Raw genomic sequence first — 144,179 nt, forward strand, 5'->3', positions numbered from 1 at the left:
TTTCTAACATCAATTTTAATCTTTTTTATTTGTTAGGTTTTTGGAGGTAGATTCAAACTGTTTGATCAGTGCTTTTGCATAAGATTTTTTTAATCTTTTGTCATGCTTCATAGATAAATCTCCCCTATTTTTTTGCTCACTAAGTTTTTTGGGGTAGCCTAAAACTCTTCAATCAGTGCTTTTTCATAAGATTTTTTTTTAAATCTATTGCTGTGTTTTCATTCCCACATAACGCTTCTCTGGAAAAGATACATGCAAGCTAGTCTCCTTGTCAAAAAACAAAACAAAAACTTCCTTGGTTGCCTGAGACTGAGAGGCCTCGGTTGGGGTACTATTTCTCCTTATGGAGGGTGCCAAGTATGCATGAGGAGTATTGTAACCCTGTCAATGCTCCTTTGGGTTTCTGGGGGGAAAATATATGAAAATTAGCACATTTTACATCTGCTGGCATCAGACAGGCTTAGGAAAGATAATCTGAATATCTTTCCCAGAACACAGAGGAGTGCTGCCTAGCCTATAATACTCCACAGTCTGCACACATACTATGCATACTAGGCTGCGGGCGCTCTCCGTAATGAAAAAGAGTACTCCCCAGACAATGCATATATACTCTAAGGCCCTTTTCACACGGGCGTTGCGGGAAAATGTGCGGGTGCATTACGGGAACACCAGTGATTTTTCTGCGCGAGTGCAAAACATTGTAATGCGTTTTGCACTCGCGTGAAAAAAAATTGCGCATGTTTGGTACCCAAACCCAAACTTCTTCACAGAAGTTCGGGCTTGGGATCGATGTTCTATAGATTGTATTATTTTCCCTTATAACATGGTTATAAGGGAAAATAATAGCATTCTGAATAGAGAATGCATAGTTAAATAGCGCTGGAGGGGTTTAAAAAAATAAATTAAAAAAATTACTCATCTTAGTCCACTTGCTCGCGTAGCCTGCATCTCCTTCTGTCTTCATCTTATCTTTGTGTAGCAATAGGACCTTTGGTGACGTCCCAGTCATCACATGATCCATCACCATGGTAAAAGATCATGTGATGGATCATGTGATGACTGTGACGTCACCAAAGGTCCTTGTTGCTACAGAGAGCTAAGATGAAGACAGAAGGAGATACCGGCTGCGCGAACAAGTGGACTAAGGTGAGTTAAATTATTTTTTATTTTTTTAAACCCCTCCAGCTCTATTGTACTATGTATTCTGTATTCAGAATGCTATTATTTTCCCTTATAACCATGTTATAATGGAAAATAATAATGATCAGGTCTCCATCCCGATCGTCTCCTAGCAACCATGCGTGAAAATCGCACCGCATCCGCACTTGCTTGCGGATGCTTGCGATTTTCACGCAACCCCATTCATTTCTATGGGGCCTGCGTTACGTGAAAAACGCAGAATAAAGAGCATGCTGCGATTTTCGCGCAACGCACAAGTGATGCGTGAATATCACCGCTCATGTGAACAGCCCCATAGAAATGAATGGGTCAGTATTCAGTGCGGGTGCAATGCGTTCACCTCACGCATCGCATCGGCGCGGAATACTTGCCCGTGTGAAAGGGGCCTAAGAGTAGCCTGCTAGTCTCTCTCTTGCTCCTGCTGATTAAAATGATACCTGTCCTTTGAAAATTAGTTGTGTTGTTTCTGAGAAAAAACACTTTTCTTGTTTCTGCACATGAGGGCTTCAGTGCTCTGAGAGGCATGGGCCAACACTGGAAAGCTGGGGAGCTGAGGTGCACTAAAACCTTCATTTGAGTAAATAATTAAAACTTTTTTTGTTGTTAGGAATGCCACAACCGATCTTCACAATATCGGTATCATTTTAATCTGCAGGATCAACCCTGCTAGGCAGTATGTGTGGTTTAATAGGGTTTATCCGTCTGACAGGTGCTCTTTAAAGAAACAAAACAGTTCCCAGGCCCAAAGTTTACTGTGCCCATGACCCCACACTGTCCAAAATGAAACCAGCTCTATAAAGAGATAAATTACTGTCCATTGTTCAATTTAATGAAAAAAGTGTGTGAGCCCCTTCCACCTTCTTGAAATTATTTTTGAGTTCTGAATGCTCAAGTGAATTTAAGACATCAATCAGAGTCAGGTAACCTTTTAAAATAAGAAATCTAAATATAATAAAAATTAATGGCCATACAAAATGTGGTTATGTGCAAGTGTAATGCATTCCAGGTGATCCTGTTCACACATAGGGTGCTGGTGCCAAATCCTTATTATTTTTAAATGCACAGATTTTCCTATGTGACATATTCCATTCTCGTATTTCAGGAATGAAGCATGCAAGCAAGTTGTTTTGCCGCTCAACAAAGAGGGCGAAAATAATTTCTTGCACAAAGGCTCTGTTGTCTATGTCCACTCATACTGTAGATGCTTCGGTGTATGCGTTTGAAGAAGGGATTGCAAGTTGTCCACAAAACAGGTTATGCTTGGAGACCTGATTCCATGAAGCCTTATCTATTCCACATTGTAGAGATACACTCACAGCTTTTCACCAGAACTCGCCACGAGGCCGCTTGGACTTGGCCTCTGGGGACCCAGGTTATGTCTGATGAGTAAGGTGGCAGAAAACAGTTGTGAGCACACAGGTAGCAGACCTATCAGATGCCAAGGAGTAGCAGGAGAGTAGAAACAAGCCAGAGTCTGATCCAGAGTTAACAGAAGCTAAAACAATATACAATGGGTTAAACTAGAAGCAAGCTAAGAAGTCGAAGCTTTGAGAAACAGTTTAAACCTAATCAGTAGACAAGGGGTTCATCCAGAAACAAGCAGAGGTCTATACACAAAAAGACCCAGCAGAAATATAGCACTGTTTCAAGCACATAGAACTAACAGAAGGCAGGACCAAAATCAGAGACAAAACAAACAATCAGCACAAGATCTAAATCCCACACCAGGTTGTGGGATTGGAACCCTAGTCAAGAACCTGTTTGGCTTGGCAGGTTTACAGATAGGTTGACCAGTCAGGGTTTAGCTGGTCAGCATGGCAACCCTCCTAGAACAGCTGTGACTGGAGAAATTCCTGAAACCAAGACAAAGACCATAAAAAGCATGGTTTCCATGTATAAACTGTATAGCATGGAGTTACTTGCAATATTATACTCTAAGACAAAGCACTGAGCCACTGCGATGTTCAGGTATAAACCTTATAGAATGGAGGTACCGTACTTGTAATATTGTACTACAAGGCAAAGCACTTAGCTGCCATAGTGTCTATATATGAAGTTTACAAGGTTATGTCTGATGAGTAAGGTGGCAGAAAACAGGTGCGAGCTCACAGAGCAGACCTATTAGATGCCAAGGAGTAGCAGGAGAGCAGAAAGCCAGATATGAACCAGAACGGTTAGAGGAATAAAATAAAAAAAAGCAAACAAAGGGTTAAACTAGAAGCACACTGAGCAGCCCATGATGCGGACCAAATACACCCATTAAAGTCTATGGGTCTCTGAAAAACCATTGACACAACACTGATGGCATCTGTGTTCTGTCAGTGGTTTTTCATCGACCATTGCTAGGAGATGATCTGGAAATACATTTTCAGCCTAGCAGTGTCTGCGGACGTCAAACGGACACGGAAATGTAAAGAGGCCTAAGATAATTCATTTTCATTGCTTTTAATGCATGAGTTTACTTCAGAAAGTAACCCAAGTGAACTGCCCCCCAGTAATTGTTGAAGGATAACTGTCATATTTTCATAAAAAAATCAATTTCAGCATATGTTACTGCTGCAGCAGCATTAGGCATAAAGCAATCTTTAGTTTCTTCACTTACCACTGTTTTCCTTGAGTTTCCCCCTTAGTTACAGAGTTTTTAATCTTACATTATGAGGACCTTCTCAAGATGGCTCCTCTGCCAGTTCTCTAAGGCCAAAACTGCCGTCACATACAAACTTGCTGTAGCCAGCAGCTTCCTGCCAGCCAATCAGATTGGATTACTGAGAGACACGCCTCCTCACTCTAAAGCCTAATGCAGGCATGCAGTGTGAAGGACCGCCCCTCTGTCTTCCTAGTCGGAGACAGATGAGCCATAGCAATTGTCTTTCAAGGGAGCAGTGGAAAGGGACAGGGAACATTAATGAAAGCTGTTATTATAAAGTAATTAGAGATCTTTTAGCAATCATTGACAGACTTACTCAGGTATACATGTGTAACATCCCAGAGTATGTCACTAAACTCTGTTTCCCTGCTACAACATGTCAGGTGTATATGTATTGTCATCTTGTGTTATCTAACATTGCATTTTCCATTATATGTATTTTCTATGCCTGTTTCATATAATTGCTGTGATTTCCATGTACACCAGCAGGTGGCAGCAATGTGTTTAGTTCAGTTCAGCATATCTAGACTGGAATAGTACATTCCAATCTAGCTTCCCCCCCTCTTTGAGGAGGTGTGGAATGTTCCCACTTCCTGCCTCATGGGGAGGAAAGAAAGTTCTAGTTAGTGTACCAGCCACCCCTGCTTGGGGAAGGCTGTGTTGGTAGGAGCTCCTAGAAACAGGGATCCCAACCTAGGATCCAGCCTCGGCTGAGTCCAAGATCACTCTTCCCAGCCTGAGCCATCAGCCTCAGCTGGTTGACAAGAAAAGCAGACATCTCCAGCCTCCAGGAAGAAGCATTCCCTGTGAGCCAAGCTGTGAGTACATATCCAGAGACCAGGAGAAGTCAAATTCCTCCTCAGCTAGTCAGGCCCATTACAAGCAGAAGACAGACAGAGCAGAAGATACCTGCCAGATTCTCCAGGCACATAGTATAGAAGCAGAAGAGATACTGATCCCTGCCATACATTGCCTATACCTGCTGGGACCCAAGACTATTGCTGTAACTTGTATGGATTTAAAGCTGCCATTCAGTAAAGACAAGTTGGATCATATTATCTGTTTGGATCTCATTTACTGCTATCAAAGTTCCTCAATTACTCCTATTAACCACACTCAATTTATTGCAAGTGAGCCAGGATCCAGGAGTCCAGCCGTACCAAGGTAGGAGACACCGTTGACACTACATAGAGACATTATCCCCCTCTGGCATTCCTCACCTGGTACGTGAGCTATAACACCTTAAAGGGCCCTGAGACTATAACCTGCGCACATTGCAATTGGCGTCACAAACTAAAAACTATAAATTTTGCGCCAGTGTGCATTACTCCCAATCCGGCTTACTGCACATGCCTAGCTCTAATAAACTAGCAAATAAAAAATAATATGACAGTTATCCTTTAAAGATTTACTGATGCATCCTAAATAATCCAGACAGAAGACGATTAAATTTGTCATTGGCCCCGAATAATGGTAAAGCAATTAAGAAGATCTTTTCAAAAAATTTCATTTATGCTTGTAAGTTACTAAAATCTGTTTTTCTTTAATTTTTTTATTCCTGGAAACAGCTCCACCCTTGTCCATAGGCTATAATTGGTATTGCAGCTCAGCACTATTTACATTAACATATTTATCAACACTGCATTTAGACATGTAAACCTCGTCCCTTTAAACCACCCGGGAATATCCATTTCTGCAAGGGTATTATATAGGACTTATACATTTTCAACCCTGGACAGTCTGAATATGAAAATTAGGGACAATCCCTGCAAATTCTGAACCTTTGCCCACCATGAACCAATAGGACAGAGCCACAAAGCCAGACATGACAAAAACTGTTACTTTTTCAGAAAAAAAAGCAGAAGATGTTTTTTCATCTCAAAGTATGTAGCATATCACTAGTCTGTCCTGTTTCTTCACCCATCTACGCTACAAGTGTTCTATCTGGATCTCAAAACCAGAATCCGAGCCTTGGTGACTGTTCAGACTGCCCCTGCTGTTATCCTGCAGTTGTGTTGTTTTCCTGAGTCCAGTGGGTCAGCTGCCAAGTACACCCAGACAATCCCAAGAGGTAGCGGTCTGGTTGTTGCCCTGCATCGAAGTCCAGATACTTGTACAGGGTTTAAAGGGTGAATACAGGGGATGCACCAAAATGACATCCTTAGGGTTAGCCTAAAGTCAAACCGGTTACTTGGCATAGTAGGTCCAACCTCACTGATCCATAACACCGCACATAAGCTGCATCCTCTCCAAAAAAGAGGACTCCCAAAAAAGCCTTACGAGTGCACTTGGCTATCTTCGCAATTGCCATAATGGTTAATGGACAGCAAGTTGCACAAGTGCGGCCACCTCTCCATTTACCAGTATACGGCTGCTGGATATAGCCAAGCCAGAACTCAGCTATTTTCAGAATTCCCATAGCTGGTGAAAGAGACTTCCCCCTCACTGGCGAATAAAGGTTCTGATTGATGTACCCCTTACAACTGTGTTTCATCCTCTTATTTTTTTCTGTTAGAATTTGATTAGCCCTGTAAATCTTTTAATTTTATGGTTGTTTATGATGATTTTATTAAAGGGAACCTGTCATCAACTTTATGCTACCCATACTAACGGCAGAATAAAGCAGAGTCAGGTGAGTTGATTTCAGCAGTCTGTCGTTTATAAGTTAAAAGTAAGTGGTTGCCAAGAACGAACTTGACAATCATTGCAGACTGAGCCTGGAAAAGAGTCATGGCCACCTGGGAAGAGTCATATTTATTCATGAATTCTTGCTTTCCCTGCCCACCTGCTGATGTCCACGATAGGTAGGTAAGCGGGGAAATAACCAAACACAGGAAAACAAACAGAACAAATGACTAGGCCCAAAAGCTAGGAAGAAAAGGGTCACCTCCTAGTGATCCCTAAAAGTTTTCCCTAAACTGCTGTGCCCATGTGCATACCCTAATGGTGGATATGCACATGCCCTCATGCCTAAACCTATACACCCTGGGCAAACCCTAAGCTGTAAGGAAAAGGGAAGAGGCAACCTGCTTCTTCAAACCCGGAGGAAGCAAGCGTCTCCCTAGAGGCCTAGATAAAAGACACAATGGGAAATAACGGAGAGGACTTATCTAGAGCAGAGCTGGAGCAGACGACCCACCACACATCCAGAGCTCACAGGAAAGAACTATAACCCGCACAGGCCACTGGGCGGAAGGAGGGATAAATAGCCTCACTAACAATCAAACCCAGTACACCTGAGGGAAGGTGGATCCAGCTAAAACCCAAACCAAAACAAACGAGGTCAGACATGTGCAGCCAGTCTGACAGGGCAAGGCGTGACAGCTGATGACTGACAGGCTTCTACCTAGTTTTCTCCCTTTCTCTCTAGGAGAGAACTGCACATCGTCAGCGGATGGGCGGTGGGAGCAGGAGATTATGAATAACCATGACTCTTCTCAGGTAGATTTGACTCTTTTCAAGGCCTGAGCTGCAATGATTACTTTTAGCTCATGAGTGACACACCCCGCTGAAATCGGCATTTCTGTCACTAATTTATGCTGCCCTTAGTCAGGTCAACAAAAAGTTGATGACAGGTTCCATTTAAAGCCTTGTGTATAACAAGTCGAATTGCAGAACACATTTAGTGACTTTATTTAATGCTGCCACGAAGGGTTAAAACTATTTGAAAAATAAAAGACAGCAAATGAAAACTTGACATGATCTTGGAAAAAAAAAATGTATTCAAAACTATTAACAGGGAGATGTTGATGCAAAGCAGGGTTCGATATAATATGAAATGTCTCATGCAGACTGTATTTTAAGGGGAATGGTTTTAAGGGGACATGTCAGATGTTATACTGCCGCCTAGTGGAGAACTTCACTGACCCATTCATTTCATGTAGAAGTACGAAGTAGGCTTATCCAGCCGTCTCATTCATAAGTATAGGGGTAAATGCAGTATATGTACAGTATATACAATAGGTGTGTGTTATAGTAATGCTATATTATGTTTTTCTCCAACATAAAGATTCTTATCTCTATAAACAGGAGTCATAATCAGAACAGTTAGAAATGAATCCCTTAGACAACAGAAACAAATATTTCATCTACTGTACTTATCACTAGCAGGAAGCTCTATTATGAAGCTCTATAGGATTTCAGCGCATTCCATATATACGTAATGATATTATGCTCAACCAACGCGTTTCAGTGCATGACTTTACCTCGAGAAAATGCAGCAATTAAACTTAAAGACAGACTTTTGGCGATGCAGATCTGCAGAGTGTTGGAAAATGTTAATCTAGTTTGGCTTCAAATCTTAAAGTGTATGTGTACCTGCAGACCTGATTATACTCAAAATATCTGGTATATCTGGTAATCGTCCTGTTTAATTACAGTCTGTATGTTAGTCCAGAGCTTAAATCACAATTCTGCAGTCTACTGAGATTATATACCCCAGCATCCCCTGCTTGTTCAGTGTCTGCACAAAGATTTGCATTAGTGGGATTGTCCTCTTTATGCTGAGCACTGCACAGTGATTAGGTGTAGGAAAACTAACTGTGGCACTATATTATAGGAGCAATTAGGGGTGAGTCTGACAACAAGCTCATCGACAATGCCCAATGACAACCAACTGTGACTGCAGATTGTTAATAATATAAATGCATCAGTACAGAATAGTGAGTACAGCTCTGGAGTATAATACAGGATGTAACTCAGGATCAGTACAGAAGTAGTAATATATGTATACAGTGACTGCACCAGCAGAATAGTGAGTGCAGCTCTGGAGTATAATGTAGGATGTAACTCAGGATCAGTACAGGATAAGTAATATAATGTATGTATACAGTGACTCCACCAGCAGAATAGTGAGTGCAGCTCTGGAGTATAATGTAGGATGTAACTCAGGATCAGTACAGGATAAGCAATGTAATGTATGCACACAGTGACTGCACCAGCAGAATAGTGAGTGCAGCTCTGGAGTATATTACAGGATGTAACTCAGGATCAGTACAGGATAAGTAATGTATGTATACAGTGACTCCACCAGCAGAATAGTGAGTGCAGCTTTGGAGTATAATGTAGGATTTAACTCAGGATCAGTACAGGATAAGTAATATAATGTATGTATACAGTGACTCCACCAGCAGAATAGTGAGTGCAGCACTAGAGTATAATACAGGGTATAACTCAGGATCAGTTGTAACAGCGGCTGCTGTGCTGGGCGCCGTGTTCAACAGTGATCTGCTGCCAGTGTTTCCTTTCAGGCCCTGGCCACTGCATGCTTGCTGCTTGTTTCCTGCAGCATTTCCTTAAGGGCCGGCGAGCGTCACTTCCTGTGTTTTATGGGTGGAATCATGTGACATCGCCAACCAATCCTAGCCCTCCTGCACATATACAAGTGGCTCAGCCCCCTTCCCAGATGCCTCCGTGTCATGGTCCTTGTGTCCTGCTAAGGTGTTCCTGACTCATACTTTTTCCTGGACTCTGCGACCTGTTTGATCCCTTCCTGCTTGCCTTAACACTCCTGTTGCGGACCCGGATTGCCTGACCTGTACCTGTGCCGCCTGCCATGACCTATTGCCTGTCTGACTTTGCTTCTGCCTCATCCTTCGGTCCTGCACTGCTGCTCCTGGTTACGACTGGTTACGACCCTGCTGACAATGCCTGCACCTCTGGTACCTTTTTTAGGTACCTCCTGGTCTGCCTGGACCAGCTGCCTCGTGTGCCTATCCTCCTCAAGAGGTAGCAACCTGGTGTTCCCCTTAGGAAAGTCTATCCCCACCATCAGGGGTACTGTGAAGATTGAGGGGTTCACTTAGACAACGCCCTTAAAGGAGGTAGGACATGTGGCACAGTGGGTTCACACCCACTGGTTTCGTGACATCAGTACAGGATAAGTAATGTAATTTATGTACACAGTGACTCCACCAGCAGAATAGTGAGTGCAGCTCTGGAGTATAATACAGGATGTAACCCAGGATCAGTACAGGATAAGTAAGGTAATGTATATTTACAGTGACTCCATCAGCAGTGACTCAACTAATTATGTAGATTGAGTCCAGAGGTCATCCAGTCAGGAACATATTGGAGCCCTGCACACCCCGTCAAGGTATCTCAGTGTGGCGTGGGTCCTACCGCTAAACTACCTATCATGTGTGAACACAGTCTGATAGGTGCTAAGGACCGACTCACAGCCAAACTCCTACATGCCTCCATAGTAAGATCACTAATACAATGTGAGGGAGGTGGAGACTGCGAGTTCCACCTATAACAGGCCATCAGAATGTTACCAATGACAAGCATTAGTACATTTAAAACATGTAAAGAAAAATCACTGATTAAAGTGGCCTAAATGGGAGGAAATGCTCAACCCCAAACACTGTAGCGTATTTATAATCGGGGGAGCAATTCCTCTGCAAGTGATCCATTGCTAACGGCAATCCCCAGCAAAAGTGCACACAATGGAGGATGCTGGCAGTGGGCCACATGCACCACAAAAACATCCTACACAAGATGAAATAATGTGTAGATGAAAATATAAGAATACTGTCATGCTCTGCTCAGGCTATGTGCGGAGGTCTGCCAGGTTAGCAGCACGTGTGTAGCCTTTTGTGTTTGTTTTGGAGTTGAGCTGTATCCGCCTCCCTTCAGGTGCACTGGGTGAGGTCGCTGGTTTGGGTTTAAATTGCGCCCACTCCAAGTGTCCTGTGCGGGTTATAGCTTCTGTCTTGCTCAGAGGAAGGAAGGAAGGATTTGCTGTTCCTGCTCAGTTACAAGTTAAGTTGGTTTTGCTTTCTTGTGGTTGTCTGTCTAGGCTGTTTGAGAGACGCTTGCACCCTCCAGGTCCTTGCCCCCTCCAGGCTGTTGGAGCAGGCTGCCTCTTTCCCCCTTTCACCATCTTAGGGATTTTAGGGAATCTTCAGCCCAGGCACGGGGACACGTTATTCCCACCTTCAGGGTCTGAACGTGGGCATAGAAGTCTAGGGAGAGCTGGTAGGGATTTGTCAGGAGGTGACCTTTATCCCCAGCTTCTGTGCCTAGACACTTGTTTGATTGTATTCTGTGTATCTTGCATCCTGTCCACCGTGACAAATACATAAATCACTGAAAAAAGGTGCACCACAATAATATGCGACTGACCATACTGGCTAGACCCTCACACTGATGTTAAAAGCTGAGACTTTAGTCAATATATTCCAGTCAGGAACATGTCGGAGCCCTGCGCACCCCGTCAAGGTATCTCAGTGTGACGTGTGTCCTACCGGTAAACTACCTATCGTGTGTGAACACATTGTGATAGGTGCTAAGGACCGACTTACAGCCAAACTCCTACATACCGCCATAGTAAGATCACTAATACAATGGGAGGGAGGAGGAGGCTGCGAGCCCCACCTGTGACACAGGCTACCAGAATGTTACCAATGAAAAGCATTAGCACATTCAATACATGCAAAGAAAAATCACTGAGTAAAGTGGCCTAAATGGGAGGAAATGCTCAACCCCAAACACTGTAGTGTGTTTATAATCGGGGGAGCAATTCCTCCGCAAGTGATCAGTTGCTAACGGCAATCCCCAGCCAAAATGCATACAATGGTCTCCGCTTTTAACATCAGCGTGAGGGTCTAGCCAGTATGGTCAGTCGCATTTTATTGTGGTGCACCTTTTTTCTGTGATTTATGTATTGCTATATTTTCATCCGCACATTATTTCATCTTGTGTAGGATGTTTTTGTGGTGCATGTGGTCCGCTGCTGGCATCCTCCATTGTATGCATTTTTGCTGGGGATTGTTATTAGCAATGGATCACTTGCAGAGGAATTGCTCCCCCAATTATAAACACGCTACAGTGTTTGGGGTTGAGCATTTCCTCCCATTTAGGCCACTTTATTCAGTGATTTTTCTTTACATTTATTGAATAGGCTAATGCTTGTCATTGGTAACATTCTAATGGCATGTTATAGGTGGGGCTCGCAGCCTCCTCCTCCCTCCCATTGCATTAGTGATCTTACTATGGAGATATGTAGGAGCTTGGCTGTGAGTCGGTCCTTATCACCTATCAGACTGTGTTCACACACGATAGGTAGTTTAGTGGTAGGACCCACGCCACACTGAGATACCTTGACTCTTACAAAGATCCGATGAAGACAGACCATAAGGATAGGCCATCAATATAAAAACCCAGAAAACTGCTTTTAGTACTATTTTTATTTTTATAACCTTTCCATGGAGCCAAAGTCTTTGAAATTCTTTTTACACATGTAAAGAAAACCTAATTTTGGTAATTAATTGACATTAGTCACTCGTTTCCCACAGAAAAATAGATTTTTCAGCAGCTGGGATGTGTGGCTGAACATTTCAGAGGAGCTTCACTTCAATCACTGATGATTGACATAAATTTCTTCATGAATAGGGCTTAGCATGGAGAGAGGGGAGGAGGAAAAAAGAAGGAATTAGAAGGGAGGAGAACTTTATGATGATCATCCATGTCACTGTCGGGTCTGCCATATATATTATAGGTTCATATAACATAATTGCGTCTTTTCTTCTCCTTCTACTTCATCCTCTTCTTCTTCCCCTCTTCCTGGTTCTTCTTCCTCTGCTTCCTTTTCCTCTTCTATCCTTTTTCATGTTTCCTCTAGAGTCTAGATCAACGTTGCAGGATAATAAGCTCAACTGGAAGGACGACCAGCTTTTCGCCAGCCTTACAAATTATGGTACTATCAGCAAGGTCTCCTAAACCTTTTCATTAAATTGTTCAGTTTTTTTATTTTAGTTATATTACTAACTTACCATCAGTATTTTAGCATTGTAATTTGTTACACCCTAACAGTTGCATTTATACACTGGTGGCTGGCGCTTCGTAAGTCGGTTGAGGGTTTTGTGGCAGCCTGCGAGACCTGCGCTCGTGCCAAAGTCCCTCATTCAAGGCCATCAGGTCCTCTCCTTCCCTTACCCATTCCTTCCCGTCCTTGGACACATCTGTCCATGGACTTCATTACGGACCTGCCTCGTTCCTCGGGGAAGACTGTGACTCTGGTGGTGGTGGACTGTTTTAGCAAAATGGTGCATTTCATCCCTTTTCCTGGGTTGCCCAATGCTAAAACGCTGGCGCAGGCATTTATTGATCACATTGTCACATTGCATGGTATTCCTTCAGACATAGTCTCTGATAGGGGCACGCAGTTTGTTTCCAGATTCTGGAAGGCTTTCTGTTCTCACTTGGGGGTTTGGTTGTCATTCTCTTCTGCTTTCCACCCGCAGTCGAATGGCCAGACAGAGCGCGTCAATCAGAATCTGGAGACATATCTGCGCTGTTTTGTTATCCAAGGAAATAGGTCAGCACTTCACCTTTTGTTTGCACGCTGCACGGGAAAGGAGCAACCTCCAGTTGATGCAAATGATGAATCCCAGCAGCTGTGTCTTTCGTAAAGTAAGCTTCTTTTATTTTTTCATAAAGCAAAAAGTCCTACAACCAGGACGCGTTTCGGCATGCAAGCCTTTTTCTGTTTTGTGGCGGAGAGTCAGGAGGATTGGTGTTCTTTTTTGTCCCTTGCTGAGTTTGCTTTAAATAAACGTCGTCAGGAGTCCTCTGATAAGTCACAATTTTTTGGCGCATATGGGTTTCATCCGCAGTTTGGGACATTCTCTGGAGAGGGGTCTTCTGGTTTACGTGATGAGGAGAGATTCTCCTCGTCTTTGTCATCTATTTGGAAAAAGATTCAGGATAATCTAAAGAGCATGAGTGAGAGATATAAGCGTGTGGCGGATAAGAGACGTGTGCCTGGTCCGGACCTGAATGTTGGTGATCTGGTGTGGTTGTCTACCAAGAATATCAAATTGAAGGTTCCCTCTTGGAAGTTGGGTCCTAAGTTTATTGGGCCTTACAAAATCTTGTCCGTCATCAATCCCGTTGCCTACCGTCTTGATCTTCCTCAGACTTAGAAGATCCATAATGTTTTTGACAAGTCCCTATTGAAACCTTATGTCCAACCCACTGTACCCTCCTCTTTGCCTCCGCCTCCGATTGTGGTTGATGGTAATCTTGAATTTCAGGTCTCTAGCATTGTGGACTCTCATATTCTTCGCGGTTCTCTCCAGTACCTCGTTCATTGGGAGGGTTATGGTCCTGAGGAGAGGATGTGGGTTCCAGTGGCGGACATTAAGGCCACTCGTCTTATCAGGGCATTCCATAGGTCCCATCCTGAGAAGGTGGGCTCTGGGTGTCCGGAGTCCACTCGTAGAGGGAGGGGTACTGTCACCGCCAGACATCTGAGAAGTTCTGACAGACGTTCTTCAGTACCTCCTGCATGATGTTCTTTTGTTTTGGTTTCGCTTTGACATCTCTTCTCTCTCTCCAAGCTGTCATCTATTAGCAGTGATTGCCTCCCTTTATATCCCCTCCCATACTGCCTCACTTTGCTGTTTATACTACTTCCTGGATTGTGCTCTCTGCTAGAAGTTTACTACTACTGGTTTCTCAGATAAGTCTATCCCTTTATTTGTGTTTTCCTGTTGGCTTGATTCTAGGTGACCCTGACTCCCTCCGTATTAAGTGCAGGGAGCCGGTGGTCGTGTCCCCTCACTATTATAGGGTTTTTCAGGTGTCACTCAGTCTAGGTACGTGGACATGCAACTTTCTATCACAGAGATCTTTGCATGGGCTCAGCAGTCAGGGAGAGCTATAGGGCATTAATAGGGCTCACCCTTTTGTTCCTTAGTTTGGGATCAAGTCAGTCGGATCTTTATTTGTTACTTCTTGTTTTCTGCAACACCATCCGTGACATTGTCACACTTAAGCCTCATGAAAGCCCATTGTGTACCCCTGCATACAAAGGGTACAAAGGGACCCAATTTATATCTCTGATTGTGGCTATTTATTCCAAATGGCATCATAAACTTGATCTGCCACATTCTCGGTGATGGAATTGTTCATCCTGAAATTTTGCCCAGGTGCCCAGGAGGTTAGTGTCCCTGGTTCATGTCATTTTACTGTTTACATATAGAATTACTGTATAAAATCCTGAATTACTTGGTAAATACATCGTATCACAGTAGTTCAGACTGTGATACAATACAGGGTTGTGGTTATTATACCCATTGATACATTGTAACCACTTGCAGTACTATGCTATAAGATACTACAGCAATAAAATAAACTAAATATAGTGATCAATACAACACAGAAGAATCCACACGGACAAAATGTGTGCAGCAAATACAAACATGAAGCACATCTGTACTTGCTTAGCCCGCAAACAGCCAGGTGGTGAAGAATAGAAAAAATATATATGGTCAGATTAGGACCAGGCATTCCAAATGTGAAATTAACTCTAGGTGAAACATTTGCCATGTACATTTATTAGTGTTAATGTGTCAAGCACTTTTCTGAGGACACAGCAGCTGCTCACAACCGCAGGGGTCACGGCCAATGCACCGGCCCCCCTATAATCCAATCTAATCAATAGAAGAGCAGTGCTCCCCTGTACTTAGCATGCGGCAAATAAAAAGCTATCAGGAAAAATTTCAACAACGTATTTTAATGGTCTTTGATCTAATACAAATGCAACCTAAAAATGAGCGGGATTTAAGCAACGGAGAATTTGATGTATTAATAATTTAATCATCATAAAATGTGAAACATACACAGAATTTATTACACCTTGCCAATTTCATCTTCTCAGATTTAACTTACATTGGTTGAGTATGAGGATTTGTTAAATGTTTAAAGAGGCACTATGCCCATGAAAATAAGGTCGACATAAAGGAATATAATACCGAAAAATGACTTTTTTTTTTTCTTTTTAATAAAATATTTTTCCTTACTCTTATAATCCTGCTATGCAAGTAAAAGACAATAGGGGAGGCAGAAAGTGATATTATTATGGAGCAACATAGAGTCAAATGGTGGTGTGCTGAACTGTTAGATACATGGATAAAAGATATCGGATAGATGACAGATATAGATAGATAGATATGGGATAGATAGATAGATATGAGAGAAAGATAGAGATCGATTTGAGACAGGGATACATATAAATACATAGATAGATCAATATGAGATGGATGGATAAATAAACTATAGATGATAAATAAATATGAGAGAAAGAAATATAGATGCCGTAGATAGAATAAGATAGATAGATAGATAATATCTCATGATACAAATGTAGTGGATTTCAGCATTTTATTGCAATCATTTTATATGTAGTCATGATGATAACGTGTTCCTGGATCATTGCACAACAGTTAAATGGCCCTTTGAACGGTCCGATTCTCTAGCGTTCATAGGAACGCTCATTAGTGATTGTCTGACAATGTCAAGGTGTCGCTGATTACCAGCTGAAATACCCGTTCATCGGGTATTCGCATCATTCATGCGGTCACAAAAATCATCTTTTGCCAGCAGCAGATTGTGATGTGTAAGCAGTATCTGCTGCCAGCAAACAATGAATCAGTATGGAGAAGAGTGATGGCATTACCAATCGCTCCTCCCCTTACTGTGGAGGAGATCGCTGCATGTAAATGCTGTAGTGTTAGACAAGCAGGCGCTTGTCAGGAAGGAACGCTTCCTTTTCAACAATCGCCTGCAAAATTGGCCTGTGATCTAACGAATGAAATAAGTGTCAGCTAATCTCTTCCAGGCAGGGGCGTAGCCATAGGGGAAGCAAGGGAATCAGAACTCAGAAGGGGTCCACCCAGGAGGAGAACTAAAAGATTTTATTGCCAGGGCCCCCTCAACAGTATTATACAATGACATTATATACAGTGACATGACATACAGTATATACATGTAGGAAAGGGAGAGAGCAGCTGCCGGGTCTCATCTGAGAGCGCGTTCTTGTCTAGCCACAGAAGTGCGGGTTGCACGGGAGTCGGTGGTTGCGAAGAAGTTTTTGGGGGGGAGGGCATTCAAAAAAAAATTCTGTGCGGCCCACTGATTTTTTGTTACGCCACTGCTTCCAGACAACCGTTCACCTCTGCTCCTTCTTGCAGAAGGATGGACTTTGCACATTGCCTGTGACATGCTGCATGCTTCTGCACAGGGCGCCGTCTGCAGCCTCTCCTGTGCCTTAGTCCCACATCTGTGGATTTTTAGCTTCTTACTCGATCTTTATAGCTTTGACCTTTTCTATAACAACACATCACGGCGCATGTAAGTATAAGTTAACTACGTACTGGCATGAAAAAAAAAAATTGGACTTTTGATTTAAATTAATATTTGAAACTTAAATTATTGCAAACAAAAAATCCCCGAAACTGTAAAATGTTAGAAACGTGTTTTACGGAAACTTCTCCTCGACTGCGGTGAATTAATTAATAATAGTATTTGGGATGCCTGGCTTAAGCAAATTACAGCACTTAACATATCCAGTCTTCCAGTGTGAAAAATGAAAGTACCCATCTACCTTGTCTTTATACTAATGAAGATATTATTAATTAGTTTAGCAAAAACATAGATCTAACCATAATATGCAACAGTTATTAGAGATAATTAACTACGGATCATTGGTTTGAAACATCTAGTCCAAAATGATTTCTGAAGGGCACATTATTCTAGGAGATAAAATAATTACATTTTGAGCAGTAGCACAAGGCGACTCACTGTTCTGTGATTAGATCTTTTGTTCTTCCTTTGTTTCGGCTGGGATCTGTATTTTCAGAAGTCACCTGGAGCGCCACAAGATATTTCTAAATCGAGCAGAAAAAAGTGAGATACATGGATGTAAATAGGAACATGGAACGAATGCATGGAACTATGAATGAGAAGACTTTAACCTCTTCACGACCCGTGATAACAATGTGCAACATAAGTAGCTAAGATCAATGATAACTCAGATCCTGGAAGTTAGGCCTCTTGCTCACGAACGTAAGGGCTCCGACCGTGGGGAAGCCGCATACGGATCGCAGACCCATTCACATTAATGGGGTCCGCGGTTCGTCCGTTCCGCAAAAAGATAGAACAAGTTTTGCGGAACGGAAGCACTCCGTTTCGCATCTCCGGATTTGCGGACCCAATCAAGTGAATGGGTCCACATTCATGATGCGGAATGCACACGACTGGTGACCCGTGTATTGCGGAGCTGCCGTATGCGGTCCGCAGCACGGACACAGAGCCCTTACGTTCGTGTGAAAGAGGCCTTAAAGGGACACTGACAGGCCCAATTAGCATATTTAGGTATATATATGTCAGTACAGGTCTTATAAAGTCTATTAAAAGCATCTAAGTAGCCCCCCTGTCCACCTTATAAATACGGAAATATAACGTTTTATAACCTGCTTGTCCGGTCACCAATCTGCCCAAGGGGCGGCGTTTCATCTGAAAATGCGCCCAGCCAGCCGCTCCCAACTGCCGTTCTGAAGCCCCGCCCAGCTTATCAATATTCACTTCGCTGGGCGGCGGCTACAACTCTCCACGGTCACGATCCTGCGCATGGGCAATCGAATCCTCCTGGCATCGTTCATGCCCCGCCGTGGTTAGATCGCGCCAGCGTACACACCCTGCCTGCGTCCCCGAGGCCGCTGCAACCTCTGCCTCATGCGCATGCGCCAGGCACTGTTCATAGCAGCGCTTCAGAGCGCTGCTCACTCACATCTCAAAAGGGGTTAATGATAGGTGCCCATGCGCAGGATCGTGACCGTGGAGAGTTGTAGCCGCCGCCCAGCGAAATGAATATTGATGAGCTGGGCGGGGCTTCAGAACGGCAGTTGGGAGCGGCTGGCTGGGCGCATTTTGACATGAAACGCCGCCCCTTGGGCAGATTGGTGACCGGACAAGCAGGTTATAAAACTTTATATTTCGGTATTTATAAGGTGGACAGGGGGGCTACTTAGATTATTTTAATAGACTTTATAAGACCTGTACTGACATATATATAACTAAATATGCTAATTGGGCCTGTCAGTGTCCCTTTAAGGGGATTGTACAGAGATTAGATAACAATTGTTTTTTTCCTGAAATGGCACCACACCTATTCATGGTTTTGTCTGGTTTTACAGCTTATCTCTGTTGAATTAAATGGGGGGCAATACCACTCACAACCTGTGGACAAGTGGCAATGTGAAGCGCCAGGAGGGTTCACTTGTGAAGGCTTTATTTGCAGTTTGGTAAAATGACGCATTTCAGATTCACGCTGTGTAGCATAGTCAAATCAGCAAGAAGTGAATCCCTTTGTGTCAGTGATCACTGCTTCCATTGGCAATCAGGGCTGTTCCTTGCATATTAAGTGATACTTGGATCTAAAGACACAATGTACTGGCCTAGAGACTACATGCATGTTCTGATGAAAACCTAAAACCTAAAATCTAATAGGGCATAACTGTGTGTGTGTGGCCACTAAAGAGGGCATAAATATGATGGGGCAACACTAGGGAGGCATAACTGTGTAAAGGCATCTAAGTGGGCATAACTATGAGGGTAGCATCACTGTGTGTGGGCCAATTATAGGGGGCCTTAACTCTATGAGTGGGGCCACTTAAGGGAACATCACTCTGCGTTGGGCCACTTGAGGAGACAGTACTGTGTGGGGTCCCTTAATGGGGCATCATATTGTGTGAAGGGCCACTTAAGGAGATGTCATACTGTGTGGAAGCCACTTAAGCCAATTAAGGGGGCATTTTTCTGTGAGAGAGCATTTAAGGGGCATCAGAGGACATCACTATGTGTTGGGGCAAATAAAGGGGCCTCATTCTGTGTGAGGGGCACTTTATAGATCATCCTACTGTGAGAGGGCACTTAGGGGCATCATACAGTGAAAGGAAGCACAAAGGTGGCATCACACTGCATCAGTGGCACTAAAGTAACATCATACTTTGTGGTGGAACAAGGGATTACCCTCCTGTAAGGGGGCATTTAAGCATTATCCTACTGTGAGAGGGCACTAAGGGGGCATCTTACTGTCTGAGGGGCAGTAAGGGACAATCTATTGTTAAATGGCACTAGTAGGACAGTCTCACTGTTTGTGGAGGCACAATGGGGGCACTATTATGGTCATGGGGATTAGGTGGGGCTAGAGGTATGGTTTATTGTAAAAAGAATTGCTGCAGTGCTACATGCCACTGGCTCAGACCTTCACCCAATGACAGACCCAGGTATGTGGACCTTTGCAAAAAGTACTTGAGTACTCCTGCCCAACATATCTTTCTCCATGCTTCACAGTTAGAATCAACATTCATACATATGTCCTTCATACCTTCGCCATTTAAATTATTCTGGAAATATTTAATTCCTACATTAGGATTTGGCCCATTATCACTTAAATGTTGCTTTACCAATACGGTCCTTGAGCTCTTAAAGGGCATCAACTTTCACGATATGACCTATTCTGGTCAGGACTTGTGAGAATGTATCAATAGGGAATATCAATATTTAAGACCCTCAAAGATCACCAGAATGAACAAATTTTTCCCTGCAAGGCCAGATCCTGTGCAGGTACTGCAACTCAACCCAATTCGCATAAATGGGCAGCAATATAGTTACCTGCGAAGTGCCTGGGCAGGAGCTGCTGAATGACTTTGCTCCGTCATGATCAGTCACAGTTCCCGCAGTCAGACCCCACCCATTAGAAGGTGATTGCATCTATAAGAAGAGGTACTCATTATTACCTTCTTCAGGTTTAGTATAAATAACATTTTTGGAAAATTTGGGTTAAATTTCCAAATTTTTTAATCAATTCACTCATCTCCACAAAATATTACATTCAAGTCCTGAACAAATGCTGATTTATCAGACTTCCTGTTCAACTTCAAACTAAATATTTATTTAAAGAAAGAAACTTAAAAAATATTTTGTGAAACTTTTTGTTTTTTTCTCTATTCACCCCACATTCGTTACCGTACATATATAGCAATATTTTTCCCTTAATGATGATAATTCTGTTTCACATTCAATAAAATCATACTTTCAGAAGGTTAAAAAACCCTAAATCTGACCTCCGCAGCTTACTAGCCGCAGCCTGCCCCCCACCGCTTCTGCGTCCACCATTTTTGTTATCTCTGTGTACAGAATTCTTCCATTTCTTGAGACATTCAAACTTTCTTTTGCATGTTAAATGCCAGCAAAAACAGGTTGCTTAATTGCTTTGACCTTTTTGAAAAAAAAAAAAAAGATTCGATTTTCAATTTGAATTTCGTTCTTCCATCTGGCTCTTCAATGCGACATCTGGTTAACTGTACTTAACCAGCTGATCACTGTATAGTTATTTTTAAATGTAATGTATGCTTAAACAGATGTTATTTTTTTATTGCTGTAGATCGCAAATGCACTTGTATACGTGCGGTGTCTGCCTCAGATCCTTCTGCAATTCAAATGTTGACATCAGAAATTACAAGCCAGAATGCTTGTGATCTCTTCTATTCTCTCCCTCTACATTTTTCGCAGCTTGTTAGGTAAACATCGGATTGGTTCATTTTCTCTCTCCGTTGCACATAAATAAAACATTAGTGTTCGGTTTAGAGAAAGATGAACATTTCTCAACGCTGGATTTATCTTCATAAATACAACTGCTGTCAGGAAGAAAAAAGGGATTTATTGAATAAATAATAGGGGCATTAAGAGAAGATGAAAAAGTATATGTACGTATTATGCAAAATGCGGTGTCTTTCAACAGGTCATTTTAGGTCATTAAACACTATTTACTGAATATTTTAATCTTCTACGACAAAGCATTTTACCGGAGAAGTATTGTGCGTGGAATACAAAAGCCAGACAGGTTTTTGTTTTTTGTTTTTTTTTGCTATTTGATTTTGTTTGGAGGCTATTATTTTTTTATCAAAGGGATTGTTATTTATTTATTATTTTCTGACTTGTGGACAGAGAGGAAAAATGCAGCAAACAGGTGAATAAAACATGTAAATATGCAGCATACTGATAGAGATAGATAGATAGATAGATAGATAGATCTTACATATTCCACAGCGCTTTACAGACATTTTCATCACTTGCTGTCCCCAATGGAGCTCACAATCTAAATTCCCCATCAGTTAAGTTTGTCTTTGGAGTATAGGGGGAAACCAGAGTACTGTACCTGGAGGAAACCTAGGGAAACATAGGGAGAGCATACAATCTCCGTGCAGATTCTATCCAGATTCCATGCAGATAAATATAAACAAATAGATACATGGAAAGATAGATGAGATCGATAGATAGTTTCATAGATCAACAGACAATAGATAGAGGGATAGGTAGACAGATAGATAGATGGGAGAGATAGATCCCCACATGGTAACAATGTCCCATTTGTACCCCCCACACAGTAAGGATGCCCCTTTTGTGCCCTCCAAAGAGTAAAGATGCTCCAGTAGTGCCCTCCACACCGGAAGGATGCCCCTTAGTGCTCCACACACAGTAAGGATGCCCCCTTTAGCGCCCTCCACACAGTAAGGATGCCCCTTTTGGGACCTCCCAACAGTAAGGATGCCCATTTAGTGCCTTCCACACAGTAAGGATGCCCCCTTAGTGCCCTCCACACTGTAAGGATGCCCATTTAGTTCCCTCCACACTGTAAGGATGCCCCTTTAGTTCCCTCCACACAGAAAGAATGCCCTTTTAGTGCCCTCCACACAGTAGGGATGCCCCCTTAGTACTCCCCACACAGTAAGGATGCCCCTTAGTACTCCCCACAGAGTAAGGATGCCCCCTTAGTACTCCCCACACAGTAAGGATGCCCCCCTTAGTACTCCCCACACAGTAAGGATGCCTTCTTAGTACTCCCCACACAGTAAGGATGCCCCCTTAGTACTCCCCACACAGTAAGGATGCCCCCTTAGTACTCCCCACACAGTAAGGATGCCCTTTTAGTGCCCTCCACACAGTAAGGATGCCCCCTTAGTACTCCCCACACAGTAAGGATGTCTTCTTAGTACTACCCACACAGTAAGGATGCCCTTTTAGTGCCCTTCACAGAGTAGGGATGCCCCCTTAGTACTCCCCACACAGTAAGGATGTCTTCTTAGTACTCCCCACACAGTAAGGATGCCCTTTTAGTGCCCTCCACACAGTAGGGATGCCCTCTTAGTACTCCCCACACAATAAGGATGTCCCCTTTAGTGCCCTCCACACAGTAAGAATGCCCTTTTAGTGCCCTCCACACAGGAAATTTTCCCCTTCACATGTAGTTTTTTTTTTAAATAATAAAAGTTATTCTCCTCTACCCCCATTCCCATTATTGGCTTGAACCAGGACTCCCCTAGTTTTTGGCGTTTGGGGCTCAGCAGGTGGGATGAGGCCTCTGTCTCCATAGTTAAGCTGTGTTTCCACAAGGCTCTCTGTACAGTACATTAGACTGAAGTCTTCACATTTACAAGGCTTTAACTATAAGACAAGCAATTTTTTACATCCCCTTAATGTGTGGGCAAACTACGTTTCAAAGTATACAAGGTGCGAGTGAAGGATCTGACAAATTCTAAGATGAAAATCTAATCCTTCTCTTTATTTTCATTGCCCGTCCTGGCAGTACGTGGAGCTCCGTGCATTTAATAACCAAATAAGAAAAAACTCACACGAGTCCTGCATCACTTTCAAGGTTAAAAATTCCAGCTAAGCATACTATCACCGTCATTGACAGACATTCTCCCTCTCCAGAGTCCATTTTCTGTGAAAAACACCACATAACATCTGTTCATAAACAGTCCTTCTGTGAAAACACTGACACAGGTCTTGAGCCCATACCAGCTCAATTCCCACACCACACGCAGATGGCACAGTGTATTTATGAAGCTGAACGCTTCGCAATACAAGAGCGGCTCAATCACCAGGTAGCACACAACCAATATTCCGAAGTATTCATTTATAACTTTGATACATGTTGTTCCCTGATATAAAAGGGGGTGTCTGGTATAGAAAACACATCCTGAGATTACTTGGGGGATTCCCCTTTCAGTGGGCAACAGCTAATAAAAAGATCTCTTGCTCTGGAGGACCTCACATGTCCATGCATTGCATAGAGTGAGCCATTTGACTTTAAAGAGTTTTCTGAGACCCAACGAGTCCTGCAAAACCATAAAATGCCTATGGGAGAAATTTTGTAAAATACTTACTGTTGCAAAGTTGCATGGATTGGCCTCTCAGGAAGTCGGTCACCTGATGCGGTCTTCTGAAAATCCATATTCTACTGAAGTCTTTACCAGGTTTCCTGTTTCGGCTATGTATGAGATGTCACTTCCGTTGTGTGCGGTACCAGAACTATTCCTCTCTATGGCTCATGTGCAGGTAAAGTGGTTTCAGGAGCCTTCACATGCACCAGGAAAATGAATAGTTCTGACCCTGTTGACAGCCCAGTCCGGAAACCTGGTAAAGGCCATGATGTCGGCAGAAGCTGGATTTTCAGAAGAGGAACATCAAATACTGAACCACACAACTTTAGAATGCTAAGTATATTACAAACTTTCTCCTACAGCTTTGTGAAGTGTAATTATTGTCGGTTGTGATAACCATTGGGTCACAGAAAACCCCTTTACTAGACAACATGTAATATTTCATTTCTTCTGTAGTGACACTGAAGAATAACTGAGCACTTCTTGCCAGGTTCTGTGGTACTCCAGTACAGGGTGTATCTGCAATCAGCTTGTTCTTACCGGAATGTAATGTTGTACTATGCTTAAGTACACCTAGCATGACATGGTATGGTTGGCAGGTATAGGGTTAACCACACTGTTCCTCCCCTTTTGCCAGGAGTGGGCTGTCCAATGTCCTCTCTGGAGGGGGAGGTCTAGTCTACAGACTGAAAAGTCAATGCGTTCCTTCTCCTTAGGCCTCAGGATCCAGAGACTAACAGATCTCTCTGAGTTATTGCTTCTTCTACAGGAAGAGCAAGAGAGAGAAAGAAAGACAGGAACATGTAGACAGGGCTAACATAAGTGGTCAGGCCCAGCAATACCACAGTGCAGCACAAAATACTGCCCCAGCAAAACCAAACACCACAGTGCAGCGTAAAATACTGCCCTATCAGCATTCTGAGGAAGGTGATACAGTTGAGTTTGAGAGGACACCTATGGCCATTGGTCAGGTGCATAACTACAGTATCTGATGCTCCTACAATAAATAATACTGAGAGTATCAGATCATTATGTACCTGGCCAGTGGCCATGAGGTAGGCTCAAGTGCCGTGCCCCCCCCCCCCCCCCCAGACATCAGCCCACCAGGATATTTCTCTGTAGAGTCTATGGCCAGTCCGCCCCTGGCCGAAAGGTTACGTAATGAAGAGTACAATACATGGACATTCACCCATAACATAGCAAAGGGTGTATATATATATATGTGTGTTTTGCCAGTGAGAGGGGAGGAGGGACCTTCAAGAGAAGCTCCTCAAACCATAGCAAGGGACAATCCAAAAATAAAGCTGCTTGTGTATTAAATATAGCAACATTTCAGTTTGACATCCTTCATCAGGCTTGAGGCTGTCTCCTGGTCAGTACATATAACAGCTGGACAGCTGGGGCCCTGTATGCTACAGACCTTGCTTCCAGACATCATTACACCCATTACACCAAGCAGTATTATTTGGGGATCTGAATAAACCTCACTTGAAGCATACCTTTATATGGTGGATTGATACTTTATGTGGATTGGGAAGTGGCCAGCCCCCAGAGAATACACTGAACTACATAAACACAGAAAGCTGTATCAGCTCCCCAGCTTATTAGTAATCGGATTTACTGTATGTCCAGGAGACAATATGGTTCAAGTTTTCACCATTGTTCTGAACGTTAGATTCTGGTAGGTTTCAATTAGGGCCTTTGTGTTGAATGGTCATGCTGCCACTGTTCTGTGCGTTCTGGCGTCGCCTACTTGTGGGTGTGAATTACGGCCATTGTACTTTGTATCTCTCTTCAGTCCATTACTGCTAGAGTTAACCTTTTTTGGCTCTGTGTGTGCACCTGTTTGACTAATGTATTCATTTTTAATTTTTCTCTGCTATATATTTTCTGAGTTGTGTGTCAGGCCCTAGTTGTGCAACAATTCTGTTTGGGTCTGTCCAGATTCTGTCTGATTGTTCTGCGTTGGAGCTTATATCTCTCTGCCTGGTCTCTCCAGATTGCGTTCTGGTTCTGTCTGTGTCTTAATTCTGACCTAGTTCCGTTTGCCATTTCCCTGTGTCTGTTCCATGGATTAGTATGTACTTTGTGTGTGCCTGACCTTGTCTGGTTCAGTCTGTGTTTGCCTTGGATTCATGTACTGCCAGCCTGTTCTCTGCCTGGTTCTTTCTTTCTGTGTGCTTTGCCTGTAACCAATGCTGGACTGGGTTGCCTTGGTTCCACCAGAGAAAATGATTATCTGGGCCCAAGCCCTACATCATCAATAATGTTGAAACAAAAAGGTGGATCCAAGTGGCAGGTGGCTATCTCCAAAGGCAGCTCCAAAGGTTGTTTTTTTCTTTGGACCTTTGGGGCCCACTATTGCATTAGCACCTGTGTCCACCAGAGGATCCTTTGGTGCGCCCATCTGACCCTATCTGTTTCTCTAGTGCTTTGCGCTGGAGTCTCTGACCTCTGTGTGTAACTGCTAACTATACCGGGACTATTCCAAGAGGCAGCAGCCTGTTGGCCCCCCTTGCAGGAAAGTCCAGATCTCGGTTAAAGGGTGAAAACCACAGGGCCACCATGACAATGCCCAATGTCAAACCAATTAGTTGGTACGGTGGGCCCATAACACAAACCCAATAAAGAGTCTTTCTAGGCAAAAGTGAAAAACTATGTGATTCCTGAGAAGCTGGTGCATGACAAATTCCTACTCTGCAGTGGGGTTCTTTCACCATACCGTGACCAAACCCAGAGATGAATTAGTTCTATACATTATGCCTGAAAAAGTAGGATAGGCATTCAGCTTAGAAAGTAGGATAATTATAAACTGCTTGCCCACAGGCAGCTGCCAACAGCCAATCAGCATTGCCGAACATGGTCTCTGGCATTGTAATTGGCTGAAGGAGCGAAAAGGGTTGTCTTTAGAATACTGCTCCCAAATGTCCTTTTCAGCTGGATGCTTTGCACGGTTTCTGAGAGCCAAATGGGGGGGCTTAGAGTTATATTTGTCATGTCTGAGGCTGTAGTATAGAGGGGAGATGATCATAGGGATATATAGTTTTGCAAAATGTTATATACCTAGTGCTTGGTGTAAGGAAATAGTAGATGACACAGGGACTCTCTATTTTGTATTACTTGAATCCCGGTGTCATGCATCGCCCCTCAAGGCTTGTATAAGGCATAACATGGTGTAACAGACTTGCCCTTACGACACTGCTATTTGAAATTCACGAAAAGCACCCCCAGCAGTCCACTCAGAGCAATAACATGAATAATATAACTGCACAAGTTAATGATTCCGCCTAATAGATACACAATTTGGCTCCTGCGCCTTAGTCTTGAACTATTTGAAGGTATCCTCGTAAGCCCTTTAACATGAGTTCTTTCTGGCTCCGTGCAGCTGATATGAGTATAATGATTTAATCACAACATTTCATGCTTTTCAGTCCTTGCAACAAGAACATTTAATAGTTCACTCGCATACAGGACAAGAGTGGGCGCTCATCTTAATCCTCATTAGTGAAGGGCACTGAGTCATTTTTATCCTTTCCTGTAAATGTAGGCAGCCGGCAGTCATTGGGGTTTTGCTTGTTGCGTTGCCTTCCAGTGCTACGGTGCGTTTCAATAGTAAGTTCCTGTGGTGTCTTTCACTGTGTTCATTGTTGTCTCCTGGTTTTACCTGCGTTTTAGCTTTTAGCAATAATGAAAACACACTTGAGATTCTAGACACTGACCATAAGTATCTGGGGATTGTTAGGACTCCAGGTGAATGCTTCCCAGCAGGAGAGCAAAAGTCTCTACATCTAGTTAAAAACTCTTGCTGAGAATTTTTTTTTTACGGGTGAATGCAAACATGCTGTTGGATTTCGTAACGTACGGTGTATTTTTGTGCTGTCATAAAAGGACAAGGTGAAAGGGCTGGAGGAGATATACCATACTGCGTCTCTACAAAGCTATGTTTGTTTAGGCCTGCTATTATTATCACCATCACCGTCTGAATGTTGCGTAAAGGGAGTCTGTCAGCAGGAAACTCACTGGTAAACTAGGCACAGTGCCTTGTAGGGCTAGCGCAGCTGAATGCAATGATACCTTTCACTTAGCGATCCGATGCTTCATTCTTTCAATCCATATGCACATGAGCAGTAAAGTGCGATGAGGGCGGATCCAATCCACCCTGTGCACCCTTGCTTCGATTTCTCTGCCAGTCTCTTCATCTCCTTCTTGATTGGCAGGGTCAGGTTCTTGCATAGTCATCTCACCTTATCTTATCAATCAAGAAGGAAGGACTGGCAGAATAGGAGAAAGCATGTCCTCGCTGCACTTAGCTACTCATTTTCATATAGATTAAAAGCATTTTATTCTTCAGCATGAAGCAATGGATCACTGAGGCAAATCTATTTCACTACTCTAGACCACAGGGGATGTTACAATTATCCTTTTCAGTATCCTAGACCATCAGGGATGTTACAATTATCCTCTTCACTACCCTAGACCATCAGGGATGTTACAGTTATTCCTTTCACTATCCTAGACCATCAGGGATGTTACAAATATCCTCTTCACTACCCTAGACCATCAGGGATGTTACAGTTATTCCTTTCACTATCCTAGACCATCAGGGATGTTACAAATATCCTCTTCACTACCCTAGACCATCAGGGATGTTACAGTTATTCCTTTCACTATCCTAGACCATCAGGGATGTTACAATTATCCTCTTCACTATCCTAGACCATCAGGGATGTTACAGTTATTCCTTTCACTATCCTAGACCATCAGGGATGTTACAATTATCCTCTTCACTACCCTAGACCATCAGGGATGTTACAGTTATTCCTTTCACTATCCTAGACCATCAGGGATGTTACAATTATCCTCTTCACTACTCTAGACCATCAGGGATGTTACAGTTTTTCCTTTCACTATCCTAGACCAGCAGGGATGATACAATGATCCTTTTCACTACCCTAGACCATCAGGGGTGTTACAGTCATTCCTTTCACTATCCTAGACCAGCAGGTATGTTACAATTATCCTTTTCATTACCCTAGACTATCAGAGGTGTTAAAGTCATCCAATTCACTACCCTAGACCATCAAGGATTTTCCAATTATCACTTTGACTACCCTAAACCATTAGGGATGTTACAATTATTCCTTTCACTAGACTAGACCATCAAGGATGTTAAAGTCATCCCTTTCACTATCCTAGACCATCATGGATATAACAATTATCTCTTTCACTATCCTAAACCACCAGGGATCTTACAACTGTCCCATTCACTACCCTAGACCATCAAGTATATTACAATTACCACTTTCACTAGCCTAGCCTAGAGCATCAATTATAAATATATAACATAATATAGATGTGCCTCACCAAGAATTAATAGAATTGATTACAAGTGCACAGTAAATGGGATCATCATCTCCATAAAACAAAAGTAATTTGAATATTCACTGGCTCTCTAATAATCACTGGCTCTCTAATAATCACTGGCTCTCTAAAAATCAAATGTATCAGTGTTTTATAATTAAAAATCAATTTATTCAAATATAAAATCACAGAATATAGATATATTTATCCCTGGTAGAATATGCATAACTAATCTTGATAGCGTGTCAATGCAATACTAGCGTGCACTACTGGGCCCTAGTAGTCACACTTTGAATCCACTTCCATAGTCACATAGAAGACCAGTCAGTGATTATTAACCAGGTATTATAAGACAAAAATCATCAAATACAAAAAAATATATATATATTAAAAACAGTATAGAAACATAGAAACATAGAATGTGTCGGCAGATAAGAACCATTTGGCCCATCTAGTCTGCCCAATATATCTGAATCCTATGAATAGCCCCGGCCCTATCTTATATGAAGGATGGCCTTATGCCTATCCCATGCATGCTTAAACTCCTTCACTGTATTTGCAGCTACCACTTCTGCAGGAAGGCTATTCCATGCATCCACTACCCTCTCAGTAAAGTAATACTTCCTTATATTACTTTTAAACCTTTGCCCCTCTAATTTAAAACTGTGTCCTCTTGTGGTAGTTTTTCTTCTTTTAAATATGCTCTCCTCCTTTACCGAGTTGATTCCCTTTATGTATTTAAAAGTTTCTATCATATCCCCTCGGTCTCTTCTTTCTTCCAAGCTATACATATTAAGGTCTTTTAACCTTTCCTGGTAAGTTTTATCCTGCAATCCATGGACCAGTTTAGTAGCTCTTCTCTGAACTCTCTCTAGAGTATCTATATCCTTCTGGAGATATGGCCTCCAGTACTGCGCACAATACTCCAAGTGAGGTCTCACCAGTGTTCTGTACAGCGGCATAAGCACTTCACTCTTTCTACTGCTTATACCTCTCCCTATACATCCAAGCATTCTGCTTGCATTTCGTGCTGCTTTATTACATTGTCTTCCCACCTTTAAGTCTTCTGAAATAATTACTCCTAAATCCCTTTCCTCAGATACTGAGGTCAGGACTGTGTCGAATATTCTATATTCTGCCCTTGGGTTTTTACGCCCCAGGTGCATTATCTTGCACTTATCCACATTAAATTTCAGTTGCCAGAGTTCTGACCATTCTTCTAGTTTTCCTAAGTCCTTTTCCATTTGGCGTTTCCCTCCAGGAACATCAACCCTGTTACATATCTTTGTGTCATCAGCAAAAAGACAAACCTTACCATCGAGGCCTTTTGCAATATCACTTATGAAGATATTAAACAAAATTGGTCCCAGTACAGATCCCTGTGGAATCCCACTGGTAACATGACCTTGTTTTGAATGTTCTCCATTGACTACAACCCTCTGTTGTCTGTCCCTCAGCCATTGCCTAATCCACTCAACAATATTGGAGTTCATGCTCAATGACTGCAGTTTATTGATAAGTCTTCTGTGTGGGACAGTGTCAAAAGCCTTACTAAAATCCAGATAAGCGATGTCTACTGCACCTCCACCGTCTATTATTTTAGTCACCCAGTCAAAAAAATCTATAAGATTTGTTTGACATGATCTCCCTGAAGTAAACCCATGCTGTTTTTCATCTTGCAATCCATGGGATTTTAGATGTTCCACAATCCTATCCTTTAATAGGGTTTCCATTAATTTGCCTACTATTGATGTCAGACTCACTGGTCTATAGTTGCTCGATTCCTCCCTACTACCTTTCTTGTGAATGGGCACGACATTTGCCAATTTCCAATCTTCCGGGACGACTCCTGTTACTAATGATTGGTTAAATAAATCTGTTAACGGTTTTGCCAGCTCACCACTAAGCTCTTTTAATAATTTTGGGTGTATCTCATCAGGCCCCTGTGATTTATTTGTCTTCACTTTAGACAGCAAACTTAGAACATCTTCCTCTGTAAAGACACATGCATCAAACGATTTATTAGTCATCCTTTCTAGTGGAGGTCCTTCTCCTTCTTTTTCTTCTGTAAAAACTGAACAGAAGTATTGATTAAGGCAGTCGGCTAGCCCTTTATTCTCTTCTACATACCTTCCGTCCTTTGTTTTTAATTTAGTTATTCCTTGTTTTAATTTCCTTTTTTCATTTATATATCTGAAGAATGTCTTATCCCCTTTTTTCATAGACTGAGCTAGTTTTTCTTCTGCCTGCGCTTTAGAAGTTCTTATAACTTGTCAAAATCCCTTGTTCTTATATTTATAGAAGTTGAATAGAAGTTATATTAACAGAGAATGCTATCAATCACTGATAACAGAGATGTAAATGTATAAAAGAAGAGATATAAATGTATAAATTGCTCCTCCTGCTCTGTAACATACTGCCTGCAGATTGCACTGCATTTTATAGTGACAGGTCCTCTTTCACTTCTAAGTTCCCTCAGGTCATCAGCATTCATAATGATGAGTAAGTTCATCTACCATGAAACCCCTAAACTTAGATGTCAGTAGTCTAGTGGTGTAGTAATGATGAGAAATTTGCCGATTCTTGCTTGGCTCCTGTTCCACCTACCAGAGACCAGAGTTCAAGTTGAGGCCTACATTAAAAAAATATAATAATCTGCTACTTTGTAGTATATCTTAAACGATGATTGTTCATCCTTTATCCTATTTCATTGCTCAGTGTATCATTTTGCAGTCTGGTAGTGGTTTCTGACTACAAACAATCTCATTTGTAGTCAGGTGCTATAAGATAAATAGGGGAAGGGAACGATTGCTTCAGCCATCATCGAAACAAAAAAAAAAACAAAACAAAAAACATTATTACGAGCCATGTTAAAATGTTAAATGGAAAACCAATGCATAAAAAATTCAACTTGCATGATCTTTTACAGGTTAAGGTACTCTACAATCTATCTAAAAATGGCATTTTTCAAGCATAAAATTTAATCGCCCCTTATAAATGCTCCTCGTGGTGATCGTTCCCCTTTAAATACATTTGTTTGAAAATGTTGTCTCAGCTCTGTATAGTGTTGGTGAGAGCACTGGATCTGAAAGGTACTGATATTAAATTACCATTACATTAACTTTTAAAGGATGTGAGCCGGCCAAGTCATAATGTAGAGCATCTTACAAGAAAACTGCAGAAATTCACATCGCTGGCATAAACCAGACTGTTGATTAAGGTGAAAGTAATAGCTAAACAAATTATTTAAAACCTTTTGCTGTAGATCTTGAGGGGAAAATTAAGAAAATAAAAAAGAATTATAGAAGCGGAGGAGGTGACACAAAACAGCCTAACGGGAACCAACCTCTGTACAGTGTAGCTGGGGACAGATGAGACGTTAAACATGTATAAAGAGGACTCTTTAAATGGAAGGTAACAGTATTGGGAGGATTGAAAGTCAATAATTCAGCCGCAAAAATCATATTAAGGCTATGAAATGCACTTGTATTTCCAGTCACAACTAATACAAATATTGCATGTCATTTTTTTTTCTTGGTACAGAAGCAATTACGGGATAATGTACGTGTCTTATTGAAAATATATAACTAGAAACGAAGGCCAGAGCTACAGAACATGGTTAAAAGGGGTTTCCAAGCTCCCAATATTGATGATATCCAATCGGCGGGGGTTCGACATCAGACACCCCCACCGATCAACTGTCCTCTGCAGCATCTGGCTCAGGTACTACTGGAAGCACAGCTCCATTCAAACTGTAGTGGCTATGCTGGGTTACTGCAGCTTGAATGGGAGCATTGTGGTTTCCTTTTATAATGAGAACCATAATTCCGTGGCGGATCCATTGCACTAGGGACACCAACAGTGCTCAACAGACCTCACTGATTTATAATGGTGTCCGTCAGGTTCCATCCTAGTGTTGTACTGCTATTTCTTTCCCCATTACATCTATATAGGGATTAGAGCTCTTTTTGTATATAGCTTAACCCTAAAAAATTCTTCACCACTTGGAGTTGACTGAATGCTGATTTTTAAAGTTCCCATTAAATTCGAATAAAGTCAATCTGTACGCAATAAGATCTAAAACTCCCCCTAGTGGTGCCCGCAGGCAGTGATATTTGCATTATTTTTCTCTATTGGGGAATGTTTGTATGGTTTCTGTAATAAAAAATAAAAAAGGAGTAAATTTTGGCACACACCATTTGTGACTTTCTGTCATTTAATGCAACTCTTTTCACTATTGAATGGGTGTAAAAGTGAGCCTGGTTAGCTATGTTAATAAGATGTACACCCGATTTATCACCTTTTTAAAGGGTCGCTGTGCTTTCAGAAAATGTTTGAAATGTTATAGGTATAAAAATTGATCAGTGGTGGTCTGAGCACCGAGACCCCCACTGATCTCTAGAACGAGGGGAGAGAACCTCTCACTCAGTGCGTTCTCTCTCTTTGCTGTATAACAGAAAGCAAGATGGAAAGTCTATAGGCCTTTCTCGCTCCCATCTTGAGCAGCGACAAGAGAGAAAGCTTTTAAAGAGTCACAGAAAAGGTTTACACCAAGACCTCAGATATGTGGATCCTCTATCTGTCACTGTAGTTCTTCACACAACATAACCTCTATATTCAACTTTAACAACACAGTTCAATGTCTTAGTTAATCTCACAGTTGGTGAAGCAGGTGCCTCCTGCTTTTTGCTCAACTCCTCTGTGCACACATTTAACCAGTAGCTATTGCTAAAAGTCTCTTCTGCTTTTTGATGACTCTGTTAGCAGGGTTTCTGCTGGCCATCCACCTAGCCCTGCCCCAGAAGTGGAAGAGATTGAGTGCACCGATGCCCAACCACTTATGTTTCAGGATGTGGACATGGGGGGACCACCGCAGCACGTCTCTGATGATGATGATGAAACACAGGTGCCATCTGCTGCGGCTTTCTGCAGTGTGCAGACCGACAAGGAGGGAAAGGGTGAGGAGTGGGTGGAAGATGATATGGAGGATGATGAGGTCCTAGACCTTACATGGAATCAAGGTCATGCGAGTGACGTGTGCAGTTCGGAGTAAGAGGCGGTGGTCGCCAGGGGCGTAGCTATAGGGGGTGCAGAGGTAGCAGTCGCTACCGGGCCCAGGAGCCTTAGGGGGCCCAAAAACCCTTGTGCCACATAAGACACTGGCATTATAGTAAGTACATGCTGGTCAATTTACACATCTGGCTGGAGGGAAGGGGTTAGGTCAAGAATTTAGATTGCGGGGGTGCCCTTTCAATGTTTGCTTCTAGCAGAAGTAAGGCTATGTGCTCCCCTGCCCCTTGCCAACAAGCACTAAGGGAAGGGGGGCCCAAGCTGAACTCTTGCACCAGGGCCCATGAGCCTTTAGCTACACCCCCGGTGGTCGCACAGAGGCACCAGCACAGCAATAGAGGGAGCAGGGTGCAAAAGCGGAGCGGCTGTCCCCTAGACAGTATGCCTGCTACTGCCCACCGCATCAAGGGACCGATCACACCAAAGCCAGCTTCAAGGAGTTCCCTGGCATGGCAGTTCTTCAGACAATGTGCTGAAGACAAGACACGAGTGGTTTGCACGCTGTGCAATCAGAGCCTGAAGCGAGCACAACCTGCATGACCAGGCATCTACATGCAAAGCATGAGCTGCAGTGGAATAAGCACCTCAAAAACCTCTTCTGCTGCTGTCTCGGCCTCTTGCTCCACCTCTGGAATGACAGTGGCACCTGCCACCCCACAAACAGAGGATGTGGCAGCAACGCCACCACGTCCGTCACCATCCCCAAGCATTCAGCTGTCACTGGAGAGAAAGAAGAAGTACCCCCCTACCCACCCACGATCCCTGGCCCTGAATGCCAGCATTTCAAAATTCCTGGCCTTTGAAATTCTGTCATTCCGTCTTTTGGAGACGGACAGTTTTAAAAACCTGATGGAGGTGGCTGTTCCACAGTACATGATTCCCAGCCGCCACTACTTTTCCAGGCGAGCCATCCCTTCCCTGCACAACCAAGTGGCGGACAAAATCAGGTGTGCACTGCGCAACGCCATCTATGGCACCACCGATACGTGGACCAGTAAGCATGGGCATAGACGCTATATCTCCCTAACTGCACACTGGGCAAATGTAGTGGTGGCTGGGCCTGAGGCGGATAACAGTTTGGCGCACGTCCTTCCTCCAACATGGTCAGTGATGATGACACCGTTCTCAGCGTTACTATCCCACTTCTATGGGTCTGCCCTATTAAACTTCTGGGTCTCCAAATTGGGCACATGGCCTGAGCTTGCCCTTTACGCCTTGGAGGTACTGGCCTGCCCTGCAGCCAGTGTATTGTCCAAACGTGTATTTAGCACCGCAGGGGGCGTCATCACAGACAAGCGCAGCCGCCTGTCCACAGCCAACATGGACTAGCTCACGTTTTTTTAAATGAACCAGGCATGGATCCCTCAGGACTTGTTTGTACCTTGTGCAGAATAGACATTTATACCGGCCTCACCCAGCCATTGTTATACTGAAGTGCACTTATTCTTTGCCACGGTCACCGCCTCCTCAACCTCCTACTCCACATCCACCTCCTCCTCCTCCTCTTAGTTCAAGATTATTATTTTTAATTTTTATGTATTTCATGTTATTTTAAGTTATTTCCCTATCCACATTTGTTTGCAGGGCACTTGTCCTACTCTTACCCCCATTTTGCTTCCTTTTGCAGCCCTCTAGCCCTTTCCAGGACTTTTTAGAGCCATTTTAGTGCCCAAAAATTTGGGTCCCCATTTACTTCCATGGAGTTGGGGTTCGGGGTCAAGTTTGGGTGAACCCGAACATCCAGGTGTCCTCTCAACTCTACTCTGAAGTACACAACATATAAACCTCAAGGCTGCCACTATTCACTTACCAATTCTGTGCAGATTTTCCTGCAGCACGTCGGACTCCTGGGAATCCTTTTTTGTCTCTAACATAGGCTACAAATTGGTTGATCTAACACTGCATAATAATATAGATTTCTATGCCATTCAGGGTCTCACCTAGTGACTTAGATGACTTAGAAATGGTAGAAAATTATGTTTCCTTTATTTTGTTATATACTGGGAAACACAAGTCAGCCATTTTTTTCCTGTTTGTTAGCAACGGGATTAGCGTAGATGGATTGACCACAGAGCAAGTAAAATGATTTCTCAAAGCTTCTCGTCTAATCTAAATGAGAAGAAGATGCCACTAATTTGAAACATGAAACAATTATTAAGAGGACAATTATGGCTGAATTTGCCAAGCAAATCCAAGTTAGTTATCCAAAGCGCTAATTGAAATGGTGTATTAGACGCAGGTAGGGGGTTAACACTCTTTTGATAACCTAGATCCTCAGCAAACAGGTTAGCAGCACGGCAATACCAAGCATTTCGTCACAGAACAAGCTCCAGTCTGCTTAGAATTTATAGCATGCGGTGAAAACATCATATAATAATGTACAATTACCAGGAAGCCTGTGATTATTTCACAGCAAATGTCCCCTAAATTAGGCCCATTATAATGAAAAAGAAACCTCTTTAAAACGTATTTTCCCTGTTGGGAAGCTATCTGCCGCCTGATTTCTCCTATTTTTTTATTTCCATTGCAATTTAAAGTTTCTTTTTTTAGTTCCGTTTTTTCCCCGCAGATTTGGTAGTGAAATTGGAATTAAATCTCTAAGCTAGAGTTTGATATAATTTTTCAAAAGTGCTCGACAGCGTGATGTATATTGTTTGTTAAAGCTGGGGGTCACTGCGACGACCAACGTGGGTCGATTCTTCCCTCCTAAATAAGGCTGAGAGGCACAGGCAAAAAATAATAGTAAATAATTGTTCATTTTATGATAACACTATTTAAAGGTAAATACAGGAATCGCATATTGTAATAGTATCATTAGAAGATTTTTCTATAGAGAGACATGGGAGGTTTTCCAGCTGGAGGCATTTCATAAGAATATTATGCAGCTTGTGCTTATTTTCTGCTTCAACACAATGAACAGCATCCATAGATTTGCAATGGTGACTATGAGATCGCAATACAGTTGAAATTGTTTCAGTGATTTGCATAAAAGATGAAAAGGTGGAATATACATTTTATGTGCAAAATATATAAAAAGAGTTTCTTAAAGAAATATCACCGGGAAATGGAAGAAGGTGGATTGTGTTTTGCAGTTATATCCTGCGAGACTGATTTTTATACTTTACTACTACCTTTTATACTTTACTACTGCTACCTTATGGATCTGTGCTGGAGCTGTTGACAATGTATCCTTTGTATAGGTTTTGAGATTGGCTTGGATTGCTGGGTGACTACTAGTGTTGGGCGAGCATGCTCGTCTGAACACCATTTTGATCATTTTGGCCGAACACCACGTGTGCTCGAGCGCGATGCTCGAGTCTCCTCCCCGCACGTTTGTTGGCTGCTAGGCAGCCAATAAACGCGAGGGGAAGTACTGACACTTACTGTAATGCCGTAGCCATGTTGTTTACTGGCATTACAGTGATTGGCAGGCTGGAATGCGTGATCGGGTACTATATAGCACACGATGACACGTGGTTCGGCTCAGTCTTAGTCAGCGTGAGCTGCAGAAGAAGGCACAGATAGTGTAGGGACAGGATATTTTTTTTAGGCAGGGTTTAGTGTTAAAAGTTGTACGAGACCCAAAAGTCCTTTAAAGGACAATTGTTTTATCTGGCTACAATATATATTATTAGCGCAACCTGACCTAAACTGCATGAAGTTGTTTGGCGGCGGCTGACAGTGATACAACCTCTGCTACATCTGTTGTGTTACATTTGCGCATCCTAAATATCTGTGACATTCAGTGCAATTGTTTGGCTGCTACTGACAGCGACATTACCTGCGCTACATCTCCTGTATAACGTTTGCGCATCCTAAATATCTGTGACATTCCGTGTAATTTATTTGCGCATACACTTACAAAACCCGCGCTACTGTAGATGTGACATACTTGCAAGCATATATACCATTTATTATGTTCAAGGCGAGCAGTAAGGGACGGGGAAGTGGTCGTGCTGCTGATGGTGCACGCAGAGGCCGTGGCCCTGGGCGCAGTGAAACTGTGCCTGCTGCCAGAGCACAAGAAACACACTAATTGTCACGAGGGTGTCAAGAGCCACGTCTGACTCCGTTATACCCGGGGTCAGGAAGTCGCAGCGGGTGGCTGCGCGCTCTATGTCTGAAGATCACGTTGTTTCTTAGTGATTGTTTTCTGTGTTTGCCTTGCAATCCTTTTTGTCTCACTCAGGGATCCGTAGCTTCTCCTCCTCAGCTGTTTCTTGTCTGCCACTCCCAACCTCCTTATATTCTCCTCTCACACTTCTCTAGTTGCCAGTTATAGAGCTTCCTGCCTGGACTTCTATACTGACCCACTGGAGCTGTGAATCCTGGGTTGTTGTTCCAGAGTGCTTCCCTCCGGATCCCTGTTGGGCTTTTTTGTTGTCTCCTGTTGTCGCCCACCTGGGATTATATGTTTAGTCTGTATTGTCTGTCCTCCCCTTGGTGTTTTCCTTTAGAGCTAGTGGTGCGGACTAGTGTTCCCACCGCCCTGTTCACTATCTAGGGCTCATCTTAGGGAAAGCCAGGGTTTTAGGCACGTGATCGGCGTACGGGTGAGGAACCCGTCTAGGGACGTCAGGGCAGCCAGGTGCCAGCCGCAAGGTGAGTCAGGGGTCACCACCTTCCCTCTCACTTGGGCAGGGCCTTCCTCTTTCCCTCCCTCTGTGTCACGTATGTGATAGTCACGCCGATCGTGATATTATAACTGGCCCTTATTTTTTGAGAAAAAAAAAAAAAATATATATATATATATATTTTTTTTTTTTTTTCTCTCTCTCTACTTAGAATCCAATATGGATCCTATTGCTGCTTTGGCAAAACAGCTTCAAGGCCTGTCTTTGGAGGTGGCAGGATTGAAGGCGTCTGTCCTCCAACAACAGCAGCAAATGCAGCAGACCGCAAGCCCAGCGGTTGCTATGGGTAACCAGGTTGTTACAGAACCCAAGGTTGTTCTTCCTGACAGATTTTCTGGGGGAAGGGACAAATTTGTGACGTTCCGTGAGGCCTGCAAATTATATTTTAAGCTGCGCCCTTACTCCTCAGGTAATGAAGAACAGCGGGTGGGGATTGTTATTTCCCTGCTTCAGGGGGACCCGCAATCCGAAGTCGAAGTTACGGAGACTCCTACAGGGAGATCGGCCAGCAGAGGAATATTGCTCAGAGTTCCGTAGGTGGGCTACGGATACTCAGTTGAACGACCCGGCTCTCAGGAGTCAGTTCTGCTCTGGGTTATCTGAAAGGGTTAAGGATGCGCTGGCGCTGTATGAGACCCCCCTTTCCCTTGATGCTGTTATGTCCCTCTCTATCAGAATAGATAGACGTCTTAGGGAGAGATTGAAAATTCCTGAGCAATCGGTAACCTCTCCCAAGCAGCAGTTAGTCTGTACTGACTTAGATGAGCCTATGCAGCTAGGAGGAACTTCTCGTCAGATCCGTCCTCCTGAGGTTCGCCGTAGGTGGGGGGCTTGTTTTTTCTGTGGGGGGAGGGGTCATTTCATTAATGTCTGTCCCTCCTTTCTCAAAAACAAAAGACCGTCGGAAAACTACTAACCCCAGGCTGTGCGGAGGATGTCAGCCGGGGGGTATACGTTTCCTCCATACGAACATCTCAATTTGTGTTGCCAGCGGTTATTGTTTTTGGTGTTAAGACGGAGTCTATTTCTTTTTTTCTAGACAGTGGAGCAGGGGTAAATTTGATAGATGCCCATTTTGCCCGCACTATGGGTTTGTCTCTCTGTACGCTGCAGAGACCTATTCCCATATTCGCTATTGATTCTGCTCCTCTGTCTCAGAGAAACCTCACTCACATTGTCCATAACTTACACCTTCGGGTAGGGGACCACCATAATGAGTATCTTTCATGTTACGTTCTGGAGGACCTTCCCTCCCCTGTGGTATTGGGTCTTCCCTGGTTGGTAGCGCACAATCCAGTGGTTGGCAGGCCAGGGAGATATTGGAGTGGAGTGAGCATTGCAGAGAGAATTGCTTAAATAACAATTGCTTAATCGCCTCCTTCCCTACCTACATTTATTTCGGACTTTGAGGACGTTTTTTCTGAAAAGGGTTGTCAGAAGCTACCACCTCATCGTCCTTATGATTGCCCGGTTAACCTGATTCCCGGTGCAAAATTACCCAAGTCCAGGTTGTATAATCTTTCGGGTCCCGAGAGACAAGCCATGAAAGATTATATCTCCGAGAGTCTGGCTAAGGGACACATCAGACCCTCTTCTTTATCCGTGGCTGCAGGTTTTTTCTTTGTTAAAAAGAAAGATGGGGGCCTGCGTCCTTGCCTAGATTTCCGTGAGCTAAACCGGATAACCATCCGAGACCCATACCCTCTTCCTCTCATTCCTGACCTTTTTAATCAGATTGCGGGTGCTAGGTGGTTCTCCAAACTTGATCTTAGGGGGCCTACAATCTGATTCGTATCAAGGAAGGGGATGAGTGGAAGACAGCTTTTAACACCCCTGAGGGGCATTATGAAAATTTAGTCATGCCTTTCGGTCTGACCAATGCCCCTGCTGTCTTCCAACATTTCGTTAATGATATTTTTAGTCATCTCATCGGCAGGTTTGTAGTCATATATAGAGTTGAGCGAACACCTGGATGTTCGGGTTCGAGAAGTTCGGCCGAACATCCCGGAAATGTTCGGGTTCGGGATCCGAACCCGACCCGAACTTCGTCCCGAACCCGAACCCCATTGAAGTCAATGGGGACCCGAACTTTTCGGCACTAAAAAGGCTGTAAAACAGCCCAGGAAAGAGCTAGAGGGCTGCAAAAGGCAGCAACATGTAGGTAAATCCCCTGCAAACAAATGTGGATAGGGAAATGAATTAAAATAAAAATTAAATAAATAAAAATTAACCAAAATCAATTGGAGAGAGGTTCCATAGCAGAGAATCTGGCTTCCCGTCACCCACCACTGGAACAGTCCATTCTCAGATATTTAGGCCCCGGCACCCAGGCAGAGGAGAGAGGTCCCGTAACAGAGAATCTGTCTTCATGTCAGCAGAGAATTAGTCTGCATGTCATAGCAGAGAATGAGGCTTCACGTCAGCCACCACTGCAACAGTCCATTGGCATATATTTAGGCCCAGCACCCAGGCAGAGGAGAGAGGTCCCGTAACAGACAATCTGGCTTCATGTCAGCAGAGAATCAGTCTGCATGTCATAGCAGAGAATGAGGCTTCACGTCAGCCACCACTGCAACAGTCCATTGTCATAAATTTAGGCCCAGCACCCAGGCAGAGGAGAGAGGTCCCGTAACAGACAATCTGGCTTCATGTCAGCAGAGAATTAGTCTGCATGTCATAGCAGAGAATGAGGCTTCACGTCAGCCACCACTGCAACAGTCCATTGGCATATATTTAGGCCTAGCACACAGGCAGAGCAGAGAGGTCCCGTAACAGACAATCTGGCTTCATGTCAGCAGAGAATCAGTCTGCATGTCATAGCAGAGAATGAGGCTTCACGTCACCCACCACTGCAACAGTACATTGGCATATATTTAGGCCTAGCACACAGGCAGAGCAGAGAGGTCCCGTAACAGACAATCTGGCTTCATGACAGCAGAGAATCAGTCTGCATGTCATAGCAGAGAATGAGGCTTCACGTCACCCACCACTGCAACAGTCCATTGGCATATATTTAGGCCTAGCACACAGGCAGAGCAGAGAGGTCCCGTAACAGACAATCTGGCTTCATGTCAGCAGAGAATCAGTCTGCATGTCATAGCAGAGAATCAGGCTTCACGTCAGCCACCACTGCAACAGTCCATTGTCATAAATTTAGGCCCAGCACCCAGGCAGAGGAGAGAGGTCCCGTAACAGACAATCTGGCTTCATGTCAGCAGAGAATCAGTCTGCATGTCATAGCAGAGAATGAGGCTTCACGTCACCCACCACTGCAACAGTCCATTGGCATATATTTAGGCCTAGCACACAGGCAGAGCAGAGAGGTCCCGTAACAGACAATCTGGCTTCATGTCAGCAGAGAATCAGTCTGCATGTCATAGCAGAGAATGAGGCTTCACGTCAGCCACCACTGCAACAGTCCATTGGCATATATTTAGGCCTAGCACACAGGCAGAGCAGAGAGGTCCCGTAACAGACAATCTGGCTTCATGTCAGCAGAGAATCAGTCTGCATGTCATAGCAGAGAATCAGGCTTCACGTCAGCCACCACTGCAACAGTCCATTGTCATAAATTTAGGCCCAGCACCCAGGCAGAGGAGAGAGGTCCCGTAACAGACAATCTGGCTTCATGTCAGCAGAGAATTAGTCTGCATGTCATAGCAGAGAATCAGGCTTCATGTCAGCCACCACTGCAACAGTCCATTGGCATATATTTAGGCCTAGCACACAGGCAGAGGAGAGGTTCATTCAACTTTGGGTAGCCTCGCAATATAATGGTAAAATGAAAATAAAAATAGGATTGAATGAGGAAGTGCCCTGGAGTCCAATAATATATGGTTATGGGGAGGTAGTTAATGTCTAATCTGGACAAGGGACGGACAGATCCTGTGGGATCCATGCCTGGTTCATTTTTATGAACGTCAGCTTGTCCACATTGGCTGTAGACAGGCGGCTGCGTTTGTCTGTAATGACGCCCCCTGCCGTGCTGAATACACGTTCAGACAAAACGCTGGCTGCCGGGCAGGCCAGCACCTCCAAGGCATAAAAGGCTAGCTCTGGCCACGTGGACAATTTAGAGACCCAGAAGTTGAATGGGGCCGAACCATCAGTCAGTACGTGGAGGGGTGTGCACACGTACTGTTCCACCATGTTAGTGAAATGTTGCCTCCTGCTAACACGTTGCGTATCAGGTGGTGGTGCAGTTAGCTGTGGCGTGTTGACAAAAGTTTTCCACATCTCTGCCATGCTAACCCTGCCCTCAGAGGAGCTGGCCGTGACACAGCTGCCTTGGCGACCTCTTGCTCCTCCTCTGCCTTGGCCTTGGGCTTCCACTTGTTCCCCTGTGACATTTGGGAATGCTCTCAGTAGCGCGTCTACCAACGTGCGCTTGTACTCGCGCATCTTCCTATCACGCTCCAGTGCAGGAAGTAAGGTGGGCACATTGTCTTTGTAGCGTGGATCCAGCAGGGTGGCAACCCAGTAGTCCGCACAGGTTAAAATGTGGGCAACTCTGCTGTCGTTGCGCAGGCACTGCAGCATGTAGTCGCTCATGTGTGCCAGGCTGCCCAGGGATAAGGACAAGCTGTCCTCTGTGGGAGGCGTATCGTCATCGTCCTGCCTTTCCCCCCAGCCACGCACCAGTGATGGACCCGAGCTGCGTTGGGTGCCACCCCGCTGTGACCATGCTTCATCCTCATCCTCCTCCACCTCCTCCTCATCCTCGTACTCCTCGTCCTCCAGTAGTGGGCCCTGGCTGGCCACATTTGTACCTGGCCTCTGCTGTTGCCAAAAACCTCCCTCTGAGTCACTTCGAAGAGACTGGCCTGAAAGTGCTAAAAATGACCCCTCTTCCTCCTCCTCCTCCTCCTCCTCCTGGGCCACCTCCTCTTCCATCATCGCCCTAAGTGTTTTCTCAAGGAGACATAGAAGTGGTATTGTAACGCTGATAACGGTGTCATCGCCACTGGCCATGTTGGTGGAGTACTCGAAACAGCGCAACAGGGCACACAGGTCTCGCATGGAGGCCCAGTCATTGGTGGTGAAGTGGTGCTGTTCTGTAGTGCGACTGACCCGTGCGTGCTGCAGCTGAAACTCCACTATGGCCTGCTGCTGCTCGCACAGTCTGTCCAGCATGTGCAAGGTGGAGTTCCACCTGGTGGGCACGTCGCATATGAGGCGGTGAGCGGGAAGGCCGAAGTTACGCTGTAGCGCAGACAGGCGAGCAGCAGCAGGATGTGAACGCCGGAAGCGCGAACAGACGGCCCGCACTTTATGCAGCAGCTCTGACATGTCGGGGTAGTTGTGAATGAACTTCTGCACCACCAAATTCAGCACATGCGCCAAGCAAGGGATGTGCGTCAAATTGGCTAGTCCCAGAGCTGCAACGAGATTTCGCCCATTATCACACACCACCAGGCCGGGCTTGAGGCTCACCGGCAGCAACCACTCGTCGGTCTGTTGTTCTATACCCCGCCACAACTCCTGTGCGGTGTGGGGCCTGTCCCCCAAACATATGAGTTTCAGAATGGCCTGCTGACGTTTACCCCGGGCTGTGCTGAAGTTGGTGGTGAAGGTGTGTGGCTGACTGGATGAGCAGGTGGAAGAAGAGGAGGAGGAAGCCGAGAAGGAGGAGGTGGCAACAGGAGGCAAAGAATGTTGCCCTGCGATCCTTGGCGGCGGAAGGACGTGCGCCAAACAGCTCTCCGCCTGGGGCCCAGCTGCCACTACATTTACCCAGTGTGCAGTTAGGGAGATATAGCGTCCCTGGCCGTGCTTACTGGTCCACGTATCTGTGGTTAGGTGGACCTTGCCACAGATGGCGTTGCGCAGTGCACACTTGATTTTATCGGATACTTGGTTGTGCAGGGAAGGCACGGCTCTCTTGGAGAAGTAGTGCCGGCTGGGAACAACATACTGTGGGACAGCAAGCGACATGAGCTGTTTGAAGCTGTCTGTGTCCACCAGCCTAAATGACAGCATTTCATAGGCCAGTAGTTTAGAAATGCTGGCATTCAGGGCCAGGGATCGAGGGTGGCTAGGTGGGAATTTACGCTTTCTATCAAATGTTTGTGAGATGGAGAGCTGAACGCTGGCGTGTGACATGGTTGAGACGCTTGGTGACGGAGGTGGTGGTGGTGGTGTTGGTGGTACATCCCCTGTTTGCTGGGCGGCAGGTGCCAACGTTCCTCCAGAGGCGGAGGAAGAGGCCGAGGCGGCAGCAGCAGAATAGGCCGAGGCGGCAGCAGCAGAAGAGGTAGCAGGGGGAGCCTGAGTGACTTCCTTGGTTTTAAGGTGTTTACTCCACTGCAGTTCATGCTTTGCATGCAGGTGCCTGGTCATGCAGGTTGTGCTCAGGTTCAGAACGTTAATGCCTCGCTTCAGGCTCTGATGGCACAGCGTGCAAACCACTCGGGTCTTGTCGTCAGCACATTGTTTGAAGAAGTGCCATGCCAGGGAACTCCTTGAAGCTGCCTTTGGGGTGCTCGGTCCCAGATGGCGGCGGTCAGTAGCAGGCGGAGTCTCTTGGCGGCGGGTGTTCTGCTTTTGCCCACTGCTCCCTCTTTTGCTACGCTGTTGGCTCGGTCTCACCACTGCCTCTTCCTCCGAACTGTGAAAGTCAGTGGCACGACCTTCATTCCATGTGGGGTCTAGGACCTCATCGTCCCCTGCATCGTCTTCCACCCAGTCTTGATCCCTGACCTCCTGTTCAGTCTGCACACTGCAGAAAGACGCAGCAGTTGGCACCTGTGTTTCGTCATCATCAGAGACATGCTGAGGTGGTATTCCCATGTCCTCATCATCAGGAAACATAAGTGGTTGTGCGTCAGTGCATTCTATGTCTTTCACCGCTGGGGAAGGGCTAGGTGGATGCCCTTGGGAAACCCTGCCAGCGGAGTCTTCAAACAGCATAAGAGACTGCTGCATAACTTGAGGCTGAGACAGTTTCCCTGGTATGCATGGGGGTGATGTGACAGACTGATGGGGTTGGTTTTCAGGCGCCATCTGTGCGCTTTCTGCAGAAGACTGGGTGGGAGATAATGTGAACGTGCTGGATCCACTGTCGGCCACCCAATTGACTAATGCCTGTACCTGCTCAGGCCTTACCATCCTTAGAACGGCATTGGGCCCCACCATATATCGCTGTAAATTCTGGCGGCTACTGGGACCTGAGGTAGTTGGTACACTAGGACGTGTGGATGTGGCAGAACGGCCACGTCCTCTCCCAGCACCAGAGGGTCCACTAACACCACCACGACCATGTCCACGTCCGCGTCCCTTACTAGATGTTTTTCTCATTGTTATGGTTCACCACAACAACAAATATATTATTTGGCCCAATGTATTGTATTCAAATTCAGCGGGATATAAATTTGAGGCCTAGTATTTAGGCGCTGGGTGACCGGTATGGATTTAGTGACAGAATTAGACTTGGAAATGCACAGAAGCGTGTGTGTGAAGTTATTCTGAATGACCCTATGTGCACCTTGAATATTATATACCCTTTTAGGGATAGATTTCAAATAGCTCTGATATAGCAGAAACCACTAAATTATGAAATTGCTAAATTGGGAATTGTATTTCAACCCAGAACAAGAAATGTGCTTGAACGGACACTAAATAACTCGCCCAGCTACAGCACTAGGGACAGATTTAGCTGGATATAAATTTGAGGCCTAGTATTTAGGCGCTGGGTGACCGGTATGGATTTAGTGACAGAATTAGACTTGGAAATGCACAGAAGCGTGTGTGTGAAGTTATTCTGAATGACCCAATGTGCACCTTGAATATTATATACCCTTTTAGGGATAGATTTCAAATAGCTCTGATATAGCAGAAACCACTAAATTATGAAATTGCTAAATTGGGAATTGTATTTCAACCCAGAACAAGAAATGTGCTTGAACGGACACTAAATAACTCGCCCAGCTACAGCACTAAGGACAGATTTAGCTGGATATAAATTTGAGGCCTAGTATTTAGGCGCTGGGTGACAGGTATGGGTTTAGTGACAGAATTAGACTTGGAAATACACAGTAGCGGGTGTGTGTGAAGTTATTCTGAATGACCCAATGTGCACCTTGAATATTATATACCCTTTTAGGGATAGATTTCAAATAGCTCTGATATAGCAGAAACCACTAAATTATGAAATTGCTAAATTGGGAATTGTATTTCAACCCAGAACAAGAAATGTGCTTGAACGGACACTAAATAACTCGCCCAGCTACAGCACTAAGGACAGATTTAGCTGGATATAAATTTGAGGCCTAGTATTTAGGCGCTGGGTGACAGGTATGGGTTTAGTGACAGAATTAGACTTGGAAATACACAGTAGCGGGTGTGTGTGAAGTTATTCTGAATGACCCAATGTGCACCTTGAATATTATATACCCTTTTAGGGATAGATTTCAAATAGCTCTGATATAGCAGAAACCACTAAATTATGAAATTGCTAAATTGGGAATTGTATTTCAACCCAGAACAAGAAATGTGCTTGAACGGACACTAAATAACTCGCCCAGCTACAGCACTAAGGACAGATTTAGCTGGATATAAATTTGAGGCCTAGTATTTAGGCGCTGGGTGACAGGTATGGGTTTAGTGACAGAATTAGACTTGGAAATACACAGTAGCGGGTGTGTGTGACGTTATTCTGAATGACCCAATGTGCACCTTGAATATTATATACCCTTTTAGGGATAGATTTCAAATAGCTCTGATATAGCAGAAACCACTAAATTATGAAATTGCTAAATTGGGAATTGTATTTCAACCCAGAACAAGAAATGTGCTTGAACGGACACTAAATAACTCGCCCAGCTACAGCACTAGGGACAGATTTAGCTGGATATAAATTTGAGGCCTAGTATTTAGGCGCTGCGTGACAGGTATGGGTTTAGTGACAGAATTAGACTTGGAAATACACAGTAGCGGGTGTGTGTGAAGTTATTCTGAATGACCCAATGTGCACCTTGAATATTATATACCCTTTTAGGGATAGATTTCAAATAGCTCTGATATAGCAGAAACCACTAAATTATGAAATTGCTAAATTGGGAATTGTATTTCAACCCAGAACAAGAAATGTGCTTGAACGGACACTAAATAACTCGCCCAGCTACAGCACTAAGGACAGATTTAGCTGGATATAAATTTGAGGCCTAGTATTTAGGCGCTGCGTGACAGGTATGGGTTTAGTGACAGAATTAGACTTGGAAATACACAGTAGCGGGTGTGTGTGAAGTTATTCTGAATGACCCAATGTGCACCTTGAATATTATATACCCTTTTAGGGATAGATTTCAAATAGCTCTGATATAGCAGAAACCACTAAATTATGAAATTGCTAAATTGGGAATTGTATTTCAACCCAGAACAAGAAATGTGCTTGAACGGACACTAAATAACTCGCCCAGCTACAGCACTAGGGACAGATTTAGCTGGATATAAATTTGAGGCCTAGTATTTAGGCGCTGGGTGACAGGTATGGGTTTAGTGACAGAATTAGACTTGGAAATACACAGTAGCGGGTGTGTGAAGTTATTCTGAATGACCCAATGTGCACCTTGAATATTATATACCCTTTTAGGGATAGATTTCAAATAGCTCTGATATAGCAGAAACCACTAAATTATGAAATTGCTAAATTGGGAATTGTATTTCAACCCAGAACAAGAAATGTGCTTGAACGGACACTAAATAACTCGCCCAGCTACAGCACTAGGGACAGATTTAGCTGGATATAAATTTGAGGCCTAGTATTTAGGCGCTGCGTGACAGGTATGGGTTTAGTGACAGAATTAGACTTGGAAATACACAGTAGCGGGTGTGTGTGAAGTTATTCTGAATGACCCAATGTGCACCTTGAATATTATATACCCTTTTAGGGATAGATTTCAAATAGCTCTGATATAGCAGAAACCACTAAATTATGAAATTGCTAAATTGGGAATTGTATTTCAACCCAGAACAAGAAATGTGCTTGAACGGACACTAAATAACTCGCCCAGCTACAGCACTAGGGACAGATTTAGCTGGATATAAATTTGAGGCCTAGTATTTAGGCGCTGGGTGACAGGTATGGGTTTAGTGACAGAATTAGACTTGGAAATACACAGTAGCGGGTGTGTGTGAAGTTATTCTGAATGACCCAATGTGCACCTTGAATATTATATACCCTTTTAGGGATAGATTTCAAATAGCTCTGATATAGCAGAAACCACTAAATTATGAAATTGCTAAATTGGGAATTGTATTTCAACCCAGAACAAGAAATGTGCTTGAACGGACACTAAATAACTCGCCCAGCTACAGCACTAGGGACAGATTTAGCTGGATATAAATTTGAGGCCTAGTATTTAGGCGCTGCGTGACAGGTATGGGTTTAGTGACAGAATTAGACTTGGAAATACACAGTAGCGGGTGTGTGTGAAGTTATTCTGAATGACCCAATGTGCACCTTGAATATTATATACCCTTTTAGGGATAGATTTCAAATAGCTCTGATATAGCAGAAACCACTAAATTATGAAATTGCTAAATTGGGAATTGTATTTCAACCCAGAACAAGAAATGTGCTTGAACGGACACTAAATAACTCGCCCAGCTACAGCACTAAGGACAGATTTAGCGGGATATAAATTTGAGGCCTAGTATTTAGGCGCTGGGTGACCGGTATGGATTTAGTGACAGAATTAGACTGGGATATGGCCAAAAAATAAACAGACTATTGCTGGTTAAATGCACTTGGTGTGACAGCTTCACCCTGATGTAGGCTTTAGCCAAAAAACAACCACACCATTGAGGGTTAAATGCACTTGGTCGCAGCTTGTGCTGGCGCACCACAAGACACAAAATGGCCGCCGATCACCCCAGAAAAATGTGACTGACAAACGGTCTGTGCAGCCTAAAAACAGTGAGCAATTGAGGATCAGCAGCTCAATGATCCACAGCTGCAGATCGATCAGTTAATCAAGTCCTTTGGAGGAGTTAATCTGCCTAATCTCGCCCTACTGTCGCAGCCGCAACCTCTCCCTACGCTAATCAGAGCAGAGTGACGGGCGGCGCTATGTGACTCCAGCTTAAATAGAGGCTGGGTCACATGGTGCTCTGGCCAATCACAGCCATGCCAATAGTAGGCATGGCTGTGATGGCCTCTTGGGGCAAGTAGTATGACGCTTGTTGATTGGCTGCTTTGCAGCCTTTCAAAAAGCGCCAAGAAAGCGTCACAAAAGCGCGAAGAAAGCGACGAACACCGAACCCGAACCCGGACTTTTACGAAAATGTCCGGGTTCGGGTCCGTGTCACGGACACCCCAAACTTCGGTACGAACCCGAACTATACAGTTCGAGTTCGCTCATCCCTAGTCATATACCTAGATGATATCTTAATTTATTCGGCTGATCTGAAAACACATGAAGTACATGTCAGGCAAGTACTGCAGGTCCTACGGACGAATAAATTATATGCGAAAATTGAAAAATGTGTCTTCGCCGTTCAGGAAATACAGTTCCTGGGATATCTATTATCTGCTTCAGGTTTCCGTATGGATCCTGGGAAGGTCCAGGCAATTTTAGATTGGGATCTTCCTGAGAACCTTAAAGCTCTACAACGGTTTTTGGGTTTCGCAAATTTCTATAGAAAGTTCATTAAAAATTATTCAGTGATCGTTAAACCCCTTACTGACATGACTAGCTAGGAAGGGGACTGATTTTTCTAAATGGTCTGACGCCGCTAAAATTGCATTTTCCTCTCTAAAAGAGAGATTTACCTCGGCACCTGTTCTAATTCAACCCGATGTCTCCCAGCCTTTTATTGTTGAAGTAGATGCTTCAGAGGTGGGAGTGGGGGCTGTATTGTCTCAGGGTCCGTCTCCTGGCAAATGGCGTCCTTGCGCTTTCTTTTCCAAAAAGTTATCTACAGCAGAAAAGCACTATGATATTGGAAATAGGGAACTGTTGGCGATTAAACTGGCGTTTGAAGAGTGGCGTCACTTCTTAGAGGGAGCAATCCACCCCGTCACGGATCACAAAAACCTTCTGTACCTAGAATCGGCTAAGCGTCTCACCCCTAGACAAGCTAGGTGGTCGCTATTCTTTACCAGATTTAACTTTGTAATCACCTATCGTCCTGGGGCAAAAAATACCAAGGCAGACGCATTATCTCGTAGTTTCCCTGGAGGGGGTAATGTTAGTGATCCGGTACCTATTTTACAAAGAGGAGTGGTTGTCTCTGCTGTACACTCTGTTCTAGAGGGAAAGGTGTTAGAGGCCCAGGGGGACGCCCCGGCCTCTTGCCCCTCAGAGAAATTGTTTGTACCGTTAAACCTGCGTCTTGAACTATTAAAGGAACATCATAATTCGGCACTTGCTGGGCACCCGGGTAGTAAAGCAACCTTGGAGCTATTGTCTCGTCGGCCAAGGTTGCGTCAGGATGTAATGGATTTCGTGTCTACTTGTTCTACTTGTGCACGCGCGAAAGTCTCTCATACACGTCCAGCAGGTTCTTTATTGCCACTTTTCATCCCCAATAGGCCATGGACACATCTATCAATGGATTTCATCACTGACTTACCTTTGTCTGCGGGTAAAACAGTTATCTTGGTAGTAGTAGACAGGTTTAGCAAAATGGTACACTTTATTGCGCTACCCGCACTTCCTAATGCTAAGACTCTTGCTCAGGTGTTTATCAGTGAAATCGTGAAGCTTCACGGGGTCCCTTCCGATGTGGTTTCGGATCGGGGAACCCAGTTTATTTCTAAGTTTCGGAAAGCTTTTTGTTCCCGTTTGGGGGTACACTTGTCCTTTTCCTCTGCTTTCCATCCTCAGTCGAATGGACAGACTGAGCGTACCAACCAAAACCTAGAAACATATTTAAGGTGTTTTGTGTCTGAAAACCAAGAGGTGTGGTCATCATATTTACCGTTAGCCGAGTTTGCCATAAATAATCGCTGTCAGGAATCCACTGGCAAGTCACCATTTCTTGGTGCATACGGTTTTCATCCCCAATTTTGTACTTTCAAAGAGGGGGGGTCTTCTGGGGTTCCCGAAGAGGAACGGTTTTCTTCATCTCTTTCATCGGTATGGCAGAAGGTGCAAGCTAACTTGAAAAATATGAGTGGTAAATATAAATGCATGGCCGATAAGAAACGGTCGCCAGGTCCGGACCTAGGAGTGAATGACTATGTGTGGTTGTCTACTAGGAATATTAAGTTGAAGGTTCCCTCTTGGAAACTGGGTCCTAGGTTCATTGGTCCTTATAAAATAGTAGCCGTCATTAACCCTGTGGCTTTTCGCCTGGAGCTACCTCAGACTTTTAAGATCCATAACGTCTTCCATAAGTCGTTACTCAAGAAGTATGTTCCACCTCTAGAACCATCACCGCTGCCACCTCCTCCTGGTATTGTGGATGGTAATCTGGAGTTTCAAATATCCAGAATTGTTGATTCTCGTCGGGTCCGCCGCTCTCTTCAGTATCTGGTGCATTGGAGGGGTTACGGTCCCGAGGAAAGAATGTAGGTTCCAGCGTCAGAGGTAAACGCCAACAGGTTAATTCAGGCTTTCCATGCCTCTCATCCTGAGAGACCTGGTCCTGAGTGTCCGGAGGCCCCTCGTGAAAGGGGGGGTACTGTCACGAGGGTGTCAAGAGCCACGTCTGACTCCGTTATACCCGGGGTCAGGAAGTCGCAGCGGGTGGCTGCGCACTCTATGTCTAAAGATCACGTTGTTTCTTAGTGATTGTTTTCTGTGTTTGCCTTGCAATCCTTTTTGTCTCACTCAGGGATCCGTAGCTTCTCCTCCTCAGCTGTTTCTTGTCTGCCACTCCCAACCTCCTTATATTCTCCTCTCACACTTCTCTAGTTGCCAGTTATAGAGCTTCCTGCCTGGACATCTATACTGACCCACTGGAGCTGTGAATCCTGGTTGCTGTTCCAGAGTGCTTCCCTCCGGATCCCTGTTGGGCTTTTTTGTTGTCTCCTGTTGTCGCCCACCTGGGATTATATGTTTAGTCTGTATTGTCTGTCCTCCCCTTGGTGTTTTCCTTTAGAGCTAGTGGTGCGGACTAATGTTCCCACCGCCCTGTTCACTATCTAGGGCTCATCTTAGGGAAAGCCAGGGTTTTAGGCACGTGATCGGCGTACGGGTGAGGAACCCGTCTAGGGACGTCAGGGCAGCCAGGTGCCAGCCGCAAGGTGAGTCAGGGGTCACCACCTTCCCTCTCACTTGGGCAGGGCCTTCCTCTTTCCCTCCCTCTGTGTCACGTATGTGATAGTCACGCCGATCGTGATACTAATCCACGATATCTACCTTCATGTCCCAGTTTGCAGGGCGGCGCAGGACACCGTTCTCAAAGTCACATCAGTGCAATCAGGTGGTCGGTTGGATTGCAGCAGATAATGCTTCCAGTCGGTTAAGCACCACCCTGTTTTCCACAAAGTCCAGTCTCAGTAGCCAAGAGTCTGGTCAACACAATCCTCACCCTGATACTCCTTCCTCTCACCATGGAGAGTCTTGGCAAACGAATGATCCCACACTTGGATATTCCAAGGAGCTCTTTTCATCACCATTCCTTGATTTGGGCCTCTCGCCAAGCCCGCTTGAAGAGGGACATGAGGAGATCTTGTGCACTGATTCCAAAACTCTTGAGTATCCACAGTCAGAAGAAGATGACTGTGGGAAACGGCAATTAGTGTTTCACGAGGTGGATGATGATGAGACACAGTTGCCAATAAGTGAACAGAAATTAGTGTCTCAAGAGGTTGATGATGAGACACAGTTGTCAATAAGTGAGGTTCTCATTAGGTCAACAAGTCAGGAGGATGACCAGAGTGAGGAAGTGGAAGAGGAGGTGGTGGATCTGCAGCACCGCAACAGGCTGAAAGAGGCAGTGGGGTGGCAAAAGGGAGAAGGCGGGCCACACCAAACAGGCCCGCAACTTTTCCCCGGAGCACCCCTTTGCGTGAATTTCCCTTGCCAAGTTGTAGGTGTTCCGCAGTCTGGCGATTTCTTTTTAAGGAAAGTGCGGACGATAAAATAATTTTCATTTGCAACCTGTGCCGTACCAAAATGAGTAGGGTCATGAACACTTGAAAACCATACCACTATCAGCATGATCTGCCACATGGCATCAAAGCACCCTAATAGGTGCGCCGAACGTCTGGGTCCACAATCAGTGTCTGCGGGTCACACCACTGCCTCCTCTTCTCCTGTGTTATGTGCTGGCCAATCCCCTGTCCAAGACGCAGGCCCGGATGCCTTCCACCCTGCACCTGGACCTTCGCAAGCACCATCAGCGACACATCCACTTCTGTGTCCCAGCGCAGCGTACAGATATCCATACCCCAGGCCTTTGAACGAAAGTGCAAATACCCAGCCACCCACCCACAGGCCATAGCACTAAATGCGCACCTTTTCAAATTGCTGGCCCCGGAAATGTTGTCATTTAGGCTTGTAGACACTGAGGCTTTCCCTCAGTTACTCAGTCCCCAGTTGCCACTATTTTTCCCGGTGTGCCGTCCTTGCCTTACACCAGCATGTGTCCCGTAACATCACCCGTGCCATGACCAACGCAGTTATTGGGAATGTCTACTTAACGACTGACACATGGACAAGTGCTTTTGTCCAGGGATGCTACATTTCCCTGACAGCACACTGGGTGAACATTGTGGAGCATGGGAGTGAGTCGTACCCTGGGATGGCACAGGTGCTACTGACACCAAGGATTGTGGGCCCTACTTCCATCAGGATTTCCGCCAACACCTACATTAGTGGCTGCAACCCCCCTTCTCCTCCTCCACCTCCTCCTCCACTTCCACCTCTGAATTCTCATCTTGCAGCACCAGTCAGCCATCAGTCAGTAGCTGGAAGCAGTGAAACACTGCAGTGGGGAAGCGGCAACAGGCCGTGCTGAAACTAATTTGCTTGAGTGACAAGCAGCACACCGCCACAGAGCTGTGACAGGGTATAAGGGACCAGACTGAGCTGTGGCTCTCGCCACTCAACCTACAATCAGGCATGATCGTGTCTGATAATGGTTGTAACTTGGTGAAGGTGCACCTCGTGTGTGCCCATTTCTGAAAGTCATCTACTGCTGCTGCCGGTCTGGCAATGCTGCATCAGCGCTTGCAATTGCCAGCTCACGACTTTGTGCGTCGTTAGCACGCACTGGAACTCCGTGTTCTACATGTTGGCGAGGCTTTGTGAGCAGCAGAGGGCAGTAGTGGAATACCAGCTGCAACATGGTCGTCGCCTTTCCAGTCAGCTTTTGCTCTTCACAAGCAACGAGTGGGCATTGATGTCTGACCTCTGTAAGGTTTTACGCAACTTTGAGGAATCAACACAGATGGTGAGCAGCGATAATGCTATTATCAGCGTAACCATCCCACTTCTGTGTCTACTGAAACGCTCGCTGCCCAGAATGAAGGCAGACGCTTTGCATGTGGAAAATGCAGACCACCCTCAGTTCGTCATTTCAGCGCGAATTGGATGATGATGAGGAGGAGGAGCAGAAGACGGTTGCCCCCGCTACATAGGGTAGTACCCATAGCAGGTTTATTCCATCTGTTCGGCGTGGATGGGCCGAAGAGGATAAGGAGGTTGAGAGTGATCCTTCTGATGAGGACAGCGAAGTCTTGCCTGTTGGGACTCTGGCACGCATGGCTGACTTTATGTTAGGCTGCCTTTCCCGTGACCCTCGCGTAATATGCATTTTGGCCAACACTGGTTACTGGTTGTTCACACTTCTCGACCCCCGCTACAAAGAAAAATTCTCATCTCTCATTCCTGTGGTGGAGAGGACGAGCAAAATGGTGCAATACCAGAAGGTCCTTCTGGAAAAATTGCTCCAAAAATTTCCAGCTGACAATGCTGGCGACAGAGTACGTAGTTCTTTGGGCAACCGAGGAGAGGAGACGAGGGGAACACACAGCAGTTCCAATAGAGGCAGGGCAACACTCTCCAAGACCTGGGACAATTTCATGACAACTCGCCAACACCCTCACCCTGATGCGCGGCCTACTGTCACAAGGAGGGAAACGTTTTGGAAGATGGTGAAGGAGTATGTAGCAGACCGTGTCAGCGTCCTCAATGATCCCTCTGTGCCTTACAACAATTGGGTATCCAAGCTGGACACGTGGCATGAACTGGCCCTCTACCCCTTGGAGGTGCTGGCCTGCCCTGCCACCAGCGTTTTGTCAGAGCGGGTATTTAGTGCTGCTTGCGGCATATTAACTGATAAGCGTATCCACCTGTCAACTGAAAAAGCTGACAGGTTGACTCTTATCAAAATGAACAAGGCCTGGATTGCCCCTGACTTCTCTACTCCACCAGAGGAAAGCGGCTGAACATAAAGGCACTCTAAATGTGGCTTTTATGGTGTATTCATTACACTGTATTCTCATGCACCCCTTCCACCACAAAATGGAAGGGTATATGGTTCAATCTTCCTTTTCTCATCCTCATCCTCCTCCTCCATCATATCAACATGCTTATTAGGCTGCCCTCGCTCCTGTTTTAGAGCGTCAGCTCAGCAGCAGACCCTCACCCCTAATGTTTTAGATGGTCAGCTCAGCAGCAGACCCTCACCCCTATTGTTAGAGGGTCAGCTCAGCAGCAGACCCTCACCCATAATGTTTTAGATGGTCAGATCAGCAGCAGGCCCTCGCACCTAATGTTTTAGATGGTCATCTCAGCAGCAGACCCTCACCCCTAATGTTTTAGATGGTCATCTCAGCAGCAGGCACTCGTACATGATGTTTTAGATGGTCAGCTCAGCAGCAGACCCTCACCCCTATTGTTTTAGAGGGTCAGCTCAGCAGCAGACCCTCCCCCTTAATGTTTTAGATGGTCAGCTCAGCAGCAGACCCTCACCCCTAATGTTTTAGATGGTCAGCTCAGCAGCAGACCCTCACCCCTATTGTTAGAGGGTCAGCTCAGCAGCAGACCCTCACCCATAATGTTTTAGATGGTCAGATCAGCAGCAGGCCCTCGCACCTAATGTTTTAGATGGTCATCTCAGCAGCAGACCCCCACCCCTAATGTTTTAGATGGTCATCTCTGCAGCAGGCACTCGTACATGATGTTTTAGATGGTCAGCTCAGCAGCAGACCCTCACCCCTATTGTTTTAGAGGGTCAGCTCAGCAGCAGACCCTCCCCCTTAATGTTTTAGATGGTCAGATCAGCAGCAGGCCCTCGCCCCTAATGTTAGAGGGTCAGCTCAGCAGCAGACCCTCACCCATAATGTTTTAGATGGTCAGATCAGCAGCAGGCCCTCGCGCCTAATCTTTTTGGGGGTCACCAGCAGGCCATCAATCATAATTTTTCAAGGCTGTGTATGATGCCCTCCTTTATGTGTAATAAAGGGTGTATTGGAGCGCCGGTGCCTTGTAATTTTTGGCAGCACTTTCACTTGGTGCATAGGCTTTATGAGTGTTGGAGTCCCACTACACGAACAATTGTACCACAACGTGAATGAGGCCCTCCTTTATGTGATATACAGGTTGTATCGGAGTGCCTCTTCCTTGTAATTTTTGGTAGCACTTGCACTTTATATACAAGTAAATATACAGGAAAGAATGTTTCCTAACAATTTTTCCTCTAAAATCTATTTTATCTTCGGTTTAGTGCGTATTATTGTCAGTCTGTAAAAGTGGCGTACTACTCGTAGTAATAATAATAGCATAACTACTGTAATGGGGCACAATGAGGGCATTACTACTGAGGGGGCATAAAGGGGGCTTAACTACTGTGAGGGGGAACAATGTTTTAAATTATGGGGGGTGCCAGAGAAAGGACCCGCCCCATGTGCTAAACACCTTAGGCATACCACTGCTTAGCTCAGAGTGAAAGCTGTGACATCCAAGCAAGAGACCACTACAGCTGTCACTCAGAGCGTAGGGGAGGGGCTGTGAAGCAGCTTAATACAGAGAGTAACTCCCAGGGAAGCTCTACCTCCGGGACAGGACTAGAACCTAGCAGAGTAAAACTTTATATTCACACTACTCCTGATACTAAAAGCTCAACAGAAGATATGTTTACCCTGCTCTCTCTAGCCTTTACATAGTGCTGTCAGCAGTTTTACATGGTCAAAACTGCTGACAGACTCCCTTTATAAAAACACTTTACAAGGAAAACAGAAAGGCACATTCAATGAAAAAAAAAAACTCTAAAGAAACAAGTCCTTACTTTGTCTATTAGTCTCTGGTCTAGTATTGGTTCTCGACTGTAAAATTCCTTTTTCAGAAACTGGGATCACAAGGGCTGATGTGACTACACAGTTCCAGTTCTTCTTCTCATTGACAGTGACAAGTTGTCACTGACAACATGAAGTGATGTCCACAAGAATGTAAAGGTCTGATGTCTCACCTGCTGTGACCACTGTTACTAAGCAGTGACTGGCACATGTTCAGGCCATAGTATAGTAAATATTTCAATAATTATAATACCCAAATGGTCATTGCAAGCCCCATATCTAGAGTTGAGTTTAGGTTGCAACTTCTTTATGTTAAGTTGTTGGGAGTCATTTCAGTTTTCAAAAATCAAACAAATGAAATCAATCGAGAAGATTTTTTTAATTTTATTTTTTGCCTTCACTGAGATAAATAGTTTAAATATATACTGATTTTGACAGAAAACTGTTCCAAAATAAATATATTTGCAGAAAAAGGCACAGATGGAAGTTGACTTGTGTTCTACACATGTCCTGGCATATATTACAGCTTTCACATTAAATTAAAACGAGAGCGCAGAATGTTACTTTAAAACCTCATACTTGAGGATAACGTCAACATTTCAAAGATTTCTTTTATATTGTTGATAATTGGTGGATACCCCTTCCTTACCAGAAATTTTTTAATGTCTGTGACTTCCTTCACCACCCACCATGCAATGAGACTGGTGGTGTATTATTTAGTATTTTATTAAGCATTTATGTTAAAAATAAATAAAAAAAAACTTCTGTATAACGTATGACAAATTCTGGAGCACAAAATGCAAATCTGGATGGTCCTAGACTACTTCCCCCATTAATTATTACTGTTTCAGTGTCTTGGACAAATGTAGCAATGTTCCCTCTAAGCTGTGCATCCTAGAAAGTAAAGTATGAGTAGGGAACCGGAGCAGAGGACGGGAGTGGCAGTGACCCTGATGATGATTTGTCACTGTGTACTCCCTCAGGCCATCACTCCCTGCGGTTAATGCAGTGAACGAGGGGCACTGTATATTCCCTTAGGGCACTTCCTGTGTCTATGACTCCTGTCTGATAGTAGTTTGGGGTGCCTTTGATGTTAAATGTCCATGTGGGTGCAAGGCAGGGCTTTAAATGAGGCACTGGCCATTGTATGGTGTTAGGAGAGTCAGTAACCAGGCCGACTGAACTTAGCAAGAGTCTCTCTCACTGTGCACCAAACAAGAGTTGTAGTGCATCCAGCAAATATCTGTACACAGTGCAAATTCCACCCAGATGTCCAAGTAGGAGCTAAGAAAGTAGTTACTCCTTCTCTTGCCACAGTTTCTAGTACCGGGATCTCTGGCCAGCAACTGTAATTTGTCCACAACTCGCACAATGGTGTGTGGTTTCAATAATACAAATGATCAACATTGTACCTGAAGTGTGCAGGGTGTCTGAACTCATTATCCCCCCACTGGAGCAGGGCCTGAAATGCTGTACGCTGATCACTGTGCTGAGTAAAACATTGCAGCCTCTGTGTCCCCTAATATTGGGTGTACAGGGTGTATTAACTGACTCTCACCCTGTAGCCATGAAAATTTTCCAAAATCTTTCTCTCTCTCTCTCTCTGATGGTAGTGGAGGAAACACAGGGATCTGTTAGTCTCTGGAAGCATTGAACCTGAATGCATGAGAAGAGGGGCACATAATGTCTGCTCCCTGCCTTCTTCAGGCCCGTCCTCACATTCCTACTAGAACAACTAGAATCTTTTGGAACTAAGAGTAGGGGCCATCCCACACCCTGAGCTCCAGAGAGAGCTGGGCCTTGATTATTAACTCTAGCCATACCTTTCTCATGCTTAGCATACTGGGTGAGTCACATTACATAGCAGTGAATAACATAAAATGACAAAACAGTACATTACCAAACAATTGCACAACATACCCCTGTCCACTGGGGTACTGCAAGTGGACCAAATAACATCTGTAAGGTGCAAAATTGTTAACTATGTCATTCCCAAAACACAATTTAGAGGGAACATTATAGGAGAGGCCTGAACAGGTCAGAAAAAGTTACAAAAACCTCCACCAAGAACATACAATAAAATCATAGGGCTCACAGCAAAACTCAAAAGAGGCCCTACTACCTACTATGCTTTTGATTCACAACATTTCTATTACGGGAAATTTGAAAGTCATATTTGCACTGGAAATCCCTGTTTTTCTGAATTGATAAATGATATAATTCTGTCAACACAAAGCCACAACTAGGGGGAGCAAGCTACACCTAGGCTTATACAGCTAAGGCAAGTATTGAACTCAATGGGAGCTGTTTAAAAGGATTGCCCCAAGATCAATCAACAATATCGGTAATAATTGTCTGATTTGAGAATTGGGGTCCACTGTTTCAATAGCGCACCAATCACACTGTGCACTGCTGCCCCATTCAAAGTCTGAGATAGCTATTACTGCACTTGGCTATTTCCATTGCTCCTATAGACCTTGAATGGACTGGTCACACTCATGTAGAAGACAAGGAACCCTTGTTCTCCAGAATGGTGCGGTTCCACCTCCCCTGCTAAAGTGTCAATCTTGAGTTAACACCATTAAATGTGTATGTAGTCAGCTCCCCCTAGTGGTGGCTGTTATGGCAGTGTGACTGCACACAAGGAACTCTAATAGCCAAATAAAGATACTGCATAACATAGGATAGTGTCATCCATTACAGTATAAAATCAAATTTACAGTATCTCAAGGATTTTATGCTCACCTTCATTACTTGTGCAGAATAGGCACCCTGAAGGCGTTTTCAAGAAGATCCATTACTTCCAGGCTGTTTGTCATTGCTCATCAAGTGTGAAATGTAAAGACCAGGTGAGCATGCCTACAAATGGTAAAAGAGATTTCCTTCTAATGGTTATAATCCACAATTTATTTGCAATAAAGTACAATGCATTTTAGAGTACCTGGACCCCTTTTGTCAGGTACAAGAAATAGCCATGTCACATTCACGAACAGAGCAGCTTAAAAAGCAAAAAGGTGCTAAGCTTGGATAATTATGATTGCTAGATAAAAACAATATAAATATAAAATAAATACTGTAATTCTTATTTATATATATATATATATATATATATATAAATAACTCATTCAATATCAGATTTGATTGACCTGCGTAAAATTTCACCAATCAATGGATATAAAAAAGAAAGTAAAAAATTATTAATTTTTGTGAAAAGCAAGGGAAGCGGGTTAGTGCCGGACCCCCTCCCACTACAAGCCCCATAGCGGCTATGCTCCCATGACTCTATGGCCTCTACAATGCTAGCACCATACTGGGTACAGTTCATATTGGTTGCATAGTCACTGGGTATAGTACAGATTGGTTACATCATCACTGGGTATAGTACAGATTGGTTGCATAGTCACTGGGTATAGTACAGATTGGTTGCATCGTCACTGGGTATAGTACAGATTGGTTACATCGTCACTGGGTATAGTACAGATTGGTTACATTGTCACTGGGTATAGTACAGATTGGTTGCATCGTCACTGGGTATAGTACAGATTGGTTACATCGTCACTGGGTATAGTACAGATTGGTTACATCGTCACTGGGTATAGTACAGATTGGTTACATCGTCACTGGGTATAGTACAGATTGGTTACATCGTCACTGGGTATAGTACAGATTGGTTACATCGTCACTGGGTATAGTACAGATTGGTTACATAGTCACTGGGAATAGTACAGATTGGTTACATAGTCACTGGGTATAGTACAGATTGGTTACATAGTCACTGGGAATAGTACAGATTGGTTATATAGTCACTGGGTATAGTACAGATTGGTTACATCGTCACTGGGTATGGTACAGATTGGTTACATAGTCACTGGGTATAGTACAGATTGGTTACATAGTCACTGGGTATAGTACAGATTGGTTACATAGTCACTGGGTATAGTACAGATTGGTTACATAGTCACTGGGTACAGGGAGTGCAGAATTATTAGGCAAGTTGTATTTTTGAGGATAAATTTTATTATTGAACAACAACCATGTTCCAATGAACCCAAAAAACTCATTAATATCAAAGCTGAATATTTTTGGAAGTAGTCTTTAGTTTGTTTTTAGTTTTAGCTTTTTTAGGGGGATATCTGTGTGTGCAGGTGACTATTACTGTACATAATTATTAGGCAACTTAACAAAAAACAAATATATACCCATTTCAATTATTTATTTTTACCAGTGAAACCAATATAACATCTCAACATTCACAAATATACATTTCTGACATTTAAAAACAAAACAAAAACAAATCAGTGACCAATATAGCCACCTTTCTTTGCAAGGACACTCAAAGGCCTGCCATCCATGGATTCTGTCAGTGTTTTGATCTGTTCAGCATCAACATTGCGTGCAGCAGCAACCACAGCCTCCCAGACACTGTTCAGAGAGGTGTACTGTTTTCCCTCCTTGTAAATCTCACATTTGATGATGGACCACAGGTTCTCAATGGGGTTCCGATCAGGTGAACAAGGAGGCCATGTCATTAGATTTTCTTCTTTTATACCCTTTCTTGCCAGCCACGTTGTGGAGTACTTGGACGCGTGTGATGGAGCATTGTCCTGCATGAAAATCATGTTTTTCTTACCTTGCAGACTTCTTCCTGTACCACTGCTTGAAGAAGGTGTCTTCCAGAAACTGGCAGTAGGACTGGGAGTTGAGCTTGACTCCATCCTCAACCCAAAAAGGCCCCACAAGCTCATCTTTGATGATACCAGCCCAAACCAGTACTCCACCTCCACCTTGCTGGCGTCTGAGTCGGACTGGAGCTCTCTGCCCTTTACCAATCCAGCCACGGGCCCATCCATCTGGCCCATCAAGACTCACTCTCATTTCATCAGTCCATAAAACCTTAGAAAAATCAGTCTTGAGGTATTTCTTGGCCCAGTCTTGACGTTTCAGCTTGTGTGTCTTGTTCAGTGGTGGTCGTCTTTCAGCCTTTCTTACCTTGGCCATGTCTCTGAGTATTGCACACCTTGTGCTTTTGGGCACTCCAGTGATGTTGCAGCTCTGAAATATGGCCAAACTGGTGGCAAGTGGCATCTTGGCAGCTGCACGCTTGACTTTTCTCAGTTCATGGGCAGTTATTTTGCGCCTTGGTTTTTCCACACGCTTCTTGCGACCCTGTTGACTATTTTGAATGAAACGCTTGATTGTTCGATGATCACGCTTCAGAAGCTTTGCAATTTTAAGAGTGCTGCATCCCTCTGCAAGATATCTCACTATTTTTGACTTTTCTGAGCCTGTCAAGTCCTTCTTTTGACCCATTTTGCCAAAGGAAAGGAAGTTGCCTAATAATTATGCACACCTGATATAGGGTGTTGATGTCATTAGACCACACCCCTTCTCATTACAGAGATGCACATCACCTAATATGCTTAATTGGTAGTAGGCTTTCGAGCCTATACAGCTTGGAGTAAGACAACATGCATAAAGAGGATGATGTGGTCAAAATACTCATTTGCCTAATAATTCTGCACGTAGTGTATAGTACAGATTGGTTGCATAGTCACTGGGTATAGTACAGATTGGTTACATCGTCACTGGGTATAGTACAGATTGGTTACATAGTCACTGGGAATAGTACAGATTGGTTACATAGTCACTGGGTATAGTACAGATTGGTTACATCGTCACTGGGTATAGTACAGATTGGTTACATAGTCACTGGGAATAGTACAGATTGGTTACATAGTCACTGGGTATAGTACAGATTGGTTACATCATCACTGGGTATAGTACAGATTGGTTGCATAGTCACTGGGTATAGTACAGATTGGTTGCATCGTCACTGGGTATAGTACAGATTGGTTACATCGTCACTGGGTATAGTACAGATTGGTTACATCGTCACTGGGTATAGTACAGATTGGTTACATCGTCACTGGGTATAGTACAGATTGGTTACATCGTCACTGGGTATAGTACAGATTGGTTACATAGTCACTGGGAATAGTACAGATTGGTTACATAGTCACTGGGTATAGTACAGATTGGTTACATCATCACTGGGTATAGTACAGATTGGTTACATCGTCACTGGGTATAGTACAGATTGGTTACATAGTCACTGTGTATTGTACAGATTGGTTACATCGTCACTGGGTATAGTACAGATTGGTTACATCATCACTGGGTATAGTACAGATTGGTTACATCGTCACTGGGTATAGTACAGATTGGTTACATAGTCACTGGGAATAGTACAGATTGGTTACATAGTCACTGGGTATAGTACAGATTGGTTACATCATCACTGGGTATAGTACAGATTGGTTACATCGTCACTGGGTATAGTACAGATTGGTTACATAGTCACTGTGTATTGTACAGATTGGTTACATAGTCACTGGGTATAGTACAGATTGGTTACATAGTCACTGAGTATAGTACAGATTGGTTACATAGTCACTGAGTATAGTACAGATTGGTTACATCGTCACTTGGTATATTACAGATTGGTTACATAGTCACTGGGTATAGTACAGATTGGTTACATAGTCACTGGGTATAGTACAGATTGGTTGCATAGTCACTGAGTATAGTACAGATTGGTTACATAGTCACTGGGTATAGTACAGATTGGTTACATAGTTACTGGGTATAGTACAGATTGGTTGCATAGTCACTGGGTATAGTACAGATTGGTTACATAGTCACTGGGTATAGTACAGATTGGTTGCATAGTCACTGGGTATAGTACAGATTGGTTACATAGTCACTGGGTATAGTACAGATTGGTTGCATAGTCACTGGGTATAGTACAGATTGGTTGCATAGTCACTGGGTATAGTACAGATTGGTTACATAGTCACTGGGTATAGTACAGATTGGTTGCATAGTCACTTGTATAGTACAGATTGGTTGCATAGTCACTGGGTATAGTACAGATTGGTTACATAGTCACTGGGTATAGTACAGATTGGTTACATAGTCACTGGGTATAGTACAGATTGGTTGCATAGTCACTGGGTATAGTACAGATTGGTTACATCGTCACTGGGTATAGTACAGATTGGTTGCATAGTCACTGGGTATAGTACAGATTGGTTACATCGTCACTGGGTATAGTACAGATTGGTTACATCGTCACTGGGTATAGTACAGATTGGTTACATCGTCACTGGGTATAGTACAGATTGGTTACATCGTCACTGGGTATAGTACAGATTGGTTACATCGTCACTGGGTATAGTACAGATTGGTTACATCGTCACTGGGTATAGTACAGATTGGTTACATCGTCACTGGGTATAGTACAGATTGGTTACATCGTCACTGGGTATAGTGCAGATTAGTTACATAGTCACTGGGTATAGTACAGATTGGTTGCATAGTCACTGTGTATAGTACAGATTGGTTACATAGTCACTTGGTATAGTACAGATTGGTTGCATAGTCACTGGGTATAGTACAGATTGGTTACATCATCACTGGGTATCGTACAGATTGGTTACATAGTCACTGGGTATAGTACAGATTGGTTACATAGTCACTGGGTATAGTACAGATTGGTTACATAGTCACTGTGTATTGTACAGATTGGTTACATCGTCACTTGGTATAGTACAGATTGGTTACATAGTCACTGGGTATAGTACAGATTGGTTACATAGTCACTGGGTATAGTACAGATTGGTTGCATAGTCACTGGGTATAGTACAGATTGGTTACATAGTCACTGGGTATAGTACAGATTGGTTACATAGTCACTGGGTATAGTACAGATTGGTTACATAGTCACTGGGTATAGTACAGATTGGTTACATAGTCACTGGGTATAGTACAGATTGGTTGCATAGTCACTGGGTATAGTACAGATTGGTTGCATAGTCACTGGGTATAGTACAGATTGGTTACATAGTCACTGGGTATAGTACAGATTGGTTGCATAGTCACTTGGTATAGTACAGATTGGTTGCATAGTCACTGGGTATAGTACAGATTGGTTACATAGTCACTGGGTATAGTACAGATTGGTTGCATAGTCACTGGGTATAGTACAGATTGGTTACATCGTCACTGGGTATAGTACAGATTGGTTGCATAGTCACTGGGTATAGTACAGATTGGTTACATCGTCACTGGGTATAGTACAGATTGGTTGCATAGTCACTGGGTATAGTACAGATTGGTTACATCGTCACTGGGTATAGTACAGATTGGTTACATAGTCACTGGGTATAGTACAGATTGGTTGCATAGTCACTGGGTATAGTACAGATTGGTTACATCGTCACTGGGTATAGTACAGATTGGTTGCATAGTCACTGGGTATAGTACAGATTGGTTACATAGTCACTGGGTATAGTACAGATTGGTTACATAGTCACTGGGTATAGTACAGATTGGTTGCATAGTCACTGAGTATAGTACAGATTGGTTACATAGTCACTGGGTATAGTACAGATTGGTTACATAGTCACTGGGTATAGTACAGATTGGTTACATAGTCACTGGGTATAGTACAGATTGGTTGCATAGTCACTGGGTATAGTACAGATTGGTTGCATAGTCACTGGGTATAGTACAGATTGGTTACATAGTCACTGGGTATAGTACAGATTGGTTGCATAGTCACTGGGTATAGTACAGATTGGTTACATCGTCACTGGGTATAGTACAGATTGGTTGCATAGTCACTGGGTATAGTACAGATTGGTTACATCGTCACTGGGTATAGTACAGATTGGTTGCATAGTCACTGGGTATAGTACAGATTGGTTACATCGTCACTGGGTATAGTACAGATTGGTTACATAGTCACTGGGTATAGTACAGATTGGTTGCATAGTCACTGGGTATAGTACAGATTGGTTACATCGTCACTGGGTATAGTACAGATTGGTTGCATAGTCACTGGGTATAGTACAGATTGGTTACATCGTCACTGGGTATAGTACAGATTGGTTGCATAGTCACTGGGTATAGTACAGATTGGTTACATCGTCACTGGGTATAGTACAGATTGGTTACATAGTCACTGGGTATAGTACAGATTGGTTACATAGTCACTGGGTATAGTACAGATTGGTTACATAGTCACTGGGTATAGTACAGATTGGTTACATAGTTACTAAATTGGCAGAAACAAGAATATAGTTTGAAGATTAAAGTCAATTCAGCGTGCTCACCTCATTATGAGGTCACGGTGTATGATGCTATGTTATACAGTCAGGTCCAAAAATATTGGGACATCGACACAATTCTAACATGTTTGGCTCTATATACCACCACAATGGATTTGAAATGAAACAAACAAGATGTGCTTTACCTGCAGACTGTCAGCTTTAATGTGAGGGTATTTACATCCAAATCAGGTGAACGGTGCAGGAATTACAACAGTTTGCATATGTGCCTCCCACTTGTTAAGGGGCCAAAAGTAATGGGACAATTGGCTTCTCCGCTGTTCCATGGCCAGGTGTGTGTTATTCCCTCATTATCCCAATTACAATGAGCAGATAAAAGGTCCAGAGGTCATTTCCAGTCTGCTATCTGTATTTGGAATCTGTTGCTGTCAACTCTCAAGATCCAAAGAGCTGTCACTATCAGTGAAGCAAGCCATCATTAGGCTGAAAAAACACAACAAACCCATCAGAGAGATAGCAAAAACATTAGGCGTGGCCAAAAAAACTGGTTGGAACATCCTTAAAAAGAAGGAACGCATCGGTGAGCTCAGCAACACCAAAAGACCCGGAAGGCCGCGGAAAACAACTGTGGTGGATGACCGAAGAATTATTTCTCTGGTGAAGAAAACACCCTTTACAACAGTTGTCCAGATCAAGAACGCTCTCCAGGAGGTAGGTGTATGTGTGTCAAAGTCAACAATCAAGAGAAGACTTCACCAGAGTGAATACAGAGGGTTCACCACAAGATGTAAACCATTGGTGAGCCTCAAAAACAGGAAGGCCAGATTAGAGTTTGCCAAACGACATCTAAAAAAGCCTTCACAGTTCTCGAACAACATCCTATGGACAGATGAGACCAAGATCAACTTGTACCAGAGTGATGGGAAGAGAAGAGTATGGAGAAGGAACGGAACTGCTCATGATCCTAAGCATACCACCTCATCAGTGAAGCATGGTGGTGGCAGTGTCATGGCGTGGGCATGTATGGCTGCCAATGGAACTGCTTCTCTTGTATTTATTGATGATGTGACTGCTGACAAAAGCAGCAGGATGGATTCTGCCACAACATGAATGGAACAATGCTAATATCTTTGTAGATAAAAAATAAAAATAATAAAAAGACCAGCTTTGACTACTGCTTTAAAGGCCTTGTGAAGGCATTTATAGATGACCTATCCTCAATGTCTGATCGGCGGAGGTCTAACACCCGACACCCCAGCCGATCAGCTGTTTGAAGAGGAGGCAGGGCTCCATGCGAGTGCAGGGTAACTACGAATATTTGCGCTATTTACTTGAATGGAGCAAGAGCTTGTAATTACACTGTGCTGCCACTCTGCAGGAGATGACTGGCAGTGTAATGACCGCGGCTGATCGGCCGAGGTGCCGAGTGTCGGACCTCCGCCGTTCTAATATTGATGACCTATCCTGAGGATAAATCATCAATATGAATTGCTGCACAACCCCTTTAACTTTAGATTTAATAAAATATGGCCAAGCTTGCAATGTGGGTAGATAGCCCTTTAAGTATTCATTTTCATAGGGAGATGGAATGGATCTACATGGCCCATTTACACTGCCACTTATAGGATGGCCTTTGGGCCTCTCAGATGTAAGGACCCAGATATTATTGCAGACTCTGCAGCTGTTGTAAAACTACAACTCCCGCCATGTCCTGCTGTAGGCAGTCTGGGCATGGTGGGGGTTGTATTTTTCCAACAGCTGGAGAGCCTCAGGTTGGCCATCCTTGCCCTAAGACTTGTTATAATAATGAAAATTGAGAACCAGCGTAAGGGAACAGAATTTACCACTCTTAAGACTTTATAATGGTCCTATGATGTGATCAATTATACAGAAAGCTACAGTTTGTTTATCTACATTAACTAAATAAATTGCAGACTAGACGCGCAAATGAACTGAAAACCCCCAGTAAATGAGCCACTGAACTGGTAGAGCGATCTCGCTGTGAGATGAAAGGGCGATGCGCCATCAGCAGAGGGTTTTTTCTTTTACTTTGTGATACCTTTCTGATACTTTTCTTGACCTTGTTGCTCAAGACTAATGAAAAGAGTCTCTTGAAACTTATTCAGGAAAGAGTAGCCTGATATATTGCTGCGCAAGAGAGAAATCTTTTAGGAAGGAGGCTTTATCATTATCAGCGAGCATTTATTTCATATATCTCCTTTAGGAACAGTGACCAGGTCATTGTCCAGCATGAAGCATAACTAATGGAGGAAAAACTTTGCAAAGTTTGCAGTTTCTGTAGCGTAGCTAAAATAGACGTGGGCAGGATTGTATCATAGGTCTCTTCTTATGTTCTGGTTATACCCTCCAATATGATCGGACTATAGGACATGCTCGCAATACAATCATACCCTATATACACATAGAACACTACACATTACCTTAGCATTGAATGGCATCATTATAAAATCCTTGTATACTCTCTGTAGACCTCAAACACTACATCTCCAGACCTGACCACTGGGCATACATTATACGTGCAAATTAGGTTTCCTCCAGAAATAATCCTGTCTCTCTAGTGCCCCCTCTATGTATCTACCCTGTAAGTCCAACCCATGAATGAGCCTTGAAATATAAATTGGGATCTTATGCATACATTAGAAGAACTAATATGCATACATTTTTACCATGAAGCATTGCCTGTAGGAATCCAATGTGGATCTCCTCAATGAGAACCATCACACCCATTGATACTCTATATACATATAATAAATTATATTATAGTCAGTTCCTGTGGACGAGTCACATTGGGAGGTGACTTCACCTCCCAATGTGACTCGTCCACAGGAACGGACTATAATATAATTTATTTATACTCTATACTGTTTATAGAACACTACAACTCCCAACATGACCTGACTACTGGACTTGACATATTACAATTCTATTATACTCTATACATAGAACACTACGATTCCCAACATGACCCAACCACTGGACATGATCAAGATGCAAACCTATTATACTCTAAACATAGAAAACTACAATCCCCAACATGGCCTGACCAGGAGACAAGACCATAACATAATTGTATTATACTTTATAAGTACAACGCTACAACTTTGAAGATGACCCAACCACTGCACATGATCATCATACAAATCTATCATACCTTATACATGACCATAATACTTTTCTCTTATACTCTATCCATAGTATACTACAACCCTCAACATGTCCTGACCACTGCACATGATCATAATACAAATCTATCATACCATATACATGACCATAATACTTTTCTGTTATACTCTGTCCATAGTATACTACATGTCTTGACCACTGGACGTGACCATAATACTTTTTTGTTATGCACTATCCATAATATACTACAACCCTCAATGTGTACTGAACTCTGGGCATGAGCATAATACTTTTTTGCTATACTCTACCCATAGTATACTACAACCCTCATCATGTCCTCACCATTGGGCGTGAGTATGATATGATTCTATTATACTCTATACATAAAGTGCTACAACCCTGAACATGACCCAATGCATGAGCCCCCACCAACTATGTATACTGTGGGGACTCGCTCTGGTAGACAGGATTAGCGGACGCAGTATTGAGGCAACATCAAGTTCTTTGGATCAAACAGTTCAGTGTTTTTTTTTCACACTTTAGGCAAGTGACAAAATAAACAGTCACCTTGCGGTGTTGGTGGTAATTCACACCATGCGGCAAGCTCGGGAAGTCTCTCCCTTTTATGAGTTCATAATTAGAGTTGAGCGAACACCTGGATGTTCGGGTTCGAGAAGTTCGGCCGAACATCCCGGAAATGTTCGGGTTCGGGATCCGAACCCGATCCGAACTTCGTCCCGAACCCGAACCCCATTGAAGTCAATGGGGACCCGAACTTTTCGGCACTAAAAAGGCTGTAAAACAGCCCAGGAAAGAGCTAGAGGGCTGCAAAAGGCAGCAACATGTAGGTAAATCCCCTGCAAACAAATGTGGATAGGGAAATGAATTAAAATAAAAATTAAATAAATAAAAATTAACCAAAATCAATTGGAGAGAGGTTCCATAGCAGAGAATCTGGCTTCCCGTCACCCACCACTGGAACAGTCCATTCTCAGATATTTAGGCCCCGGCACCCAGGCAGAGGAGAGAGGTCCCGTAACAGAGAATCTGTCTTCATGTCAGCAGAGAATTAGTCTGCATGTCATAGCAGAGAATGAGGCTTCACGTCAGCCACCACTGCAACAGTCCATTGGCATATATTTAGGCCCAGCACACACACAGGCAGAGGAGAGAGGTCCCGTAACAGAGAATCTGTCTTCATGTCAGCAGAGAATCAGTCTGCATGTCATAGCAGAGAATCAGGCTTCACGTCACCCACCACTGCAACAGTCCATTGTCATAAATTTAGGCCCAGCACTAGTGTTGAGCGGCATGTCCCATATTCGAATTCGCGAAATTTTGTGAATATTCGAAAGAATATTCGTAAAATATTCGCGATTATTCAAATTCGTTATTATTTCGCATATGCGATAATTCGAATTTTCGCATCGCATAATACATATGCTATGCAAAATTCACATGTGCGCTAATGAAATCGCCTTACGAAGATTCGCAACTCAATTCAATCACTAATGTATGAATGCAATGCCCTTTGCCTCTGTTCTGGGACAAGTGTAGATATTCGCATGTGCGCTAATAAAATCGCCTTACGAAGATTCGCACCTCAATCACTTTCTAGGGAATGTGAGACTTTTGGGAATCAATCGAGATACAGTGGGGGGTGATGACAGTAGTTGACAGAGTACAGATCAATGTAATCTGTAAGGTGGAAAGTAAAATAAAAAATACGAATATTCGTAAATCGAATTTTACGAAGTTCTACGTATTCGCGAATATGGTGCTATACTATATGAATGCACAGGCCTTTGCCTCTCTGTTCTGGGGACAAGTGTAGATATTTGCATTTGCGTTAATAAAATCGCCTTACGAAGATTCGCAGCTCAATTCAATCACTAATGTATGAATGCAAAGCCCTTTGCCTCTGTTCTGGGACAAGTGTAGATATTCGCATGTGCGCTAATAAAATCGCCTTACGAAGATTCGCAACTCAATTCACTAATGTATGAATGCAAAGCCCTTTGCCTCTGTTCTGGGACGTGCCGATATTCGCATGTGCGCTAATAAAATCGCCTTACGAAGATTCGCGCCTCAATCACTTTCTAGGCAATGTGAGTAAGATCTGAGCTGTTGGACCTTTGGGAAACAATCAATTATATGTGTACTGTAATTTTGTGGGGGGGGGGGGAAAAAACAAAAAACGAATATTCGTTTTTACGAATATATAGCACTATATTCGAAATATTCGCGAAATCGCGAAGTTGCGATATTCGCGAAAAAAATTTGCTTTTCGAATATTCGCGCTCAACACTACCCAGCACCCAGGCAGAGGAGAGAGGTCCCGTAACAGACAATCTGGCTTCATGTCAGCAGAGAATCAGTCTGCATGTCATAGCAGAGAATGAGGCTTCACGTCAGCCACCACTGCAACAGTCCATTGGCATATATTTAGGCCCAGCACCCAGGCAGAGGAGAGAGGTCCCGTAACAGACAATCTGTCTTCATGTCAGCAGAGAATTAGTCTGCATGTCATAGCAGAGAATGAGGCTTCACGTCAGCCACCACTGCAACAGTCCATTGGCATATATTTAGGCCTAGCACACAGGCAGAGGAGAGAGGTCCCGTAACAGAGAATCTGTCTTCATGTCAGCAGAGAATCAGTCTGCATGTCATAGCAGAGAATGAGGCTTCACGTCAGCCACCACTGCAACAGTCCATTGGCATATATTTAGGCCCAGCACCCAGGCAGAGGAGGGAGGTCCCGTAACAGAGAATCTGTCTTCATGTCAGCAGAGAATTAGTCTGCATGTCATAGCAGAGAATGAGGCTTCACGTCAGCCACCACTGCAACAGTCCATTGGCATATATTTAGGCCCAGCACACACACAGGCAGAGGAGAGAGGTCCCGTAACAGAGAATCTGGCTTCATGTCAGCAGAGAATCAGTCTGCATGTCATAGCAGAGAATGAGGCTTCACGTCAGCCACCACTGCAACAGTCCATTGGCATATATTTAGGCCCAGCACACACACAGGCAGAGGAGAGAGGTCCCGTAACAGAGAATCTGGCTTCATGTCAGCAGAGAATCAGTCTGCATGTCATAGCAGAGAATGAGGCTTCACGTCAGCCACCACTGCAACAGTCCATTGGCATATATTTAGGCCCAGCACACACACAGGCAGAGGAGAGAGGTCCCGTAACAGAGAATCTGGCTTCATGTCAGCAGAGAATCAGTCTTCATGTCATAGCAGAGAATGAGGCTTCACGTCAGCCACCACTGCAACAGTCCATTGGCATATATTTAGGCCCAGCACACACACAGGCAGAGTAGAGAGGTCCCGTAACAGAGAATCTGTCTTCATGTCAGCAGAGAATTAGTCTGCATGTCATAGCAGAGAATGAGGCTTCACGTCACCCACCACTGCAACAGTCCATTGGCATATATTTAGGCCTAGCACACAGGCAGAGCAGAGAGGTCCCGTAACAGACAATCTGGCTTCATGTCAGCAGAGAATCAGTCTGCATGTCATAGCAGAGAATGAGGCTTCACGTCACCCACCACTGCAACAGTCCATTGGCATATATTTAGGCCTAGCACACAGGCAGAGGAGAGGTTCATTCAACTTTGGGTAGCCTCGCAATATAATGGTAAAATGAAAATAAAAATAGGATTGAATGAGGAAGTGCCCTGGAGTCCAATAATATATGGTTATGGGGAGGTAGTTAATGTCTAATCTGGACAAGGGACGGACAGGTCCTGTGGGATCCATGCCTGGTTCATTTTTATGAACGTCAGCTTGTCCACATTGGCTGTAGACAGGCGGCTGCGTTTGTCTGTAATGACGCCCCCTGCCGTGCTGAATACACGTTCAGACAAAACGCTGGCTGCCGGGCAGGCCAGCACCTCCAAGGCATAAAAGGCTAGCTCTGGCCACGTGGACAATTTAGAGACCCAGAAGTTGAATGGGGCCGAACCATCAGTCAGTACGTGGAGGGGTGTGCACACGTACTGTTCCACCATGTTAGTGAAATGTTGCCTCCTGCTAACACGTTGCGTATCAGGTGGTGGTGCAGTTAGCTGTGGCGTGTTGACAAAAGTTTTCCACATCTCTGCCATGCTAACCCTGCCCTCAAAGGAGCTGGCATTGACACAGCTGCCTTGGCGACCTCTTGCTCCTCCTCTGCCTTGGCCTTCCACTTGTTCCCCTGTGACATTTGGGAATGCTCTCAGTAGCGCGTCTACCAACGTGCGTTTGTACTCGCGCATCTTCCTATCACGCTCCAGTGCAGGAAGTAAGGTGGGCACATTGTCTTTGTAGCGTGGATCCAGCAGGGTGGCAACCCAGTAGTCCGCACAGGTTAAAATGTGGGCAACTCTGCTGTCGTTGCGCAGGCACTGCAGCATGTAGTCGCTCATGTGTGCCAGGCTGCCCAGGGATAAGGACAAGCTGTCCTCTGTGGGAGGCGTATCGTCATCGTCCTGCCTTTCCCCCCAGCCACGCACCAGTGATGGACCCGAGCTGCGTTGGGTGCCACCCCGCTGTGACCATGCTTCATCCTCATCCTCCTCCACCTCCTCCTCATCCTCGTCCTCCTCGTCCTCCAGTAGTGGGCCCTGGCTGGCCACATTTGTACCTGGCCTCTGCTGTTGCCAAAAACCTCCCTCTGAGTCACTTCGAAGAGACTGGCCTGAAAGTGCTAAAAATGACCCCTCTTCCTCCTCCTCCTCCTCCTCCTCCTGGGCCACCTCCTCTTCCATCATCGCCCTAAGTGTTTTCTCAAGGAGACATAGAAGTGGTATTGTAACGCTGATAACGGTGTCATCGCCACTGGCCATGTTGGTGGAGTACTCGAAACAGCGCAACAGGGCACACAGGTCTCGCATGGAGGCCCAGTCATTGGTGGTGAAGTGGTGCTGTTCTGTAGTGCGACTGACCCGTGCGTGCTGCAGCTGAAACTCCACTATGGCCTGCTGCTGCTCGCACAGTCTGTCCAGCATGTGCAAGGTGGAGTTCCACCTGGTGGGCACGTCGCATATGAGGCGGTGAGCGGGAAGGCCGAAGTTACGCTGTAGCGCAGACAGGCGAGCAGCAGCAGGATGTGAACGCCGGAAGCGCGAACAGACGGCCCGCACTTTATGCAGCAGCTCTGACATGTCGGGGTAGTTGTGAATGAACTTCTGCACCACCAAATTCAGCACATGCGCCAAGCAAGGGATGTGCGTCAAATTGGCTAGTCCCAGAGCTGCAACGAGATTTCGCCCATTATCACACACCACCAGGCCGGGCTTGAGGCTCACCGGCAGCAACCACTCGTCGGTCTGTTGTTCAATACCCCGCCACAACTCCTGTGCGGTGTGGGGCCTGTCCCCCAAACATATGAGTTTCAGAATGGCCTGCTGACGTTTACCCCGGGCTGTGCTGAAGTTGGTGGTGAAGGTGTGTGGCTGACTGGATGAGCAGGTGGAAGAAGAGGAGGAGGAAGCCGAGAAGGAGGAGGTGGCAACAGGAGGCAAAGAATGTTGCCCTGCGATCCTTGGCGGCGGAAGGACGTGCGCCAAACAGCTCTCCGCCTGGGGCCCAGCTGCCACTACATTTACCCAGTGTGCAGTTAGGGAGATATAGCGTCCCTGGCCGTGCTTACTGGTCCACGTATCTGTGGTTAGGTGGACCTTGCTACAGATGGCGTTGCGCAGTGCACACTTGATTTTATCGGATACTTGGTTGTGCAGGGAAGGCACGGCTCTCTTGGAGAAGTAGTGGCGGCTGGGAACAACATACTGTGGGACAGCAAGCGACATGAGCTGTTTGAAGCTGTCTGTGTCCACCAGCCTAAATGACAGCATTTCATAGGCCAGTAGTTTAGAAATGCTGGCATTCAGGGCCAGGGATCGAGGGTGGCTAGGTGGGAATTTACGCTTTCTATCAAATGTTTGTGAGATGGAGAGCTGAACGCTGGCGTGTGACATGGTTGAGACGCTTGGTGACGGAGGTGGTGGTGGTGGTGTTGGTGGTACATCCCCTGTTTGCTGGGCGGCAGGTGCCAACGTTCCTCCAGAGGCGGAGGAAGAGGCCGAGGCGGCAGCAGCAGAATAGGCCGAGGCGGCAGCAGCAGAAGAGGTAGCAGGGGGAGCCTGAGTGACTTCCTTGGTTTTAAGGTGTTTACTCCACTGCAGTTCATGCTTTGCATGCAGGTGCCTGGTCATGCAGGTTGTGCTCAGGTTCAGAACGTTAATGCCTCGCTTCAGGCTCTGATGGCACAGCGTGCAAACCACTCGGGTCTTGTCGTCAGCACATTGTTTGAAGAAGTGCCATGCCAGGGAACTCCTTGAAGCTGCCTTTGGGGTGCTCGGTCCCAGATGGCGGCGGTCAGTAGCAGGCGGAGTCTCTTGGCGGCGGGTGTTCTGCTTTTGCCCACTGCTCCCTCTTTTGCTACGCTGTTGGCTCGGTCTCACCACTGCCTCTTCCTCCGAACTGTGAAAGTCAGTGGCACGACCTTCATTCCATGTGGGGTCTAGGACCTCATCGTCCCCTGCATCGTCTTCCACCCAGTCTTGATCCCTGACCTCCTGTTCAGTCTGCACACTGCAGAAAGACGCAGCAGTTGGCACCTGTGTTTCGTCATCATCAGAGACATGCTGAGGTGGTATTCCCATGTCCTCATCATCAGGAAACATAAGTGGTTGTGCGTCAGTGCATTCTATGTCTTTCACCGCTGGGGAAGGGCTAGGTGGATGCCCTTGGGAAACCCTGCCAGCGGAGTCTTCAAACAGCATAAGAGACTGCTGCATAACTTGAGGCTGAGACAGTTTCCCTGGTATGCATGGGGGTGATGTGACAGACTGATGGGGTTGGTTTTCAGGCGCCATCTGTGCGCTTTCTGCAGAAGACTGGGTGGGAGATAATGTGAACGTGCTGGATCCACTGTCGGCCACCCAATTGACTAATGCCTGTACCTGCCCAGGCCTTACCATCCTTAGAACGGCATTGGGCCCCACCATATATCGCTGTAAATTCTGGCGGCTACTGGGACCTGAGGTAGTTGGTACACTAGGACGTGTGGATGTGGCAGAACGGCCACGTCCTCTCCCAGCACCAGAGGGTCCACTAACACCACCACGACCATGTCCACGTCCGCGTCCCTTACTAGATGTTTTTCTCATTGTTATGGTTCACCACAACAACAAATATATTATTTGGCCCAATGTATTGTATTCAAATTCAGCGGGATATAAATTTGAGGCCTAGTATTTAGGCGCTGGGTGACCGGTATGGATTTAGTGACAGAATTAGACTTGGAAATGCACAGAAGCGTGTGTGTGTGAAGTTATTCTGAATGACCCAATGTGCACCTTGAATATTATATACCCTTTTAGGGATAGATTTCAAATAGCTCTGATATAGCAGAAACCACTAAATTATGAAATTGCTAAATTGGGAATTGTATTTCAACCCAGAACAAAAAATGTGCTTTGACGGACACTAAATAACTTTCCCAGCCACAACAGGACAGCGTTAACGAGAGATTTAGCAGGATATAAATTTGAGGCCTAGTATTTAGGCGCTGGGTGACAGGTATGGGTTTAGTGACAGAATTAGACTTGGAAATACACAGTAGCGGGTGTGTGTGAAGTTATTCTGAATGACCCAATGTGCACCTTGAATATTATATACCCTTTTAGGGATAGATTTCAAATAGCTCTGATATAGCAGAAATCACTAAATTATGAAATTGCTAAATTGGGAATTGTATTTCAACCCAGAACAAGAAATGTGCTTGAACGGACACTAAATAACTCGCCCAGCTACAGCACTAAGGACAGATTTAGCTGGATATAAATTTGAGGCCTAGTATTTAGGCGCTGGGTGACAGGTATGGGTTTAGTGACAGAATTAGACTTGGAAATGCACAGTAGCGGGTGTGTGAAGTTATTCTGAATGTCCCTATGTGCACCTTCAATATGATCTACCCTTTTAGGGATAGATTTCAAATAGCTCTGATATAGCAGAAACCACTAAATTATGAAATTGCTAAATTGGGAATTGTATTTCAACCCAGAACAAGAAATGTGCTTGAACGGACACTAAATAACTCGCCCAGCTACAGCACTAAGGACAGATTTAGCTGGATATAAATTTGAGGCCTAGTATTTAGGCGCTGGGTGACAGGTATGGGTTTAGTGACAGAATTAGACTTGGAAATGCACAGTAGCGGGTGTGTGAAGTTATTCTGAATGTCCCTATGTGCACCTTCAATATGATCTACCCTTTTAGGGATAGATTTCAAATAGCTCTGATATAGCAGAAACCACTAAATTATGAAATTGCTAAATTGGGAATTGTATTTCAACCCAGAACAAAAAATGTGCTTGAACGGACACTAAATAACTCGCCCAGCTACAGCACTAACGACAGATTTAGCTGGATATGAATTTGAGGCCTAGTATTTAGGCGCTGGGTGACAGGTATGGGTTTAGTGACAGAATTAGACTTGGAAATGCACAGTAGCGGGTGTGTGAAGTTATTCTGAATGACCCTATGTGCACCTTGAATATTATATACCCTTTTAGGGATAGATTTCAAATAGCTCTGATACAGCAGAAACCACAAAATTTTTAAATTGCTAAATTGGGAATTGTATTTCAACCCAGAACAAAAAATGTGCTTTGACGGACACTAAATAACTTTCCCAGCCACAACAGGACAGCGGTAACGAGAGATTTAGCGGGATATAAATTTGAGGCCTAGTATTTAGGCGCTGGGTGACCGGTATGGATTTAGTGACAGAATTAGACTGGGATATGGCCAAAAAATAACCACACTATTGCTGGTTAAATGCACTTGGTGATGGGCGCAGCTTGCCCCTGATGTAGTATATGGCCAAAAAATGAACAGACTATTGCTGGTTAAATGCACTTGGTGACGGGCGCAGCTTGCCCCTGATTTAGTATATGGCCAAAAAATGAACAGACTATTGCTGGTTAAATGCACTTGGTGTGATAGCTTGACCAACCACACTACTGAGGGTTAAATGCACTTGGTGACGGGCGCAGCTTGCCCCTGATGTAGTATATGGCCAAAAAATAAACAGACTATTGCTGGTTAAATGCACTTGGTGTGACAGCTTCACCCTGATGTAGGCTTTAGCCAAAAAACAAACGCACCATTGAGGGTTAAATGCACTTGGTGACAGGCGCAGCTTGCCCCTGATGTAGTATATGGCCAAAAAATAAACAGACTATTGCTGGTTAAATGCACTTGGTGTGACAGCTTCACCCTGATGTAGGCTTTAGCCAAAAAACAACCACACCATTGAGGGTTAAATGCACTTGGTCGCAGCTTGTGCTGGCGCACCACAAGACACAAAATGGCCGCCGATCACCCCAGAAAAATGTGACTGACAAACGGTCTGGGCAGCCTAAAAACAGTGAGCAATTGAGGATCAGCAGCTCAATGATCCACAGCTGCAGATCGATCAGTTAATCAAGTCCTTTGGAGGAGTTAATCTGCCTAATCTCGCCCTACTGTCGCAGCCGCAACCTCTCCCTACGCTAATCAGAGCAGAGTGACGGGCGGCGCTATGTGACTCCAGCTTAAATAGAGGCTGGGTCACATGGTGCTCTGGCCAATCACAGCCATGCCAATAGTAGGCATGGCTGTGATGGCCTCTTGGGGCAAGTAGTATGACGCTTGTTGATTGGCTGCTTTGCAGCCTTTCAAAAAGCGCCAAGAAAGCGTCACAAAAGCGCGAAGAAAGCGACGAACACCGAACCCGAACCCGGACTTTTACGAAAATGTCCGGGTTCGGGTCCGTGTCACGGACACCCCAAAATTCGGTACGAACCCGAACTATACAGTTCGAGTTCGCTCATCCCTATTCATAATGTAAATTGGTGGCGATGGCCACCTCTTGGTCCACCTGCCGGCCACCGGGGACAGAGACACCAGGGCAGTGGGATAGTCCTTTAATTCTCCATGGATGCACACGACCCCGACTTTTTGGCCAGTATACTCGGCGGGCAGCACCAGGGAAGCCCTTAACAGGGACACCAGACTCCCTGAGTCCAGCAGAGCTACCGCCAGAGTGTCTCCCACTTCCACCTGGCACAGGTGGCTATTGTCTATAGTCTCTGGGATACCTTTTGCATAGTGATGAGTGGCAGGGGCAATATTCGAATTTGCGATATATCACAAATATTTAGGCGAATATTCGCCAAATATTAGTTATTTCATGATATTCATGATATTCTTTTTGATTGCGCTATTATGCGTGCACGTACACTACTATTAGCTACATAAGTGATGAAAATGGTTGGCAGCAACTTTTGAGATAGTGAGGAAGAACTCCTGATCACGGTAAGTAGTTGTACATTACAGCACTGTTTTAGATTAAAATTCCATGCATGTCATAACAATAGCTTTATATGCAAATAGAGTTTTTCAAAGTATTCAAGATCGCGCAAATGTGTAGGTGCTGGCACCAGTCGCTCGTTCTGGGGTGGAGATTTCTGGGGTTTGACTGCCACCCTCCCAAAAGAACCCCCTGTAGAGTCCTGGTAGCCTCATAGCGCTCCACCTAGGTCGACCATCTCAAGGGCATTACCAGGAGACACCTGGCCGATCGAGTGTTGGAGAGGGTACGGCAAAGCCCTCCAGAAGACATCAGCCAACAGGCGGTCCAGCATAGCAGTGGAACTCAGCACGTCAGGCTGCAGCCATTTTTTAAACCGGTGTAACAGATCATAATACTGAGGTCTCGCGGGTTAAGCCTGGTTAAACTCCCACTGATGCACCCGCTGGGCCCAGACCAACACATTCACCCCCAGTCTTGCCGGAAACTCACCCTTTATTGTCGTGTAATCAGCTGCTTGATCATCTGGCAAGTCGAAAAACACCTGCTGGGGTCCGGATGCCAGGAACGGAGCAACGACGTCAGCCCACTGATCTAGGAGTAGTCTCTCCCTCACGGCCACCTTCTCAAACACCGGGAGATAGGTCTCGACGTCGTCTGAGAGGGTCATCTTAGGGATCACCGCACGGACCGCTTTTCGGGCATCGTGGACGCTCTGGGATGCTCCTGCCGCTTGTAAAGCAATCACATGTTGCAATAGCAGCTGGTTGGTTTCCTGCTGCTGCTTATTAGCCTCCCGCTGTTGCAAGTTAGCCTCCACAAGGGCTTTCACGACAGCCTCCCATTTGTCGAGAGACACGGGTTGTAATTTCGCTGGTTTGATGTAAGACATACAACCGTGCCCGGAAAAACAAAAATATTTCGGCCTTCACACAAGCCTCACTGCACCTGCGCGCATCCCCCACCAATTGTGGGGACTCGCTCTGGTAAACAGGATTAGCGGACGCAGTATAGAGGCAACAACACGTTATTTGGATCAAACAGTTCAGTGTTTTATTCACACTTTAGGCAAGTGACAAAATAAACGGTCATATTCAAACAAAAAGTCACCTTGCGGTGTTGGTGGTAATTCACACCATGCAGCAATTCTGCCTCAAAAAGTCCTTGACCATAGCAGCACCAACCTGTTTTTACACCAAACAGGTAGCAAACATCATCCAGACACAAGGCTCCCAGATCCCAACACAGAGACCTGGCTTCTGAGCCCAGCTGCCTATTTAAGGACAGTCAGGTGCTGCCAAAATCCGGACCGGCATTTAAAATCCGGTCCGGTATTTAAACTCACCTGGCTGTAATCAGGCCAGCAGCACATGCTGGGAAGGAAAATACCTGTTTTCCCAAACCTCTTACTGTGTCACAATACATACTACACTACAACTCCCAACATGACCCAGCCACTAGACATGATCTCATAACACAAACTTATCATACTCTATGTATAGTATGGTACAACCCTTAACATGTCCTAACCACTAGACATGACCATAATACTTTTCTTTTATACTCCATTCATAGAACATTACAACTCTCAACATGCCCTGACCACAGGACATGACCATAATACTTTTCTGTTATACTTTGTTCATAGCATACTACAACCCTCAACATGTTCTGACCATTGGGCACGAGCATAATACATTTCTATTATACTCTATACAAAGAGTGCTACAACTCTGAGCATGACCCAATGGATGAGCCTCCCACCAACTATGTCATGTATTTTATGACATGGATCTCTTACTTGTGGGACGCCCTAGGGCTCCAGGATTGGGGTTTGTAACAGCACCCCCCCCAGCTATTACGTAATTCATATCACTAGCCTCTGTTGGGGGAAAGGGTTCATTTGGGCCCCCTCTGCACCTTGTGTAGTAATGCCCCTGCCCGGGGCAGAACAGATCCCAAACATACTGACTATACATTTACTTCTTTTATGTGATACAATGTGTATTATTTGTTTCACATTCCTTTCAAATTGCAACATTTAAAAGAACTTCCAGCGGAGCTCATTATAAATCTCTGGAGCTGAATCCCAGGTTAAACAAGGATTTCCAAAGCAGTACAATGAGAGTTTCTGTCAGACAAATATTTTACAAGCTTCTACCAGTGAACTCTGAATTACCCTCGGCCTTTCATATTTTCCAGCTAACATACATGCAGCTGCTCCCGACATGTAATCAACTGATTGTTACACGGGCATTTTCTAAAGGTATGACAACCTGAGATTTATAAGGTCGCCCGGCGCGGACATAATCCATTCAATAGCTACAATTTATTGTCTGATTATAATTGTATACACAAACATCGCAGTGATTTAGGTGACGCGGTGTAAAGATGAAATCCGTTTATTTTAAAAGGGGTTCTAACCTCGAAAATAACTTATACAGAACACCTTCCTTTCTACCCTTTTAACAGCGTTGTTATTTTGTCTTATTGATTGGGATTTTATCACCGCGTTGACACTTATATTTCATGTTAATCGAAGAAGATGTAATTTTCCTACGTGATTTTTTTTTTTACAAGAATATGACTGCGATTAATTATGATGCTATTATGCTCCTGATGCGCTTTGATTATTTAGTTCTCGGAAGAGGTAATCAGGCAGACAGACTCATGCATTCCTGTATGCTTTTACGGTACTTTGAATGTACAAACGTACCGTTACAGGCACTGTTCTACTTGGGTGTTGAACCATGAGGTTCTAGAATATTTGCATAGTGTCCCGTTGTATAAGTGCATTAGAATGGCGTGGGATGAACATGGAGTAGAGCGCCATTCTAGTGGCACATAGACCGCAGCATGATGGCAGGTGCTCTCCATCCCTCCTGTGAACTCTGAGAAGACCATTATTAGTACCAAGTCTGAACCTTCTTTCATCACTGAACACTGTAGTTTGGCATTGATGGCTGCATCAGAGTTCGAGAGAACCTACTGCCATTATGTATAGTGCGGAGACACTCAGGACCAACCCCCGGTCTCATGGTATGGGGCACCATTAGCTACCATGGCTATTCCCATCTGAAACTCATAGAGGGAACATTATCTGGCCTTCGTTATATCCAGGACGTCATGGAACCAGTCTTAGTGCCATTTTTTCTACTCAGTCAGGAGACGTAGTATTCCAACAAGATAGCGCAATCCACACCTAGATCATGCTAGACAATGTGCTCTTCAGGACATTAGCATCTCCTCTGGTCAGCTCTATCTCTCCCCATCAAGAATGTCTGGGGCTGGATAGGTTGATGGATCTCCCAATGCGCAGAATCATGGGTCCAAGTTGGAAGAGCTTGGAATGACCACAAAAGGATATCCAGCATCTATATGACCACTACTATGCCTGTATCACAGCAAAGGGAGATGCCACCCAGTATTAATGTGACCCTGCCTAGACATATACCCTACTGCAGAACCCAAAATAAAGGGGACACCACCTCGGATTGTGTGATCATTGACCAAGGACCATTAGCAGTTCACTAGCAGTTTATACGTTGTCAATCTCAGCTCAATCACATACAGTTTTCCAGTTCTTTTTTCATTTTCTGCTAGTGTAGATAAATAGATAGACAAGATGACAAAGGCCCCATTGAGCTGGGCTGAAACGTTGCGACTGGGGTAATAAACGGGTCCACCACCCTCACCTTCCTTGGAGTGCTGCCTCATTATTATTTGCTGCTTGGACATTGTCTGTGGATTTGTGCCTGGAATCTAGGAGGGATTGCACCCAATTTTCACCCTTGAAGAGAGCGTGCTGCTGTTGTTTTTTGTTTTTGTAGATAGATAGATATAGGATGGAAAGATAGATAATAGATTGATAGGAGCTAGACAGAAATATTGATGGCAAACCGAGTGCCCAAACTGTAACCCAAAACCCACTTATTTATCGCAAAGTGCCAACACGGCAATGTAACCTGAATACTACAGTTCAGTATAGTGTATGTTCCATGTCCTTTATCTATAATGGCCTGCCTACATTCAATGCGCTGGCCGTGCTGTTCGTAGAGCACCCTGCGCTGATGAATAGCAGGAAGAGTCTACGGCATATTGGTACACCATAGACTTGTTTCAGGGTGCGGGTACCCACAGAGAAGGCTCTGAGAGCCACCACTGAGATAGATGGATAGATAGATGTTCTTGAATACGGCTTTAACCTGGATTGCTGTCTGAGTGGAGTAACAGAAGGGGCACACCTGTCACCCAGTCACTTCCAGTTCAGTTTGGAGAGTGCATCGAGCTCTCATAACGTCCTTTAATTTAAAGAGACATTCCAGGTCATTTCGCGATCTTACATGACACAAGTGCTACTTAGACAGGGAACTGGCTCTTCTTAAAGAGATCAGCTGTGTATGGAGACTGCAATGCTCCATGGGAAAATATTATGCAAAGAGTTATCTCCCAGGCAAAGAGAGCCACCGTGTTAGCGCCACCTTGTGGAAGTGGCTCCCTATGAGTCAAAGTCTGACTTTTTAACAAGCCTTGGGACATGACAAGAGTAAATAGCCAAGCCAGATATCCAGTGCAAGTCATGCTTGAAAATTGTATGCAAATGGATATACGTATAATTAGGTCACATGATATATAATTCATTGCCCTTTTTCTAAACCTGGGTGAAACTTAAAGGGCGCCTGTCAGCAGATTCGTCCCTATGACACTGGCTGACCTGTTACATGTGCGCTGAAGGCATCTGTGTTGGTCCCATGTTCCTAAAAAGTGCAGAGGGTCCGGCAGATGCCGAGAGAGCAGAGCCTCTAGATGTAATGGCTACGCCCCCGTTGCACCTAGAGGCTCATTTGCACATATTAAAACATAATTTTTCTCAGCAATGCGGGCACATATGAACATGGGACCAACACAGATGTCTTCAGCTGCCAAGTGCACATGTAACAGGTCAGCCAGTGTCATAGGGACACAACTGCTGACAGATGTCCTTTAACTGGAGTATCACCATGCAAATCTTCCAGCAGACACTTTTTATGGCGTGTGCCCTTTAAGTGAAGGATACATAGAAAATCGCACTTTTCATCACAACGAAGCAAAAATACATGGTTGGAGAAATAAGGGAAAATGTCTTGATATATTTGCATTAATCATCTTCCATTTGCTAAGTTTCACAAATTCATCAAGTGCACCCCTCATGTGTGACTTCCCGCCGCCCTGCGCTATCAATCAGGAATCATTTTTGATGCTAGGGTATAAGTAATAAACATATAAATCACAGTAATAAAAGTAATCACACTTTGGCTTCTGCCTTCAGACATCATCAATAGAATAAATCTCGTTTAATTTATTAGATTCATTTAACAATGAAGAGTACATACATAATCCCCGGAGTTTTCACTCTTGCAGCTTGCTCGCTATTTATGCTTAATAGATATTCATGCCTAATTGGGAGCAGTGATTATCTTCTCCCGCGAGACCTACCCATCTTGATGCTAATTCAGATTTAGGCAAAGCCCTTCAAATAAACTCTCCAGTTAAGTACAATTAAACATTTTTGGTCCGATTGCAGGGTCATTCCACATAACCTTGTGCAGGTAATTAACAATTTGGCCGACAATGATTTGAGATGCAGGATTCGTCATAGACTAGAGATATGTTATGGTTACAAGGGACAGTACAGGATCAGAAAAATGTCTTTCTTCCAAATATAGTGCCATGCTTGGCTACTGGATGTGTGTGGTATTGCAGCTCCGTTCCATTTACATTTCAATGAAGCTGAGCTGCAATACCGGACATAACCTATGGTGGTGCTGTTTGTGGAAGAAATCAGCCCTGTTTTCCAAATTCTTGGTAACCCTTTTGACACACTCAAGGAAGCAGGCTTGGACTGGCCCACAAGGGGAACAGGTGAATCCCCCGGTGGGCCTCTGAGCAAGGTGGGCCTCTAGTCCCCCACATCTTGCACAAGTGGCACATAGTGCAGTAGACTGACATATAAATAGACTGGCTAAGATGCTATACAGTACATTGCCTATGTCCATATAAAAGACTGGATAGTGTGGGCAGGTAGCACATGCATGTAGCTTTACAGTGGGCCCCCAGAGTGAATTTTACTAGTGGGCCCTAGGCACCCCAGTCCGACACTGCAAGGAAGAACATTTTTCTCATAGCAAAGAGATAGAAGAAGGTCCGTAACTTTTTGAAGGTGTCTTGTAAATCAAGACACAGACTGTGACTTGCTGAGGCCCATGATTTAATAAACTATGCCAAAATGCTTCTTTCTGATAAAGTTCTGGCAGTCTTCACATTCAAGGATATACTGTATGTACCATAGAGGAATACCTTTAACTATTGTAGAGTCCTGACTGATCCGTATCTCCTTTGGGTGGTGAGAACTTATAAAATTCGACTATCTGGAGGAACTGGTGTAGAAGATGGGAAAATGAGCCGAGAGTGATAGAAAAGGTATCAAAGGGCAAACAAACACCAGGCCCTCGTGTACTGAGTGGTCTATTTAGATCTTTTTTATGGGGCCCTCACTATAAGGCTTCAGGATAGGTGTGAAGCAACTCAACATAAGAAGACAGGGTTCATCTGTGTTCGGAAGAACTCCCTCAGACCTACTCTGCAAGACCTATCAAAAGAATGAAGCAGAAATGCGATGGGATGTAAGATAGAACGTTGCCCCCTCCCGAATCCATAGTCCGACCTGTTCTGAAGCCTAGTTGATAGATTACATCCTCATGGCTTCATTGAAAGACCTGGACTGCCAGTGGCCAAGTGGTTGGCTCTGCAACTATGTACTGAAGTCTCAGCATGGCACACCACCTCAGAGACCACTGATTGGCTGGCAGCTGTAAAATGCGGAACTTTTCACATGGAGTAGGGACGTGAGGGAGGGAAGGAGACGTGCCAGAGGTACCAGGATAACCAGAGTAGGTTAGCTTTTTTTTAACTCACACATGATCCCTAATTTTTGTCACAGCCTGGACATCCCCTTTAAGAGAGGACATTTCTATATCACAATGCGGATGGGCAAAGCTTGTTTCATGTATTATATGGACAGGTGAGATATTGTGTCACCAAGTGTCTATCCTATATGTGCCTACATGCCGCCAACTAGTGATTATGTGGTGTATTGCAGCCACTCCAGGTATTTTTTGTGATATTGTATTGAACTAATGGTCTAAGGGTACTTTCACACCAGCGTTATTCTTTTACAGTATTGAGTTCCGTCCTAGGGGCTCAATACCGGAAAAAAAATGATCAGTTTAATCCTAATACATTCTGAATGGAGAGAATTCCCTTTAATATGCATCAGAATGCATCAGTTCAGTCCCTCTTACGATACCGCATGCTGCGGTATTTTCTCCATCCAAAATTCCAGAACACTTGCCGGAATGCCGGATCCGACATTAATTTACATTGAAATGAGATCCTCACAACGCAAGTGTGAAAGTACCCTTACACAAATTAGTGCAAAGGTACAAATGGATGCCACCTTATCCCCCTACATTACATACAACCCAGTATGCAGACTTCATGGACTGATTTTATTCTATTGACTTCCACTTTGACTAAGATGATAATTTTAATGTTTGTCAATGGTATGCCCCAGTTGCCAAAAAATTTATACCTCTCGTATGCATCGCCAAAAGGCCACAATGATACCTGCAGGTAAAAGGGGTAATCCTACCCCTATAATACCCCCTCTAATACCCGGGCCCCTCATACAGGCTGTAGTTTCCCGCGTCATTCCTGATGCCCTCACGGCCACTGCTGCATCTCTCCGTAGCCCGGATCAAAAGATCCGGCGACGGAGAGGGGCAGCTAATAGCAGGCCACAAATGGAACGAGCCTCCCTAGCTATACCCGCGATGGTAGGGAGGCTCATCTCCTTTGCGGCCTGCTACTGGATATCCCCCCCCCATTGCCAGATGTTTTAATCCACGCAACGGGGAGATGCAGCGACGGCCAGTGCGGGCATCAAGAGCGACGCAGGTGTTGAGGAGCGGTGTAAGTACAACCTTTATGAGGGGCCCAGGCATTAGGGGGGCATTATAGGTGTTGGACAGGGGTGTAACTACCATAGCGGCAGACCATGTGACTGCTATGGGGCCCAGGGTCTTAGTTGAAATTATCTCCTCTTCTACTGGAAGTGAAAACTTGGTCAGGACTCTGCCCTCTAAAGGAACAAATTTTAGCAAATGAAGCAGTAGAAAAAATGGCCCAGGGTCATTGAAAGGGGTTTAGGCAGAAACCCTTCTGTCCTGTCTGGGGGGCCTGGTTTGATCCTTGCTATGGGGCCCTTACCTCTCTAGGTACGCCACTGGTGTTGGATAACCCTTTTAAGTCGCAGCTGTCCACACTACAAAGAAATAATTTTATGCATCCCTTTTGCCGTGTAAATATATACATGAAATTTCAATTTAGCAACTAAAATGGCTGCAATGAATAATTTATCTCCAAGACATCTGACGACCAGAATGATAAAAAATTAAGCTTTTTATGAGATAATTTTGATGCAAATGCATAATAGCCCTTTTACGATACAGTAAATTCGTATAGGTCAAGCAGATTTTCCTCCGAATATTCCATTCTCCATAATAAATAATTTTCCAAATTACATCACTTGGGTAGAGCCATTTTCTTTACAAGAGCCTTTGTTAATTTGCTTTTTGAGATGGTAACGTGATTTACACCTCTGGCATATTCGAACAAAGAAGGATAAAGCCGTATACAGGTATAAAATCTACATGACATAAAATAGTGAAATGGATTTGAATTGGCTTGCCAAAAATGTTCAGCTTGAAGTGGGTCGTTTTGGTGTTTTTGACATGGTGGAGTGAGGATGTGGAAACCTTATGGGTGGAAGTTCAAAGGGATAAAAACACTGAAAAAATAATGTGTAATCTATAGGTATAATCTTTAGACCCCCTAACAGAGGAGATAGAAACGCAACTGTATAACCAAATAGAGCGGGCTGCACAGGCTGGTACAGTGGTCATTGTGGGAGATTTTAACTTCCCAGACATTGACTGGGGTCATGGTTCTGCCTCAACCACAAAGGGGAGAAAATTCCTCAACTTGCTGCTAGGACAACTTTATGGGCCAGTTTGTAGAAGCTCCCACTAGGGGCGATGCTCTGTTGGATCTGGTAATTTCTAATGATGCAGAGCTTGTTGGAAATGTTACTGTTCGAGAAACACTAGGTAATAGTGACCACAATATAATTATATTCCCCCTTAAACTATAAAAAGCAAACTCTAGATTTCAAAAAGGCGAATTTCCCAGGGTTGAGGGCAGCATTTCAGGGCAGCTACTGTCACGTAATAATACTGAGGATAAATGGGAGAGCTTTAAATCCACATTGAGTAATTGCACTACAAAAATGTATTCCTTTAGGTAACAAGTATAAATGGCTAAAATTAAACCACCCATGGCTTAGATCTACTGTAAAAAGGGGAATAAAAGACAAAAAAAGGGCATTTTAAAAATGCAAATCTGAGGGGTCAGCTGTAGCGTTTGAAGATTACAAAGGGCTTAATAAAATCTGTAAAAAGGAGATAAAATTAGCAAAAATACAAAATGAACAGCAGGTGGCAAAAGAGAGCAAAACAAATCCCCAAAAATTCTTTAAGTTTATAAATGCTAAAAAACCTAGGTCTGAGCAGGTAGGTCCACTAAATAATGATAAGGTGGGGAGGGTAATCACTGAAAATAAGGGAAAGGCCTCATACACACGGCCGTGTTCCGCAGCCGAGAGCGGTCCGTGGTATGCCGGGCTGGATTCCTGTTCAGAGCAGGAGCGCACGGCGTCATTGGTTGCTATGACACTGTGCGCTTCATGCCGCCGCTGCAGTACAGTAATACACTCAGTGTATTACTGTACTGCAGCAGCGGCATGATGCGCACGGCGTCATAGCAACCAATGACGCCATGCGCTCCTGCTCTGAACAGGAATCCAGCCCGGCATACCACGGACCGCTCTCGGCTGCAAAAGCAGAGTTACTAAATGTTTTTTTTTAGCTGTATATACAAAAGAAGAGAAAGGAGCTGATATCTGTGGAGCCGGGGCTGTTAGTACATCCAGTGATATACTCACTTGGCTAACTATAGATATGGTCCAAGATAAGTTAAATAAGGTAAATGTGAACAAGGCTTCGGGTCCAGATGGATTACACCCAAGAGTGCTTAAAGAGCTCAGTTCAGTCATTGCTGCACCCCTAATAATTTGTAAAGATTCTCTAGGTACTGGTACAGTGCCAAGTGATTGGCGCAAGGCAAACGTGGTGCCCATATTCAAAACAGGATCAAGGTCCATCACAGGTAATTATAGACCTATAGGCTTGGAAAGTATAGTCTGTAACTGGCTGAAGTACCGTGTCCAGAGAGTTGTGGTCAATGATTCCTATTCCGAATGGTCCCGGGTTATAAGTGGTGACCCCAAGGTTCAGTGGTGGGCCCTCTATTATTTAATTTATTTATTAATGATATTGAGGATGGGACTAATAGCACCGTATCTATTTCTGCAGATGACACTAAGCTGTGTAGTACTGTGCAGTCTATGGAAGATGTCCATATACTACAAGCTGACTTGGACACTCTGAGTGATTGAGGTTCAATGTGGACAAATGTAAAGTTCTGCATCTCGGTAGTAATAATCTCTGTGCTTCATATGTCCTAGGGGATGTAACACTGGGGGAGTCACTTATAGAGAAGGATTTGGGTGCCCTTGTGGATGGTAGATTAAATTACAGCATACAATGTCAATCAGCTGCCTCTAAGGCCACCAGGATATTGTCATGCATTAAACGTGGCATGGACTCGCGGGGCAGGGATATAATATTACCACTTTACAAAGCGTTGGTGCGACCTCATCTGAAATACGCAGTCCAGTTCTGGGCACCAGTACATAGAAAGGATGCACTGCAGCTGGAAAAAGTACAGAGGAGAGCGACTAAACTGATAAGGGGCACGGAGGGTCCTAGTTATGAGGAAAGATTAAAAGAATTGAATTTATTCAGTCTTGAGAAGAGACGTCTAAGGGGGGACATGATTAACCTATACCAATATATAAATACAAATATATAAATGAGCCATACAAAGAATACAGTGAAAAACTGTTCCATGTAAAATGCGTTCAAAATACAAGGGGGCACTGCCTCCGACTGAAGAGGAAAAAGTTCAGTCTCCGGAAGCATCAAAGCTTCTTTACTGTGAGAACTGGTGAATCTGTGGAATAGACTCCTCAGGACGTGGTCACAGCAGGGACAGTGGACAGTTTTAAAAAGTGTTTAGATGAATTTTTAAAAGTAAACTACATTAATACTTATGAAAATGTGTAGAAATCTGAGTCTCACTTCCTTCTGGGATTCGTGTCCCCACCTACCTATTCCTTGGTTGAACTTGATGGACATGTCTTTTTTCAACCGTATTAACTATGTGACTATGTAACCATGTGTGGTCAAAACAACATTGTCAGGATCATTAAATAACACCTAAGTGCACTCTACAACTGCTAGCCTTCACAGTTGTAAGTAAATCAATATGTAGGTAACGCTTCTTCTAAGGTCATGGAATCATTAGAGCACAAGAAGGCTCTTACTAAAGTAAAGTTTTAATATAAAAAAAGATAATGAGTACAAACAATGGGGTTATCATCGAAAATAGAACATAAGATATACAAACATATACATATACACAGTGCAAAATAACAGTTTGGAAAATAAAAGGGATAAAAACAGAATGCAATACGTTACGCCACAGTTAAGTCTGGTTGCCTGGGAAAGCAGAAATATTGGTCAGTCCATCAAGCTTCTGATCCCCAAAGAAATGACAGTTTCCTATCCTCTATACATGTTGCTAAAAAGTGTCTGTAGGTTCCCTCACAACCCCCCCCCCCCCCCCAGCCTGTGATCTAAGAGGAGGCCAGTGAGTATGGTAATGACTAGGAATGAGAAAATCGACTTCGCATAAAACTTTGTTAGAATACTGTAAGGAGCGAGTATTAGAATGTATTGGCTCCTATGAGCCAAAGTTATTACTTTGCAAAGTCTTGCGAGACTTCGGGTAATAACTTCAGAAATTAATTTCTACTGTTAAAAACCTTTTACCGAACTCGGTTTTGGGTTCAAGTGGTACATTGAGTGGAAAGGCGCTTTGGGATTCTCTTGACTTCCTTATAGGCTCCGCCCCCTAAAGTACACCCTCCCCCGCTTACCACAACCACCAATTGTATGTTCTTCAGTGCAGATTACCTTCTTTTTCCTTTGAGTGGTACTGAGCGAGGTACCAGGATAACCTAATAATTTGTTTAGTAGTAATTGCGAGTTTGATTTATTAAAAGGCTGGCATATTTTCCTCCTGGTAACGGAGCTAAATAATATATTCATTTTGGATTACCAGTTTTCTCGCGGGAGTGTTGCTGTTTGCTAGACGGCTTCTTCAATAATTACTCGTTGCCTGAAAAAATGAATTATTTCTTTTTTAGTGACTCTTAATTTTGCTTACCAAGCGTGGCCTAAAGCACGCTGGAAATCCGTCTTCACATAAAAGGGCTTTGTTTGTTATTTTTGTTCCCGTAACACTTTATTTTATAATTTTGCGCAAGCCGATCATTATCAAGAAAGTGTGAAATCTATGCAAAAAAGCCCCCAACCTCTTATTTAATTTTTTTTATTCTTTGCGTACACTTAAATGGGAGTGCTCATTTAAAACAACCTCACGCTATGGAAAACATTTTATTGTAACATATTTTCCGAATCAATTGTTGCATCTATCAGGACGTATTTTTTATATCTATGGGTTTAGTGTTCTATTATTATGTGTTATTATATAGGGGGTGATGTCCGTAGGAGAACATCAAGTTCCACGACCAGATTCAAAATATAAGCCTGCAATCCAAGTGCATTCATAAAGTTCAGGGAACTGGGATGTCTTTATTATTTATGGTAGGTGCTGCACCATTTATTATGATACATCGGCTGCTGTAGAACCTCTTTAAGGTAAATTCAACTTTCACGTAGATTTTGGGGCTCATTCTGCATCTAAACATGCCAAACGACCCATGTCCTACACCTGTGAATATTACCGTGTGAATTTCCTGATAGATCACTTAAAGCGCCAGACACGGATTTATAAGGTAGCCATACAATAGTCGACACTGGCACAGAGTTTTTCTTTCCTTACAGTTTCTTTAAGACAGAATTGCTGAGGCTTAGCCACACTGAAGGGCAACGGGGCTAATTCTATTACATATGTGCTAGGCAACCCCAGCGTATTCGCCCAAAACTTTGTCAGAAATCTGATGGTACAGCAGAAATACATAGCAAATTTTAATTTGATGTATAAACATATCCTAAAGGGGGAGATTCCTGTCCACCAAAGTTATACAAACCATAGAGGTGGATAGTGAGTCCTTGAAGAGAGGACATCCATGCCTAGTATGGGTGGAGACAACCTGCATTGTTTCCGTAAAATATTAGCCATGTTTTTCCAATCTAATACAATTGTCCAGCTTTTTACTATTGAGGACCTATTCTCAGAATAGGTCATCAATATCAGAGCTGCGGGGGTCTGACTCCCCACCTATCAGCTGTACGAGTTGACGATGCATGCATTGCCCGCCTGCCATCTACCTTCTCTCTTCTTGTCCGCTGCTGCTGTCTATGGTCTTTGCCATAGACTAGCAGCAGTGAATAGAAAGAGAGAAGGGATACGGCACATGCGCAATGTGTGCACCGTCTTCTCGTATAGCTGATAGGTGGGGAGTCAGACCCCCGCAGATCTGAGGATAGGTCATCAATAGGAAAAGCCTGGACAATACCCTTAAATTGGACCTGTTGCCCAGTGGCGTGCCTAGTGTGTTTGGCACTCGGGGCGGGTCCTTTCTCTGGCACCCCCCCAATACTTGACCACATACCTCTTACATCCAGGGACATCTCCTGTCATGTAAACTTTCTCTTTCCTCTTCTCCTCCGTTAGACCGCCATGACAAATTCTTTCAGCCATTTCTCGTCTCTACAGAGTTTGTAATACAGACACGTTAGATTTCTAAATTTTTCCATCAACCTCCCCATCCTCGTATCCCCACAGTGTCATCCTGCTGCCACCCCCAATGCTGTGCCCGTTGTACCCCCTAATGCCCCAGGTACTATACTGCTGAAAAAATAGTGACCCTAATAAACATAATTGGGGTCATTTATCAAACTGGTGTAAAGTAGAACTGGATTTTCAAAAGAGCTGTCAAATATGAAAGGTGGAATCTGATTGGCTGCTATGGGCAACTAAGCCAGTTCTACTTTACACCAGTTTGATCAATTACTCCAAATGTCCCTATAGTGTCCACAGCAGCTATAGTGTCCCCTAGAGACCCCCAGTAATAATAACACCCTCTATTGTGCTCCAGGCAATAATCCCTGTATAGTGTCCCTATAAATAATAGAATTGCCCCTACAGTGCCTCCACAATAGCAACACCCCCCACGCTGCCCCATATAATAATTTCCCCCACACTGCCCCCATAGTAATTTGCCCCACCCACACAGTAGTTTCCCCACACCGCCCCCACACAGTAGTTTCCCCCACACTGCCCCCACACAGTAGTTTCCCCCACACTGCCCCCACAGTAATTTCCCCCACACTGCCCCATATAGTAATTTGCCCCACACAGTATTCCCCCCCTCCACTGCCCCATACAGTAATTTCCCACATACAGTACTTTCCCCCACACTGCTCCCATACAGTAACTACCCCCGCACTGCCCCATTCAGTAATTTCCCCCACACTGCCCCATATAGTAATTTGCCCCACACTGCTCCATATAGTAGTTTCCCCCACACTGCCCTCATACAGTAGTTTCCCCCACACTGCCCTCATACAGTAGTTTCCCCCACACTGCCCCCATACAGTAATTTCCCCCACACAGTAATTTCCCCCATACAGTAGTTTCCCCCACACTGCCCCCACACAGTACTTTCCGCCACATTTCCCCATATAGTAATTTGCCCCCACATAGTAATCTCTCCCATAATAATTTGACTACACACAGTATCCCACCATAATATTTTTTCCCAACATAGTAATTTGCCCCCCATACTGCAATTTCCCCCCAAAGTTGACACATAAAATACTGTCCCCCAAAGTTGACACATAAAATAAATAAAAATAAAATAAAAGCTAAATACTCACCTATGTCCAGGCGCATGATGGCAGGCGCGCACACTTCACTGTGCTGTGTAATGGCACAGGAGCACGCAATGACATCATCACTCACACCTGCTCCGGGATTTCACTACCGCATAGGCCTAAGGCCTACTAGGCCTGAAGCCTATGGCTGTGATCGGCAGCAGGGCAGGGAACTTTGCGCTCCCATGCCCCGCCACAGTATGTAGGCGTCAGCGCTCCAGCAATGAGCGCTTTCATCTGTATTGATGGATGTGCTCATTGTTTCTGGCATCCCCCTGAGAGCCAGCACCCAGGGCAGACCGCACCCCCCGCCCTCCCCTAGGCAGGCCACTGCTGTTACCTCTCCTGACGTGTCTGTTTTAGTAACTGATTGTATTCCCCATGTGATTGCAATTCCGGAACATCTATTCTCTTGACTCTTTGTTGTGTCATTCTCCTAATATTAATACTAGAAGTTTGCAATGAAGTACAAGATGGGTGTTAGCAGTTGAGGGTGTGCTCCTCAGTGACAGCACTAATTGGAAAGTGTCAGACTGTGCAGAGACACACCCCTAACTGCTAACACCCAGATGGACCTTAATTGCAGCCTGCTGGCAATTCATTTATGAACTTCTAGTATTAATAATAGAGAAATGGCATAGCATAGAGTTATAAGAATAGATATGCAACGGGCGCCTCCCCCCAGGGCTCTCCTATATACTGCGTCCCAGGTGTAGGAAATGCCGAGTGGTATGTTGCGGCCTAAAATGTATCTTTATGTGTGTCATGGTGCTCCTACCTGGATACGGCTGGAACCCAGGCTTTGGATCCGAAGCAATAAATAGGGGGAATAATTGAGGGATTGGGAAGAATAACTTGAGTCCAGACTTTGAGATGAAGTTCAATGGCACCTTTACTTGAATAAACGTTTCTCCAAACTGTTTCAGGCTTTGTCTTGGTTCCAGCAGGCTTTAGCATTAAACTGGCAGGTAAACTCAACTCTGCTATATCTTTTTCTCTCTGACTCTGCTGGCTGTATAACTCAGCTTCTTCTGTATGCTGCACTTCTTCTCTGTAGTCTGACTCTAGGCTATGCCAGGGAACTTTCCTCCTGGCTCCTGAATCTTCAAGCTTTGGCCTCTGGCTGGCGTGGGCACATCGAGCAGAGACGTGCCCCTGCACACCCTTCCCCTAGCAGGGGTAAACCACACTAACTCTAACTGGTCCCCACCTTTCCTGAAGGAAGTTGGACAAGCCCACTTCTCTCCAGAGGAAAGGGGAGGGGGAGGTTCGAATGGAATGGTAAGTTTCATTCTATCTAATTCATCTCTGCCATGTTTGCTGCCACCTGCTGGTGTACTAGGTATATTACATGAACAGTTACATAACAACATTATTAGAAATGCACATTGTGGAGGACCTGGAAATAAATGCATAAGATGACATGAGGTTAGCCCATTAGAGATAGTAGCAGGGTGCAGGACTGGTAACACCACTCTGGGGTGTTACAGATGCTCCAGAATTGTTATTACATGGATAATGAAATGGCTGGAAGGATGACAGGTCCTCTGTAAAGAGTTATTCCTACCTTAGACATTTAAGGCATAACCAGATGGGACTGGGTGGTGGCCCTGTGGATATGCCATAGATGTCCATGATGGGAATACCCCTTTAAATTTCCTACCCACCTTGAGCACTGGAATGATTACTTCATCACAGAATTCAATTTCAGGTTCTATAACAAATAAATAAGATGTCTGTTCCTGCTACTTCGTGTTTATTACAGAATAACATTTCATTATCCCACTGTTATGTGCAGTGTTGTTTGTCAGGTTAACAGATTAAACCATAAACAATTAATTAGGAAAATATCAGAATGTAAAAACATCTTAAACATTCAGACGTGAAATCAGTTTCTATCCAAGTTTCGTATTTTTCCGCCTTGTTAATTAGGCAAGTCAGACCGATCAGCAAGAAACAACAATAGCTACAAAAAGTTACAATAGAAGATTGCAATGATCTCATTTCCTTATTGATCCCATGGTTGCGCAAAAACTTCAAGAGAGTCTTCCTGCAAATTCCAGATGTCCGACAAATTGGACCCATCCTTCTTGGCTTTGATATGAGGAGTATCAACAATTAAAACCGTTCCTAGAACATCAGTCATGCGCACAATGGGACTTTTGCTGGACTGGGTGGGGTGTAGATATATTTCACCCCATCCTGGTGCCTGAAAAGACCAAAGGGTCCTTGCCACATAAGAAGACACCAGTAATAATAATGGCACATGGTGAGTTGGGCATTCTGTTCCTGATTTTGCATTAGGAGGTATAAGTGACACCACTGTTGCTGGTCCTAGACAAAAATATTTTCATGAAAGGCTATTGACACCATTGTGTTCGATTTTAATTATTTGCTTCCTAAGTGCAAAATTAAAGAGGTTGTCCCATCACTACAATATGCCATGAATGTCAGATAGGTTACTATGCAGATAAATTGCATAGTAAGTCATTTTCTATATACTCCATTAAAATGTCTTACCACTCTGCTGTTGCTTAGTCTCTGCTCCGTTACATAGATAGTTGCCCTGCTGAATCTATATAGCTCAGACAGCACACTGCCTCTGGCTGTTTCATTTCTTCTGCTCTCCTCTCCAGGAAGAGGTAGTACATGGCAGATCAGTGAGTGAGGTGGGGAGAAAGAATCTGTGTCTTTCAGAAGGGCTGATTCACAAACTGGCAGGGTGAGGAGCATCATACCGGCTATTTATAACAGTGCAGAAAGTTCATTTCTCAGTTGAGTACATTCCGTAACATCAGTAACTGTAAGTACTAGGAACAAGAGAACTCTCATGATCTGTAAAGTAGATGGGGACATCAGTATGGGAATTAAGCTTTGCTAATACACTAAAGCTAGTGAAGGCAGTAGCATCTTGGACACACAGAGCTCACATCCAGCATGCATTACTGGAAAGGACCCCCTCAGAGATTAGGCATGGGCTGCATACTGAATTTCAGGGGTACATAAACTGAATGAAGAAATGAAGACTGCAGCCTGAAACTTAGTGCAACTTTTTAAATTCAAGTTAATAATTAGCATTTCTAAAAAAATTATACATTCCATGTCAAAGGTAGCCATAGCTTTTAATTTTGATTAATAGGATCTCTCATGATAACCATTGTCTTATGAACAGTGGGTGTTGCGTCATATAATCATATGACTTTAGGCTAAGCCTAAGGGCAGTCCCCTGTTATTAACCCTTTAACCCCTATACAGGGATCTGGACGTTGCTGTAGAGGACCTACTAGTTTGCTAGATTCTAGACTACTCCCGATGTGGTTGACAGCTGATCCACAGGGAAGGGGGGGTCAGATGCACTGGTGCGGGGCATCGAGTGATCAGGCAAACTCATAGTCAGAAACAGGTTGGGGTCAGGGCAGGCAGAATTTATGAAAATCTGAGAAGCAAGTCCCAAAGTCAGGGAAGACAGCAAAGGGTCAATACGGTGATCAGGTACAGGTCAGGTCAGGCAGCTGAGCATCAGAATAAGCAATCAGGAAGAGGTCGGTGCACATGCAGACAATCAGACTACAGCACACCTTAGCAGGAACTAGCAGACTTATGAACCTACAGCTCAGGCACCGCCCCATCGGGTAAGGTGCATTAAGTATCCCAGGGTGTCTAGCCATTGGATGGTGAAGATTAGAGTCCACACTTGCTGGCACTTTAAGAGATGGGGAGGGGGCACATGCCCTACGGGCACAGAGAAAGGGCTCGCCTAGAAAGTGCAGGCCACGGCCTGCAGTAACAGACGGGGAATGGTGCCCTGGTGGGGAGAGCGGAGGCAGGAGCAGCAACATGGTGAGTGAGGCAACTCCCAGAGAAGAAGAACAACAGCTTGCACGAGCCGCCATAATAACACATTATTAAAAGCAACTTATTTATTGTTCCAGCAAATTAAAAAAAGACGGAAGCACCTTTTTCCTAGAGTCGATTAAATTAACCTCTCATTTTATGTCTACAGCTAATGAGCTCTTTGTCTCTGTGGTTGCAGTCTAATGCTACATTTCAAATGCTACTCCACTCACTCTGCCCACACTTCTACTGTCTGTAGGCTACAGAGGAGAGGCAGAAGGAGCAGTACAACATATGACTGCAAGACAAAATTAGACAAAGGGCTTGTTCATAGTATATAGCCATAGAGACACATAGGTCTGCACACGGACTGTATACATAAAACGGCAGATGATTTATAGTCAAACCTACTGTATGGGCAAAGTTGCTTTGCTGTTTATTCTGATTGCAAAAGTCTGTAAGACAAGTTATGCAGAAGAATTTCTTGGACTTGCTTGAATCCTAATCTGACCCTGCATAGATGGCAAGCATTAAAATTAAATCTTATTCTATTTTTCTAGAATTATTTGTTAATAAAGAGCAGATTCTAAAGACTCTGATGTTCATCTTTCAGAAGTGCATTTGCGAAAGCTGGTAGAAAATGGTTTATTTAACACCGTCATTATTTCTTCATTATTTATTCCGGATACTTCCACATTTGCAAATGTAAGAGTATGTTTATATAACACAAATCTTTCCTGCTCCATTTGCTACCTGGTCTATCTATTAGTTTCATGAAAAGGAAAACGCCATTCCATTTTGTTGCAATGTGTATACGCGAATATTTCTTATTTTTTTTTCTTCTTTATAATTATTTTCTCCAATTCTCGGAAAGTGCTACAAGTTTTCATGGATAATTAAATCAAATTTGAATACCTCCTTTCCCTTGATGTTCAATTACTTTTACTTTGCTTCCATAAATACCTCCCGACGCCCTGGTTGGTATGGATAGCTTAGTTTTACTGTCCGTGTAAACTCGTTTTAAACTTCTGGTTCATCTTCTGTGCTCAGTTGTTAAAGTTAATAATTCAGAAATTCCAGCAGAGGGCAGCCAAGCAAGAATAATGAATTCTTTAAAGACTTTGCTGACGATGATCATCTCGTCTGCAACAAAAGTTTTTTGTTTTTTTTCCTGAGATTACTGTCTTATAGTTTCTTACATTGGTAATGTAATTTTAAAAAGGGGAAAAAAATTAAGGAAGTAGGAAAAATATTTGACTTATTTGTTACCGAGGATGCGTTTCATAAATTAGATGACCCCAATTGTTCTTGGGGGGGGGGGAGTTCCAAAAAAAGCTTTAAACGGGGTCTTAACATCTGAGAAATTATCCACAGGTTATTCCATAAAGGAGTTGTGTCATCAGAGACAATCCCTTTTAAAGAGGACCTTTCACTAGTATACAAACTAAAAACTAACTCTATCTGTGGGCAGAGCGGCGCCCAGGGATCCCCCTGCACTTACTAGTATGCCTGGGCGCTGCTCCGTTCGCCCGGTATAGGCTCCGGTGTCTCAGCTCCGTCTGTTGTACTGGACTGATTTTTTGTAGGAGGCGTGTCCCTTGCTGCAGCACTGGCCAATCGCAGCACACAGCTTTTTTTGCAAATAAAAGTATTTAGGAATTGAGATGTGACCAACAAAGGCATAGACAGAATAGAGATTTGGCTAATAAAGGTATTTAGGCATGGACAGAATGTTGACGTGGCCAACAAAGGTATTCAGGCTCGGGCATAATGGAGATGTGGCCAACAAAGATTTTCATGCATGAATAGAATGGAGTTGTGGCCAACAAAGGTAAATAGGCATGGACAGAATGGAGATGTGGCAATACATGCGTGGGGCTCTCCTCATTGAACTCTATGGGAGTTTCTCAAACTGGCCATAGAGTTCAATAGAGAGAGCCACAGTCACTATTCAATCTCCCCCTTATCTGGTGGCATAGGAGTCATCATTCTCCCAGTAGATCCATGTCCTATAGATCAGACCTATTAGACCTTCATAACCTATTAGCAGACATTCTATTTTGCAGGACTGACATTGAAAGCTGTAAAAATCCATTAGTATGAGCAGAGAATCTTCAGCATGAAAATGCAAAATAAAAGGAGGATCCATCACATTTCGGCATGTAATGTACAGCACACTGATTTCAATGTGAACCCAGTAATACCTCATTTCCCCTGTGGAGGCACTGCGAGAGAATTAAACATTTACTATCAGGTTCGACCACAGATTACAGTGGAGGTGCCAGCATTGAGCCGCCTTGTAATCATTTGTGATGGAGATCTTACTAACAAAAAGAAGACAGACTCCTTTAAATGATATTTGCAAAAGAGTACTTTATTTTTCAGTAGGTGTTCCCCTTTAACTAATGGACTGCTGGATGAAATATTGCATGTAATATATTCATTGACCAACAGTGATCAAGGTTAAGGAATGGTAAGCAAAGATAGAAGAGGATTCAGGTTTTATTTACAATTTTGGCTTACTTTTTCTATCACTTCATTTATAACAGATACCACTTGTGATTTCTGTATTCTGTTACTACTAGATATACATTTTTTAATAGTGTATGTGCAGAGATACTCTGCAAGGCTCACTGGAAATATGCTTCTACTTGGTACATTTGTTTTAGTTGGAAGCCAAAGCAGAGATTTGTCGGTGACTTATAAAAGTTGCATGAGGGTGTCATTGCCTTTTTATCTAGGGGAAGAATTAAATTGTTCCATGCACATTACTTATGCTGAAGGCTTCTGCCTGGAGATGGGACTCTGGGGTTCCAATGCAAATTCTGTAACATCTACAATGTGCCATTTACAATACGGGTGTTGTATTATGATCCAGAGGGACAGTTGGTCCTCTGCTTAGACAGAAAGACCCTGGTGAAACTGCTAATTCTGCACCCCCTATAGCTACACTCCTACTGCCACCCATTATGTAGCTGTGGATTTCCTTCCATCTTTATCTGTTAATTGACTTCTTACCTCATGGAGTTCCATCTTCCATCAGGGTGGCCATGGAGGGTAGAGAGCACAGGCACATAGACTCCATCACTAAAGCATAAAAAAACGATGGGATCAGCAGAGTCGCCGCATAGAGGGTCGTAACTCTGTATCCCAGAACCTCAATGACTTGTGGGCCGCCCTTCAAGAAGAGTCGGAGGCCATGCCTCAGCAGACAATAAGCCGACGTGTGGACAGCATGAGACATTCTTGTCAAGCTGTAATTGATGCTCAAGGCCACATGACAAGTTTTTGAGACATTGACATTTTTTGTAGGGGGTATACCCACCACTGGTGTTGGATTTTGTTTCAATACATTTTTGAGATGAGAAAATCACCATTGCTGCTTCTACTTAAATGCCCTACTTTTATGATATAATATCACTGGAGCAGGAACTTTTTAAGTTTTTCCATAAATTTCACCTGAAAGCCAAATATCCCTAACTTTTCGTGAGAAGTGTATGCCATCAGAGTTGGCTGGTAAGAATCCATACACGAACAAATAAAGATATGTAGAATACAGATACCGTAAGTAGATTAAAAAAATATTATAATACACTTAGTGGTAGTGGTTCTGATTAGCTGGTAGGGGAAATTAAAGTTCTTGTTTTTATTTTTTACATTTATTTGTTTATATAATAGGAAATCATAAAATTCTCTACACATATACATGAGATGGTAGTTATAGTGTATAACACTACTATTCAACGGTTAGATACCTGGGCAGCTCACATGACTAATACAACATTTACTCCTTTCTAACTATGCTATTGATGCATTTTACGGGACTAAAATGGGCCATACCATTTATTATTTTAGGGAGAGGTTACTGTATGGGTATAATAAAGGTTTGTAAGCAAAAATTTAAATAGATGTATATTAGAAAATATCTCTAAATAAATAATGTAATCTTTAAAACTGGAATACCACTTTAAGTTTTACATTTCATGGTCAACTCTCATGTTCACACTTATTTTCAGACGTCTTTGAGACCGGTGGCTATATAATTTGGGATTGGTGAGCTGAAACCATCACCAATTCCCATAATTAAAGGATGTTTTATAAAGAGAAAACCACTTTTAATGTCCCAGGTTAGAACCTCTGAGAGATCCCTCAAGATATTGACCAAAAGAATCAATGAACTCTATGGTCCTAAATAGGTTTGAATGCTAATATGGAGCATTATGGTCCATCTGTTTAGAAATCAATGAGGTAGACCCCTAACTATCCATGCTTTTTCCCTATGCCCCTATGTCTGCTTTATTGTGATTGAAACCTCTGCATCATAGCCCGAATTGATATATATGAATGTCGAGACATTCACACAGGAATATCAGCTCAGAAGATCAAAATTCAAGAGAAACTTTGAAATTAACCGGATCAATGTCTCCTTTATTATAAAAAGTATTTTTCCTATAATTTTCTCTAGCTGTCTTTCGTAGCTTTTAGCATAAGCGAGTGTGTGGGTAATAATAATAAGATACATATTATGTGGCAATTATCTATTATTGTTGAGCAGATGAATAATCTTGTCAGTAAAGCTAAGCATAGTTTGCATTTTTAAGCTGTTTCGAAGGTAAAACGCAACATTCTTAATAATGGTTTTTAAAGATGTAGTCCCCCAAATCCCTTTCAAGATTAATCTCTTAGTGAGACTGGTACTATATTTTTAGCATAAATAGCTGAATGGTTGTTGAAGGTAAGTACTTCTAATTACACGACGATCACAGCTTTGTGCTGTTCCAGGCTGAGAGAGGCAGCCTCTGCTGTCCACAATTGGTCTCCAACCAGGTCAAGACAGAAAATTATAGTATCCCAACGTCTTTATTTTTGCATTTCATTCCTCTATTCTTCTTATTCGAAAATACTCTTATTATGTTTTGTCCTCAAAAAGTAAAACTAAGTCTATGAGTTAAAAAGTACACCTAAGGTTGAGTCTTTTAAATGTTAGAAACAGACTTTTGTTCAAAGTTTTACCTACCCGTAAAATCTTCTCTACTGGTAAACTCCATAGATCTTGAGTTCTTGGATTCCACAGAAGTGTATGTAAAGTGGGGTGACCAATAATATATGTGTCCGTGCGGTATCAAAGGTTTAAAGGGTAGCTGCTAGGCCAGGATGCCGGGATCAGGGAGCCGGTCACCTCCTATTGCATCCCTTATATTCTCTCTAGCTCCTAACCGTATGAGCCAACCCAGATGGTAGGAGCGCTCATACTCCGGAACCTAAGGGCCCTACTAACCCTCAAGAAATCCCTGGACTAGGAGCAGGGTAAAGACGACCTGTTCCTCCACAACACGGAGGAACAGGAGTCTCTAAAGGCCTAGCTGCAAGGAGATGGCAAGAAAGTGAAACCAGTAACACGCTTACCTGCCACAGACACACTGACTGGAACCCGTGCACAAGTGCTGGTGTCCACACCAACATTAAAAGGACACAGCACACACCACAGCCACACAGGAACCCAGGACACCTATAGCTGCAATATACATGAGACACCATAAGAACATCTATGACCACAAGGGTGGCCCTCACTGGACAGATAGAACAAGCCAGGAACTGTGAACCACCAGCATACACCAAGGCTGGAGGAACCCAGAGCTTCAGGTATCCAGCAGAGGCGAAATAGCCCAAGCAGCCACACCCACACACACATAAACCCAGTGTTCACAAAACTCTAGGAAGGGAGTTAACCCTTCTAACACCAGACAAGGGAAGGAAGCCACTTAAAGGGGAAGTGCACACACAAGCATACAATCCACATGTTACCACTGGCAACAGCATGTGTGGCAACCATGTTCCGGCAATCACCCAGAAGGCCGAGACACTGCCACTGCATGCTCTCACAGCAACACGTTGCCGCAGACAACTGCAAGTGTGGCAACAGTGTCACAGCGCAAACCAAAGGCCGTGACAATATGGTTTACCAAGTCCATAATATATGACCCCTCCATCTTTAGAAGAATATTCTAATTGACTAAAGAGGTCCATGACCATGTTAAAGCAGTATTGAACTGGACAACTGGTGAATGTGAGGCAAAACACAAGGCACAGATGAAGTCATTAAAGGGGTTTTCTGAGTTGATTATACAGATGACCTGTCCTCAGGATAGGTCATCAGTATCTGATTGTTGGGGGTCCAACTCCCGGCACTCCGGCAAATCAGTTGCTTGAAGAGGCCTCTGCGCTTCAGTAAGCACTGCTGTCTCCTCACAGCTTACCCTAGGCCAGTAACATGCAGTTCATCAGTCACTTGGTCTAGGCACAGCTCAGTACCATTCAAGTGAAGGGGCTGAGCTGCCATACCAAGAACAGCTGCCATCCAAGGGGCTGGCACTGTGTTGGTAAACTGCGAGGAACACCTCCTCAAACGGCTGATCAGTGGGGATGCTTGGAGTTGGACCCCTCACCAATCAGATACCAATGACCTGTCTTCAGCATAGATCATGAATACAAAACACTTGGAAAACCCCAATTTACACAGAGAGCAGGTGACACATACTGTACGTCTGCAAAAACTCTTTTTGAAGTGCAAGGGTGAAAGTACATACCATTGCAGCAGATTATGAGGCTTCTGTTGCAAACTCTCTCATCTTTTGGTGTCATGTACTCTCCTCTCCTGGATCACCTCATACCTTACAGACCGGACATTTAGTCAGTCCTACTTGCACATTCATGGCTTATATGTAACTCCTATTCTGACGACACCAAATTTACCTCTCTGGTCCAGATATCACCCCCTTACTATCCAGAATCCAGTAGGGCATATATGCTATATCCTCCTTTATTTCTTCTCGCTTTCTAAAGCTTAACATGCAGAAGACAGACTTTAACTTGCCCTCATCTCACTCAGCCCCCCCCTACCTATCATAGTCAATAGCTGCATGCTCTCCCCAGTCCCACAAGTCTACTACTGTACCTTGGCGGAACCTGCTGTGCTCTGTCCTCCAAACTGTAAATCCAAGCTCTTTCCACCTCCTGCTGCTTCCAACTCAAAATATCTCTCTGATCCACACAACTGTAAAGTAGGAGTCAGAAAATTTTTTTTGCACATGCCCTCATCATCTCCCGTCTAGACTACTGTAACATTCTCCTCTGTGGCCTCCCATTTAGCATTCTCGCACCCCTCCAATCTATCCTCAACTCTGCTGCCCGACTAATTCCACCTCTCCCCCCATTACTCCTCTGTCTTTTCTCTCTGCCGATCCCTTCACTGGCTCACCATTGCCCAGAGAATCCAGTACAAAACACTATGACATACAAAGCCACCCACAACTTGTCTCCTCAATACATTTGTGACCTGATCTCCTGGTACCTTTCCACACAAAATCCCACAAGACCTTCTTCTCTACTTCTTTGCTTTTCCCACAGTTGCTTTCAAGATTTCTCCCATGCATCCACCATATTCTGGAACTTTCTACCCCAACATATCAGATGGTCAACTACAATGGAAACCTTCAAAATAAACCAGTTACCTTCCTGTCGTTATACCGCCATATGACCAGCTTTACCCTTAGCCATTGTCTTTCCCCATCCCTTCTACATCGTAAGCGGGCAGGGTCCTCTCTCCTTCTGTAGCTGTTTGTAACTCATTTTGTTCATGCTTTTGGCAATTGTTTTATATTACGCATGTACACCCCTTTTCATCTGTATAGTGACACTTTATTAATAAACAAGAATAATAATAATGAGTCTGCTATGAGATACATGAGATACAAGAGGAGGCTAAGCCCTGGTTGGTTGCCTTCCTTTGCTACTGGGTTGCAAGACCTGTCCAGTGGATGGAGAATGGGCCCAAAGTTCATCTATTCTTCTCCATTATCAATTGATATAAAGCATCCTCCAGGAGGATAGAAAGGAGAGTCTGTTGGGTCATATGTTTGGAGTAAAGGGTCTGATGGGCCCGTAATGAACCTTAAAGTGTCTCCAATGGGCCCATATTATATGTGTATGATCCATGCAATGAACATGTTCCATGCGTGTTGCATAACAGAGGTACATACATTTTTCCCTCAAAGCATTGGTTATAGGAGAGAATACAGTGCCATTTGGTCCATGTCGGGTACCATATGATGGCACCACGTGTTATAAACATTGCACAGGCTGTGTTATATACAAGAAGCATAACACATGGAGATGTCACGTTGACCTTTCCCAAATTACAGACTCATCTCTGCTACATTGATAATTCCATTTAACACAAAGAATAAAGCTTCGAAAGCTTCTCAAATTCCTTCTGTTTCTTTATTGTTTCAGGAGACGTAAAGATGCAAAGCCAGCTCAGCATTGTGCCTTTCTTGGCTGAGCGGCTGCAAATCATTCATCTGAAAGACCTAGAGATGATCGGCTCTGTAGACCGCTTACAGCAGTTGTAAGCTGTAGTCAATTACATAATTGAGCTGGTAGTTGCCATCAATCAGTTGACTGCAAGACCCGGTATTTATTTACTCTTAAGATGTTGATCATGCACTCGGAACAATCATCGAGGAGGTTGGGAGATCACTGTGTAAAGATAAATTCCTCATCATACAACATCAATATACATCACCATGGAATTACCATGCATTATTGAAGATTACGAGACAAGCAAAGCGGGACACGGGCCATGTGTACAGCGTGCGCTGATCTTTAAGGTCACGTCTGAAAGGAAATGCAACGGAATGGGGATTTTTATGATTTTTTTTTTTACATCACTTAGAGGGAAAATGAAGCCAAATATATAGAAAGGAGGAAAGTCATTCATCTCTGAATTTCTGGGCACAGACCAGCAGCTTTTCAAATCTCTATAAATAATAACATTTCTAGACTCAGAGATCATATCGGTGCAATAAGCGTGGATGTGTTACTAGAAAGTATGCAGGAATGGACCAATGGTAATTATAAGTTGCAAATGTCAGGAATTGAGATAGGAATAATTCATTATTTATAAAGCTGTTAGGGGAGGGGTAGTAATAAAAAACAATAAATGAACAGGAGAATGCGTTTTATACAAGCTGGGTAATTTGATGGGCATTGCATATGGTGAGTACTACTAGCTATGAAACCCTTCTGAAGTCGCAATGCAAAGGATTAGGTGTGGTACAAGATGTTTTTTCAAATTTCTTTATATTTAGGGCTCAGGCACATTGGCATATGCAGCGGCTTGGGGGGAGCAGGAGCAGAGGATGACAGTGGTAGTGGCTCTGGCTGTTACAGTCAAATCCAGTGTCTTTTCTCACACCATTTTTCCCAAGAGCTGTGCAGTAAAAGAAGGGCCTGATGGTAGTCGAGCCCAAGATATTGACTGTTTGTTTGGGTGCAAAACAGGGAGTGTAGAGTGCAATGGCCAGCGTATGGTGCAGGAGTCAGTAACCAGGCCAGATGTAGCATAAGAAAAAATCTCTTTACCCATGTGCATAATGAGGTTTGTAGTACATCCCACGACAATACAATGTAGTGGCCTATTTCAGTACAAAAAAGAAAAATATATTTGCAGTTATATGTGGTTAAAGCATTCAGTATCCTATTTCAGTACAAAAAGGAAAAATATATACGCATTTCACTTCTGCAGTTATATGTGGTGAAAGAGTTCAGTGTCCAATTTCAGTACAAAAAGGAAAAAAGTATACACACTTCACTGTTGCATTTTTTTGTGGTGAAAGAATTTAGTGGCCTATTTTATTCCAAAAGGAAAAATATATATACGCATTTCACTTCTGCAGTTATATGTGGTGAAAGCGTTTAGTATCCTATTTCAGTACAAAAAGGAAAAAAATATACGCACTTCACTGTTGCATTTGTTTGTGAAATAGTTTAGTGGCCTATTTTTAGTACCTAAATTGAAATTTTATCCCTATTAAGGAGGGATCCACAGGTTCACGGAAGCAGCGGCGGTAGCAGTCAGTCAGTGCGTAGTGTTGTCGGTAAAATCACCTACTCTGGGGTGTGGCAGTTTTTTGTACAGCCTCCTCCGAACATGGCCTTATGTAGGATCTGTGGGCAGAAGGTGAAGCGTGGCCAGGGTGCCAATGTTGGCACAACGGCCCTGCATCAACAAATGCAGCGTTACCATAAAGTGGCCTGGGAGAACCGTGGCTCCGATGTGTTGGTTCAGCCTGCCGGAGCAACAGCTGTATCACCCAGTTTCATGCCGCACCCAATTGCAGGCAGTCAAGGCTCTACTACCACCTTAGACAAAGGGAGCTGTCTGTCATTCTCATCGTCTGCTGGTCCTGATGCTCCTGCTCCTCATCAGTCATTCCTTCAATAAAATCTTTATTGAAGTATTTTGGTCGAAAAACTCAATTTATTAAGCTTTCAGCGCTGCGGTTATATGTGGTAAAATCTTTAGGGACGTATCTTGATGAACTTTGCGACTCTTCCGGGCTCAAAGCTATCTTCAAACTTTGTCTTTTCATTGTCTGTAGCTACTAGAGACCTGTTCATGTCAGGCAGGTTCCCACAGAAGTATCTGGGTCGATAAGCAGCCAATATTACACTTGCATCAATCTTGACATGATTCATCTCCAGGTGGAGAGAAATAGTTTTTTGGAATGCTTTCTCCATCGTAACCACGTAGTCGAATAAACTGAAAACTGCTTAGGCAACACTTAATTTTTATTTTTAAATTTATTAAATATTGAATATTAAATTGAACCAAAACTTGATAAAAATTTTAAGAAAGTAAACTTAAATTCGAGGGAAATTCACGGACAATCAATTTGCCAAGCCTTTTGTGCCGGAGAACATGTATTATTAAATCGTGCTTTAAGCAACACTATATAAAGTTGAGAAATTTTAACCTTCTGTTCTGTCCCATATTCCCTATTAATAAATAGACGAAGCGGCCACTCTGTGGCCTCCTCATGCTGCTGTCACCTCCACAATCTCTTGTCGTCGTGTCACTCTGTGGCCTCCTCATGCTGCTGCCACCTCCACACTATGTCACCTTGACACTCTATGGCCTCCTGATGCTGCCACCACCTCCACACTATGTCACCTTGACACTCTGTGGCCTCCTGATGCTGCCACCACCTCCACACTATGTCACCTTGCCACTCTGTGGCCTCCTGATGCTGCCGCCACCTCCACACTATGTCACCTTGCCACTCTGTAGCCTCCTGATGCTGCCACCACCTCCACACTATTTCACCTTGCCACTCTGTGGTCTCCTGATGCTGCCGCCACCTCCACACTCGGTCATTGTCCCACCCTGTGGCTTCCTCCTGATGCTGCTGCCACCTCCATGCCCTGTCATTGTGCCACTCTGTGACCTCCTACTGATGCTGCTGCCACCACCTCCAGACTCTGTCATTGTGCCACTCCGTGGCTTCCTCATGCTGCTGCCGCCACCTCCAGACCCTGTCATTGTGTCACTCAGTGGCCTTCTCGTACTGCTGCCACCTTGACACTCTGTCATTGTGCCACTCCGTGGCTTCCTCATGCTGCTGCCGCCACCTCCAGACCCTGTCATTGTGCCACTCGGTGGCCTTCTCCTGATGCTGCTACTGCCGCCACCTCCACACTCGGTCATTGCGCTCGGTGGCCTCCTCATACTACTGCCAACTCCAGACTCTGTCATTGTGCCACTCGGTGGCCCTCTCATGCTGCTTCCACCTCCACACTCTGTCATTGTGCCACTCAGTGGCCTCCTCATACTGCTGAAAACTCCACACTCTGTCATTGTGCCACTCTGTGGCCTCCTGATGCTGCCGCAACCTCCAGACCCTGTTATTGGGCCACTCTGTGGTCTCCTCATGCTGTTCCCACCCTCCCCACTTCATGACTGGGCCACTATTTAGCCTTTTGGCCTGGCTGACATCATCATTTGTTTGACCATTCTTCTGATCTGTCAGAAGGAAGGAAAAAATGAGATGCACAATGGATCCTCTCTGTGTAGCAGCTGTAAGGCCTGTATGGTCCCATCAGAATTGGCTTATGATTTGGTAGCAAAAAGTAGGAGTGGGTACAAAACACAGAAGACATGCAAATATTCCATTCACTTGTCATCTCTTTTTTAGATCCACTCCTGTTTTTTTGGCATTAGCAATACTGATGGATTATTGAGCAAATGCTGACCGAGTGAAGCCGTATGCTCCAAAGACCGGATCCGTTTTTTGTGGGTTATTGTTCTGACAGATCAGAGGAAGGGGAAAATAATCAGTGACGTCAACACAAACTTACTGCTGACACCCTCTCCACTCTGTCGAGGGGCTCTACTTGTATAAGCGTTTAATAGAACAGGTTCTGTAGACATCTATGTGTAATCAGCTGACGATGGTGTAAAAGGACTGCGCTTCTTCTTTACGCTAACATTGACCTGTAAGGCTGAGTTCATACTTGAGTTATTTTGTCGGTTTTGGCCCCGTGACTGCCCAAAAAAGTGAAGTGCGACGCCTGCCATCTGCATGTCATACTGACTTACAGTATTATTTCACTACCACAGCACACTCCCTATGCATGTTACTGCAAAGCAGTGTTCTACACCCCCTATAAAGGCTCTCTGCAGCCCGAAAATAGTAATTTCTTAATGCAATTCACCGCAAATATATTTAGAATCTGAGAAAATCTTTTCAGAAAATTCTGCAAACCGGCTGAATCTAATTTTTTAGAAATTCGTTCATCTCTAGTCACAATACAGGCTAAATCTAAGCAAATGCAAAGATCCAACATACATTGTGGTTCCCAAGATATTAGGTTATGGGCTCAACTGACACATAGAGTACAGTATAATGGATTGGATTTACAAGCAGTTTTGAGTGTAGTTGTCAAAGCCAAATGCATATGGCCACAATACTTTTGGAATCACTTTTGGTTTTGGTTAAAGAAATGTAATCAAAACCACCAAATCACATCTACGCCTAACAAAACTTTTGCAATATCTTTGAGAGCACTTAACCATGATATTCTGTTGATGTAATACTTCACAAACCAATTATGACACATGCAATTATGGCACTATTTTTGAAGAAGCAATGTAGTGTACTCTTTGGACACATAGAAACCATTGGCATTAGGGTTGTATATGACAATATTTCTCTTGACATTAAGAAATTGTGATCTGGGTATATCTATTATTTTCCAGCGTGTGATTTGATATTGTCTATGGACTATATAATTATCTGAGCATTATCTGGGCACTGTAACCTCATTTATTTTATTTTTTTATCAGCACTACTTATCTGAGTATAAGTTATTGTTTTGGTGTAGCCTAAGCTAGAGGACATTACATTAGAGAAATTTGTAAGAGTCTTATGTAATCCTGGGCAGGGGAGAGTAGCTATTTAGAAATAGCTTAATTTGTGTGGGACCGGTCAGAAGACAGTGGCAGCCTTCTGGACTGTGCATAATGGAGCATAATGGAGCCTTGCATCACTCCCAAATCAGTCGGGTCATTCAAATAGATCAGAAAACCAGAGACTTTCTAGTCAGTGGGAGCAGCAGCAAAGCTAACTTGACACAAATATGCAGAGGAGTTCAGCAAAAAGCAGGAGGCACCTGATGTACGAACAGTATGATTAACTGTTTTGCTATAATTGAGTATAGCAAGTAGGTTGTGTAAAGAACTTCATAGACTGGAGACATGGACCTCAGCACTCTGATAGATACTAAGAGACAATATGTTACTTATTGTGTTACTGAGATGTTCGAATGTGAACAGTGTTGCAGTGATAGGTAAGGCATTGCTGTTTTGTGTGGTGTTTCCTGCAACCTCCTCAGGCAGTCTCACCACATTAGGTGAGCACAGTTAGACACTATTTATCTGGTCATTGTGTATGTGGCGAAACCAACCTCGCTACTGGGTTTTGGAGGGGCCTGGCTACTAGCCTCTTGCCCCAGGATTATGGGCCCTCTCATCAGCCAGGCCTCCTTTGTTCACAAAGGACTTGGACTAACTTGAACCCCTGGTCTAATTCGTGCCATTTTGGGATGTTAAATGTCTATGTGTATTGAAAAGGGTGGGACGTTGTATACGTTGAGTAGTGAGGTCTGTTCCATTGTCTCTCTGTGTGTATTGGCGATGTCCTTTGTCCTGAGAGATAATTGAATTACTTCTCGGTTGTCTCCAGGACAGAGGATATTGTGTATTCTCCTGCCTGTGATGATTGCATCAACCCAGTGTGAGGTAATTCTATCACAGGCAGAGGGGAGGATTTTGTGTGGGAGTGTCTGAGTGTATTGTACGTGGTTATTGGCTGTTTTTACAAAACCCTGTGGGTGGTAACCTTGTTGGAAGATGTGTATAAAATGCTTGTGTGTTAAAATAAAGAGGCTGCTTTATACCTTCATGAAGTTTTGGCTCATGTTTGGGGAATGGGATAACTACACTCTTGGGGATTGCTATATCACAATACTCCCCTGAGTATAAGCTCTTGTAAGAGCTTGTTCATGGTTCCTGCTCTCTGGATGTAGGAGAGGTTCACCCACTGGAAGCTGAAGCCCAGTCTTGGGTCCAGCGTGGGTGGAGGACGGTGAGACCCCAACCAAGCTGCGGCGGTTCGTGGGGTCTGCAGTGCGTACGGTGTCAAGTGGAGTGCTTGGAGTCCTTGGAAAGCACTAGGAGCATCTATCGACGGAGGTACCCGGTTGGGGTGCCAGGAGATCCGTTACAGTGTAGTATTATCTGGGCACTGTATGGCGCAATTACCTAGGCAATGTGTATACTACTGTATTTCTATTAATCAAATGTAAGTAAAACAGCAACACTAATTTAAAGAGTGTTGAGTATAGTGGAAGATTGATTTAAAGGGGTTGTTCTGGTACTTAGATATTAATGACCTAACGTCAGTATAATCTGATTGGTGGAGGATCAACACTTGGCACCCCACCAATCAGCTGTTTTGGGTAACCACCAGTGCCAGAATCTATACTGTGGATGGTAGCCAGGCTCCACCCAGTGTGTAGTTTCTGGTGCCGGTATACTTCAGCAGTACCCTGGCATGGCTACTACACAGTGGACAGAAACCTCTGCTTCTGGCTCTGTCGAATACAAAAGCAAAATATGCATACATTTTAGTTGCAACAGTGATGTGCTCCACTTTTCTAGTTGTGAATTCTTGGTCCCTAAGTGATTACATGTCAGCAAGTGTTTATGTGAACAGAGCTTTATAACGTGTTACCTAATTTATACCACATTGATTTATGGTAAATATAATATCCAGGAAAGTAAAGAGGATTTTCCGCTGATCGTGTACTACGGCCGCGCTTCTGGTTGTCGGTAAACATTTTAATTAGAAAACAAGTGAAAAGCTTTTATAAAACTCAATGTAATGCCAACTGTCATTACATTACTGTGAGTGAGTGTTTTCGGTAACTTAAACATAGGATTGTTTTTGCTAATGGTCAAAATTTTCCAGTAAAATGCATTACCAGAAATGCAAGCGCTAGTTTTTCAACTTTCCAGAAAACGTTCCAGATGTAACCAAAATGAGTCTAATTCAGCATGAAAGTGGCAAATTCGGGGTGCTGCCTACTGTCCACCCTTCCCTCCCAAATGGTACAGATCCTCGAAATGATATGCATCTGTGTCTCTTGAAGAATACATAAGTAGAACATCTAGCAGGTGTGGCATCAGTAAGAGAGAGAAATTCAACTTCAATGCCAACAATGGTGCCACCTGCAATAGGGTGAAATCCTGGCTGTGATGGGGCATGTGAACAGATATAGAAGGTTATGCAAGATTGACATTAGTAAGTTTGTCAGCAGGATTCCTCACTGATATCTTGTGCCATTAACTCAAAAAGTATATGGTGCTTAGAGAAGCAGGAAGAGTCTTCGTTTTTAGCAATTGTTTGGGTTCCCAGTACAGCGACCTGGGAGGAGCCGGAGTGGTAGATTTGAGTCGTAGTAGTTTTGGGTGTGACGGTCAAACACAGAGCCTTTCCTCACAAAGATACTCCTTAGGGCCATGCAGTAAAAGTAGGGGGAACCCTATCCTCCCCTGGAGCATACCCTGGTTCAGGGGCTCCTGCCTGATAGTAGTCGGGGTGCCCTTAATGTTAAGTGTTTGTATGTGTCCAAGGCAGAGAGTGTAGAGTTCAATGGCCGAAGTATGGTGCAAGAGTCAGTAACCAGGCCAGATAAAGCAGAATAAACATCTCTCTTTACTTAAAGGGGTATTCCTATCATCAGTTTTCATACTTACCTGCGGCGAGCGCGATGTTCATTTCCTGGATTCGTCTGGGCTTGATTGACGTCTTCTCCCAACCGGGCCGCGCTTGCACAGAAGACTGAAGATTTTCTCCCGGCCGGGCAATGTCCTGAACGCGCACGCTGCCGCGCATGCGCCATGGTGACTTATTCCTGGCCTGTATAGTACAAAGCCGGCGTGCGCGTTCGCGGCGTGCGCGGCCCGGCCGGGAGAAAATCTTCAGTCTTCTGCGCAAGCGCGGCCCGGCCGGATTCGTAACAAGGGGAGACGAAAGACAACAATCAGGTAAGAGGGGACTTATTTTCTCAAAAATGGTGGGAATTGGGTAATAAAATGTATTTACAAAAATGAACAGATTAACAGTGATCATTGTGATGGGAATACCCCTTTAAGTGTACAATGGGAGTTGTAGTACATCCAGCGATAGCAAAAAAAAAATCCCACAATATACAGTGCAAATCTCCCCAGATGGTTTTGTGTGGATTTGAGCACGGATGGAAATGATTGTGTTCTTTCCTCTCTATCTTTCTGAAGTCTCTTCCTGCATACTCTATAGCTGGAAATATCACTTTTGCAATTGTGTCTGTAATTCACAACTGAGGGGTACAGGTTTTTAGAGATACGACTAGTCAAGTCGCGTCTGAGTGTGAAGGTTGTTTTAACGGTATTTCCCTCACTACAGTAAAGTCTAAAAAGCTTAGATAGCATGATGCCTTACTGATTTCAATGCTCAGCTATGCAGATGTCTGAAACTTCTTGTCTTTTTCTCTCATTCTTCCTTTCTGTAGATTGGTGGGTTGTTTCCTCACTCTTCCTCTACTGGCTAACTCCAGGGTAGAACTCTCTAGACCAGGGAGGCCCAACCTGTACAACTACAACTCCCACCATGCCCTGCTGTAGACTGATAAATGTAGGCTGTCCAAGCATGCTGGGAGTTGTAGTTTTGCAATAGCTGGAGGGCCACAGGTTGGACATGCCTGCTCTAGACTCAGCAAGGGGATGATCCAGGATCCCCACCCAAGCTTTCTGTAGGAGCTGTCCAGAGTTGATTAACTCAGTCACTTCTATCCATAACCATACTGGGTATACAGAGTATACAATGACATTTTATACCATGACAAGCATTAAACAGCAAATCATTTGAAGTAGAATCCATTTAGTGGACCGATAAACAGCTGAATAGAATGCAAGTTGAATTTTGAGCAATTCACTCATCTCCACTATCTCCATATGGGACAAAGGCTGATCATTCATATTCTTACAATATCATTATTTTCATGAGAAAATGCCCCATAGTGTATAAAGAGGACAGTGACTGGAGTGATTTTTTTCTGTACGTCAGTGCTATAGAAATACTAGATATTAAGGGAGTCATTTATCATTTTAAGTTTTTTTTAAGACAGTTTTAAGTCTGGCTTTGCTTTGTGTGCCTGCACCAAATCTATGAACTGGTGCATCCTAATAATATATGTGGCATGGGTAAAATGTGGTTTACAACTTTAGGTGTAAAGGTAGGGGGGTGCCTGGCGTAGGTTGAGACTTTTGCATAAGTTGCACATAGTAAATGAGCCATAATCCGGGTCCAATCTCACTTTTACTGCTATTTTTTTTTTTTGACTGCTATTTGTACACCTGTATGGATTTTAAACTTGCTGGATTAAAGTTTTTCATTTTTTCACCGGAGAGAGCTGGATTTTCTTCTTTTTCTTACTGTATATACCGCATCCAGGAGCGGCATCCGTGCACCTCTGGTGATTTTACTACTGCAGGTGAGAGCTGCCTTACGTTTTCTTCTATTAAATCTCACTTTTAGCTCTTAAACATGGACCACTGTGAAAAGTGATGAGGATCATTAAATGTCGCGGTTACCATATAAATATTGCAGTTGCCACAATTTGCAACTTTTTTATGCTACAAAACTGGCATATCTGATTTTATAAATGACCCCCTAAGTTTTTATGTTCTGCACGTGTATTTACTATCATTCTAGGTATTCCTCAGCATCTCTGAAGTGGTTAATATGCCTTATTGCTTTTTTATGCTTAGGAAGCTTTGCAAGTGCTGAGTTGATTTTAAACATCTCATCTAATGTTGTCTGCAAAATCCCCTCGGTAGTAATTTAGATGATCCTGGCATTAAGACAATTCTGGCACCGTGTAGTGAGTGCATTCCTGATCAATTCACTGCTGTCAGTATGAGAGTGCCTGGACAACAACACACAACAAGCAAGTCCGCTCAGAGAGCAGGTGAAGTCCCGTCCATTCTCATTTTCATTAGAAAAACAAATCCAATTGATTGCAAAGTCTTATTATTTCTCATTTTCAATGGTCTGGATTACATTTTTGGTTGACTTTTCGGAGTCTACTTTTCCTATTCTTCTTTCTTCAGATGTCAGAAACCAAGAAGACCAAAAAAAGTATAGTCATCTTCCAAAATGAGCAGGAGCCCATCGCTTGGCTGGCAGAAGGTAGGTTGAGTTTGTGTCGATTCCTATACAATATTTTATGTACAAATAGACCTGGGATTAGTTAGCTCTCGTAGGGCAGTAATGGTATTAGCCAAGACATGTCAAGTAGTAGAAGATAGCATAGAAAGGAAGACTAAACTGAAATGGAAAATGTTGAACTGAAAATAAAAATTCTCCATTACTTTTTATTTAAATTTATATAAATATTCAGAAGTGATTGTACAATTACCCCAAAATTGTGTCTTCATGTAATAGGAATTGGATGTCAAGGTAATAAGAAGCGATCCATATTTGCTTAATGATACTGTATAATTCAGCAAATCGTTGCCTGCATAGACCTCTGAGGTATATTAAGTAGCTTGATGCTTTGTGGTTAGCTGTTGCTCTTGTGTATATGTAACATAACGGAGTGGATTTAGAGGAATATTTAAAGCAGCTACGTCAGGTCTCTGTATTAGGTCAGTGTGGGACAAAATGAACCAATGCTGAGATTGGGGATATATAGTTCAGTATTTTCAAGTTTAAATGTAGGACTGGTGAAGAAAGCATGTGAGTAGAGTTGAGCGAACACCTGGATGTTCGGGTTCGAGAAGTTCGGCCGAACATCCCGGAAATGTTCGGGTTCGGGATCCGAACCCGATCCGAACTTCGTCCCGAACCCGAACCCCATTGAAGTCAATGGGGACCCGAACTTTTCGGCACTAAAAAGGCTGTAAAACAGCCCAGGAAAGAGCTAGAGGGCTGCAAAAGGCAGCAACATGTAGGTAAATCCCCTGCAAACAAATGTGGATAGGGAAATGAATTAAAATAAAAATTAAATAAATAAAAATTAACCAAAATCAATTGGAGAGAGGTTCCATAGCAGAGAATCTGGCTTCCCGTCACCCACCACTGGAACAGTCCATTCTCAGATATTTAGGCCCCGGCACCCAGGCAGAGGAGAGAGGTCCCGTAACAGAGAATCTGTCTTCATGTCAGCAGAGAATTAGTCTGCATGTCATAGCAGAGAATGAGGCTTCACGTCACCCACCACTGCAACAGTCCATTGGCATATATTTAGGCCCAGCACCCAGGCAGAGGAGAGAGGTCCCGTAACAGACAATCTGGCTTCATGTCAGCAGAGAATTAGTCTGCATGTCATAGCAGAGAATGAGGCTTCACGTCAGCCACCACTGCAACAGTCCATTGGCATATATTTAGGCCCAGCACCCAGGCAGAGGAGGGAGGTCCCGTAACAGAGAATCTGTCTTCATGTCAGCAGAGAATCAGTCTGCATGTCATAGCAGAGAATGAGGCTTCACGTCAGCCACCACTGCAACAGTCCATTGGCATATATTTAGGCCCAGCACCCAGGCAGAGGAGGGAGGTCCCGTAACAGAGAATCTGTCTTCATGTCAGCAGAGAATTAGTCTGCATGTCATAGCAGAGAATGAGGCTTCACGTCAGCCACCACTGCAACAGTCCATTGGCATATATTTAGGCCTAGCACACAGGCAGAGGAGAGAGGTCCCGTAACAGAGGATCTGTCTTCATGTCAGCAGAGAATCAGTCTGCATGTCATAGCAGAGAATGAGGCTTCACGTCAGCCACCACTGCAACAGTCCATTGGCATATATTTAGGCCCAGCACACACACAGGCAGAGGAGAGAGGTCCCGTAACAGAGAATCTGGCTTCATGTCAGCAGAGAATCAGTCTGCATGTCATAGCAGAGAATGAGGCTTCACGTCAGCCACCACTGCAACAGCCCATTGGCATATATTTAGGCCCAGCACACACACAGGCAGAGGAGAGAGGTCCCGTAACAGAGAATCTGGCTTCATGTCAGCAGAGAATCAGTCTGCATGTCATAGCAGAGAATGAGGCTTCACGTCAGCCACCACTGCAACAGTCCATTGGCATATATTTAGGCCCAGCACACACACAGGCAGAGGAGAGAGGTCCCGTAACAGAGAATCTGGCTTCATGTCAGCAGAGAATCAGTCTGCATGTCATAGCAGAGAATGAGGCTTCACGTCAGCCACCACTGCAACAGTCCATTGGCATATATTTAGGCCTAGCACACAGGCAGAGCAGAGAGGTCCCGTAACAGACAATCTGGCTTCATGTCAGCAGAGAATCAGTCTGCATGTCATAGCAGAGAATGAGGCTTCACGTCACCCACCACTGCAACAGTCCATTGGCATATATTTAGGCCTAGCACACAGGCAGAGCAGAGAGGTCCCGTAACAGACGATCTGGCTTCATGTCAGCAGAGAATCAGTCTGCATGTCATAGCAGAAAATCAGGATTCACGTCACCCAGGACTGTAAGAGTCCGTTTTCATAAATTTAGGCCCAGCACCCAGGCAGAGGAGAGAGGTCCCTTAACAGACAATCTGGCTTCATGTCAGCAGAGAATCAGTCTTCATATCATAGCAGAGAATCAGGCTTCACGTCACCCACCACTGCAACAGTCCATTGGCATATATTTAGGCCTAGCACACAGGCAGAGCAGAGAGGTCCCGTAACAGACAATCTGGCTTCATGTCAGCAGAGAATCAGTCTGCATGTCATAGCAGAGAATCAGGCTTCACGTCAGCCACCACTGCAACAGTCCATTGTCATAAATTTAGGCCCAGCACCCAGGCAGAGGAGAGAGGTCCCGTAACAGACAATCTGGCTTCATGTCAGCAGAGAATTAGTCTGCATGTCATAGCAGAGAATCAGGCTTCATGTCAGCCACCACTGCAACAGTCCATTGGCATATATTTAGGCCTAGCACACAGGCAGAGGAGAGGTTCATTCAACTTTGGGTAGCCTCGCAATATAATGGTAAAATGAAAATAAAAATAGGATTGAATGAGGAAGTGCCCTGGAGTCCAATAATATATGGTTATGGGGAGGTAGTTAATGTCTAATCTGGACAAGGGACGGACAGGTCCTGTGGGATCCATGCCTGGTTCATTTTTATGAACGTCAGCTTGTCCACATTGGCTGTAGACAGGCGGCTGCGTTTGTCTGTAATGACGCCCCCTGCCGTGCTGAATACACGTTCAGACAAAACGCTGGCTGCCGGGCAGGCCAGCACCTCCAAGGCATAAAAGGCTAGCTCTGGCCACGTGGACAATTTAGAGACCCAGAAGTTGAATGGGGCCGAACCATCAGTCAGTACGTGGAGGGGTGTGCACACGTACTGTTCCACCATGTTAGTGAAATGTTGCCTCCTGCTAACACGTTGCGTATCAGGTGGTGGTGCAGTTAGCTGTGGCGTGTTGACAAAAGTTTTCCACATCTCTGCCATGCTAACCCTGCCCTCAGAGGAGCTGGCCGTGACACAGCTGCCTTGGCGACCTCTTGCTCCTCCTCTGCCTTGGCCTTGGGCTTCCACTTGTTCCCCTGTGACATTTGGGAATGCTCTCAGTAGCGCGTCTACCAACGTGCGCTTGTACTCGCGCATCTTCCTATCACGCTCCAGTGCAGGAAGTAAGGTGGGCACATTGTCTTTGTAGCGTGGATCCAGCAGGGTGGCAACCCAGTAGTCCGCACAGGTTAAAATGTGGGCAACTCTGCTGTCGTTGCGCAGGCACTGCAGCATCTAGTCGCTCATGTGTGCCAGGCTGCCCAGGGATAAGGACAAGCTGTCCTCTGTGGGAGGCGTATCGTCATCGTCCTGCCTTTCCCCCCAGCCACGCACCAGTGATGGACCCGAGCTGCGTTGGGTGCCACCCCACTGTGACCATGCTTCATCCTCATCCTCCTCCACCTCCTCCTCATCCTCGTCCTCCTCGTCCTCCAGTAGTGGGCCCTGGCTGGCCACATTTGTACCTGGCCTCTGCTGTTGCCAAAAACCTCCCTCTGAGTCACTTCGAAGAGACTGGCCTGAAAGTGCTAAAAATGACCCCTCTTCCTCCTCCTCCTCCTCCTCCTCCTGGGCCACCTCCTCTTCCATCATCGCCCTAAGTGTTTTCTCAAGGAGACATAGAAGTGGTATTGTAACGCTGATAACGGTGTCATCGCCACTGGCCATGTTGGTGGAGTACTCGAAACAGCGCAACAGGGCACACAGGTCTCGCATGGAGGCCCAGTCATTGGTGGTGAAGTGGTGCTGTTCTGTAGTGCGACTGACCCGTGCGTGCTGCAGCTGAAACTCCACTATGGCCTGCTGCTGCTCGCACAGTCTGTCCAGCATGTGCAAGGTGGAGTTCCACCTGGTGGGCACGTCGCATATGAGGCGGTGAGCGGGAAGGCCGAAGTTACGCTGTAGCGCAGACAGGCGAGCAGCAGCAGGATGTGAACGCCGGAAGCGCGAACAGACGGCCCGCACTTTATGCAGCAGCTCTGACATGTCGGGGTAGTTGTGAATGAACTTCTGCACCACCAAATTCAGCACATGCGCCAAGCAAGGGATGTGCGTCAAATTGGCTAGTCCCAGAGCTGCAACGAGATTTCGCCCATTATCACACACCACCAGGCCGGGCTTGAGGCTCACCGGCAGCAACCACTCGTCGGTCTGTTGTTCTATACCCCGCCACAACTCCTGTGCGGTGTGGGGCCTGTCCCCCAAACATATGAGTTTCAGAATGGCCTGCTGACGTTTACCCCGGGCTGTGCTGAAGTTGGTGGTGAAGGTGTGTGGCTGACTGGATGAGCAGGTGGAAGAAGAGGAGGAGGAAGCCGAGAAGGAGGAGGTGGCAACAGGAGGCAAAGAATGTTGCCCTGCGATCCTTGGCGGCGGAAGGACGTGCGCCAAACAGCTCTCCGCCTGGGGCCCAGCTGCCACTACATTTACCCAGTGTGCAGTTAGGGAGATATAGCGTCCCTGGCCGTGCTTACTGGTCCACGTATCTGTGGTTAGGTGGACCTTGCCACAGATGGCGTTGCGCAGTGCACACTTGATTTTATCGGATACTTGGTTGTGCAGGGAAGGCACGGCTCTCTTGGAGAAGTAGTGCCGGCTGGGAACAACATACTGTGGGACAGCAAGCGACATGAGCTGTTTGAAGCTGTCTGTGTCCACCAGCCTAAATGACAGCATTTCATAGGCCAGTAGTTTAGAAATGCTGGCATTCAGGGCCAGGGATCGAGGGTGGCTAGGTGGGAATTTACGCTTTCTATCAAATGTTTGTGAGATGGAGAGCTGAACGCTGGCGTGTGACATGGTTGAGACGCTTGGTGACGGAGGTGGTGGTGGTGGTGTTGGTGGTACATCCCCTGTTTGCTGGGCGGCAGGTGCCAACGTTCCTCCAGAGGCGGAGGAAGAGGCCGAGGCGGCAGCAGCAGAATAGGCCGAGGCGGCAGCAGCAGAAGAGGTAGCAGGGGGAGCCTGAGTGACTTCCTTGGTTTTAAGGTGTTTACTCCACTGCAGTTCATGCTTTGCATGCAGGTGCCTGGTCATGCAGGTTGTGCTCAGGTTCAGAACGTTAATGCCTCGCTTCAGGCTCTGATGGCACAGCGTGCAAACCACTCGGGTCTTGTCGTCAGCACATTGTTTGAAGAAGTGCCATGCCAGGGAACTCCTTGAAGCTGCCTTTGGGGTGCTCGGTCCCAGATGGCGGCGGTCAGTAGCAGGCGGAGTCTCTTGGCGGCGGGTGTTCTGCTTTTGCCCACTGCTCCCTCTTTTGCTACGCTGTTGGCTCGGTCTCACCACTGCCTCTTCCTCCGAACTGTGAAAGTCAGTGGCACGACCTTCATTCCATGTGGGGTCTAGGACCTCATCGTCCCCTGCATCGTCTTCCACCCAGTCTTGATCCCTGACCTCCTGTTCAGTCTGCACACTGCAGAAAGACGCAGCAGTTGGCACCTGTGTTTCGTCATCATCAGAGACATGCTGAGGTGGTATTCCCATGTCCTCATCATCAGGAAACATAAGTGGTTGTGCGTCAGTGCATTCTATGTCTTTCACCGCTGGGGAAGGGCTAGGTGGATGCCCTTGGGAAACCCTGCCAGCGGAGTCTTCAAACAGCATAAGAGACTGCTGCATAACTTGAGGCTGAGACAGTTTCCCTGGTATGCATGGGGGTGATGTGACAGACTGATGGGGTTGGTTTTCAGGCGCCATCTGTGCGCTTTCTGCAGAAGACTGGGTGGGAGATAATGTGAACGTGCTGGATCCACTGTCGGCCACCCAATTGACTAATGCCTGTACCTGCTCAGGCCTTACCATCCTTAGAACGGCATTGGGCCCCACCATATATCGCTGTAAATTCTGGCGGCTACTGGGACCTGAGGTAGTTGGTACACTAGGACGTGTGGATGTGGCAGAACGGCCACGTCCTCTCCCAGCACCAGAGGGTCCACTAACACCACCACGACCATGTCCACGTCCGCGTCCCTTACTAGATGTTTTTCTCATTGTTATGGTTCACCACAACAACAAATATATTATTTGGCCCAATGTATTGTATTCAAATTCAGCGGGATATAAATTTGAGGCCTAGTATTTAGGCGCTGGGTGACCGGTATGGATTTAGTGACAGAATTAGACTTGGAAATGCACAGAAGCGTGTGTGTGAAGTTATTCTGAATGACCCTATGTGCACCTTCAATATGATCTACCCTTTTAGGGATAGATTTCAAATAGCTCTGATATAGCAGAAACCACTAAATTATGAAATTGCTAAATTGGGAATTGTATTTCAACCCAGAACAAGAAATGTGCTTGAACGGACACTAAATAACTCGCCCAGCTACAGCACTAAGGACAGATTTAGCGGGATATAAATTTGAGGCCTAGTATTTAGGCGCTGGGTGACAGGTATGGGTTTAGTGCCAGAATTAGACTTGGAAATACACAGTAGCGGGTGTGTGTGAAGTTATTCTGAATGACCCAATGTGCACCTTGAATATTATATACCCTTTTAGGGATAGATTTCAAATAGCTCTGATATAGCAGAAACCACTAAATTATGAAATTGCTAAATTGGGAATTGTATTTCAACCCAGAACAAGAAATGTGCTTGAACGGACACTAAATAACTCGCCCAGCTACAGCACTAAGGACAGATTTAGCGGGATATAAATTTGAGGCCTAGTATTTAGGCGCTGGGTGACAGGTATGGGTTTAGTGCCAGAATTAGACTTGGAAATACACAGTAGCGGGTGTGTGTGAAGTTATTCTGAATGACCCAATGTGCACCTTGAATATTATATACCCTTTTAGGGATAGATTTCAAATAGCTCTGATATAGCAGAAACCACTAAATTATGAAATTGCTAAATTGGGAATTGTATGTCAACCCAGAACAAGAAATGTGCTTGAACGGACACTAAATAACTCGCCCAGCTACAGCACTAAGGACAGATTTAGCGGGATATAAATTTGAGGCCTAGTATTTAGGCGCTGGGTGACAGGTATGGGTTTAGTGCCAGAATTAGACTTGGAAATACACAGTAGCGGGTGTGTGTGAAGTTATTCTGAATGACCCAATGTGCACCTTGAATATTATATACCCTTTTAGGGATAGATTTCAAATAGCTCTGATATAGCAGAAACCACTAAATTATGAAATTGCTAAATTGGGAATTGTATTTCAACCCAGAACAAAAAATGTGCTTTGACGGACACTAAATATCTTGCCCAGCAACAACAGTACAGCGGTAACGAGAGATTTAGCAGGATATAAATTTGAGGCCTAGTATTTAGGCGCTGGGTGACAGGTATGGGTTTAGTGACAGAATTAGACTTGAAAATACACAGTAGCGGGTGTGTGTGAAGTTATTCTGAATGACCCAATGTGCACCTTGAATATTATATACCCTTTTAGGGATAGATTTCAAATAGCTCTGATATAGCAGAAACCACTAAATTATGAAATTGCTAAATTGGGAATTGTACTTCAACCCAGAACAAAAAATGTGCTTTGACGGACACTAAATATCTTTCCAAGCAACAACAGTACAGCGGTAACGAGAGATTTAGCAGGATATAAATTTGAGGCCTAGTATTTAGGCGCTGGGTGACAGGTATGGGTTTAGTGACAGAATTAGACTTGGAAATACACAGTAGCGGGTGTGTGTGAAGTTATTCTGAATGACCCAATGTGCACCTTGAATATTATATACCCTTTTAGGGATAGATTTCAAATAGCTCTGATATAGCAGAAACCACTAAATTATGAAATTGCTAAATTGGGAATTGTACTTCAACCCAGAACAAAAAATGTGCTTTGACGGACACTAAATAACTTTCCCAGCTACAACAGGACAGCGGTAACGAGAGATTTAGCGGGATATAAATTTGAGGCCTAGTATTTAGGCGCTGGGTGACAGGTATGGGTTTAGTGACAGAATTAGACTTGGAAATACACAGTAGCGGGTGTGTGTGAAGTTATTCTGAATGACCCTATGTGCACCTTCAATATGATCTACCCTTTTAGGGATAGATTTCAAATAGCTCTGATATAGCAGAAACCACTAAATTATGAAATTGCTAAATTGGGAATTGTATTTCAACCCAGAAGAAAAAATGTGCTTTGACGGACACTAAATAACTTTCCCAGCTACAACAGGACAGCGGTAACGAGAGATTTAGCAGGATATAAATTTGAGGCCTAGTATTTAGGCGCTGGGTGACAGGTATGGGTTTAGTGACAGAATTAGACTTGAAAATACACAGTAGCGGGTGTGTGTGAAGTTATTCTGAATGACCCAATGTGCACCTTGAATATTATATACCCTTTTAGGGATAGATTTCAAATAGCTCTGATATAGCAGAAACCACTAAATTATGAAATTGCTAAATTGGGAATTGTACTTCAACCCAGAACAAAAAATGTGCTTTGACGGACACTAAATAACTTTCCCAGCTACAACAGGACAGCGGTAACGAGAGATTTAGCAGGATATAAATTTGAGGCCTAGTATTTAGGCGCTGGGTGACAGGTATGGGTTTAGTGACAGAATTAGACTTGAAAATACACAGTAGCGGGTGTGTGTGAAGTTATTCTGAATGACCCAATGTGCACCTTGAATATTATATACCCTTTTAGGGATAGATTTCAAATAGCTCTGATATAGCAGAAACCACTAAATTATGAAATTGCTAAATTGGGAATTGTACTTCAACCCAGAACAAAAAATGTGCTTTGACGGACACTAAATAACTTTCCCAGATACAACAGGACAGCGGTAACGAGAGATTTAGCGGGATATAAATTTGAGGCCTAGTATTTAGGCGCTGGGTGACCGGTATGGATTTAGTGACAGAATTAGACTGGGATATGGCCAAAAAATAACCACACTATTGCTGGTTAAATGCACTTGGTGACGGGCGCAGCTTGCCCCTGATGTAGTATATGGCCAAAAAATGAACAGACTATTGCTGGTTAAATGCACTTGGTGTCACAGCTTGACCAACCACACTACTGAGGGTTAAATGCACTTGGTGACGGGCGCAGCTTGCCCCTGATGTAGTATATGGCCAAAAAATAAACAGACTATTGCTGGTTAAATGCACTTGGTGTGACAGCTTCACCCTGATGTAGGCTTTAGCCAGAAAACAACCACACCATTGAGGGTTAAATGCACTTGGTGACAGGCGCAGCTTGCCCCTGATTTTGTATATGGCCAAAAAATGAACAGACTATTGCTGGTTAAATGCACTTGGTGTGACAGCTTCACCCTGATGTAGGCTTTAGCCAAAAAACAACCACACCATTGAGGGTTAAATGCACTTGGTGACAGGCGCAGCTTGCCCCTGATTTTGTATATGGCCAAAAAATGAACAGACTATTGCTGGTTAAATGCACTTGGTGTGACAGCTTCACCCTGATGTAGGCTTTAGCCAAAAAACAACCACACCATTGAGGGTTAAATGCACTTGGTGACAGGCGCAGCTTGCCCCTGATTTTGTATATGGCCAAAAAATGAACAGACTATTGCTGGTTAAATGCACTTGGTGTGACAGCTTCACCCTGATGTAGGCTTTAGCCAAAAAACAACCACACCATTGAGGGTTAAATGCACTTGGTGACAGGCGCAGCTTGCCCCTGATTTTGTATATGGCCAAAAAATGAACAGACTATTGCTGGTTAAATGCACTTGGTGTGACAGCTTCACCCTGATGTAGGCTTTAGCCAAAAAACAACCACACCATTGAGGGTTAAATGCACTTGGTCGCAGCTTGTGCTGGCGCACCACAAGACACAAAATGGCCGCCGATCACCCCAGAAAAATGTGACTGACAAACGGTCTGGGCAGCCTAAAAACAGTGAGCAATTGAGGATCAGCAGCTCAATGATCCACAGCTGCAGATCGATCAGTTAATCAAGTCCTTTGGAGGAGTTAATCTGCCTAATCTCGCCCTACTGTCGCAGCCGCAACCTCTCCCTACGCTAATCAGAGCAGAGTGACGGGCGGCGCTATGTGACTCCAGCTTAAATAGAGGCTGGGTCACATGGTGCTCTGGCCAATCACAGCCATGCCAATAGTAGGCATGGCTGTGATGGCCTCTTGGGGCAAGTAGTATGACGCTTGTTGATTGGCTGCTTTGCAGCCTTTCAAAAAGCGCCAAGAAAGCGTCACAAAAGCGCGAAGAAAGCGACGAACACCGAACCCGAACCCGGACTTTTACGAAAATGTCCGGGTTCGGGTCCGTGTCACGGACACCCCAAAATTCGGTACGAACCCGAACTATACAGTTCGAGTTCGCTCATCCCTACATGTGAGTCCTGCTTCCTCCTCCCATACAAAGAACTCCTGTGAGTCCTTCTTCCCCCCACCCACATACAGAAAGCCTGTGAGTCCTGCTTCTTCCACCCACATAGTGAAAGCCTGTGAGTCCTGCTTCTTCCACCCACATAGTGAAAGCCTGTGAGTCCAGCTTCTTCCACCCACATAGTGAAAGCCTGTGAGTTCTGTTCTTCCACCCACATAGTGAAAGCCTATGAGTCCTGCTTCTTCCACCCACATAGTGAAAGCCTGTGAGTCCTGCTTCTTCCACCCACATAGTGAAAGCCTGTGAGTCCTGCTTCTTCCACCCACATAGTGAAAGCCTGGGAGTCCTGCTTCTTCCACCCACATAGTGAAAGCCTGTGAGTCCTGCTTCTTCCACCCACATAGTGAAAGCCTGGGAGTCCTGCTTCTTCCACCCACATAGTGAAAGCCTGTGAGTCCTGCTTCTTCCACCCACATAGTGAAAGCCTGTGAGTCCTGCTTCTTCCACCCACATAGTGAAAGCCTGTGAGTCCTGCTTCTTCCACCCACATAGTGAAAGCCTGTGAGTCCTGCTTCTTTCACCCACATAGTGAAAGCCTGTGACTCCTGCTTCCTCCTCCAACACAAAGAAAGCCTGTGTGTCCTGCTTCTCCCCACTCACACAGAGAAAGCCTGTGAATCCTGTTTTCCCCACCCACATAGAGAATGCCTGCAAATCCTGGTTCCTCTACTCACTTAGAGAAAGCCCGCAAGTCCTACTTTTTCTGCAATTCCTGCATACAAACTCAGACAAGAAAAGCTGTCAATCACCTTGCGTGGGTGGATAAGACTCACGGGCTCTTTACAGCTTTTCACTCAAAAATATATCCTCGAGCGCAGCATCTCTCCATCTGTCCTGTGCTGTCCTCAGATTGAGTGGCATACGTGACATCGCAGATCTGCTTTAACCTATAGCATTTTTATTTATTTTAATGTCTAGGATCACAATTTGGAGAATTTGTTTTCCTCCACATAATCATGGGTGCATCTTTAAAGGATTTGGCCTCTTTATCTTTACTTTGGCACATTTGTTAAAGACAGCTCATGAAGTCGCCTAGTAATATACTCTATTTAGATTAACTACTACACTGATGTCTGATGTTTATAATGCTTCCTCTTTCTTACTCCCAGCATGGTGCTCCAGTCCCATAACGCCCAATGGGAATGTGGCCAGTCCCACCAATCAGTGACCTCCATTAACTAAAGCTGTGCATGGCACTGCACATGCGCTAGCTTGTAATGCGCATGCTTTGCTAATTAAAGTACACTGCTAATGAGAGGTTCTGGTCATAACTCCTCCATCAGTGGCGATTTTGGGACTGGAGCACTGTGCTGGCAGTAGAATGCATTCGGAAAGTCTTTAGATCCTTTTACTTTTTTCACATTTTGCAATGTTGTGGCCTTGCACTAACAAGAAAATAATCAAGTTTTCCCCCATCATTCTGCACTCAATACCCCATAGTGAGAAAGTAAAAACAGGATGTCCTAAATCATTGCAAATTTATTGAAAAAGAAAAACTAAAATCTTGCATTGACATAGATCTTCAGACCCATTTCTGAAGACTTAGTTGATGTCCCTTTGGCAGCGATTACTGCCTCCAGTAACAAGGTTTGCACGCCTGGATTTGGGGGAGTTTCTGCCATTCTTCTTTGTAGATCCTCTCAAGCTCTGTCAGGTTGGATGAGGACCATTGATGGACAGCGATTTTCAGGTCTTTCTAGATACTTTGATTGGGTTCAAGTTAAGGCTCTGGCTGGGCCACTCATGGACATTCACAGAGTTGTCCCTAGGCCTGTCCTATGTTGATTCGGCTTAGTGATTGTCTTGTTGTAAGGTGAACCTTCGGCTCAGCCTGAGTTCCAGAGCACTCTTATTGATGGTCTATCCTGAGAGTAAGCCATCAATGTCAAATTGGTATGGTGCCAGCACCCTGCACCCCTGCAGATCAGCTGCTACTTTGTTCCTTTGGTACGAGAACTACACAGCTCCATCCATTGTGTAGTGTATAGATCTGGTAACATAGAAGTAAATAGGAGCAGAAGTGCTGTTACCATCTCCGGTCACTGCACAATGGATGGAGCTGCAGTTCCAGCATTGACTTTTAAGATCAGAGCTACGAGGCAACAGTTGATCAATGAGAGTGCCGGGTGTCAGAAGTTAGAACCCCTCTAATCTAATAATATAGATACGCCATCAATATCAAAATAATAGACAACCCCTTTAAGCATTCTTATGAGTATAGTAAAAGTAATAAGATCATGGCACTTCCCGGTATCTTCTGTGACTTGATACCACAAAGAATGAGAAACGGTTGGCATCCATTATGCCAGTTCTTCAAGGCTGTGAATCTAGTAAAGAGCCGCAAGCAACATTAAACACATTGTGCAACCTTTTCTGTTGCCAAAGTTTGGCAGAGCATGTTGGAAGTTGTAGTTTACGAACAGCTATAGAGCCACAGATTGGAGACCACTGCCCTAGTATATGACACCAACTATCTAAATATGCTCCATTAATGGCAGAGATTGTCATTTAGAGCCTATTTATGTATTTATATTTTTGAAACATCTTTGCCCTCCTGACTCCAGACCAATCTCACTAGAACAACTAGACACATTATAACATATGCAATCATTGCAGGATGAAAGTTCATCACCAATTGCCTCAGTGCATGTCTTCTTTACGTATTACATGCTTCAATATGTGATGAGATGACAACACTAAAGGTCATTTTCTAAGTGGAAAATGTGACTGCAAAGTACAAATGTTTCTCCCCCCCACAATTGTGTGAGTATTTGCAGTAAAACTTTACAATAAGGACACACCTTTGTAATACTGGATAGAAAATAATATAACCAGAATAATACCAATATTCTTTGGATTGGATTTGGATTGCTTAGTGGATAAGGATATTGCTTGATGCATATGTCACTGCAATTTAGGACAAGTCCCAAACTAGGGGACTACACCTCGCTTGTCTGTGAGAGTCAAATGGGTTAATAAGTTCTCCCCATGTGCCAGGGGATGCGGTCGACCTAAGAATCAAAGACCCAGACAAAAGGATTCTCTGCCGGGCAACACGGGTATAGTCAATTTTATCATTTGAACATTGGGGATCTAACCCCCCCTCTTATCCATCAATCTTAACCCCTTCAGGACACAGCCTTATTTCACCTTAAGGACCAGGCCATTTTTTGCAAATCTGACCAGTGTCACTTTAAGTTGTGATAACTTTAAAACACTTTTACTTATCCAGGCCATTCTGAGATTATTTTTTCTGCACATATTGTACTTCATGACACTGGTAAAATGGAGTAAAAAATTATAATTTTTATTTATAAAAAAATACCAAATTTTCCCAAAATTTTGAAAAATTAGCAAATTTTCAAGTTTCAATTTCTCTACTTCTATAATAGTAGTACATAGTAATACCTACAAAAATAGTTATTACTTTACATTCCCCATATGTGTACTTCATGTTAGGATCATTTTGCAAATGACATTTTATTTTTGGGGGACGTTACAAGGCTTAGAAGTTTAGAAGTAAATCTTGAAATTTCTCAGAAATTTTCAAAACCCAACTTTTTAAGGACCAGTTCAGGACTGAAGTCACTTTGTGAGGCTTACATAATAGAAACCACCCAAAAATGACCCTATTCTAGAAACTACACCCCTCACGGTATTTAAAACAGATTTTTACAAACGTTGTTAACCCTTTAGGTGTTCCACAAGAATTAATAGAAAATAGAGATACAATTTCAAAATGTAACTTTTTTGGCAGATTTTTCATTTTTTTTTTTTTTCAGTTATAAAGCAAGGGTTAACAGCCAAACAAAACTCAATATTTATGGCCCTGATTCTGTAGTTTACAGAAACACCCCATATGTGGTCGTAAACTGCTGTACGGGCACACGACAGGGCTCAGAAGGAAAGGAATGCCATACGGTTTTTGGAAGGCAGATTTTGCTGGACTGTTTTTTTTTTACACCATGTCCCATTTGAAGCCCTCCTGATGCACCCCTAGATTAGAAACTCCATAAAAGTGACCCCATCTAAGAAACTAGACCCCTCAAGGTATTTAAAACTGATTTTACAAACGTTGTTAACCCTTTAGATGTTCCACAAGAATCAATGGAAAATAGAGATACAATTTCAAAATTTCACTTTTTGGGGCAGATTTTTCATTTTAATTTTTTTTTCCAGTTACAAAGCAAGGGTTAACAGCCAAACAAAACTCAATATTTATGGCCCTAATTCTGTAGTTTACAGAAACACCCCATATGTGGTCGTAAACTGCTGTACGGGCACACGGCAGGGCGCAGAAGGAAAGGAATGCCATACAGTTTTTGGAAGGCAGATTTTGCTGGACTGGTTTTTTAACACCATGTCCCATTTGAAGCCCCCCTGATGCACCCCTAGAGTAGAAACTCCAAAAAAGTGACCCCATTTTAGAAACTACGGGATAGGGTGGAAGTTTTGTTGGTACTAGTTTAGGGTACATATGATTTTTGGTTGCTCTATATTACACTAGGGCACGGGTGTCAAACACAAGGCCCGCGGGCCGAATCCGGCCCGCCAGACCTCGTCATGTGGCCCGCGTACCCGCCGCCGGCCGCCAGCCTTCACCTTTTATTATCACTTCCTGCAGGCGGCCCCTGCAGGAAGTGATAATAAATCGCATAAGGAGCGCTGTGTATTACCGGTACTTACAACTACAAGCGCTCGCCGAGAGGAGGCAGGCTGGGAGGATGGGCGCTGGCAGTGTGAGTCATACGTCACGCGCCTGCGTCGCCCACTTTATGAATGAAGCAGGCGGCGTGGGCGCATGACGTATGACTCACGCTGCCAGCGCCTGTCCTCCCGGCCTGCCTCCTCCCTCCTCTCGGCGAGCGCTTGTAGTTGTAAGTACCGGTAATACACAGCGCTCCTTATGCGATTATATACATACGGTAACCATTAACTATTAGAGATACGATTATACAGTGAGCGGGGCCTGTGTAGTAGAATAGTCACTGCACGGGCCCCGCTGTCATTATAAAAGCAGATGCCGGCCCCTAGCCCGTGTATTGAGGGTCATTCACTACTACAGGGACACTTATGGAGGGAATCTGTGGATGACACATAGCATAAGATGCTATATATGTGTCATCCACAGATCCCCCCCATAAGAGCCACCCACAGATCCCCCATAAGTGTCACCCACAGATCCCCCATAAGTGTCACCCACAGATCCCCCATAAGTGTCACCCACAGATCCCCCATAAGTGTCACCCACAGATCCCCCATAATTGTCACCCACAGATCCCCCATAAGTGTCACCCACAGATCCCCCATAAGTGTCACCCACAGATCCCCCATAAGTGTCACCCACAGATCCCCCATAAGTGTCACCCACAGATCCCCCATAAGTGTCACCCACAGATCCCCCATAAGTGTCACCCACAGAACCCCCATAACAGTGCGTCACCCACAGATCCCCATAACAGTGCCATCCACAGATCCCCCATAACAGTGCCATCCACAGATCCCCCATAACAGTGCCACCCACAGACCACAATTAGTTCAAAACCCACCAAAAGCACACCTTTTGGTTCAAAATATTTTTTTTCTTATTTTCCTCCTCAAAAACCTAGGTGCGTCTTATGGGCCGGTGCGTCTTATAGGGCGAAAAATACGGTAACCCTTACAGTTCTGGAATGTGTTGGATAACACTGACAGCATTATGTCAGTGTTATCCAACACATTCCAGAACTGTAAGGGTTACATAGCATCATAAGCATCATAAATCAGTATAATGCTATGTGACCCCAGTCAGCGCTTGCAGGTCAAGCTTTCAGAGCTAGTTATTACTTACATTATTACAAAAAACAGTAATAATTGAATGCAGTGACAATAATTTATGATAATAAAGAGTGGACACATAGTCCTACAGATACAACCGGCCCTTTGAGGGTGACCAAACTGCTAATGCGGCCCCCGATGAATTTGAGTTTGACACCCCTGCACTAGGGTAACAAGAAATAGCTGTTTTTGGCACAGTTTTTTTATTTTTTTGTTATTTACAACAGTCATCTGACAGGTTAGATCATGTGGTATTATTATAGAGCAGGTTGTCAGGGACACGGCGATACCTAATATGTATGCAATTCTTTTATTTATGTGAGCTTTACACAATGATTTCATTTTTTAAACAAAAAAAATCATGTTTTAGTGTTTCCATAGTCTGAGAGCCATAGTTTTTTGAGTCGATTATTTTGGTTAGGGTATGATTTTTGCGGGATGAGATGACGGTTTGATTGGCACTATTTTGGGGTGCATATGACTTTTTTTTACAAATCTTTATTTAAGATTTTCTTTTGTAAATAGGTCCTTAGAAAAACATTGTACAATTGCACATCAGAACAATAAAGTGCAAAAAACATAAGGGTACATCCTTGATCTGATACAGAGCAGACAAAATACATGTATGGAGTCACATAATACAAATTCTAATTGTTCGTGGCTGTTAGTTAAAGAAAGATTATCAATTCCACCTCCACATTATCAGTTAGGATTGGGACATAAACTTGCTAATCTAACAGGTCACAGTATCTACTTACAAGCCCGCTGACTCTATATATGTGTATGGCTCGATCATATCACAACACCATCTTGCTATGAATGGAGCAACACATTTAAATATAGCATTGCTAAAACATCCATTATGTAATTAGACATTCCACCAATTACCCCGGCTATTTATACTTATCAGGTAGCCCTCAACTAATTGTAGAGGTGCTACCAATGCCACTGTGATCAACATGCCACTTCAGCCATGGAGTCCACACCATCAGATACCTGTCGTGGGACAAGGATTCCCAGCTAGACATCTCTTCCAATTGACGTATCTCTTGTACCTTATCAATCCAATCTGATAATTGTGGTATTTTATTGGAGAGCCAAAACATAGGAATCAATAGTTTCGCCGCAGCGACTAGTGAGGCTAACAAGGAATGCTTTGTTAGTACAAACTTGACATTGGGCAAATTAAGTAAGACCACTAAAGGGATAAGTGGAGAGGAGGGGGGCTAATTTCTTGAATGTGTCTGGAGATCATATCCCAGAATGGGGAGATTAAAGGGCAATTCCACCATATGTGTAATAAAGTGCCTTTAGCGTCTTTGCATCTCCAACACTGGTCCGAATGTGAGGAGTCCATGGCTTGAAGTTTGACCGGCGTGTTGTACCACCTGGTAACCAATTTGTAGGCATTCTCCTGCATCCTGATACATCTGGAGTACCCGTGTGAATGACATAAAATCCTGTCTACCGCGTCGTTGTCAAAGGTGACATTCATGTCCCTTTCCCATTGGGAGACAAATAGGGGTTTAGAGGGACCTTCATTGTCCAATAACTTATTATAAATCTTAGAAACAATCCCTTTTTTGTTTGTTTGCTGTGACAAGATCGTGTCGTACCAAGAAGGATCGAGTCGATCAGGGGTACATGCTATGTACTGGTTGCATATCCTCAGGAATTGTGAGTAATATAGAGGTGACCATGGGACATGTGGAAAATGTGATCTAAGGCTGTGGATGGAAGGGACTGTTCGCTGATCTAAAATGTCTCCTATTGCGTCCATGCCCAGTGCCGCCCACAGTCACAGGTCGTCTTGGAAACCCTTTATTATTAGGTATGGTACATAACAAATAGGTGTGAACGGTGACAAACATGGGGATGGGCGTAGGGGTGCATATGACTTTTTGATCGCTTGCTATTACACTTTTTGTGGTGTAAGGTGACAAAAAATTGTTTATTTAGCATAGTTTTTATTTTTTATTTTTTACGGTGTTTATCTGAGGGGTTAGGTCATGTGATATTTTTATATAGCCGTTCGATACGGACGTGGCGATACCTAATATGTATACTTTTTTTATTTATGTAAGTTTTACACAATAATATTTTTTAAACAAAAAAAAAATCAGGTTTTAGTGTCTCCATATTCTGAGAGCCATAGTTTTTTCAGTTTTTGGGCCATTATCTTGGGTAGGGTATGATTTTTGCTGGATGAGATGATGGTTTGATTGGCACTATTTTGGGGTGCATATGACTTTTTGATTGCTTGCTATTACACTTTTTGTGATGTAAGGTGACAAAAAATGGTTTATTTAGCACAGTTTTATTTTTTTCGGTGTTCATCTGAGGGGTTAGATCATGTGATATTTTTATACAGCCGGTTGATATGCACGCAGTGATACCTAATATGTCTATTTCCCCCCCCCCCCCCCTATTTTTTTCCAATTTTTTTCCAATTTTTTTTTAACTTTATTTGGGGAAAAAGACGTTTTTTTTTGGGGGGGGGGGGACTTTATTTTTTGAACTTTTTTTTGAACTTTATTTTTTGTCCCACTTTGGGACTTCAACTTTTTGGGGTCTAATCCTTTACAATGCTGTCACGACTGTGACTGATCCAGACAGGTCTGGGAGGAGAAGGTCGCAGCGACTTGCTACTCGCGATAGCTTGTGAGTTTGCTCCGTGGTTCAGGGTATGTCATCCGGGTTTTGCCTTGTGAACCTTTTTGTCCTGACTGGGAGTTTGTAGGCATCCTTCTCAGGTGAGTCCTGTCTGCCACTCCCAGCTACTATATTAGTTTCAGTTTCACTTGCAGTCATTGCCAGATATAGTCCTTACTTCCAGTGCTATTCTGACCTTTGGAGGAGATCGTTTGACGGTATTGCCGTGGAGCTCTGGTCTGGCGTGGACTGTCGTTGCTGGGATCACCTTCTCTGCTCGTGACTGGATAAGTCTATGTTATAGATTGTTTGTTTGTTGCTGTCTTCCCCTGTTGTTCTCCTAGACGTGAGTGATGGTGACTAGTGCTCCCATCTGCCTTTCCCCAGGCTAGTCTTGTTAGGGTGACTAAGCATCCTGCTCGCCGCACGGGTTCACATCCCGTCTAGGGTATCAGGGCAGACAGGTGCCAGCTTAGGGTTAGTCAGGGGTGACCATTCTATTTCCCATCCGTAGATAAGGGTCCCCCTTCCCCTCCGTCTGGTGCGACACGACTGCTGCTGGGATAGCGGTCGTGACAGTATATCTGGCCGTACGAGAATAGGGGCCGAGGTGAATCTCTCCTTCAGAGATGTAAAGGCAGTTTTGGCTGCATGTGACCATTTGGAAAAATCGGATCCCTTTCGGGTCATGTCAGTCAGTGGTTTGACCACCAAGGAATAGTTCTTTATAAACTTTCTATAAAAATTGGCAAACCCCAGGAAACGTTGCAATGCCTTCAGGTTCTCAGGCAGATCCCAGTCCATAATCGCCCGGACTTTCTCTGGATCCATGCGGAAACCTGAATCTGACAACACATACCCCAGAAATTGCAGTTCTTTTACGGCGAACACACATTTCTCTAATTTAGCAAACAATTTGTTGGCCCTTAATATCTGCAACACTTGTCTCACATGGATCTTATGTGTCTCCAAATCCGGAGAATAGACCAGGATGTCATCAAGATATATCACAACAAATCTCCCGATAAGGTGACTAAAAATATCGTTGACAAAATGTTGGAACACCGCTGGCGCATTAGTAAGACCAAATGGCATGACCAGATTTTCATAATGCCCTTCTGGAGTATTAAAAGCCGTCTTCCACTCATCCCCCTCTTTGATGCGAACCAGGTTATAGGCTCCTCTGAGATCCATTTTAGAGAACCATTTAGCACCAGCAACCTGATTAAAGAGGTCGGGAATGAGAGGAAGAGGATAGGGATCTCGGATAGTTATCCGGTTTAATTCCCGGAAATCCAGGCAAGGACGCAGGCCCCCATCTTTCTTTTTAACAAAAAAGAAACCTGCAGCCACGGGTGAAGAAGAGGGTCTGATGTGTCCCTTAGCCAAACTCTCCGAAATATAATCTTTCATAGCCTTCCTTTCCGGGCCGGAAAGATTGTATAACCGGGTTTTAGGTAGTTTTGCCCCAGTTACAAGATTAATCGGGCAATCATATGGACGATGAGGTGGTAACCCCTGACAACCCTTCTCAGAAAACACATCCATAAAATCTGACAGAAAGGCAGGTAGAGATGTTACAGAGAGTGTGGAGAACCTACTACTCAAGCAGTTGTCCTTACAATGTTCACTCCACTCCACAATCTCCCCGGCCTGCCAATCCACCACTGGATTGTGGGTCACCAGCCAGGGAAGCCCCAATACCATAGGAGCCGGGAGACCGTCCAGGACATAACAAGAGATAATTTCTTTATGGAGGTCCCCTACCTGCAGATGGATATTATGGATGATCTGAGTTAACTCTCTCTGAGTAAGAGGGGAGGAGTCAATGGCAAAAACAGGAATAGTTCTGCGTACCGGTTCCGGAGTAAAACCCAGAGCCTGAGCAAACCGTGAATCCACCAAGTTGACCCCTGCCCCACTGTCCAAAAAGACGGAACAGATCTCAGTCTTATTGCCCGCCTCAACGGTAGCGGACAACAAAAACTGAGACATGCGTATGGAGGAAACAAATACGCCCAGACTGTTATCCTCCGCACAATCTGGGGACTCTAGTTTTTCCGGCGGCTCCTTTGTTTGTGGTCTCTTGGGTTCTGAGGTACATACCTTTACAAAATGACCCCTCCCCCCACAACGAAAACAAACCTCTGACCTACGGCGGACCTTAGGAGGATTCACCCGTCTAGTGGCGCCCCTTATTTGCATTGGTTTGACTGGATCATAACAAACTGATCCCTGCCCTATAGAGGCCTCTGTAGAATTTAATAGTCTCTCCCTGAGTCGTCTGTCGATTCTTATGGACAGAGACATAGCAGCCTCAAGAGACCCAGGGACCTCGTATACCGCCAGCGCGTCTTTTAATTTTTCAGACAACCCCTGGCAGAACTGACTCCTAAGGGCCGAGTCGTTCCATAATGTATCAGTAGCCCACCTACGGAATTCGGAACAATATAGTTCAGCAGACCGGTTCTCTTGCCGAAGTCTACGTAGCTTAGACCCTGTCCGGGTCATCATATACGAGACCCAGGGCTTCAAAAAACTCCTCCACTGATCGTAAGGCCGGAGAGTCTGATGGTAGGGAGAAAGCCCAAGCCTGCCGATCTCCTTGCAAGAGCGAAATTACAATGCCCACCCGTTGTTCCTCACCGCCGGAGGACCTAGGGCGTAACCTGAAGAACAATTTACAAGCTTCTCTGAAGGTTACAAATTGGTCTCTTCCTCCTGAGAACCTATCAGGTAAAGCCACTTTTGGCTCAGGAGTACCCTGGTTTCCCGTAGCAACGGTGGAACCCAAGGATTGCTGCTGCTGCTGCTGCAGAACAGTTGCTTTTAATCCTGCCACTTCAAGGGATAACCCCTGGAATTGTTTCGCCAAAACCGTAACCGGATCCATAATGTCTTCCACAGATTTCTGCTTAAGAGATATGTAGAACCTCCTGAACCATTGCCACTACCGCCTCCACCGGTGTTTGTTGATGGCAGTCTTGAGTTTCAGGTAGAAAAGATTGTTGATTCACGATATGTTCGCTGCTCTCTTCAGTACCTGGTGCACTGGAGAGGTTATGGTCCCGAAGAGAGAATGTGGGTGCCAGCATCAGAGATAAAGGAGGACAGACTTATTCGGGCTTTTCATAGGTCCCATCCGGAGAGGCCGGGTCTTGAGGGTCCGGTGGCCCCTCGTAGAAAGGGGGGTACTGTCACGACTGTGACTGATCCAGACAGGTCTGGGAGGAGAAGGTCGCAGCGACTTGCTACTCGCGATAGCTTGTGAGTTTGCTCCGTGGTTCAGGGTATGTCATCCGGGTTTTGCCTTGTGAACCTTTTTGTCCTGACTGGGAGTTTGTAGGCATCCTTCTCAGGTGAGTCCTGTCTGCCACTCCCAGCTACTATATTAGTTTCAGTTTCACTTGCAGTCATTGCCAGATATAGTCCTTACTTCCAGTGCTATTCTGACCTTTGGAGGAGATCGTTTGACGGTATTGCCGTGGAGCTCTGGTCTGGCGTGGACTGTCGTTGCTGGGATCACCTTCTCTGCTCGTGACTGGATAAGTCTATGTTATAGATTGTTTGTTTGTTTGTTGCTGTCTTCCCCTGTTGTTCTCCTAGACGTGAGTGATGGTGACTAGTGCTCCCATCTGCCTTTCCCCAGGCTAGTCTTGTTAGGGTGACTAAGGGTTTAGGCATCCTGCTCGCCGCACGGGTTCACATCCCGTCTAGGGTATCAGGGCAGACAGGTGCCAGCTTAGGGTTAGTCAGGGGTGACCATTCTATTTCCCATCCGTAGATAAGGGTCCCCCTTCCCCTCCGTCTGGTGCGACACGACTGCTGCTGGGATAGCGGTCGTGACAAATGCATTCTAATACTTCTGTATTGGAATGCATTGGCTGTATGAGTAATCCAGGGGGCTGGATCTCACAGGCACGTCACAGGAAGGCAGCGGCTATGCCTTCCATGCCATCGGGTCCCCCCGACAGCCCCATGGGGACTCGATGGCACCGCCGCCGCCCGCACAATAAAAAGCTGCAAACCGCAGATCTGAATTGACCTGCGGTTTGCGGTGATCGCCGACATGGGGGGGGGGGGGTCACGGGACCGCCCCGCACATTTAGCTGAGGTTAATATGCCCAATCGAATTTAGCTGAGGTGCCTGCTCAATGATTTGAGCAGGCACTGGCTTCCGATCACCGCTCGCCTCGCGGCGGTGATCAGAAATATACAGGGCGTACAGGTACGCCCTGTGTCCTTAAGTACCAGGACACGCCCTGTGTCCTGAAGAGGTTAATATGTCCAATCACAAGTATTTATTCAAGCAATCAATCAGAAGCATAATGGTATGGAAAAATACATCTAGACATTAAGCCCGGGTGCCCCCTCTACACACTATATTTCATAATGTCTCAGTGTCTGAGTACTTTCCTATTTGCCATGTCTAAAGTTCCTTAGAAATGTTACAAAACAGAACACTAAGAAAACTACAGATTATTTTTCCTAATTCAGCCCAAAATTCATGCTCTTCATGGATGTTATATAAACCCATTTAAGCATATAACTTAAAAATGGAGAATACTTGACAATTAAGTACAATTAGTACAATTCGTGTTCATTAACCACTTAATTTCTTTCACACATTCAAGCTAAGCTAGGTAAGGCTTATAAAATCTTTGGTAATGCAGAGGTTTATAATATTCTAAGTGATTCAGAAGGTTATAAAACCCTTGTTTTTCCTGTGATTTGTAAAATCCTTGGTGATCTAGTAGATTATGTATATTTCCTAGTAGTCCTGTCGTCTATAAAATCCATGGTGATCCAATGGGCTATATAATTTTTGCAGATGCAGTAGACTATATTATTCCTGGTGGCCTAGTAGACTATAATATCCCCAGTGGTCTAGTGGTTTATGAAATCCCAGATAATGTTACTGATTATGTTGACTTTAAAATCCCTGGTGGTCTGGTGGTTTATAAAATCTCTGGTGATCCAATGGGTAGATCATTTTTGCTGATTCAGCAAACTATAAAACCCTGATGGTCTAGTAGTCTATAATATACCTGGTGGTCTAGTGTTTTATGAAATCCCTGGTAATCCAATAGGTTACATAATTCTAGCTCACACTATATACTATAAAATCCATGCTGGTCTGGCAGTTTATAAAACCCCTGGTGATCCAATAGGTATATCATTTTTGCTGATCCCGTAGACTATAAAATCCCTAGTGGTCTAGTAGTCTTTAATATCCCTAGTGGTCTAGGGGTTTTTGAGATTCCAGGTGACCCAATGGGTTATAAAATGTTTCTTGATTCTGTAGACTATGAAATCCCTGGTGGTCTGTTGATTTATGAAATCCCAGGTGATCCAATGGGTTACATAATTTTTGCTAATACTATGGACTACAAAGTCATTTGCAGTCTGGTGGTTTATAAAATCCTTGTTGATCCAATGAGTAATAAAATTTTTGGTTATTAAGTAGATGATAATATCCCAGATGGTCCAGTTGGTATATAAGATTCATGATGATCAAATGGTTTATGCAAACCCTTATTATACAGTAGGTTATAACATCACTGGTGAGGATATAATGGAATTGAAGCAGTAAACCAAATACTCCAAATACTTTGGAGTATTACCCGAAACGATGTCTTAAATGGTCCTAGTCTTACATTTTTGTAGCACTTTTATGATTTTTGCAGTCCACTGCACATTTTTGTTTTTTCAAAATGTTTCTGCTGATAATATCTGATTATTATGTTAATATTTCAGAGTAGCTTATGGTTTTCTTTTGCGCTCACAGAATAGGCACATTCTCCTGACCTATAAATAAAGCTCATATACAGTTGCATAATCCTTTTATTGTTTATGTACAATGAGAAATTTATTAGTGTATACTCAGCATGTCTCCTTCCTGGTTATAAATATTTTACAAGTATGTTCTAAAAGCAATGGATATTTTACATTTCGCTTCTGTGATGCATCTGTGCAAAATTTAAATACAACTTCTATTCACAGGTGATTTCATATCTCTATAATACAGTTACCAATGATTCAAATGTAAATATATAAAAAACAAGGATTTCACATTTGGCATAATTCCAAGGGCTGAAAAGCACAAAAAGCATAGAAGTAAAAATGTAACTGCAAAATTGATCTATTATAGAAAATTATAGGAGTACTCAAAAAATTGCATACAAATTGTATTTTTCAAATTAAATCAAGCTTAAAAAAGAAATATAAAGGTTGCTCCACCACTACTCTCAACTCGTGTATTAAAATAATAGTAATACATTATAATGAAATAGTGAATAGAATTTTTATTCCTTGAGCATGGCATTGTTTATTGCACCTAAACTTATGGTGTCCGATATGCAAACTTGAAGTAGTCAGCCAGAGGGATGGCAACCACTTCACTTCTCTGCAAAGGGAAGTTTCTTCCCAATCTTGTGGATAGCGTGAGTGCGGCCTGCTGCAGCATGATCTCGCTTGATAGATCGACTCACACTGTATGCTAACTTCCTGTACATCTTCTCACTCAGAATGGAATAAGATAAGACTTTGCTACAGCTGCCACTACACAGAGGAACCTAAAGCCCAGCCAGAATTTAGCATACAGCATGATCTTGAGAGATTTTCTATATCGAGTGAGATCATGCTGCAGCAGG

The sequence above is a fragment of the Bufo gargarizans genome, chromosome 7 (genome assembly GCF_014858855.1).
Source record: "Bufo gargarizans isolate SCDJY-AF-19 chromosome 7, ASM1485885v1, whole genome shotgun sequence".
Taxonomy (NCBI): domain Eukaryota; kingdom Metazoa; phylum Chordata; class Amphibia; order Anura; family Bufonidae; genus Bufo; species Bufo gargarizans.